The sequence below is a fragment of the Mytilus galloprovincialis genome, chromosome 5 (genome assembly GCF_965363235.1).
Source record: "Mytilus galloprovincialis chromosome 5, xbMytGall1.hap1.1, whole genome shotgun sequence".
NCBI classification, from domain to species: domain Eukaryota; kingdom Metazoa; phylum Mollusca; class Bivalvia; order Mytilida; family Mytilidae; genus Mytilus; species Mytilus galloprovincialis.
In genome coordinates, this window is record NC_134842.1 from 100945030 (window position 1) to 101089208 (window position 144179).

Here is a 144179-nt window from a genome sequence, read left to right on the forward strand (position 1 = left end):
ATCCTGAAATGTGCAGAACGTGTATTCTGCCTGTATAAAATTATTGGATAAAACGTAGAAATTTAATTGTTTATCCCCTGAAAATGAGTCAATGTTTATCTGAATAAAATTTATATATTTAACAATAAAACTAGAAAACTAGAAATATATCTAAAATATTCTGTGAAAAAAAGCTTAAAAATTCATACATGTCGTATTGCCCAGATCAAGAAAATACCTTATTGTGTACAATACTGGTAAGCCAGTATTGTAGTCCCTTTTTTAAAAGATATTTTACAATACTGGAACAAAATTGTAATCCAGTATTGTAAACAATATTGTAGACAATACCAGTAGTGTAGTCTTTTTTTAAAGATATTTTACAATACGGGAACAAAACTGTATTCCAGTATTGTAAACAATATTGTAGACAATACTGGTATACATGGTATACCAGTATTGCCTTCGCCAAATACAAGAGATCCTTAACAATATATGAGGATCTGGATGCAGGTCCTTCATTTATGTATTCTTTAATTGTTTGGGCCATTTTTCTTTATCTTTAATAATTGGGCTTATTTTGTAGAATTCTCATGAAAATTACTTTACTTTTAAATTGTCTGTAATTATATGATATCTTTATTCTGTACATCCTCCATTTCAGTATTCAGTATTATAGTACCTCATTCTTTTATTTTCTACAATTATTCTTTATACTTTTGCACCGTGCCAATTATTCCCTTTTCTTTATTTTTTGCTTATTTTTCTCTATTCATTTACTTGTTTGGCCATTTGTCTCTATTACGTAAACCCTATCTAGACCATCATATATATATGAGAGTTCAATACAAATGTCAATATCGAAAGTATGGTCCAGTCCTCTAAGAATTTAACAGATAATATGGAATATCTGCAATCAGCCCTGAATCGAAGTTCTTCAGAATATCCTCGTTGCTAGTTGTATAAGGCAAAATCTTTTAATCAATACTTGCACATAGAGCAAGAGATATAAAAAACAAAACAAAAACAAACCAAAAAAAAAAAAAAGAAAACAAACAACTGCTAGCCTGAGTCTTGTCATCAATGTGAAACGTTGGTAAAAAAAGTCTTGTTTTTAACCCAATGTTCAAATTGTGTGTGTTTGTTTGTATTTACATTTGAAATGCACTATTTATGAGATACTTACATTTGAGTTGATTTCACAGAATTCCAAGACAGTAAAGTTTTTTTAGTGTCTATCAGCAACCTCGATTGCACATACCAGTTTTTAAAATCAACTCATTCGAGAGAAAACAACCCGAAATATTCAAATTTTCCACAATGCTTGTATATACAACGAAGATATGCACCATAATTAATCAAAGGTACCAGGATTTTAATTTAGTACGCCAGACGCGCGTTTCGTCTACATAAGACTCATCAGTGACGCTCATATCAAAATAGTTATAAACCAAGCAAATACAAAGTTGAAGAGCATTGAGGATCCAAAATTCCAAAAAGTTGTGCCAAATACGGCTAAGGTAATCTATGCCTGGGATAAGAAAATCCTTAGTGTTTGGAAAAATTCAAAGTTTTGTAAACAGGAAATTTATAAAAATGACCACATAATTGATATTCATGTCAACACCGAAGTGCTAACTACTGGGCTGGTGATACCCTCGGGGACGAAACGTCCACCAGCATAGGCATCGACCCAGTGGTGTAAATAGTTATAAAAGGTACCAGGATTATAATTAAGTACGTCAGATTTATACAGTATTACAAATTTGAAGCAACATTCTGGGCGGTGAATATCCATTTTGAGTGACAAATTTATCCTCCATCTTTTACTATCATTTTCCATGGAAAGTACCTCTTTCAATTTTTGCCATTACTATTTAAATGGTTTGTCAAATATTAAATTATACCTATTCTAAGACAAATGTTTATATACTTGTCTTGAACGGATCCGGGGAACATATCAAATCTTTGGTCGATATATAAATTGTTGATATCGTTCAAACAAAATGTGATCATCGTGCTTTAGGGGGCCTCGGTGGCCGATCGGTGTAAATAGTCCATCTAATGTATCACTAGCCTGTAAACATTGAGGTTGCCATAACTGTGATATATTACTTGTCGGGTTCATTGGCGTAAATGCGATCAACATTGTTACCGCATTATTAATTGTTTAGTGAAAGGACATCATTTATATAGCGGAAAGTTAAATTAAAGGATAAAATTAACCTTTTCATTTTTTTAAACAATAATATGCATGAGGGTTTGGATGGGGTCCTTCATCTTTGTATTTTTTATTTTTTTAGACCATTTTTTTCTATTCTTTATACTTTTTGCCCATGTGTCACTATTCTTTATATTCAAGCACCTCATTATTCTCTATTCATTATTTATTTGGTTCATTTTTCTCTATTCATTATATTTTTTCCCATTATTCTCTATTCTGTAAACCTCCATCCACACCCTCATGCTTGATATCTGCCTCATAAGATTAAAGGAACAACTTGGCAGGCATTAGGGACAAAGTTGGTTCCCAAAGGAAAGCCGCTTTACTGTTAAACTAGAGGCTCCAAAGAGCCTGTGTCGCTCACCTTGGTCTATGTGAATATTCAACAAAGGACACAGATGGATTCATAACAAAATTGTGTTTTGGTGATGGCGATGTGTTTGTAGATCTTACTTTATTGAACATTCTTGCTGCTTACAATTATCTCTATCTATAATGATTGGCCCAGTAGTTTCAGTGGAAAATGTTAGTGAAATTTACAAAGTTTATGAAAATTGTTAAAAATTGACTATAAAGGACAATAACTCCTTAGGGGGTCAATTGTCCATTTCAATCATGTTGACTTATTTGTAAATCTTACTTTGCTGAACATTATAGCTGTTTACAGTTTATCTCTATCTATAAAATAACCAAAAACAGCAAAATTTCCTTAAAATTACCACTTCAGGGGCAGCAACCCAACAAGGGGTTGTCCAATTCATCTGAAAAGATAGATCTTGACCTGATTAACAATTTTACCCCGTCAGATTTGCTCTAAATGCTTTGGTTTTTGAGTTATAAGCCAAAAACTGCATTTTACCCCTATGTTCTATTTTTAGCCGTGGCGGCCATCTTGATTGGATGGCCGGGTCACCGGACACATTGTCACGGTACTTGTCTATCCCAAATTCATGTATTTGGTTTTGATGTTATATATATATGTTATATTTGTTATTCTCGTGGGATTTTGTCTATATGTGTTACATTTTAGTGTTATGTCGTTGTTCTCCTCTTATATTTAATGCGTTTCCCTCGGTTTTAGTTTGTTATCCCGATTTTGTTTTTTGTCCATGGATTTATGAGTTTTGAACAGCGGTATACTACTGTTGCCTTTATTTTAAAACTAAATACCCCAAAAATGATTGTGGCCAAGTTTGGATTAATTTAACCCAGTAGTTTCAGAGGAGAAGATTTTTTGTAAAAGATTACTAAGATTTACGAAAAATGGTTAAAAATTGACTATAAAGGGCAATAACTCCTAAAGGGGTCAACTGACCATTTCGGTCATGTTGACTTATTTGTAAATCTTACTTTGCTGAACATTATTGCTGTTTACAGTTTATCTCTATCTATAATAATATTCAAGATACTAACCTAAAACAGTAAAATTTCCATAAAATTACCAATTCAGGGGCAGCAACCCAACAACGGGTTGTCCGATATATCTGAAAATTTAAGGGCAAATAGATGTTGACCTGATGAACAATTTTACCCCCATGTTAGATTTGCTCTAAATGCTTTGGTTTTTGAGTTATAAGCCAAAAACTGCATTTTACCCCTATGTTCTATTTTTAGCCATAGCGGCCATCTTGGTTGGTTGACCGGGTCACCGTAAACATTTTTTAAACTAGATACCCCAATAATGGTTGTGGCCAAGTTTGGATTAATTTGGCCTAGTAGTTTCAGAGGAGAAGATTTTTGTAAAAGATTACTAAGATTTACGAAAAATTGTTAAAAATTGACTATAAAGGGCAATAACTCCTAAAGGGGTCAACTGACCATTTCAGTCATGTAGACTTATTTGTAAATCTTACTTTGTTGAACATTATTGTTGTTTACAGTTTATCTCTATCTATAATAATATTCAAGATAATAAACAAAAACAGTAAAATTTCTATAAAATTACCAATTCAGGGGCAGCAACCCAACAACGGGTTGTCCGATTCATCTGAAAATTTCAGGGCAGAAAGATGTTGACCAGATGAACAATTTAACCCCCCATGTCAGATTTGCTCTAAATGCTTTGGTTTTTGAGTTATAAGCCAAAAACACATTTTACCCCTATGTTCTATTTTGAGCCATGGCGGCCATTTTGGTTGGTTGACCGGGTCACCGGACACATTTTTTAAACTAGATACCCCAATGATGATTGTGGCCAAGTTTGGTTAAATTTGGCCCAGTAGTTTTAGAGGAGAAGATTTTTGTAAAAGTTAACGCCGGACGACGGACGCAGGACGACGCCGGACGCCGGACGCGAAGTGATGGGAAAAGCTCACTTGGCCCTTCGGGCCAGGTTAGCTAAAAAACGTCCTCTAAATGTAACAAAAATGTTGTCAATAAAAAAAATCCAGCATTTTGATGATGTCCGCTACAGTAATCTTTCTGATGGAATCAAGAGTGCTTTTTTGCAAAGTATGATTTGTTCCTTTCTGAAACAAGGTATTTGTACCTGGTTGGCCATTCTGTTAATAAAACAAAGTTGGACCAATTCTTATCTGTCGAAGGAATGATAGTGTAAAGAGTAGAGATGTCAAATGATTTATACTACATGAATTGTGTCGTGTGTTGTATACTGTTGTATGTCTTTTGGTTGATTTATGTTATTTGCCATGGCATTTTCAGTTTTTGTTTCACATTATGAGTTTGAATACTCGTTTGGTATCGTTCGCCAGTCTTTTGAACGAAGAGATGGATTTTGATTGCATGTATTCTAACAGATCTTTTGAATTTTCTATCATCCGCATCTCATTCACACCACCCTAAAGTAGATAGATTTGCAGTAGCTATGAAGCCCAGTTTTGATTGCTGATAAGATAGATCTTAATACTAGTAATTCGCCGTTTCAGATTCTAAAGAATTATTGATAATTCATTGTTACCCCAAAATGAAAACATCGTCACGTCATTGAATGAATTTCAATTGTTTGGGACGTTGTTAGCCAATCATGACGTTTCAATGAATTTTTTTTTAAAATATTACCCATAACGCATTTGATGCTGAAACGGCGACTTGAATGAGAGGTTCCGAGGAGCATTTGACAGACCAAACACTATAACGTTGTTAGAAAGGACAATTAAGTAATTTGGGTATCAAATAGAGAGATAGATGATCCAGTTCGTCATCATTGGTTGAAAAATCCCAAAAGGAACATAAATTAAACCGATCTATAATTGTTCAGGATTTCCTCTTTTTCAAATGGCGTGAGAGCATCTGTTGGGTTTCAAATTGAATTGTCAAAACCTAGTTCCTTTACCAAGTAGTTTATAAAATGTGATTTACAAGCACAAACTATATTGTTTGACGCTTTGTCTGCGGGGACATTAATATACTTGTGATAAAGGTAGGATAAGTGACCAGCAACAATTGGGCATTTGAAGATAGATATAACATGATACACCATGATGCAGACTTAGTATATTTGAAGTGAAACTTCCGAAGTCGAAAATATTTAACTAAAATGTTCTTTTTACCATAAGAGTTTAACAACTCTTGAGAACTGGATATGTCCATTTCGTTTGTCAACTCTTGTTATTTAGTTTCAAAAAATAATAATAAACTCGCCAAAGGTTTGTGTAATATTACATTGAAATCAAATAACTCCACTCGAGTTGATATCAAGCGATACCCAATACTCTAATTTTCATGCTTTTTCACATGTATCGATCGGTGTGAGGAAAATATGTCTCCTCTCTAGAGAAAACTTTGTTCTCGGCAAATGATTGGTCGAAATTTCAATTATGACGTCAAATTTTCTTTATTTCTTCTGAATTTCCTATAGTTAAATCATGAAAAAAGCGACCATGCCTGATGACGTCACATATAAAGAACACAACTTTCTGCAAATCTTTGAAGATGAAGGACAAACTTGTTTAGATATCAGAGAAACAGATTCCACCACTATATCTCGTGTATTATGATATTTCTGCACTCTCAACAGTTAAATTTTAAATATTTAAAAAGATCGGCAATTAAGTCTCTCGCTTTTTAAATTTTAAAATTTAACTGTCTCGAGTGGAGAAATATCGTAATACACTTGATACAGTGGTTGAATCTAAATGTCTCACTCGTAATGAAACCAGTCCTAGAATTTAATCATCTATATATCGGAAATGAAACGGAATTGTAAAACCAGATTTCGATTGTATGAAGTTAAAAGATTCCAGCTCGAAGTATTTAAGCTAAAATATACAATTTGGAAAATATTGAACTCGTAGAAATGTCAAAACAGCTATAGTTTATTCTCTTTAATATGAAAACAACGCAAGAATCTTCATGCATAAAAGTAAATACACAAATGGCACAATTGATAAAACACATGTGATGTAGTAATTCATGACATGAAATCAATATATGCAAATGACAAACACTAAAAACAAGTTAACATCGCGTTTTTGCTGTTCTTCATCTCGGGATCATATCAATAATTTAGCTCTTCAAAATTGGGCACCGAAGAACACAAATGCGGGCTAAAACATATCAACAAATTATGAACAATATCAAGCAAATTAATCTAATAAACACTGTCATAAATTGCGCAATGAAAGACCTTAAAAGGTATGAAAGTATTAGATTACAATTCCGTCTGTGAAACATGTATCTTAAAATCAAACCTATATAAAGCGAATCATATGACCAAATCAATTTAAATATTTTTTTTCTTCGATTGCTATACTTGGATATATGAATGCAAACATGCCCTATCGTGACCTGCACATAGTTTAAATTCGCACAGCGGGATGATACATTCATAAAAAGAGACGCTTACCCTGTCCAGCTACCAGTTCATGGTCCATATAACGTAATTGCAATTCATTCAGGTTTGTCCTTATGTGATATATATATATATATTTCGAATGGTTTAATTAGTTTCAGTTCCTGAAAACAGACTTTACGTTTTCCCTTTTGAATTGTTCCACTTTTGCTGTTCGCTATATAGAAACATTCTAAAGCTTCCATACAGTATATATTTGCTCATTATTGAAGAATGTGCATTGGCATGCAGTTGTTTGAATCCTCTTTTTTTGCGTTATGGGGATGATGTCTCATTGGGAATGAACGTCCTGTAATTATGTTCATGACAATCGAACTTTCAAAACAATTAACAGGACTGCAATGTGGAATTTTGTTGTAATCTAGTAATATTTGCTGCGTTTTTGCTTAAACGTAGCATTTGAATAAAGAGTTAAAAGAATTTCCGAAAGGGTGATGTGTTGATGATCTAACTCAGTGTGCTAGTCTAATACACAAGAGCTTATTGTCTCATCCTTGTATCACATTAACGTGTGATCATCATACATAGACATGTAATATTTGCCGCTCAACACAAATCAACTCATCAAATAATCTGTTAATGTGATAAAAATTATCTTTCTTTGTGCTTAAATCTACACTTTGGCAAATACTGAAATAGTAGAAATATCAAAAGGCTATGGTTTATTGTCTCTAATATGAAAACAACGTAAGAGTTTACATGCGTAAAAGTCAAAACAAAATATGGAACAATTGAAAAACAAAGATATGATGTAGTATTTTATGACATAAAATCAATATACTAGGGTCTGGATGGGGGATTTACAGAATAGAGGATAATGGGCTAAACATATAATGAATAGAGAAAAATGAACCAAAACCATACATTTCCATTCTCAATTTTATAATAGAGAATAATGAGCAAAAATTATAAAGAGTAGAGAAAATGGCATCAAATATTAAAAAATACAGATATGAAGGACCCCCCAGTATTACCATCATATACACAATTAATAAAAACACAAAAAACAGTTTGAATTCATATTGAGCATCGAAAGACACAGTTGCTGGATAATATCAACAAGTTATGAACAAACTCAACAAACACTGTAACACAGTTACGAATTGGGCTATAACACTTTAAAAGGTATGAAAATATCAAATTACAGTTCCATCTGTGAAACATGTATTAAAAAACAAACATATTAAAGGATGTTCGCTATTCTTGTTTTTCACTTTCTGTCAAATATTCGAATCGTCTAATTTATCCATGTAGTGACAGTACAAATTTTACCCGCTTACCCCTACTTTTCTTTTCATAATTTTATTGCATATAGTAATCTTGTAAAATCACTGTTATTTTTTTATAGTTTTCGACAGACAAACAGGTGTCTATGTTAAATGTATTAAAAATCTCGAGAGAATCATTTCTCACAGAATTTCAACTGATTATATCTCAAAAATAAGGACATGAAACTTTATTTTTTTTCTGTTTTTTTAAGTTCCGTTATCTATTAACAATAAATTTATAACAGTTATTAAACAACTTGTTATTTTGAAACAATTATGCAAACATTCTTAAGCGAATCAAATTGACCTTATCAATTAAAATATGCTTCTTTTGAGTGCAATTACTTGAAAACATCCATACAAACGTACCCCATCTTGACCGTCACCGAGTCTTAAATCGCACATTCATAGAAAGAGACTCTTATCCTGTCCAGACTACAGTTCTCGCTCCGTATGCTTTCAGTGCTATTCCTGAAGTTACTTTCTGCTTAATGTGATATATTTCGAATGCATTTAAGTTAGTTTAGTCTGCAATGTATATTTTGCGTTCATTGATATTACTTAAAACAGACAATACGTTATTACTTTCGAATTGATTCACATTGTGCTACTAGTAATTGCTATTTTTTGGGGATTTTAAAGCTGTTCTGTAATGTCACATTTACTCTTAGTTTTAGCACTGTACTGTTTTACATACTAATAGACATATATGTATCGAACACACTCAACAGCTACGTTTACATTCACATTATATATATTACAGTTCTGTAATTATAAGTAATCTGAAAATATACAATTTAATGATTGAAAAAAAAAGACAATTACAAAAAGGTTATTTTTCAAATGTATAAAACGTATGATATAATGATTCATATAAATATGATAAAATGTTTTCCTCTGAATTGACATATTGCACAACATCCATTACATGTACCTGATGCAAAATTTGTTTCTATTCAGTCTGTTTGATTGTTTCAAGATCTGTGTTTAAAAAATATGAAGAAAAAAAAATCAGCACTATCAAAAGTATACCGTACACGTACAAATTTATGCTTTGCTTAGGTTTGATAAACTTTTGATATCGTTGATGTTTGTGTTATCTCAAACGGCTTATACATGTAAATTATCCTGTGCAGAGAAACAAAAAAACAAAGGCCTGCAAAATTCACCATTAAACCTTCTGATCTTTTATTTTTTATCTTTACTTAAGTACATTACGTTATTCAGTAGGTCTATCGTACCTAGATTTATCACTTACTACTGAAATGTAACTATGCACTCCATTTGAAACACTCCCGGAAGAAAAGTAACTTGTTGTGAATGGCGGATTGAACTGTCCATTAGGTTCATTTTGTGCACTTCGCAAGTCAATATGGTCAGGTATAGCATATAAGTACGGGTCTTCATTATCACAATTATCTTTGATGTATAAATATCTCAAAAGAAAAATGACCCCGCCAACTATGAGAACTACAGCTAAAAGTCCACCAATTACTCCTCCGACTACTACACCGGTACTTCGTCCTTCGGCTTCTTCCGATGGGGTTTCTGTATGCGAGGCTATTGAAAGATATTATTAGAATGACTTCCGAAATGCCATTTATTAAGGAAACAATAATGATTTATAAGAGGTGTATACATATACATTTTCTTATATTTCTTTTAGGAAATATATATAAACGTAGATAGATCAATGTCAAAAGTGCATTGACATAATTACACGGTAAGAATATATGCACATATGCGCAGAAGAAAACACCACTAAAATTGTTTCGCATTTAATATATGTAGCTTTGATTAATTTGGGTCAATGATGGACATTAGAAAATAATATGTATGTTTGTAACTTCATATTGCAGATATAATTTTCATATACTTAGTACGTGTAACTTCCCATTGTAAGTATACACTTATAAATGTTATAACGATATAGGTTAGTTTGAAGGAGTGTACATTATTTGCGAAACTACTCACAAACTTAATTAAGTCCGACTTTTTGTCAGTGCTTATTGTTTGTCTTTTATCCTGGTCGACGAACTGTAAAGAAGTTCTTATTGGATTAACTTTCAATTTGTTCTCGTTCTGAATATGCACAACATACATTTCACTGGATGCTGAGAAAAAAACAATCAATCAACATCTACACGTGTCATGATTTATTACTGTGTAATAAATCCTGACCAGTGTCTTGATGTTTTACAGTGTTATAAATTCTGACCAGTGTCATGATGTTTTACAGTGTAATAAATCTTGACCAGCGTCATGATGTATTACTGTGTAATAAATCCTGACCAGTGTCATGATGTATTACTGTGTAATAAATCCTGACCAGTATCATGATGTATTACTGTGTAATAAATCTTGACCAGCGTCATGATGTATTACTGTGTAATAAATCCTGACCAGTGTCATGATGTATTACTGTGTAATAAATCCTGACCAGTGTCATGATGTATTACTGTGTAATAAATCCTGACCAGTATCATGATGTTTTACAGTGTAATAAATCCTGACCAGTGTCCTGATTTATTACAGTGTAATAAATCCTGACCAGTGTAAACGCACAGCTACGTTCAATACAGATTTCCATTCATTGTACTGTGACAAATTTTAGGGCTCCTTCGTTGATTTTCCCAAGTTTTTGATTTACAACGTTTACAATAAAGATTAACAAAAACAAAAACAAGCTGATAAGGCCAAGTCAGTATAATTATGCTTACCGTGATTAATATATCATGAGGATGGCTCAAGGGCTCTCTTTCTGCTATTGTGTGATACCGAACTAAAAGTCAAACCGGTTTTGCTTTGCTCTATTTTAATTCAGTCTCATATATTAGTGTTGATTATAATCGGGTTGTGTCTTATAATATAACTGACAGGCCATATTAAAGTATATAGCTGTTATTCAGATATTGATTGAACAACGACCTGAAATAATTCTGATTTTACATCATAACTTTTCAAAACAAAACAAAATAATTTTCACAACATAATTTAAACATACCATCACAAATGTTAGAGTTTGAGTCTTTAGTCTTTCCAAAAGAGCACTCCCCCTTAATTCTACAACAAGGTTCTGGAATAATTTCTCATCTAAATGTAAACTCACACCAACTACATTGGAACTCACTGTAGCAATCTCTGAAAGAGAAAAAAAACACAATACTTAACGCATGCTGATATTGTAATTGCACATATTCCCGTTTTTTGTCTGTTCGGATTTACCCTGTCATGTGTGTTCGGTTTATTTTTGGCATTTATACTTTCCCATTTAGGCAATATCGTATAATATATTCTTAGCCTTTATTTGTCATTTTTGTATTTGAGTGGATTACAACTTTCATAAATGAATGTATGAATACTTGATTTCAATTTTATCATATATATAAGTAATTAAAAAACAAAACTTTGCCATTTTACTGCACATGCTGAAGTTCATGTTTTTCCCTAATTTATTTTGAAGTTGATAGACGAAAAACGGCAATGATAACAAACAATATGTGAATGAAAATCTGATCTATACATAATGCCTAATTATAATTTTAAATATTTCTTACTTTTTAGTCGTTTTCTCATTACATTTTGGATCAAAGCAAGATTGAAGTCCTGTCAAATTTTCATTGATACTTATTCCGGATTTATCTAGTAGTCGAGCACTGCAAGGCAAACTGGAGTCTCTAAGATAATATAACATGGGTTGTTATTAATTGTTAATAAATCATATATACATTGTTGTAACATTTTACATCAAAGATTACTTCTGCCAGGTTCAGTGGTTGTCGTTTATCATGTTTATTGGTGTTGTTCATTTCTCGTTTTTTTTTATATAGATTAGACCGTTGGTTTTCCTGTTTGAATTGTTTTACGCTAGTCATTTTTGGGCCCTTTATAGCTTGCTATTCGGTGTGAGCCAAGGCTCCGTTTTGAAGGCCGTACTTTGACGTATAATTGTGAACTTTTATACATAATGACTTGGATGGATTGTTGCATAATTGACCCTCATACCACATCTTCTTATTTACATCCGTACTAGATTATAACGTTTCGTATTGAACATAAAAATGGAAGAAATGAATTTAAATGACTCTCAACAATATATTTTATATTGATCACTTACACTCAGCAAAATTAATGCTAAACTTCTATTTGTTTCATGCACATAACTAAGTTTCAGCTTAATCTAGATACATTTAATTATCCGAATTTAAAAGGTGTATAAAGCACGCCAGTGTAAATCTACCCAGCTCAATCTGTTATGTACATTTAGAAGTCATTTTGTAGTATTTAAACTAAGTTCATATCAGCTTATCCAAATAGATCGTATAATCATATTGTAGTAAGCATAGCTTTTATACGTACGCTGAAGTTGTGGTGTATACGTTCGTACATACATTGTATACTATAGGTGTATAACAGATGCAGTTACAATTGTTATTACACTCTCTAAAATCTGGTTGAACGTTACTGTCCTAAAACGGGAAAAAAGAAAATCTTAAAGATGTATAACAAAAAAAGATGTGGAGTTTAAGATAAAAAGATAGCATCCCAACGACAAAAATACCAAAAGACATCAAGCGAGCATACAGAAAAAAAAACTGTATTCAACATAAGATAGGGGTCTTTAGAGTATGACAAGCATTATACTTCTAAATTCTATTAAAGATAAGACAAATCAACCAAGATATATAAGTAATTCTCAAAATAACGAAAACCGTTTAAACAATATGATATATGACATCTGAATTTCACATTTTGATTTTTTTTAAACTTAGCCTAGAAAACAAAATTAACGATTGCTGCTTCTGCACATGGTTAAAAAAAACATGTGCCGACAGTCTAGGGCAATACAATGGAATGTATACAGTTTAGTGACCTATATTGTGTCGGTAAAAATTAGCCACATCTTTAATTATCTTAACAAAAAAAATATATGATTACGGAATATAAATTCATCCCACAAATATGAAGTTTTCGTCATGAGGGAATTTTTCTATATAAACATCATTTTGTCTCTGATGAATAGTTTTTGCATCGGCAATCATACAATATCTCCTTAATTCTATAAATTATTGGCAATTGTATGTGTATATTAAAAACTATCGGACAAAAATAAAAACAGAATGAAATATAAAATAATAGCTTGCCAACTAATATACATATTGCTTTTCTTGTTTCCAGAGCTTTGATGCCCATGTTTTTTTATTGTGTTGATCAAGGTACGTATTCAGAAGAGTTTGTAGTCTGTATAATTATATACCGTTATGTTGGATTTTTCTCTAAATATTCTTTAAAATAAACATGTATATTGTCTTACACATTTGCATGCTGATGATGTTGTGCCATCAAGTATTGATCCTTTCCCTATTCTCAGAATAAAGATGTTTGTGTCCACAACTGGTCTCAACTCAAACTTATTATCGGTTTGGTCAAAACTTAGTCCTGTAGATCTACCAGCTGGTAATGTAACCTGTGAAACAAGCAAAAAATACAATCTAGAAAATTAGAATGTGTCTGCTTCCTAAGGTGAGAGCTTATGTTTTTCATCAAGAATTATAAGAATGCACGTAATGTCGTTAGTGAAATACTCCACTCGTATCTCAATGTATCAAAAAACAAAAAGTATGTGTATGACAGATCCGAAAATCTGACATATATTACAACTCATCATTGAGCAATATCTAAATATATTCTGCCCAGGTATAGAACAATATTGTACTGATTTCGCATCGTTAGGCCCGGTGAGGAAGAACTTATCAGAATATAGTACATATTCACACAAATTGTCCTTACTCATACATGTCATAGCTGTTACTTTCAAAGTGTGTAACATATTTGGGTAATTGTGGTATTTTATGAAATGTGAAAAACATGGAATCAAAGTTGAATCCGTGTTGTATATTTTTGAATAATTAACATGTTGTTAAAAAACTTGAAATGAGGATAGGTTTGCATGTTTCTTAAATCGGAAGTACATTACGTTTGGTGTAGTTATCCACACCTGGGAATATAAAAAAAAGAAGATGTGGTATGAAAGCAATGAGACAACTCTCCGCAAGAGACCGAAATGACACATAAAATATAAGTCACTGTACGGCCTTCAACAATGAGTAAAGCACATACCGCATAGTCAGCTCTAAAAGACCCCGAAATGACAATGTAAAACAATTCAAACGAGAAAACTAACGGCCTTATTTATATACGAAAAACAAATATGTAACACATAAACAAACGACAACCACTGAATTACAGGCTCCTTACTTGGGACAGGCACATACATACGTAATGTGGCGCGGTTAAACATATTAGCGTGGTCCCAACCACCCCTCCTAACCTGGGACAGTGGTATAACAGTACAACATAAGAACGATCTATAAAAATCAGTTGAAAAAGGCTGAACTCATCAGATGGACAAAATACAAGTGGACGTGGACGGGTACTTGTACATCCCAACAACAAAAAGACACTATAGGGCACCGTACAAAAATACAAGTGGGCGTGGATGGGTACTTGTACATCCCAACAATAAAAAGACACTATGTCACCGTACAAAAATACAAGTGGACGTGGACGGGTACTTGTACATCCCAACAACAAAAAGACACTAGGTCATCGTACAAAAATACAAGTGGAACCATGGTTCTCTTGAAAGCAATTGAAGGTATATTTATTTGTTGCCAGACTGAGGGATTTAATTAAATAGGAAATGACTGCCATTTTATGGCAATATGGCTAAGAATGCTAGAAATGACTGATTATCTAATAGAAAGCAATATCGCCATACACAAGACGAATAACATTTCATATTTTCAGTAGTACTAGTAAACCAATTTTGATATGAAACCATCATGTTAATCTGAACAGCTCTATAATGACTGAACAATAAAGTATTGAGTCAGTCAATTAAGATCTGGTCAGGTTATATTAAGACTGTTCATCACCTCTTATTTACCTGTGCACATCAATAGTATACTGAATTGTCTGCTAACTTACTAAACAGTACTGAATTGACGGCAAGCAAATTGTTTAAAAAGTATAGAAATTACTGCAGTGCAAAGTTTGAAAATTGACTAAAAGACTGAAAGGGACGGAATAATTCATTTCACAGACTTTTCAAATGTTGTTTAGATCAAAATGGCCATTTAAGACTACAATTCATTTACTAGTGAGATAGGAGTAAACATAAAAAAAGTGTACAGAAAATTCTTAAGTTCATTCAATCTATGTACAATCCAAAGTATTGTCAACAGCAAGAAAGTTTATGACAAATGCAAAAATTGTATTTTTTTTTGTGCACTGGCTGATTTTATATATATACATGCCAAGAAGAAGGAAGCACAATTTTTTGCACTAAATCGATACTTTTATCAATACCTATATCCAACTGTTTTAATAATTGCACACTTTATTTTGAACGTACCCTGAATGATTGAAGTTCCTTGTTTGTAGACAAATCTTTACAAGTGAGGGGATTAAGTACACCATACTTTTTCATTGCATCCGCTATGGCAGGTTCCTATGAAGAATTAAAAAATATAATATGTATTATGCATAATATGTTACTAAAAAGTAGATAATTTAACCATCTAGTGAAAAAACTAGAGGCTCTAAAGAGCCTGTGTCGCTCACCTTGGTTTGTGGGCATGTCGAACAAAGGACACTCTCTATCATTGTAGACGAGAATAGACTTCGTGACAAAATCTTTGTTTTGTTGATCTTCTATTACTGATCTTTTAGTCTGTTTGGTTTCTTTGACTTACTAATAGATCTTGACTTGCTGATCATTTTTGTGATTTAAAGTGTTTATTTATCTATTACAATTTAAATAATATAAGGCATAACAGAAACAAAATGTTTCTCTCTAAATATCATAGTTTTCATGATAATAGGCAAAAATAAAAAAAAAACTGGTAAAATTTTGCATTTATAGGCAACAACTCCTATAAAAATTTGTCTAACAGTTTTGACGTATATGGACTATTGGTAGAGCTCATTATTCTGAACATATTTGCTCCTTTCAGATTTTTCTGTTTATAACGGTTAAAAAAATAATAGACAAAACTTGCATTTTACCCCTATTTTCTATTTTTAGCCATGTCAGCCATGTTAGTTGATAGGCGGGGTCATCTGACACATTTTTTTTTTAACTAGATACCCTTATGATGATTGTGGTCAAATTTGGTTAAATTTGTTCCAGTAGTTTCAGAGGAGAAGATTTTTGTAAAAGATAACAAAAATTTACAAAAAAATATTAAAAATTGACTATGAAGGACAATAACTCGTTCAGGGGTCAATTGACCATTTTGGTCTTGTTGACTTATGTGTAGCTCTAACTTTGCTGAACAATTTTGCCGTTTACAGTTTATCTTTATCTATTATAATATTCAAGATAATAACCAAAAGCTGCAAAATTTCCTTAACATTACCCATTCAGGGGCAGCAATCCATCAACAGGTTGTCTGATGCATCTGAAATTTCAGGGCAGATAGATCTTCACCTGATAAACATTTTAATCCCGTCAGATTTGCTCTAAATGCTTTAGTTTCAGAGATATAAGCCAAAAACTGCTTTTTACCCCATGTTCTATTTTTAGCCATGGCGGTCATCTTGATTGATGGGCGGGTCATCGGATATATTTTTTAAACTAGATACCCTAAGGATGATTTAGGCCAAGTTTGGTTTTATTTGGCCCAGTAGTTTCAGAGGACACGTTTTTGTAAAAGTTAGTGGACGACGACGACAGACGCCAAGCAATGAGAAAAGCTCACGTGGTCCTTTTGGGCCAGGTGTGCTAGCAATGAATACAAATAAACACTGAATTTCCCATGCAAAAGATGCCAAATGGTTCAACGAAGTTCTATGTGGCCTAAACAGAATTAAGACCAATGTAGAAGAATTATATTCAGTACAATACATTAATCAACATGCATTAATTCATAACACATTGGTGTACTTAAACATAATATATATTAAACAACGGTTTCAGGATCAGCTTCAAAGTGATAAATAACCCTGAAATATCCTGATAGAAGCTTAACAAACAGAGGTTAACCAATTAGCTGTGTTTTGCTGAAATACATTTTAAGATGATGAAATGGCCGTTGGCAATCATCATTTTTAAACATTCCTGGTGTTTTCTTTTTAAAAATCTGTAGCAAAACAATGAATACTAATCGACATGCACATTGAGATCATGACGATGAAGCGGAAAACTTAAAATTTATACGAGCAGCTGAGCTTCCAAACACTAGTGAGTCCTACAATTTTAAACTGATTTTTCTATGATATTCAGATAGAACCCACAACTTTTGTGAAGGCCAATCATCTACTCGAAATAATACTCACCAAAATAGTAATGTGCTTCGGATCATCAAAATACTTTGGGTCAGTAGTTTCTTTGAAAGCTTGGTGTATGACAAGAAATCCACTGTCGTCTATAATCATACATCTGTAAAAAGGATGTATGATCTATTATCTAAATGTAGGTTATTCAATATATGAAGAAAAACAGTTTAGATTAAGGGTCACTTTTTCATTACTACCAAATACCTTATTTCAAATTGGAGCTGAGCACTTTTATGTTAAAATGAAATATCATAGATATATTCATTTTCTCTAAATTAACTGTTTATGAAATATTTAATTACTTAAAGTACTCAGGTTGTTCTTCTCCCTAGTCATATCTGGCACAACCTTTCAGAACGTTATGGTTTTAATGCACTCCAATGTTTGAGTTGGCCTTGAAACCGTTTTTGATTCTAGCGCTACTGATGGGGTTTTTGTAGACGAAGCGCGGGTCTGGCATATCAAATTATAAGCCTGATATTTTAATGAGTTTTAATATACCATTGCTTGTCATATTGGTCCTTTAATTTTGAAACGTGTTTGGCATATATATTTGTGGATATTTTCACTAAACTTACTTGAAGTCCTTTGTCGTACAAACAGGATATATGTTATCAATAAAGTAACTGAAATACTGTAAGGGAAAATCTGCCCCAACTACTGCTGTTACTTGGTTTGAACTATAAAAGAACACAAATACTTTAATATTACTAAAAATAACCAACATATCTGCCTTCATGGTATACACCTTTATATAATATTTCTGAATTTACAAATTTTGATTAAAATATGTCCATATTAAAGAAAACTAAGTAAAGAAAACTAAATGGATTTATTGTAGGTTAAACGTTTTACGGAACCTACCTATTGTATTCATCGGTAATTTGTTTTCGTACTGATCATGCATAGAATATTTGCTAACGGATATTGGGCAAATAACAACCAATCCTTTGTCAATATAACAATAAGGAGGTGTAGTAGGACTGTCAATCATGTCAACGGGACAACTAGGCACCAGAGTTCAAATTAGTGGACATACACAGTTATAGGTCACAATACTTACGAATACATGTCCACTTACCAGCTTACAGTATATCCCGGAGGCAGCATTATATGCTAGTAAACAGTACTCCTAACAAAGTTTTTATATTCGCTTATCTAATTTCAAATGCACTGCATCTTAATAGACATGTTACGAAAAGGTATATTCACGACGCTGAGGTTGACAAATTATACTTTAAATGTGGGGACTGTGTCACAACACCAAAGAGATTATCTGTGTATACATTGGATTTTATTTAAAAACTGCATTGATCCTTTCGCAGGCAATTCCGTATGGAACGAATATTCAATAACATTTATACGATAAGAAACATAAGAAATAGATATTAATTATTTCCATTATACTTTTGAGGAAAACTATAATAATACTGCATGTTCATGTTAATGCAGTAGATGTGCGGGGCAACGGAGACACGGGGTACATACGTGTGTGAATTCTTTGGCGAGCCCTTAATATATCTTGCAAATAATCTTAAGTATAATAATCTGCTGTATACCTACTCGTGAATACATATGTAACGATAATTTTTATATAGTTTAAAAAAACAAACATGTATGTATTTTGATCCAGTTGTTTGCCACCTAAATTTTTATCTAACGGGGTCTGTTTTAAAACAACTAAAACATGATTTCAACTTGAGGCATGTTGCACTATATAGTTTTAGAAAATTTTCGCCCGGTCATATAGCTTCAAAGGCATGTATTTTATTTCTTTATTCCCTTCCAACTGTGTCTCAATTTTAAAAGTGACAGCTCATTTTGTATTTTCTGTATAATAGTTTGTGATTGATTGATTGTTGGTGTCTTAACGTTCAGTGGCAGATATTTCATTTATGTTCAGAACGAGAAGAGGTTTGTGTAAACTATGACTCGCTACTCATCGGTTGAACAACCCTGCAGAGTTTCAAAAGCATTGCATAATGACTAAATAGATATAGGAAGATGTGGTGTGAGTGCCAATGAGACAACTCCTCATCCAAATATCGGCCTTCAACACGGAGCCTTGGCTCACCGTGACCGAACAACAAGCTATAAAGGGCCCCAAAATTACTAGTATTAAACCATTAAGTTTGCATTTACATCTTTTTGTAAGAACCAGGCAGAGTGCGATACATGATGGTTTCAGATTTTATCTATAATTTGCCTCGTAGAAGCAGTTAATGAATATTGCTAAAAAAAAATATAAGTGGGAAAATATGAGTGGTTGTCATGGTAACGGACACTCTATTTTTTTGTCGTTAAGCTTGGTAAAATCTTTCAAAAAACAGCTAAATCACCACAATTCAGAGCCTGCTTATGAATAGAATCATGCATTTTTCATTAATGTTCAAATCTAACATTGATAGAACTTGGTTTAAGCTTCATTTTAGTGAAGATTGCATGTCAACCAAATTTGTAATTTTTTTGAAAATTTTTGCGAAAAAATGCATATTTTCAAAATTTCTGAAATTGGGATTTTTTCGAAATTAACAAATTTTCTCTGGTGTTTTTCAAAAAAGTGCAAATGTGTACAGAATAGTTAGCACTGTAGTTATGAAGTTTGGATACTACTTTACCAAATTGAATAGAAAAATGCGTGGGATTTTTTTCAGTTTTATCACCATAGCAACCGATTTTTTCCTTGGAAACGGAGTTTTATTTGCAGAATATTGCAGTTTAAGAGCTTAAATGTCTTGAATTTTTTCATTACCGATAAGAAAATACATAAAAACTTTAAATTACTATCATCAAGTGTTGTTGACTTCAATTGTTACCACAGAAACACATATTAACCATAGCAACATCCACTCTGAAACTGCATAAATAGAAATTTATGTAGAAAAATACATAAATAGAGGGTGTTTATTTTCAAATTGGAACATGACTGCATGCTTTGCTTCACTCACAGTCTTGTCTGGTTTTTTTCCTTCAGATTTTTCAATAAATGTAATATATAATGTAATATTGGGGTTAGAAGGTAAAAAAGGGGGGTATGTTCATTTTTTCTAAAGATATCATACATGAAGATTTTTGAAACGATAACGTTTGGTCGGCGAGCCTGATTATGAATAAAATCATTTTTTTTCTCTCAGAAATTTCTTATATAACATCGATATAACTTGGTTTTAGCTTCAGAGCTAAGTTAAGGTACATTGTAGTTGTCATGTTTTGGGATTTTTGTCAGATTTTGGGAAACCTCAAGTTTTATTCATTTGAATGCCTTAAGAATAAACTTGTAAGGGTTCTGCGGAACCCAGTGTCTTGCCTACTTTTGCTGTAAATCGCAGGCTCAACAGAAATGAGCAAAAAAATCGGTAAAAATATTCCTCTTGATACTATTTTTTGATTGTAAGAAGCTTCTGTCCAAGTTTGGTAAAAATCCAGGATAGTTTATGAATCTAATAAATGTTTTAAAAACTTTTACTGCAGACTGTATGTCATGTTAACTGGAAGAAAATTTAAGTCCATTTAAAAGTAAAATACGGAAAAAATGGATTTATCTTTTTACAAAAGGAATAGGTCCGGTAAGACCCTTTTTTGGCCCCAAAATATAGCAGTTTTACAAAATTGTTAAAATGTAAACTTTTATTTATTAATTGAATAGCAGAATGCTTCTTTTACATAAATATGGGCTGTTTTTGACAATACAATGCACATATATCGGGTACTAGCACCATTAAGTCATGCTAAATCACTGAAATCTTCACAATTCTAGCATTTTAGTTAAATTTTAGACGGTTTTCGTGTTCATCCTTAATATTAAAATGTAAGTTGTATTTTATGATAATACATAACATATATAAAGATGTTATGTATTATGGATGAACACGGATGCGGCCACTTTCATTTTTGACAAAAACCATTTGAAAAGTGACATTTTTTGGCATATTTGGTAGATTTTTCATATTTGAGCTTGAATCGGATCGTTTTAAATGGCACAATCAGTTAAAATCTTTCACATAAACTTTTGAATCAAAGAAAATAGACACTTAAGTGTTTAAAAAGTGGTCAAAATCTTTCGTCAGATGAACCTGAAATTTGAGGCCAAAATCGGTCCTTACCGGACCTACTCCTTTACTTCTTGATACTATCTTATGATCATAAATAAGCTTCTGTCCAAGTTTGGTACAAACCCAGCATGCCCAGGATAGTTTGAGAAAGTTATTAAAATTCTAAAAGCTTTAACCACAGAGTAAATGTAATGTTTCCCCGCAGAAAAAAATAAGTCCATTTATAAGTAAAATACGGAAAAAATAGAATTTTATTTTTACAACATTTACTTCTGGATACTATCTTATGATCATTGGTATCTTGAAGAGAGTTGTCTTATTAACAATTATACCACATCTTAAGATCAAATGGTCACTTTTAGAAATTTCTTTATAGTTAGCCAACAACATTCAAACTTGATCTCTGTTTTGTGGTAATAAGCATTGTGTATACATGTTTCATAAGATTTGATTGAGGCAAACTATAATTGCAAAATAGAAACCAACTTTTTGACGACTAATGTACTGACAGACATGGATTAAACCTACTACAACGCCCCCTTCCCCCTCCAAAATTGCGGAGCGGCCATAAAAGTGTTTATTTTAGTTTTTGCCATTGTACCTTGAATCGATCAAATGTGTACACAACGCGTGGGACATCAGATTCTTTTTTTACACATGGGACACTAAAGTCTTGTATTCATAAATGATTACAACTTGTTGGGACTAGAAAACATTGATAATTACAAAGAAAAATAGCATTGGTATGTACTGCGCTGTTTCTAGTGTTGCATTTAATTAAATAAGACCATGTGTGGAATTTGTCTTCAAATTATTACTGTTATTAATCTTGTATTGATGCAAATATTCTCAGCTTAATGGTTTCATTCCAAATCTCGGGATTAATGCAGTCTTTTATAAAGGTGACAGAGACAGAAAATAGGGGCGTAATTCATGTAAAGGTTAAAAAAACGTTGAGAATAGCAAAATATTTTTTTTTGAAATTTGAACCTAAAACAAGATGCTCCGCAGGGAGCAGCTTTATACGACCGCAGAGTTCGAACCCTGAACATTGGGGCAAGTATGGACACAACATTCAAGCTTGATACAGCTCTGAATTTGGATTGTGATTAAATAGTTGACACAACAAAGGTTTCTGACACATAATGAATGTGGTCTCAGAACTTAAACTTAAACGCTTTAAATTTTAAATTGGACATTACCTATTATGGTCCAATATCCAAAATCAAAATACATGGTTAGATTCAGCATATCAAAGAACCCCAAGAATTCAATTTTTTATGAAATCAAATAAAGTTCAATTTTAGACCCTTTAGACCTCAATGTGGACCAATTTGATAACCGGTCCCAAACATCAAAAATCTAAATACATGATTAGATTAAGCATAATAATTATATCAAAGAACCCCAAATATACAATTTTGTTGAAATCAAACAAAGTTTAATTTTGAACCCCAATTTGGACCAACTTGAAAACTGGGCCTATAATAAAAAATCTAAGTACATGTTTAGATTCAGCATATTAAAGAACCACAAGGGTTCAATTTGGACCCTTTGGGCCCCTTATTCCTAACCCGTTTGGACCAAAACTCCCAAAATCAATCCCAACCTTTCTTTTATGGTCATAAACCTTGTGTTTAAATTTCATAGATTTCTATTTACTTATACTGAAGTTAGGGTGCGAAAACCAAGAAAAATGCTTATTTGGGCCCCTCTTTGGCCCCTTATTCCTAAACTGTTGGGACCTCAACTCCCAAAATCAATCCCAACCTTCCTTTTGTGGTCATAAACCTTGTGATTATGTTTTATTGATTTCTATTCACTTATACTAATATTATTATGCGAAAACCAAGAATAATGCTTATTTGGGCCCTTTTTTGGCCTCTAATTCCTAAACTGTTGGAACCAAAACTCCCTAAATCAATCCCAACCTTCCTTTTGTGGTCACAAACCTTGTGTAAAAATTTCATAGATTTCTATTTACTTAAACTAAAGTTATAGTGCGGAAACCAAGAAAATGCTTATTTGGGCCCTTTTTGGCCCCTAATTCCTAAACTATTGTGACCAACACTCCAAAAATCAATCCCAACCTTCCTTTTGACACACACACACACACACACACACACACAAAACAAGATATAATGTTATCGGAATCTTGAACTTATGAGATGTATGTAGAACGATGCATAGTAAGAAATAATTCATAATTGATACAATTATTTTGCTTGATAATTTTGATATGATAATCTTGCCGGTAATAGCATTATTATTTTACCGGGATTAGCACAATTCCAACTTAGCAGATGTATTCTATTTGTCTATCTCGGAGATCCTGAATTTTAATTGCGGGATAGTAGTACAACAAAGGAGTTATTAATGATATGTTAATAGCTACATGTATATTTATAGAGGATTCCATTATACTGGACTTCTGATATTAACGATCAACAATTGACTATTATTATGTTTTTAAGTCACCACCAAAATAAAATGTGTTCAATTTGCCTGTCCGTCTTGTCGTCCGTCCATCACACTTAAGTTTCAGTTTAGAAAAAGTTTCAGTTTAGAAATGCTTTGACCAAATGATTCTATTATTGGTTTGTTAATATTATGTTACAGGTCAATTTTGTGATTTATGCTGGAATAACATCTTAGACGGGTGTGTGCCATAAGAAATTAAGAATTTTCTTACAATTGTTAGGGCCATATCTATCTTGCCTTGCCATAAGTTAGGTTTGCCCAGTTATTGTAAACCCATGAAGTTCATCATCTGCTAACTTCCAAAAATTGATAATCAGATGATGAACTCGGAACAAAGTCCGACCAAATGCAATTATCTTTTTAAGTATCTACTTGTATGCAACATTTTAAAAATCAACATACCCCCCTACCCCCTCCCCCCTCCAACCCCAATGTTACATTATATATTACATTTATTGAACAATCTGAAGAAAAAAAAACAGACAAGACTGTGAGTGAAGCAAAGAATGAAGCCATATTCCAATTTGAAAAAAAAAACACCCTCTATTTATGTATTTTTTTACATAAATTTCTATTTTTGCAGTTTTTGAGTGGATGTTGCTATGGATAATATGTGTTTCCGTGGTAACAATTGAAGTCAACAACACTTGACGATAGTAATTTAAAGTTTGAGTTGGCTTTTATGTATTTTCTTATTGGTTATAAAACAATTCAGGCCATTTAAGCTCTAAAACTGCAATTTTCGGCAAATAAAAACTATGTTTCCAAGGAAAAAATCGGTTGCTATGGTGATAAAACTAAAAAAAATCCCACGCATTTTTCTTTTTAATTTGGTAAAGTAGTATCCAAACTTCATTACTACAGTGCTAACTATTCTGTACACATTTGCACTTTTTTTAAAAACACCTGAGAAAATTTGATAATTTCGAAAAAATCCCAATTTCAGAAATGTTGAGAATATGCATTTTTTCGCAAAATTTTTCAAAAAATATACAAACTTGGTTGACATGCAATCTTCACTAAATTGAAGCTTAAACCAAGTTGTATAAATCTTACATATGAACATTAATGAAAAATGCATGATTCTATTCATAATCATGCTCTAAAATGTGGTGATTTAGCTGATTTTTTAATGATTTTACAATGCTTAACAACCCAAAAATAGTGTGTCCGTTACCATGGCAACCACTCATATTTTCACACTCAAAATTATTTTTTGAGCTTTATTCATTTATTGCTTCTATTAGTCCAATTATAGATAAAATCTGGAAACCCCCATATATCACATGTATATGGCACTCTGCCTGGTTCTTATAAAGAGCTGTACTTTAAAAAACCACCTTATGCAGATATTTTGTATTTCATAAATTCCTGAAACATTTGTGGAAATTCGCCAACCGTATCATAAGAAAATGAGAATATGAAAAAAGTGACACCGATGACCGATGGGTCTTTCCTGATAGGAGTTTCTCTAAAACAAATATGTTTTTTTTTTAATTAAATCTGTTGGATGGGTACCTATTACTACCTTTCGGAGGAACCAGGGGTTTTTTTTCAAGGAGAGAAGGGGACTAGGATTAAATTTGAAAAAGGCAGGACGGGAGTTTTGAGTTGAGAAAAGGCAGAATGAGTAACTTGGCCAAAAAAAAATCCTAAAGTTTAACTTGCTTACTATGTATAATATATGATTATCAATCTAGAATTAAATGAACTTGTATAACCCCACTTTTTCTAGACCACCCACTCCTACGCGCATACACCTTTTATGTCTTATGCCAGGTTTTAGCCAGCAATGATATCACAAAAGCAATTGTCGTATAAGATGTTACATACCTAATGATGTTCTAGATAAATGTAATTTGAATTAACCAAGACGCACAGGATTTAAATTTTACCTATTTATATCTATAATCAATGTTTTGACACCGTCCCCAAATTTAAAGTCTAATTTGTCAACCTCAGCGTCGAGAATATATCTTTTCGTAACATGTCTAATATCAATCAAAGTGAATTTTATATTATTTCTATTTTTATGTTATTTTGAAATATCAATGAAAGAAAGGACATATGCGTATACAGTTCGTTTGCCTATATTTGCGGAAAACTACTGTTAAGTTAAGTTGAAGTACTTTTTCTATTAATCCATAACCAAGCAATACATCATAACAAATGTTGCAGATAGCAACACGCGACAATCACTGAATTACAAGCTCATGAATTCGGATAGATACATACAAAAATGGCGGAGATAGACATGTTTGTTAGCACTCAAAGCGGAGTTAGACATGTTTGTTAGCGCTCAACCGTGAACTTTTTTTATTTTGTTACTACATCTTCATAGAAATTTAGAGGCCTCGGTGGCCGAAAGGTCTAAGTAGTCGAACTACTGTATCACTAGCCTGTCAACACTGAGGTTGTGAGTTCGATTCCCGAACATGGCAGGTGCACTCGACTCCAATCTTAATTGACTAGGACTTTCAGTTGTCCTACCGAAGGTCGGTGGTTTTCTCTAGACACTCCGGCTTCCCCTACCAGTAAAACCTGACCGCCACAAAATAGTACAATAGTGTTGAAGATGGCGTTAAACATCAATCAATTACTCAATCAATCATAGCAATTAGGAATAAGAACTGTGCAGTCCCTTTAATAACGTATCTTATTTTTAAAGTCAGTTCAAAAAGGTATCTAGGAATAATTTTCCAGCTTATTAAAAAATAATAAAACGTTAACAAAAATGTATTTTGAAACCCATTTGTTCTCAAAACATTTAGGTGTACAGTTTGTGCTTTAAATACCCGTCTCTTTTTGTTTTATTGATATTTTTCGGTAGCTTTCAAATTGAGCGAAATTTTCTTTAATCGAGTAAAAAATGCTTCTACTGATGCATTATAGGACAATTATCTTATCCATATACATACCCTCTCTTGAAAATTGTGTGAGCCAGTGTCAGCAGGATTCCTGATCCCCAAGCATCCTGATATGGTGAAGTAATGTAAATCATTCCGGGATGGGATGTAGTTTCCCTCCACCTATAAAATTAGATAATTATATAGAAAATCTATACAGAAAATGTTTATAAACAGATCCTGCTCCATTATTGACACTCGTTGTGTTGCTTATGTAGGTACATAATGATGCTACAATAATTAAATTTAAAACGATGTCATGAAATAAATATCGCTACATGTATAAAAAGACTTGATAGATATTCGCGATTTTACTTGTTTTGATGATATAACCAGAGAAGGAATAAATTGCAAGAACTAGATATCATTGAGATGGGAGCCATCTCTGTGGGCCCCGCTGTGAATAATGTGCATTAAAAAATTGTATCTTTACCATAGGACATGGGTTTGTCAACTGAAATCAAAGTTTTTGACCTTGACTTTTGACCTATGAAGTTGTAAATAAATTATGACACACCCTTTGGTGTTGGTTTATAAACATGTCAAGTATAAACTTTGAAATGATAAAGGTTCTCAAGATATAGAGCGGACACAATCATTACCATAGGACATGGGGTTGTCAACTGAAACCAAAGTTTTTGACCTTGAACTTTGCCCTATGCAGTCGTTCATAAATTATGACACACCCTCTGGTGTTGGTATATATACATGTCAAGTATAAACTTTGAAATCATAACGGTTCTCAAGATATAGAGCGGACACGATCGTCACCACAGGACACAGGGTTGTCAACTGAAACCAAAGTTTTTTTACCTTGACCTTTGACCTAGGAAGTTGTACATACATCATGACACGCTCTCTGGTGGTGGTTAATAAACATGTAAAGTATAAACTTTGAAATCATAACGGTTCTCAAGATATAGAGCGGACACGATCTTCACCACAGGACACAGGGTTGTCAACTGAAACCAGTTTTTTTACCTTGACCTTTGACCTAGGAAGTTGTACATACATCATGACACGCCCTCTGGTGGTGGTTAATAAACATGTAAAGTATAAAGTATGAAATCATAATGGTTCTCTAGATATGGAGCGGACACAAAGTGTTACGGACGGACGGATGGACGGACGGACAGACTGATCACTATAGGGGACCGCCTTTGGCGGGACACTAATTATACACACTGTTTGCCAACACTGATAAACATTCTTTGCCAAAACAAATGAAAAAAATTTGCTAACACAAATTAAAATATATATAGTAATTCCGATTTGTTATAGTCACTTCCAAATCAAAATTGAAAGACTGAACAAATTTTGCCTAGCAACACAAGCCTTCTTTTTTCACGACATGTAAACATCTGCTTTTTCAAATTTCAAAAAAACATCGTAACGGTTAGATTTGATAACATTAAACTTGTTAATTTCGAAATTATATACAGAGAAATCAAAGTAATAATTCCTTATCAGTTAATCTGGAGTTTATAGTGTTGTAGTCTTGGAATGGTGAGGTCTTGTGTCTAACCAATACTCATGTTTGCACCTCGAAACTTGTATTTACATGAAGAAGAGAGGCCAAAAATACCAAAGGGATATTCAAACTCACACGTCGAATACAAACTGACAAAGCGATGGCCAAGAAGGAAAAGGACCCACAGATAAACAATAGTACAGAAAACACAACACAAAAAACCAAAGACTGAGCATCACAAAACCCCACCAAAAACTGGCCAGGGGTGATCTTAGGTGCTCCGGAAGGGTAAGCAGATCTTACTCCACATGTGGCACACGTCGTGTTGCTCATGTTAGTACAAACCCGGTAATAAGTCTCATTCGATAGGTCACATTTGGAGAAAAGGAGACGGGATCGTAGTTACGACATTTGGAATCTCGGACTCGGAGATGCAATGGGGATGTTGAATTGCAATGGGCACGCTGAAGTGCGATGGTCTTCACTGAAATGTGATTGTTCTTTCATTGATGGTCTAAATGACGCGTGATGGCTATTGTAATATCAGCAGATGTACAATTATCATAATGTTCAAGATGATTTGTGTTTGTTATTTAGTATATAAATGTGCATCCATTATTGTCCGTGTATGTGTATGATTGAAATAAAAGAATTGTTAAAAAAATTATCATCATGCCATACTCCTGATGACCATACTAATTTAGATAATATGAAAATCGTTTACTGTTTGAATATATTCTCGATGACTTGCTTATCAACATGAAAAGCTGCTTCTTGCAAAAAAATGGACTGCTTCATCTACACGTGAACATGAAAAACATTGAAAATTTGAAAATATAGTTTACGTAATCCATTGAACTTCAGTGTTGCCTCCTACGCAAGTTAGCGTACATGTAGCTATCATCAAGCAGCATTACAATGCCATCCTCGCACTTCAGCGTGATCAAAAACACACTGTAGCGTCAAACAATCAAACTTTAGCGTAGCCATCACGGTTTGGATGAATATCAATAATGTGGTCATTTTTATAAATTTCCTGTTTACAGGACTTTGAATTTTTCGTACAACTTAGGATATTCTTATCCCAGGCATAGATTACCTTAGCCGTATTTGGCACAACTTTTTGGAATTTTGGATCCTCAATGCTTTTTAACTTTGTACTTGTTTGGCTGAATAAATATTTTGATATGAGCGTCACTGATGAGTCTTATGTAGACGAAACGCTCGTCTGGCGTATTAAATTATAATTCTGGTACTTTTGATAACTATTTGGAGTACCATCGCGGTACACAGTCCTACATTTTTAGAAAACAGTGAGGATCAATTAAGTCACAAAGTACCTAAAATTTAAAGAAAAATTACAACACTATTATTTATAAAACACATGAGTGTTCAGTCAGTGTTTGAAATGTTGTTTGTTTCTCGTTCAGCCGCACATACTACATAAAATTTAAAACCTAACAACAAGAAACAGGCTTCCCTAGGTACAGAAGCTGATAAATAGAAAGGTACAATAATTATCTAATATGACTCTTAACTGATGATACACAGCGCTTCCACGAAAACATCAATTATATACGAAATTATACTAACTGACAAAAATTAAAACGAATATGACCCATTTTATATCAAGCTTACCATGTTCTTTTTTCGTGGTCATAAGACTTAGTCAATGAAACTGCTGGATACACTCTAAAGACTCCGGCTTTGGTTCCAATAAATCTCCAAGCCAGGTGACTTTCAGGCTGCTGTTTCCAAAACTGTTCAGCTTTATACGTGGCCCAAACTGTAGCTCTAACATCATCCTATATAAGACAAAAACAAACGTTGTAACTTAATTGTAAAGGTTGTCTGTTTTACAGGAATAATAGAATAGAATAATAATATGGCATACCAAAGTTAATATACTAAAATATTGCACCGAAAGTAAAAGCATATGACAAACAGGAAACCGATAAATAAATCACATTCCGTATAGCGGGTTATTTTCGCGGGCAGGAAATTTTCGCTTATTTTCGCGGATAGAACAAAATAGCCAAAATAAATTCCGCCAATTTAAAAATGCACATGCAAAGGTATTGGTATAAGTTTTGAATCCGCCAAAATTATAAACGCCAAAATATTTATTATACCTTATTCAATGAAAATCGCGAAATGTTACAACCGCGAAAATAACCCGCCATACGGTATTACTTACCGTCTTAATTTGGTTGCTAGGTCAATCACCGAGTGAGACTTATTACCGAATGTATACCTACTAGTCTAAGAGCAACTTAATGAGGAGCACTAAAGGAGCAGGTTCTATTTCCTCTTACAGAGTACACAACAACACTAAATTTTCAGAGGGGTTCGTGTCGCTCAGTCTTGTAGATTTCAAGTTAATGGATTTGGGACTTGTTTGTCTGCTGTTCGTGTTCATTGTATGTTGCAATTACATTGGCAGTTTCTCTTCGACTTTTTATTTTTTTATTTGTAATGATGAGTCTATCGATTTATATTGAGGAAATGAATATAATGTTAACAAATAGCTTTTGTAACCCTGACGACAACATTTTCGCCAATATTTACAATGTTATGACGAGGAGTAACAAAATCTGCTTAATCATCTGTTTAGCTATGTGATATTCAATATATTGCATTGCATTCTAATTTCTTGTAATTATTGATTGCTCTGCAAGTGAGGGTTTTGATTACAAAAATGTTTACCCACTGATCAATGTGCTGGTGTATAATGTCACCATCTTTTTAACTAATGTGATATTGCTATTTTAACACGGAGTAGGTCTTTTCATTTTGCTCTAATTTGTTATACTGTTATTTACTTATTTTTTATTGGTTGTGCATTTTGCAATGGGAATTTTTATAACCAAATATGTATTGCAAATTTTTAATACATCTTTACACAATTGAAAATACATGACTTGTATTTAAGTGAATCGAATGCATATGTTTCATTTTATTGTTTAGTATCTGACCTACCATTTTGTTACTAATTTAATTATAGCTAATTTAAATTTCTTAGAAAAAAACAATTTTGATTTCAAATATCTTACATTAAACCCAGGGTTTTGATCCTTTTTTCCAGTCAAATAATTTGTATACTCTCTTACATCAAGTTCAGTTTCTGTTTCATCAATATATTGAAACGGATTTGAAAAAGCTGAAGGCGTAAATTTTACAGCCGACTGTGCTAAAATAAACAAATGATTAATTTTATAAAACAAATTAACACTCAGCTAAATAGATTGATGCATATGTAAACATTTTCTGCTTTATTTGAAACTGAAACATTATAATACTTCTTTCTAAAACCACTTTCGCAAATTTTTTGTTCTTCCCTCGCCGGGATTCGAACCCATGCTGCTGAGATATCGTGACACCAAATCGCCTGCACTGTAGCCGTCCCGCTAGACAACAGGACCACCTGGGCTTCATAAAAATGAGGCTTTCAGAGGCCGGGTGTTACCTTTCCACGTCATATAAATATACGGTAGTGGTACGTCCTCTATTCCTAGAATGGTACATCACCGACTTTTTACTTTCATCAGCAACACGACAGGTACCACATGTGGATCAGCATCTGTATGGTAGAACAATGATATTGGTATGCAGTTGTATAAGCAGGGGCACATCTCATGTCTGCCACCCCTCAGTTATAGTTCATTGACTTTGAAACGCTCAATGTTAAAGTTTGTGATTAGGTCAGTTTACGATGAAACACTCTTGGTAAGTCAATAATATTTGGCATGCAGTTTTAGGTCTTCAATGCTCTTTAACTTCGTTCTTACTTGGTCTTTTTAACTTTTTTTTATTCGAGCATTACTGATGAGACTTTAGTAGACAAAACGTGCATCTTGTGTATAATATTTTAATTCTGGTATCTATGCTGGATTTATTTGCATGAGCATTTGCACTTTTTATTTCAATGGAGAAAACATGTATAGCAATGTAAAATAGCAATAAGCAGATAGTGGTATTATGGACAATGATTTAGCTAGCCAACAAGTATAAAATGATTTATTTAGGATGTAAACAATTACATATCGCTGAAAGAAAATGACAAGCAAGGAAATGACAATGGTTTTACACTAGTAATTGTGGGGCCCTTTATAGCTTGTTGTTCGGTGTGAGCCAAGGCTCCGTGTTGAAGGCCGTACATTGACCTATAATGGTTTACTTTTTTAAATTGTTATTTGGATGGAGAGTTGTCTCATTGGCATTCACACCACATCTTCCTATATCTATATCATACAATAAATTTGTTGGTGTAGCATTCCTTTTATTGTACTGTGGTTCGTTTGTTCTTTTTGTTCTTTTTGTTTTTTAGTATATTGTTTAGTTGAATGTTGGTATTTCTTTTGTCTTTTTTTTTGTCGTGGTATTGCTCATTTTTCTCCGACTTTCCTGTCTCTCTTTTAAAATGGTCTCTGCAACATCTCTCCCTAATTAGAGAAGGATTTCCAACAAATTGATGTCTAAAGTCACAAAAATACACATATACACATACCTAAAGTAACTTTTCTAGAATTAAATCTACATTTTGGTTGACTGTCAGATGTAAGACTTCGGTTATGATACAAGAAAACATTGTTCATCTCTGAGTTTGAAATATGAAAATCAGCTTCCGAGATGACGGTATGCGTTTCTTCCCTCAAAACAATACATAGGTAAAATTTTGTATTTGCAACCTAAAAAGATAAAATTTCATTAAAATTGATTCATCTAACTAAAATAAGAAAACTAGAAAACAAAGACGCACAAGAACTTTACTGGAAAAATGTATGACTAAAAAATTTCAGCATTTGGACATACTGGAAAATTAGCTTGACGTTTTGTAAGTAGGTGTATTCAATTTGTCTTGAATTGATGACAACTCGGCCTACGTCCAACTCGCCCAACTCAACCACTCTCACTCATTATTACAACTTGCATCGGCCTCACAGCAACTAAATGCTTTAAAACGTTTGGGCTCTATTTTGGATAGACTTATTCAGGTTTATGCTATTTTATTTTTATTTTTAGAATATTACTACTAAAAATAATTGAAGAAAGTATGTCTTCAATATCTTAATGTAACACTCATTTCCTAATACGACTTATCACTATGGTTGTCCATGGTTACTGGCACCACGATAGGTACCATTAGCACCTGACCTTATGATAGTTTTAGGGATTAGCATAACAGTTCCCGGATTATTTGTTTTTCTGTGTATTACTGTACGGACTGTTATTGGTCAATTCGTTCTTTTTCTTTTAGTTGAGTTGTTGCTAGTACTTCGACGTATAACATTATGATTGTACATTCGTATTCCCTTCCTTTTACACAATCAATAGATACATATGAAAATACACTGAAATAGTATATATTTGTTGAGGAGCCAGCTGAAGGACGCCTCCGGGTGCTGGAATTTCTTGCTACATTGAAGACCTGTTGGTGACCTTCTGCTGCATGTTGTTTTTTTCTATGGTCGGGTTGTTGTCTCTTTGGCACATTCCCCATTTCCATTCTCAATTCTATGTACGATGATAAAATTAAAACTTAAAGCGCTAAATAGATTTTTTTTTTTGGCCGAGTAAAAAATCAAAACAATATATGATCAATGCCAATAAATAATTGCAAAATGTTAATTGATACTTAAATTTAATCATTGCTAAATTATAACGTTACCGATTTCAATATTTTACAACGTCTTTCAAGAAAAGGCAAACAGATTTTTTTTTATTTATTCATATACATACAGGTCCCCAGAAGTACGTTGCTTGATACTGTAAATACCGACTTCCTTCATTCACAAGACGTCCTCTAGGCAAGGTGAAATAAACGTTTGGTAAAGTCATCTTACCCGATTCACCCCTGTGTAAAATAATAGAGTAGTTTAGAAATTATTATACAACCTATATTGATTAAAAATGCGTCCCTAAACATCAAACGCAAACTTCTTAAAATGTTGAAGTTTGAAGAACCCAAATCCCCTTCAAAACGAAAAGGAAGCGAACTCGGTTTTATCCAGAGAGGTAATATGTTCCTGATTCACTTGCATTTCCTATAATGGCTTCTTTGATACAAAGTTGCTGTTTACAAGGAAGCTATTAAACCAAGAGTTCCAAGTGGTGAAGTTGAAATCATCCCTTTGAAAATTACGAACGCCATCAGCAGTTGCTTGACCGTAATGGAATATCTGTTACACAGATGACCAGATATATGATCCAATGGTCGTAACGACAATCCCGTCCTCTTCTCCTAGAATGTTACCTGCCGAATCAGACTTATTATCATGTTTGTACTTACATGAATAACATTACGGGTGCCTCATGTGGAGTAGGATATGATTACCCTTTCTGAGTACCTAAGGTAGCCCCTGGTTTTTGTTGCTGTCTTTAGTTTTCTATGTCGTGTTTTGTATACTGTCTTTGATTGTTTGATTTTATTGGTCATGTCATTGTCATTTTGTTTTCGACTAATGTGTTTGAATAATCCTTTGAAATCTTTTATCTTTCTTTTACTAGTTTGAACTTTTCATTTAGCATTGTTATAATGTCGTAGTATAAATATGTACCTTTTCATAGAATTAATTATGTTTGCTGTCCCCGATGTTCTTTCTAGACTAGTTATGTCCACAAGTACTGGATCTTCATTAATTTCCACAAAGGCAGGCTCTGGGAGTAAGGGATGAATTAAAGCTCTCCCAGTATTGTCAATCATAAAGCCGTATGATGAACTTCTCTCCTCAAAATATTCGACTTCCTTTAAAAGTTCGCTTATTTTAACATCAGTACATGATACACCTTGCATAGCTCCTGAATAACGGTGAACGGTTTTACACATTGACGTTATCAACCCTGTGAGGCAAATTAAAAAGATGTTTAAACTATGCAAAATGACGAAATTGACAAAAAAATATTTAGTTCTGGTTTTATTTTTCTGTCTTTCATCCGTTCTATTTTTTTTTCGAAAAAAAATTCTAAATATCTTTCTTTAATTTGCATTCTTTCTTTCTCCCTTTCGTTCCTTTCTCATATTATTCCTTTATTTCTTTACATGTATTAACGTGTATACATTGTATTTAGTTATTCTTTCCGAAATGTCTATCATTGTTTAATTTATGGATAGGTTTTATAAATAGTTTTCTTATTATTCATGTTTAGCATCGGTAGGTTACCGGTAATGCTGTAACTACAACACATCAGGTTTACAAGTGAACGTTACAAAACATATTGATGAATGATTCATATGTATGATTTTAATTTCGTTTAATTGTTCTTTAAACTGTTTGTCATAGAGTCGGTCAAACTGTGATTCTTTTATAGGTAACATTTTATTGATTTTTTTAATTGTGTTGATTTTTTATTTCGAGTAAGTACGTTGTAATGAGCTCTTGTTAGGCATTTGGTCAAATTTTAATTATAGACTCAATTCAATTTCAAGATGGGAAAATGCTACATGTTGATGCATAAAAGTGTGGGAAAGCGAACAACGCTGGTGTTTGTCAAGCTGTACTTTCTTTGCCCTAACACTCCAAATAAGTCACAAAAAGTGTTTATTAACATTTGTCCTGTCGAGGTCTGTTAAAAAATAACATGACAATTAAAATCCACGAATTCCCATCAATCAAATGTCATTAATATAATGATTATTTATCTATGCAAGAGTAAAAATACTCTATAGGCTATTGGCCCTTATTTATATAATAAAATTTAGAACTGCTTATCAATCCAAATATTTGTATAGCTCACAAGCTATTTCTCATTGTTATTCATTGTTGAAGAATGTATGGTGACTAATGATTGCTACCTTTTACGTTTTTTTTTTGTCTCCGGTAGAAGGTTATTTCATTTGCAATCTCACACTATTTTCTTATTTTTATATAGAATTCTTGGTTCTCATTTTGGAGACATGCATGCGGGTTAACTAAATAGATATTCCAGTCACTGACAGGTAGTTTTTTTGGTACAACAAGGTTTACGGTCCAAACAATCAATATAAACTGTTGTAGTTTTCAAAGGATTTTATGAACATTTGAAATTCAAGTTTTATTTTTAATTTTTGAAGTTGTAGCATATACTTTATCTATATCTATTTTCACAGGCATGCATTATGATACTAGCTATAAAATTTAAATTAGAGATAACATCTGGAAATAGTTATATTAGTCTCATCGAACCTCATCGGATGAAATATAAAGTACCTGCCTCTTTCAGAAAACGGATCGACGTATGGAATACTGAATACCTGGTTAGTATTTACATCACGTGATGGTACATGCAGATGGACGTAGAATGTGGCCATTTTCATCGATAAACTACCATGTTGATTCTGATCCACGTACGTGAAATGTCCTTCCTAGAATAAATATGGAAAACATACGTCTTTCATTGTACTGAACTGCAGCCTGATAACGGGATACAGAATAATTCGTATTAATTATGATTATTGCGTGACTAAATTGTCTGCTCAAACATTCATTTATTTACATAATTATTTTAGCAACAAGTTTAACAAAACAATCTACATGTCAGTATAACACTCTCATATTTGGGTTTTCTGTTATAATAATGCAGTATCTTTTCTGACGAAAAAAGCTTTGTAAGCTAAATTTGTTGATAAATACCCGAATGTTTCCGTAGAACCATTTTGACTTTGCTTGAGTTGCCATCTCTCGTAATTGTTGTTTCATCTCGTTCGTTGCACCTGTAACCATACAGACTAAATTAAGTGTACATGCTATTCCAAAAACATTTTATGAATGAGGTCTAGCAAGCCCCAAATAAATATTTTGGAATGTCTTATAATACCTTCACCAACTATAAAATATAAGGATTTCTTATGTCCGTAATTACGATATGTGATAAGGTCACATTTATGGACGTAGATAATTTATATAACTACATTACATGTATATATGTTTCATTAGAATCCGTAATTTTGATTGGCTGACAACAATCACCAGGCGCTGCCATATCAAATATTTATTTCCGTTAAGAATTGAATGCCTCTTTTTGAACTTTCATTGGGGTGTAAAAGCGTTGACCGAAGTACATTTTGTATGAAGCGCGGAAGCGCTTCATTCTAAAAATATACGCACGGTCAACGCTTTTACAACCCTATGAAGTTACAAAAAGAAGCATTCAATACTTATAATTACATTTTTTAGCTTGGGTCATTTATCTAATTTACCTGTGCACTTTATCGTGGGACCTCGTGTCATCATGCATGATAAATTTTATTGTGTAATAACGTTGATTAAGGAATAACGCGAGATTGCAGTGTAGCCAATCAGAACAACGTATTATAATGAAACATACATCTAAATGTAATTATTATGAAATACAACAGCTATGACTGCACGTGCTATCAGTGACATGGTTCAAACAATACAAAGAAAAATAAACGAAAAGATGGATATAACTCTCAGTGAAATTTCATAATTGTAGCATAAAAATGTAATTATAAGAATTGAATGCTTCTTTTAGTAGTTGTATAGGGTTGCAAAAGCGTCGATCGAGCGCACATTTTAGTATGGAGCGTTGCTGCGCTTCATACACAATGTGATTCGGTTAACGCTTTTACACCCCACTAAAATTACAAAAAGAAGCATTCAATTCTTACATATTATTACATTTCATTTATGTTTTATAAGAATCCGTGCGTTTGACTGGCTAAAGTCGTATGGCTTCCGAAATCAGATGTTATTCTCAATAAAATGCAACATGCATGATTGCACGTGCTTCCCATGACAACGTCATAATATTGGATGGGTAAACAACCGAAAAGTTTGTTATGACTCGTAATTTCATAGTTGTAGCATATAAACGTAATTCTAAGTATCGAATACTTCATGTAATTTTATAGGGTTGTAAAAGCGTTGATGATCGTTCGCATATTTTTAGTGTGTTCAGCGTGTCCGCACTTCATACAAAATGTACTTCGGTCAATGCTTTTACACCCAAAATAAAAGAAGTCATGAAGACGTTACATGTATTTTTTTTAAAAACTAATTCAGGATTTGGCGCATAATAATACCTCGTGTTTTGGCTAATTCAGAAAAAAAGGTCCAAATACGAATTTAAGAGTACAACATGGACAAATCACACTAAATTTTAGTACATGGCACATGCTACAAATTAAAAAAGAAAAATAAATAATGGACGTACTTCATTGTAGTTCTCAAAAGCTAATGAACACTTAACTTTGCTTTCTCGATTACAATAGTTACAATGTACCAATACGACAAGGGAGATATTAACTCCATCACAATGTACCAATCATTGCTCGTTATAACCATTTAAATATGGTTTATACTTACCAGGGCCAAGCAGGTAGGTAAACATGATTACTCTGTTTTGTAATTTGGCATTTTCGTCGCTGATTACCTCCCTTGGATCTCTCCCTTCATTTGATCCGCCATCAGTAAGTAAAAGTATAACCTGATCTTGAAATAGATAAAATGAGAATTTTCGGTATATAAAAATGAAGATGTGGTATGATTGCCAATGAGATAACTATCCACAAAAGACCAAAATAACACAGACATTAACAACTATAGGTCACCGTACGGCCTTCAAAAATGAGCAAAGCCCATACCGCATAGTCAGCTATAAAAGGCCCCGATAAGACAATGTATATTAATTCAAACGAGAAAACTAACTGCCTTATCTATATAAAAAAAATTAACGAAAAACAAATATGTATTATCACATAAACAAACGACAACCACTGAATACCAGGCTCCTGACTTGGACAGGCACATACATAAATAATTTGTCGGGGTTAAACATGTATACATGTATTTCATTACTGTCTCAAAATGAGCATGTATACACTACATCTCATTTTATTCATTGCTTAAATGATGTTTTGACAAATTTAACGTGGACAATGGTCGAAAATACGTGGTCTTCTTCTTCATCGGCACATATCGCTACCCTACACGAAAGTTAGTTCGAGTAAACTGCCGAGGTATGCCGAATGAAAAAAAATACTTTGAAGGTTGATAGTCAAAAAATAAAATAAGATATAATTTTGTTAAATGACTATCCGTTTTGAATACATGTGACGGCTTTATCAATAAAGCCTTAATTTTAAAATCAAATGTCTGTCTCCTAACACTTTTAATGTGTTAGCTTGCTAAATTTTATTTAAATAAATTTTGCCACCATAAGATCCGTAGACGAAAAAGTTAAATACTTTGATTCACAAAAGATATTTACAATACAAGTATATACCATGGACAAAGGAATACTTTTCATTCATTTATTTGTAAAGCGGTAGGGTAAGAAAAGTTAAAACAAAATAACTGCACATAATTTACCTAAATATACAAAAAAAAAATGGTTTCGGGCAATTTTTAGGCATTTATAAGTTTAAAATGTTCATAAATACGCCACGATCCTGCTAGAACCTCACAGTACACACACGACGCGATGTCAGACTCTTAGCTGTAATACTTTAAATTTTAGAAAGAGCTGCGGAAGGTCTTTTTTCCGGACGTCGGGATGTGGGATTTACACTTATCGCAGGAATCGGGAATTACTGATGAATTTTTCGGCATCATTGAAAGAATGCTTTATTTTTAGGGAAATTCGGGGTTCGTCGTTTATTTTCAAGGGAATTCGAGATGACACCACCTCCTACCTTCTCAATAGAAATTCAAAAGATAAGAAGACTTTTTTAATACCCCACTAGTGTGAAATAAATTAAGGTGCCACCTTACTTTAATATTACCTGTATGTCATCTATGAGACAAATACTGTTGATTCATTAATTACGTGCATAACACGTAGTACAAAAATGTAATGTGACGTCTTCAAATGTGAGGTTAGATCTTTTAATAAATGATATTATACTTAGGCCGTGTTCACACCAAACTCCATGTACACTAAACATGTTTACAATTAGTTTAATATACTGGACATTGGTTTCACATTAAATTTGTTCCCATCTATACACCTTGTTTAATTACCTGTACATAAGATGTGTTCACAAACCCCAATTGGAAAATTAATCTGGTCCTACAGATACTAGTGTGGTTCTAGCCGTCGATAGCAGCCGGCGTTAATATTCATGAGGCCAGCCTTCAATAATATTCATGAGCCGGCAATAATATTCATGAGATGACTTGCGTTCGAAGAAGTGTTGTTAGAAACTATGAACGATAACTATGATTAAATAACGTTCCTATTTATATGTGATATTACTTCAAACAGGCATGTCAATGGGTGTCTTCTTCGAGGTCCGCGTTTACTAAATTAACTTTTGGGCTTCTTCAAGGACTTCTAGGTCTGCGTCTTTAAATAACATTGTAAATGTAATAAAAACAATGCAAATGCTTCCATAAATATAAAACAAAGTAATGGTCTTTTAACATTCTGTGATAAGAGAAATAATGTAAACTGAAGCAATAACAAGTTGAAATAAATATAATTAAATATAGAAATTTAATGGGACATTACAACAAACAAATAAAGTAAAGAACAGTTCTTATTAAAATTTTGTGAAAGGATAAGGGGGGTACCCTGGTATATCAAAAATTCTAAAATGAACTATTGCCGGCTGGCCAAATAAAGAGATTCTCCACGTGGGCAATGATACCAGAGGAAGAGGTACTTATTGCCTTTAAAATGGCCCATAGCACTTGTACCCTAAACCCGTACGAGTTTGTCAGTAGAGGGTTAAAATGGGGGATATGGTATTCTGGTTTACAACGAATTCGAACTGAACTATTGCCGGCTGGTCAAACTAAGAGATTCTCCACATCAACCATCATACCAGAGGTAGAGGTTGGTATTGCCTATAAAATGGTTCATAGCACCTATGCCCTAGACCCGTACGAGTTAGTCAGAAAAGGTTAAGGGGGGTACTCTGGTATATCACAAATTCGAAAATGAACTATTGCCAGCTGGCCAAATGAAGAGATTCTCCACGTGGGCAATGATACCAGAGGAAGAGGTACTTATTGCCTTAAAAAGGGCTCTTAGCACTTGTACCCTAGACCCGTACGAGTTTGTCAGTAGAGGGTTCAAAGGGGGGATATGGTATTCCGGTTTACAACGAATTCGAACTGAACTATTGCCGGCTGGCCAAACTAAGAGATTCTCCACATCGACCATCATACCAGAGGTAGACGTTGGTATTGCCTATAAAATGGCCCAGAGCACTTATGCCCTAGACCCGTACGAGTTAGTCTGGAAAGGATAAGGGGGGTAGCCTGGTATATCACAAATTCTAAAATGAACTATTGCCGGCTGGCCAAACGAAGAGATTCTCCACGTGGGCAATGATACCAGAGGAAGAGGTACTTATTGCTTTTAAAATGGCCCATAGCACTTGTACCCTAGACCCGTACGAGTTTGTCAGTAGAGGGTTAGAAGGGGGATATGGTATTCCGGTTTACAACGAATTCGAACTGAACTATTGCCGGCTGGCCAAACTAAGAGATTCTCCACATCAACCATCATACCAGAGGTAGAGGTTGGTATTGCCTATAAAATGGCTCATAGCACTTATGCCCTAGACCCGTACGAGTAAGTCAGGAAAGGATAAGTGGGGTACCCTGGTATATCACAAATTCTAAAATGAACTATTGCCGGCTGGCCAAACGAAGAGATTCTCCACGTGGGCAATGATACCAGAGGAAGAGGTACTTATTGCCTTTAAAATGGCTCATAGCACTTGTACCCTAGCCGTACGAGTTTGTCAGTAGAAGGCTAAAAGGGGGGATATGGTATTCCGGTTTACAACAAATTCGAACTGAACTATTGCCGGCTGGCCAATCTAAGAGATTCTCCACATCGACCATCATACCAGAGGTAGAGGTTGGTATTGCCTATAAAATGGCCCAGAGCACTAATGCCCTAGACCCGTACGAGTTAGTCAGGAAAGGATAAGGGGGTACCCTGGTTTATCACAAATTCGAAAATGAACTATTGCCGGCTGGCCAAACGAAGAGATTCTCCACGTGGGCAATGATACCAGAGGAAGAGGTACTTATTGCCTTTAAAATGGCCCATAGCACTTATACCCTAGACCCGTACGAATTAGTCTGGAAAGGATAAGGGGGGTACCCTGGTATATCACAAATTCTAAAATGAACTATTGCCGGCTGGCCAAACGAAAAGATTCTCCACGTGGGCAATGATACCAGAGGAAGAGGTACTTATTGCCTTTAAAATGGCCTATATCACTTGTACCCTAGACCCGTACGAGTTTGTCAGTAGAGGGTTAAAAGGGGGGATATGGTATTCCGGTTTACAACGAATTCGAACTAAATTATTGCCGGCTGGCCAAACTAAGAGATTCCCCACATCAACCATCATACCAGAGGTAGATGTTGGTATTGCCTATAAAATGGCTGATAGCACTTATGCCCTAGACCCGTACGAGTTAGTCAGGAAAGGATAAGGGGGGTACCCTGGTATATCACAAATTCGAAAATGAACTATTGCCGGCTGGCCAAACGAAGAGATTCTCCACGTGGGCAATTATACCAGAGGAAGAGGTACTTATTGCCTTTAAAATGGCCCATAGCACTTGTACCCTAGACCCGTACGAGTTTGTCGGTAGAAGGTTAAAAGGGGGGATATGGTATTCCGGTTTACAACGAATTCGAACTGAACTATTGCCGGCTGGCCAAACTAAGAAATTATCCACATCGACCATCATACCAGAGGTAGAGGTTGGTATTGCCTATAAAATGGCCCAGAGCACTTATGCCCTAGACCCGTACGAGTTAGTCAGGAAAGGATAAGGGGGTACCCTGGTTTATCACAAATTCGAAAATGAACTATTGCCGGCTGGCCAAACAAAGAGATTCTCCACGTGGGCAATGATACCAGAGGAAGAGGTACTTATTGCCTTTAAAATGGCCCATAGCACTTGTACCCTAGACCCGTACGAGTTTGTCAGTAGAAGGTTAAAAGAGGGGATATGGTATTCTGGTTTACAACGAATTCGAACTGAACTATTGCCGGCTGACCAAACTAAGATATTCTCCACATCGACCATCATACCAGAGGTAGAGGTTGGTATTGCCTATAAAATGTCTCAGAGCACTTATGCCCTAGACCCGTACGAGTAAGTCTGGAAAGGATAAGGGGGGTACCCTGGTATATCACAAATTCTAAAATGAACTATTGCCGGCTGGCCAAACGAAGAGATTCTCCACGTGGGCAATGATACCAGAGGAAGAGGTACTTATTGCCTTTAAAATGGCCTATAGCACTTGTACCCTAGACCCGTACGAGTTTGTCAGTAGAGGGTTAGAAGGGGGATATGGTATTCCGGTTTACAACGAATTCGAACTGAACTATTGCCGGCTGGCCAAACTAAGAGATTCTCTACATCAACCATCATACCAGAGGTAGAGGTTGGTATTGCCTATAAAATGGCTCAAAGCACTTATGCCCTAGACCCGTACGAGTTAGTCAGGAAAGGATAAGGGGGGTACCCTGGTATATAACAAATTCTAAAATGAACTATTGCCGGCTGGCCAAACGAAGAGATTCTCCACGTGGGCAATGATACCAGAGGAAGAGGTACTTATTGCCTTTAAAATGGTCCATACCACTTGTACCCTAGACCCGTACGAGTTTGTCAGTAGAAGGCTAAAAGGGGGAATATGGTATTCCGGTTTACAACGAATTCGAACTGAACTATTGCCGGCTGGCCAAACTAAGAGATTCTCCACATTGACCATCATACCAGAGGTAGAGGTAGGTATTACCTATCAAATGGCCCAGAACACTTATGCCCTAGACCCGTACGAGTTAGTCTTGAAAGGATAAGGGGGGTACCCTGGTATATCACAAATTCGAAAATGAACTATTGCCGGCTGGCCAAATGAAGAGATTCTCCACGTGTGCAAAGATACCAGATGAAGTGGTACTTATTGCCTTTAAAATGGCCTATAGCACTTGTACCCTAGACCCGTACGAGTTTGTCAGTAGAGGGTTAAAAGGGGGGATATGGTATTCCGGTTTACAACGAATTCGAACTGAACTATTGCCGGCTGGCCAAACTAAGAGATTCTCCACATCGACCATCATACCAGAGGTAGAGGTTGGTACTGCCTATAAAATGGCCCAGAACACTTATGCCCTAGACCCGTACGAGTTAGTCTTGAAAGGATAAGGGGGGTACCGTGGTATATCACAAATTCGAAAATGAACTATTGCCGGCTGGCCAAACGAAGAGATTCTCCACGTGGGCAATGATACCAGAGGAAGAGGTACTTATTGCCTTTAAAATGGCTCATAGCACTTGTACCCTAGACCCGTACGAGTTTGTCAGTAGAAGGCTAAAAGGGGGGATATGGTATTCCGGTTTACAACGAATTCGAACTGAACTATTGCCGGCTGGCCAAACTAAGAGATTCTCCACATCGACCATCATACCAGAGGTAGAGGTTGGTATGGCCTATAAAATGGCCCATAGCACTTATGCCCTAGACCCGTACGAGTTAGTCTGGAAAGAATAAGGGGGGTAGCCTGGTATATCACAAATTCTAAAATGAACTATTGCCGGCTGGCCAAACGAAGAGATTCTCCACGTGGGCAATGATACCAGAGGAAGAGGTACTTATTGCCTTTAAAATGGCCCATAGCACTTGTACCCTAGACCCGTACGAGTTTGTCAGTAGAGGGTTAGAAGGGGGATATGGTATTCCGGTTTACAACGAATTCGAACTGAACTATTGCCGGCTGGCCAAACTAAGAGATTCTCTACATCAACCATCATACCAGAGGTAGAGGTTGGTATTGCCTATAAAATGGCTCAAAGCACTTATGCCCTAGACCCGTACGAGTTAGTCAGGAAAGGATAAGGGGGGTACCCTGGTATATCACAAATTCTAAAATGAACTATTGCCGGCTGGCCAAACGAAGAGATTCTCCACGTGGGCAATGATACCAGAGGAAGAGGTACTTATTGCCTTTAAAATGGCTCATAGCACTTGTACCCTAGACCCGTACGAGTTTGTCAGTAGAAGACTAAAAGGGGGGATATGGTATTCCGGTTTACAACGAATTCGAACTGAACTATTGCCGGCTGGCCAAACTAAGAGATTCTCCACATCGACCATCATACCAGAGGTAGAGGTTGGTATTGCCTATAAAATGGCCCAGAGCACTTATGCCCTAGACCCGTACGAATTAGTCTGGAAAGGATAAGGGGGGTACCCTGGTATATCACAAATTCTAAAATGAACTATTGCCGGCTGGCCAAACGAAGAGATTCTCCACGTGGGCAATGATACCAGAGGAAGAGGTACTTATTGCCTTTAAACTGGCCTATAGCACTTGTACCCTAGACCCGTACGAGTTTGTCAGTAGAGGGTTAAAAGGGGGGATATGGTATTCCGGTTTACAACGAATTCGAACTAAATTATTGCCGGCTGGCCAAACTAAGAGATCTCCACATCAACCATCACACCAGAGGTAGATGTTGGTATTGCCTATAAAATGGCCCAGAGCACTTATGCCCTAGACCCGTACGAGTTAGTCTGGAAAGGATAAGGGGGGTACCCTGGTATATCACAAATTCTAAAATGAACTATTGCCGGCTGGCCAAACGAAGAGATTCTCCACGTGGGCCATGATACCAGAGGAAGAGGTACTTATTGCCTTTAAAATGGCCCATAGCACTTGTACCCTAGACCCGTACGAGTTTGTCAGTAGAGGGTTAAAAGGGGGGATATGGTATTCCGGTTTACAACGAATTCGAACTGAACTATTGCCGGCTGGCCAAACTAAGAGATTCTCCACATCAACCATCATACCAGAGGTAGAGGTTGGTATTGCCTATAAAATGGCTCAGAGCACTTATGCCCTAGACCCGTACGAGTTAGTCAGGAAAGGATAAGGTGGGGTACCCTGGTATATCACAAATTCGAAAATGAACTATTGCCGACTGGCCAAACGAATAGATTCTCCACGTGGGCAATGATACCAGAGGAAGAGGTACTTATTGCCTTTCAAATGGCTCATAGCACTTGTACCCTAGACCCGTACGAGTTTGTCAGTAGAAGGTTAAAAAGGGGGATATGGTATTCTGGTTTACAACGAATTCGAACTGAACTATTGCCGGCTGGCCAAACTAAGAGATTCTCCACATCGACCATCATACCAGAGGTAGAGGTTGGTATTGCCTATAAAATGGCCCAGAGTACTTATGCCCTAGACCCGTACGAGTTAGTCTGGAAAGGATAAGGGGGGTACCCTGGTATGTCACAAATTCGAAAATGAACTATTGCCGGCTGACCAAACTAAGATATTCTCCACATCGACCTTCATACCAGAGGTAGAGGTTGGTATTGCCTATAAAATGGCTCAGAGCACTTATGCCCTAGACCCGTACGAGTAAGTCTGGAAAGGATAAGGGGGGTACCCTGGTATATCATAAATTCTAAAATGAACTATTGCCGGCTGGCCAAACGAAGAGATTCTCCACGTGGGCAATGATACCAGAGGAAGAGGTACTTATTGCCTTTAAAATGGCCCATACCACTTGTACCCTAGACCCGTACGAGTTTGTCAGTAGAAGGCTAAAAGGGGGGATATGGTATTCCGGTTTACAACGAATTCGAACTGAACTATTGCCGGCTGGCCAAACTAAGAGATTCTCCACATTGACCATCATACCAGAGGTAGAGGTAGGTATTGCCTATAAAATGGCCCAGAACACTTATGCCCTAGACCCGTACGAGTTAGTCTTGAAAGGATAAGGGGGGTACCCTGGTATATCACAAATTCGAAAATGAACTATTGCCGGCTGGCCAAATGAAGAGATTCTCCACGTGTGCAAAGATACCAGATGAAGTGGTACTTATTGCCTTTAAAATGGCCTATAGCACTTGTACCCTAGACCCGTACGAGTTTGTCAGTAGAGGGTTAAAAGGGGGGATATGGTATTCCGGTTTACAACGAATTCGAACTGAACTATTGCCGGCTGGCCAAACTAGGAGATGCTCCACATCGACCATCATACCAGAGGTAGAGGTTGGTACTGCCTATAAAATGGCCCAGAACACTTATGCCCTAGACCCGTACGAGTTAGTCTTGAAAGGATAAGGGGGGTACCGTGGTATATCACAAATTCTAAAATGAACTATTGCCGGCTGGCCAAACGAAGAGATTCTCCACGTGGGCAATGATACCAGAGGAAGAGGTACTTATTGCCTTTAAAATGGCTCATAGCACTTGTACCCTAGACCCGTACGAGTTTGTCAGTAGAAGACTAAAAGGGGGGATATGGTATTCCGGTTTACAACGAATTCGAACTGAACTATTGCCGGCTGGCCAAACTAGGAGATTCTCCACATCGACCATCATACCAGAGGTAGAGGTTGGTATGGCCTTTAAAATGGCCCAGAGCACTTATGCCCAAGACCCGTACGAGTTAGTCTGGAAAGGATAAGGGGGGTACCCTGGTATATCACAAATTATAAAATGAACTATTGCCGGCTGGCCAAACTAAGAGATTCTCCACATCGACCATCATACCAGAGGTAGAGGTTGGTATTGCCTATAAAATGGCCCAGAACACTTATGCCCGAGACTCGTACGAGTTAGTCTTGAAAGGATAAGGGGGGTACCCTGGTATATCACAAATTCGAAAATGAACTATTGCCGGCTGGCCAAATGAAGAGATTCTCCACGTGGGCAATGATACCAGAGGAAGTGGTACTTATTGCCTTTAAAATGGCCTATAGCACTTGTACCCTAGACCCGTACGAGTTTGTCAGTAGAGGGTTAAAAGGGGGGATATGGTATTCCGGTTTACAACGAATTCGAACTGAACTATTGCCGGCTGGCCAAACTAAGAGATTCTCCAAATCGACCATCATACCAGAGGTAGAGGTTGGTATTGCCTATAAAATGGCCCATAGCACTTATGCCCTAGACCCGTACGAGTTAGTCAGGAAAGGATAAGGGGGGGGGGGGGGTACCCTGGTATATCACAAATTCGAAAATGAACTATTGCCGGCTGGCCAAACGAAGAGATTCTCCACGTGGGCAATGATACCAGAGGAAAAGGTACTTATTGCCTTTAAAATGGCCCATAGCACTTGTACCTTAGACCCGTACGAGTTTGTCAGTAGAAGGTTAAAAGGGGGGATATGGTATTCCGGTTAACAACGAATTCGAACTGAACTATTGCCGGCTGTCCAAACTAAAAGATTCTCCACATCGACCATTATACCAGAGGTAGAGGTTGGTACTGTCTCTAAAATGGCCGATAGCACTTATGCCCTAGACCCGTATGAGTTAGTCAGGAAAGGATAAGGAGGGGTACCCAAGTATATCACAAATTCGAATTATTGCCGGCTGGCCAAACGAAGAGATTGTCCCCGTCGGCAATGATACCAGAGGAAGAGGTACTTATTGACTTTAAAATGACCCATTGTACTGGAACCCTAGACCCGTACGAGTAAGTAAGTAGAGGGTTAAAAGTTGGGATATGGGATACCGGTTTACAACAAATTCGAACTAAACTATTGCCGGCTGGCCAAACGAAGTTTCTCCACGAGAGCAATGATACCAGAGGAAGAGGTACTTATTGCCTTTAAAATGGCTCATAGCACTTGTACCCTAGACCCGTACGAGTTTGTCAGTAGAGGGTTAAAAGGGGGGATATGGTATTCCGGTTTACAACGAATTCGAACTGAACTATTGCCGGCTGGCCAAACTAAGAGATTCTCCACATCGACCATCATACCAGAGGTAGAGGTTGGTATTGCCTATAAAATGGCCCAGAGCACTTATGCCCAAGACCCGTACGAGTTAGTCTGGAAAGGATAAGGGGGGTACCCTGGTATATCACAAATTATAAAATGAACTATTGCCGGCTGGCCAAACTAAGAGATTCTCCACATCGACCATCATACCAGAGGTAGAGGTTGGTATTGCCTATAAAATGGCCCAGAACACTTATGCCCGAGACTCGTACGAGTTAGTCTTGAAAGGATAAGGGGGGTACCCTGGTATATCACAAATTCGAAAATGAACTATTGCCGGCTGGCCAAATGAAGAGATTCTCCACGTGGGCAATGATACCAGAGGAAGTGGTACTTATTGCCTTTAAAATGGCCTATAGCACTTGTACCCTAGACCCGTACGAGTTTGTCAGTAGAGGGTTAAAAGGGGGGATATGGTATTCCGGTTTACAACGAATTCGAACTGAACTATTGCCGGCTGGCCAAACTAAGAGATTCTCCACATCGACCATCATAGCAGAGGTAGAGGTTGGTATTGCCTATAAAATGGCTCATAGCACTTATGCCCTAGACCCGTACGAGTAAGTCAGGAAAGGATAAGGGGGGTACCCTGGTATATCACAAATTCGAAAATGAACTATTGCCAGCTGGCCAAATGAAGAGATTCTCCACGTGGGCAATGATACCAGAGGAAGAGGTACTTATTGCCTTAAAAATGGCTCTGAGCACTTGTACCCTAGACCCGTACGAGTTTGTCAGTAGAGGGTTAAAAGGGGGAATATGGTATTCCGGTTTACAACAAATTCGAACTGAACTATTGCCGGCTGGCCAAACTAAGAGATTCTCCAAATCGACCATCATACCAGAGGTAGAGGTTGGTATTGCCTATAAAATGGCCCATAGCACTTATGCCCTAGACCCGTACGAGTTAGTCAGGAAAGGATAAGGGGGGGGGGGGGGTACCCTGGTATATCACAAATTCGAAAATGAACTATTGCCGGCTGGCCAAACGAAGAGATTCTCCACGTGGGCAATGATACCAGAGGAAAAGGTACTTATTGCCTTTAAAATGGCCCATAGCACTTGTACCTTAGACCCGTACGAGTTTGTCAGTAGAAGGTTAAAAGGGGGGATATGGTATTCCGGTTAACAACGAATTCGAACTGAACTATTGCCGGCTGTCCAAACTAAAAGATTCTCCACATCGACCATTATACCAGAGGTAGAGGTTGGTACTGTCTCTAAAATGGCCGATAGCACTTATGCCCTAGACCCGTATGAGTTAGTCAGGAAAGGATAAGGAGGGGTACCCAAGTATATCACAAATTCGAATTATTGCCGGCTGGCCAAACGAAGAGATTGTCCCCGTCGGCAATGATACCAGAGGAAGAGGTACTTATTGACTTTAAAATGACCCATTGTACTGGAACCCTAGACCCGTACGAGTAAGTAAGTAGAGGGTTAAAAGTTGGGATATGGGATACCGGTTTACAACAAATTCGAACTAAACTATTGCCGGCTGGCCAAACGAAGTTTCTCCACGAGAGCAATGATACCAGAGGAAGAGGTACTTATTGCCTTTAAAATGGCCCATAGCACTTGTACCCTAGACCCGTACGAGTTTGTCAGTAGAGGGTTAAAAGGGGGGATATGGTATTCCGGTTTACAACGAATTCGAACTGAACTATTGCCGGCTGGCCAAACTAAGAGATTCTCCACATCGACCATCATACCAGAGGTAGAGGTTGGTATTGCCTATAAAATGGCCCAGAGCACTTATGCCCTAGACCCGTACGAGTTAGTCTGGAAAGGATAAGGGGGTTACCCTGGTATGTCACAAATTCGAAAATGAACTATTGCCGGCTGACCAAACTAAGATATTCTCCACATCGACCTTCATACCAGAGGTAGAGGTTGGTATTGCCTATAAAATGGCTCAGAGCACTTATGCTCTAGACCCGTACGAGTAAGTCTGGAAAGGATAATGGGGGTACCCTGGTATATCATAAATTCTAAAATGAACTATTGCCGGCTGGCCAAACGAAGAGATTCTCCACGTGGGCAATGATACCAGAGGAAGAGGTACTTATTGCCTTTAAAATGGCCCATACCACTTGTACCCTAGACCTGTACGAGTTTGTCAGTAGAAGGCTAAAAGGGGGGATATGGTATTCCGGTTTACAACGAATTCGAACTGAACTATTGCCGGCTGGCCAAACTAAGAGATTCTCCACATTGACCATCATACCAGAGGTAGAGGTAGGTATTGCCTATAAAATGGCCCAGAACACTTATGCCCTAGACCCGTACGAGTAAGTCTTGAAAGGATAAGGGGGGTACCCTGGTATATCACAAATTCGAAAATGAACTATTGCCGGCTGGCCAAATGAAGAGATTCTCCACGTGTGCAAAGATACCAGATGAAGTGGTACTTATTGCCTTTGAAATGGCCTATAGCACTTGTACCCTAGACCCGTACGAGTTTGTCAGTAGAGGGTTAAAAGGGGGGATATGGTATTCCGGTTTACAACGAATTCGAACTGAACTATTGCCGGCTGGCCAAACTAAGAGATTCTCCACATCGACCATCATACCAGAGGTAGAGGTTGGTACTGCCTATAAAATGGCCCAGAACACTTATGCCCTAGACCCGTACGAGTTAGTCTTGAAAGGATAAGGGGGGTACCGTGGTATATCACAAATTCTAAAATGAACTATTGCCGGCTGGCCAAACGAAGACATTCTCCACGTGGGCAATGATACCAGAGGAAGAGGTACTTATTGCCTTTAAAATGGCTCATAGCACTTGTACCCTAGACCCGTACGAGTTTGTCAGTAGAAGACTAAAAGGGGGGATATGGTATTCCGGTTTACAACGAATTCGAACTGAACTATTGCCGGCTGGCCAAACTAGGAGATGCTCCACATCGACCATCATACCAGAGGTAGAGGTTGGTATGGCCTATAAAATGGCCCAGAGCACTTATGCCCTAGACCCGTACGAGTTAGTCTGGAAAGGATAAGGGGGGTACCCTGGTATATCACAAATTATAAAATGAACTATTGCCGGCTGGCCAAACTAAGAGATTCTCCACATCGACCATCATACCAGAGGTAGAGGTTGGTATTGCCTATAAAATGGCCCAGAACACTTATGCCCGAGACCCGTACGAGTTAGTCTTGAAAGGATAAGGGGGGTACCCTGGTATATCACAAATTCGAAAATGAACTATTGCCGGCTGGCCAAATGAAGAGATTCTCCACGTGGGCAATGATACAAGAGGAAGTGGTACTTATTGCCTTTAAAATGGCCTATAGCACTTGTACCCTAGACCCGTACGAGTTTGTCAGTAGAGGGTTAAAAGGGGGGATATGGTATTCCGGTTTACAACGAATTCGAACTGAACTATTGCCGGCTGGCCAAACTAAGAGATTCTCCACATCGACCATCATATCAGAGGTAGAGGTTGGTATTGCCTATAAAATGGCTCATAGCACTTATGCCCTAGACCCGTACGAGTTAGTCAGGAAAGGATAAGGGGTACCCTGGTATATCACAAATTCGAAAATGAACTATTGCCGGCTGGCCAAACGAAGAGATTCTCCACGTAGGCAATGATACCAGAGGAAGAGGTACTTATTGCCTTTAAAATGGCCTATAGCACTTGTACCTTAGACCCGTACGAGTTTGTTAGTAGAAGGTGAAAAGGGGGGATATGGTATTCCGGTTTACAACGAATTCGAACTGAACTATTGCCGGCTGGCCAAACTAAAAGATTCTCCACATCGACCATTATACCAGAGGTAGAGGTTGGTACTGCCTCTAAAATGGCCGATAGCACTTATGCCCTAGACCCGTACGAGTTAGTCAGGAAAGGATAAGGAGGGGGTACCCAAGTATATCACAAATTCGACATGAATTATTGCCGGCTGGCCAAACGAAGAGATTGTCCCCGTAGGCAATGATACCAGAGGAAGAGGTACTTATTGCCTTTAAAATGGCCCATACCACTTGTACCCTAGACCTGTACGAGTTTGTCAGTAGAAGGCTAAAAGGGGGGATATGGTATTCCGGTTTACAACGAATTCGAACTGAACTATTGCCGGCTGGCCAAACTAAGAGATTCTCCACATTGACCATCATACCAGAGGTAGAGGTAGGTATTGCCTATAAAATGGCCCAGAACACTTATGCCCTAGACCCGTACGAGTAAGTCTTGAAAGGATAAGGGGGGTACCCTGGTGTATCACAAATTCGAAAATGAACTATTGCCGGCTGGCCAAATGAAGAGATTCTCCACGTGTGCAAAGATACCAGATGAAGTGGTACTTATTGCCTTTAAAATGGCCTATAGCACTTGTACCCTAGACCCGTACGAGTTTGTCAGTAGAGGGTTAAAAGGGGGGATATGGTATTCCGGTTTACAACGAATTCGAACTGAACTATTGCCGGCTGGCCAAACTAAGAGATTCTCCACATCGACCATCATACCAGAGGTAGAGGTTGGTACTGCCTATAAAATGGCCCAGAACACTTATGCCCTAGACCCGTACGAGTTAGTCTTGAAAGGATAAGGGGGGTACCGTGGTATATCACAAATTCTAAAATGAACTATTGCCGGCTGGCCAAACGAAGACATTCTCCACGTGGGCAATGATACCAGAGGAAGAGGTACTTATTGCCTTTAAAATGGCTCATAGCACTTGTACCCTAGACCCGTACGAGTTTGTCAGTAGAAGACTAAAAGGGGGGATATGGTATTCCGGTTTACAACGAATTCGAACTGAACTATTGCCGGCTGGCCAAACTAGGAGATGCTCCACATCGACCATCATACCAGAGGTAGAGGTTGGTATGGCCTATAAAATGGCCCAGAGCACTTATGCCCTAGACCCGTACGAGTTAGTCTGGAAAGGATAAGGGGGGTACCCTGGTATATCACAAATTATAAAATGAACTATTGCCGGCTGGCCAAACTAAGAGATTCTCCACATCGACCATCATACCAGAGGTAGAGGTTGGTATTGCCTATAAAATGGCCCAGAACACTTATGCCCGAGACCCGTACGAGTTAGTCTTGAAAGGATAAGGGGGGTACCCTGGTATATCACAAATTCGAAAATGAACTATTGCCGGCTGGCCAAATGAAGAGATTCTCCACGTGGGCAATGATACCAGAGGAAGTGGTACTTATTGCCTTTAAAATGGCCTATAGCACTTGTACCCTAGACCCGTACGAGTTTGTCAGTAGAGGGTTAAAAGGGGGGATATGGTATTCCGGTTTACAACGAATTCGAACTGAACTATTGCCGGCTGGCCAAACTAAGAGATTCTCCACATCGACCATCATATCAGAGGTAGAGGTTGGTATTGCCTATAAAATGGCTCATAGCACTTATGCCCTAGACCCGTACGAGTTAGTCAGGAAAGGATAAGGGGGTACCCTGGTATATCACAAATTCGAAAATGAACTATTGCCGGCTGGCCAAACGAAGAGATTCTCCACGTAGGCAATGATACCAGAGGAAGAGGTACTTATTGCCTTTAAAATGGCCTATAGCACTTGTACCTTAGACCCGTACGAGTTTGTTAGTAGAAGGTGAAAAGGGGGGATATGGTATTCCGGTTTACAACGAATTCGAACTGAACTATTGCCGGCTGGCCAAACTAAAAGATTCTCCACATCGACCATTATACCAGAGGTAGAGGTTGGTACTGCCTCTAAAATGGCCGATAGCACTTATGCCCTAGACCCGTACGAGTTAGTCAGGAAAGGATAAGGAGGGGGTACCCAAGTATATCACAAATTCGACATGAATTATTGCCGGCTGGCCAAACGAAGAGATTGTCCCCGTAGGCAATGATACCAGAGGAAGAGGTACTTATTGACTTTAAAATGACCCATAGCACTTATACCCTAGACCCGTATGAGTAAGTAAGTAGAGGGTTAAAAGTGGGGATATGGGATACCGGTTTACAACAAATTCGAATTGAACTATTGCCGGCTGGCCAAGCTAAGAGATTCTCCACATCGACAATTATACCAGAGGTAGAAGTTGATATTGACTCTAAAATGACCCATAACACTTATGCCCTAGACCCGTACGAGTCAGTCAGCAAAGGGAAAGGGGTTTATTGAACTGTTGCCGACTAGCAAAACTAAAAGATTCTCTACTAGGTCCACGATAACAGGGACAAAGGTATTTATTACCTTTAAAATGGATAATAGCACTGATGCCTTAGACCCGTAAGATTTTTCAGAAGAGGGTTAAAATGGAAATTAACTATTGTTGACTGGCCATACTAAGAGATTCTCCACGTTAGCCTTTATTGGTTAACCTATCGCGGGAGCATAACGTCCGATTTATTGTACTTGTCCATTGTCGACGTCGTACTGTCAGTGACTTCGCCTTGGAATACGAATATGTATATTTAATGTACTGGCTGAACAGTTGTTGTAGTACATATTGCCTTAACTATCATCTTTATTTATGATACCGTGATCCGGATCTCGAAAAAATGAAATCAGTCAGATCGGAGAACAGAAGACAGAAGCGCTGTTACCAGACTATTCCGAAATAGAATTACCGGAGAAATAATATCTCGGAAATACGTTGTTTGTCGCTTTCTCAAAGTCGCTTGCTACAGTAATCCTTAGAGTTTTCCGAAACGTATTTATCCCAATTCAATCCACTTTTCCAGAGATCCTGTATGAGCTTCTTTGTTCGTATTGTGACCGGGCTAAGTATTCTAAGTGGATCGTATTTTTTCGAAGAATTTTCAAAATCTCACTTTTTGTTACAATGTCTAGTATTGGAATATCACATTTAGTCCGACGGCCACAAGTATATTTCAGACGAGTTGTGCACATCCTGATATAAGCATGAACATTGGCATAGACCTTCCTGAAATATTACTCTTTTATTTCCGATAAGAAGGCATTTGAAAAAAATGTCGGACATCATACTTTAATCGGCCCAATATAGAAGGCTAGTACTGTGGATTCATTTATTTTCGTGGGTACCAATTTTCGTGGATTCAGGGAAACTTACATATTCGTGGATATTTAATTTCGTGGTTTTACCGAAGTCTGCATACTAGTACAAGCCTTTGTAAAATTTGTCATTCGTTGAACATCAAATTTCGTGGTTTGCCTGTACCAACGAAATCCACGAAAAATTGGTATCCCACGAATAATAATGAATCCACTGTATGTGAAAAGGATCTATCAGCATGCTGCTATAATAATATTTGGTACAAACCTTTGTTATGTAATACTTTTGGATATATTATATAGATAAAATGTCTCTAAAAACCCTACTTTCGGTAGAATCCAATATGGCGGACATTTACTAAAATAAGCTTATTTTTTAGGGAGGGGGATTGAAATGTGTTTTAACGTATTGTTACTATCATTAAATTGTACAGGAACATTTCTTTGATGCTTCCAAGGGATACAATGTATAAGATATATGTCTTAAAAATCCTTTCTGCCGGTAATATTCAAAATGGAGGACATAAATATGTCATTTTTTTATTTTGATATTTATCTTTTTTTCAAAATGTGAAGAAAGTGGTTTTTTTTTTGTGGTGGTCATCAACTTTAGGCTTTAATTTATCCTCTAAACCACTTATCATATTCTGTAGTTAATATTTAAATACAAAGTTAACACTTCCGGTAAAAAAAAAACCCATTATGGCGTAAATGTCAAAGATGAGTCCTCACTCCATATGTTCGATGTAGAGCTTTGGATAGATTGATTTAATCAAAATAAAATCACTTAAGTACTTAACCTTTTAAAAATTACCACTATTTGGCAAAAAAAACTTCCCAGTTACCACCACATGCACACGACGCAGGGCACGGGAGACTTGATTTTCCTCATAAAAACAACCGCGACAACCTTTCTTACATCCACAATGTGCAAGCTTCTGACAACATGATGAGCCCTCAGAAAGAGTTTTTTAAGAGTGATCCTCTTTGTCCCGTCGTCATCCATTAGCGCCTGGACTTGGTAGTATACGAGCCAATTTCAGGCTCGTCCCCTAAACACGTGTCTTAATATATTGTACATTTTGCATGCTGGAAAAGACTAGACTAAGTTGATAACCTCAATTAACCTACCCTTTTGCGTAAATAGATATTTCTTGCTTTGTTAACCATGCTAACCCCATATGATTATTTTTTGCTATCTTACAGTAAACACCGGTGATTTAGGCGGATCAATTATTATTCTTTAAGTTAAAGTCACATCTTCAAATGCTATCAATGTCTCCCAAACAGTCTTTTTCACCCTTTTCAAGAAAACAGAGAACCGTATCACAACCGGAAAATGGATCACAATATTTGTGTGTGATCCCTAATCGCGAGTGCATTTGGAAGGTCATTTATATATATTTATCCAAAGCTTTTCCTCCTCTTAAACACAATCCATAGTTCGTCTACCACTATGTCACGGAATAGCGAAACAGTAATGACAGCATCATCAGTAACGACTGTTCGAATAATGACTTGTTTAATTTCGTGTTTCACTGCATCAGACACATGCACCATGATTCTAGTGTCAGCCTTTTAATACATATGTATTAATATGGTGTTTAACTTGAAACGCATCACGGCGGTAAAGATATAATATCCTGAACATGTGTTGCTACAACTGTCATATGCATCCAAGACTTTATCATAATAGTTTCATGCTTTTTAAGATAAGGGCATAATACCCTATCAGCATACTCGTTATGAAACAACTTGAAACTGTAACAGTGGATGAATGTATATATAGACAATACCGGTAGTTTGAATGCTGCCACAAGAAAAAAGAAATACACTTAGGGGTGAAAGAATACAAAGACGAATCCAGAGTCGAAACAAATCTCAAAATTGGTAAAATTTTCTGAGAGATGACGACATTAAGAAAGAACTTTTTAGTTTTTATTCACAGGCGCTTGCTCAATAGATTTTGAGGAAGAGTTAGTTGTAGCAACAAATGCTCAGGATGTTTTGTGTTATTCACCACATGATGGTGTTTCAAGTTTAGCCCCATGTTAAAATGAATAGGCTTATACTATAGAATCAATATACAAAAAAAAAACATGTGTCTGATGCAGTGATTCACAGACTTAACTGACTCATGACTTGAACAGTCGATACTGATGCTGCTGTCATTGCTGTGTCATCATTCCGTGACATGGGGACATATGAACTTTGGCTTGTATTTGGAAGTGGAAAAAGCCTTAGATATAATCTATCCGTGACCTTTCAAGTGCACGTTTACTTGAAAGGGAACTTCGTTGTTGACATGGATGGCGTTTGAAGATGTGACTTAATGATTTAGAATGATGATTGATCAGCCAACATCACCAGATATGGATTTGATAATGCCATTGATAAAACGATACGTGGTTTTGTAGTAAGATCGAACAAACTTATCAGATGGGGTTTACGAAGCAAGAAACCATGTTTTTGAAAGTGGAAAGACTTATTGATGATATTTGAACGACTCGGTCTAATGTTTTTCATCATGTAAAACGTGCAATATACCATGGCGGGTGTGAATGAGTAACAAGCTTGAGATTTGGTTTCTATGCTTACTATTCCAGACGCTTATAATGGCGGGGAAAATATGAAACATTGGAACCCCTTTGGACAACTCTTTGTGAGGCCTCTTCACCTTATCAGGAGCTTGTACATTATTGATGTAAAAACCAATACCGCCGCTGTCTTAGTAAATGAGGAAAATCAGCTTTCCGATTGCGAATATTTGCGGCCATAAATGATCTGTACTTTTAAAGATGTTTTAGTACTACAGTGATTTTATCTTATTTTCATCAATCTATCCAAATAAAAGCTCTATTTCGAAGATATGGACTGAGGACTCATCTTTGAAATTTACTCCAAATTGGTTTTATATACCGGAAGTGTTAGCTTTGTATTTAATCATTATCTATAGAATACAATAGGTGGTTTAGAAGATAACTTAAAGCCAAAACCAAATGGTAACTGACCAGCACAAAAAAAACAGTTTCTTTACATTTTGAAATAAAGTTGAATATTAAAGTAAAATAATGAGGTTTCATGTCCGCCAGTTTGACTATAACCGGAAGTAATGCTTTTAAAGACATATGTCTTATGTATTGTATCCATTAGCAGCATCAAAGAAAGGTTCCTGAACAATTTAATGATAGTAGCAATACCCTCCTTTAAAAATAAGCTTATTTAAGAACAATGTCCGCCATGTCGGATTTTACCGAAAGTAGGGTTTTAAAAGACATCTAATCTATATAAAATATCCACAAGTAGTACATAACAAAGGTTTGTTCCAAATATTATTATATCAGCATGATAAAAACCGCTTTTCACACACTTACACTAGCCTCTGATATTTGGATGATTTCAGTATGATGTCGGCCATTTAAGATTTTTACCGGATGTGAGACATTTTTTTTCAAATGCCTCCTTATCTTGAATAAAAGAGTAACAGCTGAGCTGAGTCTATGCCAAATTTTATTCCTGTAGCATGATTTGCACAATTTTTCACAAAGCGGCCGTATTAATTTCTGGTACATCAGATCATCGAATCAGCTATTCCATAACATACCAAGTACTTTTGTGTTTTGTCCGCATATAGTAGTACTTTTTCCGTTTTAGCTAGCTTACGTATATCCACACGGTTTGACGTCCAGGATCGTAGATAGAATCCAGTTTCCTCCATCATTGATCTCCCTTCCTTATAGTCAGCCCACCCTCGTTCTGTAAACTTAACAGAATGTTGTCCACATACAAATCAGTCATTCAAACTTTGCGAATTATGCGATGTCGACAAATGCAGTCGTAAACAATTTTGCTAGGCATAGTGCTTGATTCCTTCTGTACAGGATGATAAGGAATGTAGTGATACTTTTCTTAAGTTCATCTGTTTCATCTACCTTCTCTATGAATCCTCTTCCATCCTGTTCTTGTATAATGTTCCCGTACTTCTTTAACATATCTGAGTTTTGAGTTAGTCTTTGAAGGACGTTTTCTGTCCTTCTGTTCGTGACTGCTTAATTTATAGGCAATTCATCACGTTTTCAAGGTAACATAGCGGAATATTTGTTTTCTCAGAACTCAATTGATCTGTCCTGATAGACTTAAATATATGCATTGTCGTCTTCGTCTACCTCCCTACTATTTATTCCTATTGAATCTAAATTCCAAAATCTCTCCAGATTGAATTCTTTAACTTTGTGTGATACTAGAACATTACACATACTAGTCTTCGACGTGTTTGTTTTCTTACCGTATGTAAGTACCGAAAGCATTTATCCGATATTGGATTTCACGGCGGTCGGATCGTTTGCACGGACTATATAATCTTTAACAATGTCCCCGTAGTGATATGCGCCTACCAGCAACGATATCTCGAATGAATCGTGCTTTGTCACCGTGTGCGCTATCTTTAAACCACGCAAATAACCGTTCTGTGTATCAATATTACGTATGTGATTCTGTATAGGCATGCCGATCATCTGTACTATCAGTACTTTGATTGACAATACGTGTCCTACATCGGTTTTCAGATAGATTGTTGACTTTTCTATGTGTCTCACGTTTTTCTCTGCACCTCCAAATGCCGATTAATATATTATTTATGTTCCTGCTATCTGTAAATTTAGTTAAGTTTTGCGTTTCAAAAGATGTTTGCCCTCCTTCGTCAAAAAGAATATCCGTATCGATAAAGAACTGATTTGAGCCTACTTGTGCCACGGCAGTTTTCAAAAGTACATTCGATTGCAATTCTGTCCGTTGAGAATACAAAATAGTAGTATTATGTTCCGTATCATAAATGTCATTCACGAGTTGAACGTTGGGCGAATTCGAAGATAGTGGGTTTAACGTGCATTACATTAGTTTGTGTAGTGTTCCTCATTACAATGTGCGTTTAGATTTACATTCGTTTAGTCTGTGTATACCAAGGTAGTTAAAGATAACAAATTTGTTCAGACGGCATTATGTGTCGGCTGTTTTACTGCAATGAGTTGGTGGATGTATTTCGTGACATTAAACGCTAGGTCTAGTCTCAATATTCTTGTAAGATTTAGATTTCACCAATTTCGGATGTCGACTCTTTTGTCCTGTGTCCGGTATAACGATATCGTCTAATATGCTTTCAGGGAGGTCCGTTATACCAACGTTTTTGTTCTATGTTCTCGCGCGAGATATTTTCTGACTTCAACGGGTAATTTGTTGACAATAATGGGAAGAAGTAGTGTGCCGTATGTTTCATGTGTCTTACCCAAAGTTTCTAGACCTTGACGCTACCTCCAATTTGATCGTAAAAAACTTCGTAAGCTTGTTTACTGATTTATAGGCGAAGGAATTTCTAAATCTAGTGCTTCGTGTTCTACTTCACGAGCTTTCAAGCAGTTACACTTTTGTATATTTGTAAGTAACTAGTTTAGATGTACGGACGACTCACATGAGTCCTAGAAGGTTTGCCATTCTGAAATCGTGCCTTCGAAAGTTGGAAGCGTAAGTTTTGGTACGTTACTCTGATTAAAAGTTGCAGGAAATGTACTTTATTGCGTGTTGATTGTGAGAATGGCTTGGGCAGACTGGTTTTCAAACGACAGTGCGTTGTGTAGGTTTGCTATGTTTTGCGTTGAAACAAACGGTATAGGTTTTGGATTTAAAGTGTGCGTTCTAGTACTTTAGTATTTGATTCAATGTGACGGGACTGCAGGATTTTGGACATTTGTATGAACTTACGTACGTGTCAAATCAAGGTTATCATATTAACCGAAAATTCATCTGAATGAAATAATCTAATTTACCACATCTTCCGGTTCCGTTAACTTTAGAATTTGTTCATTCAAGTCCCAAAACAATGTTTGTGTTTGCACAAGTTTTCCTAGTGTTGTAATGACTTCTACTTGATCGAATTTTGTATTCTCCTTTGTTTCATCTAATCTTCGGTATACCTTGAACTACACGTATTTTGCGACTGACTATCTGAACAACGGAACCGAAATTACGTTAGTGATTGCGAAAAGCAGATTAGCGCAAGTGAAAACCCTTACATAACTGCAACTAGAACTTATGGCCGCAGTTATTGGAACTAGACTAGCTTTTCATGTAAAATCGACCTTCTAAGGTAAAAACGTGGCTTTCTGGTCGGATAGCTGTATAGTATTGCACTGGTTAAATCATCGAAACTGTTTAAACGATTTATTGTGAATCGAGCGCGAGGAATAACAAAATCTACAAAATCAACATTAATGGAGATATTGCCCAAACGAATGCAACCCAACCAATCTCTTAACACGAGTAATTGACGTCGATCAATACATCGATAGTGTCCTTTAAAAAAAGACAGAATTAGTTAACGGTATTGACAATTACAGAAAAAAACGAAGACGAGGAATTTCTAAACAATGAAGTTCATACTGATCACTATGATATCAGTAACGTTATATACAATTGGAAATATTGAAATTTCAGGAAAGTGATTTGAGTAACTGCTTAGGTTCAGCGGTTCATATTTAACTACCAATATACCGATATACCAAACATCTGAGATAAAAACACAAGGCAATATCCTAGCACTAGACAATTGTGACTCTTCATAGATGACGGTAGCTTTTTGAGATGCAATGGAAGGATTCACAGCGGAATCATTTTAGAGAATACCAAATTTCCGTATTTATTACCTGCGAATCATTTACTTACCAAACTGATAGTGACAGACGCACACGAGCGTTCACTTAATTCGGACTCAATGCTACGCTTACTTACGTATTACAATCGTATTGGGTACCGATACTTAGACAATATGTTAAGGAGTAATTGATCAAGTTTTTGCTGTTGTTAATCATTGTAATGTTACGTAAGTGTCACGTGTTGACATTAGAGTCAAAATAGATATACATACATTCTATTCGCTTTTGTTATTGTTAGTTATATAGTTGTCCGATGTAACCTCTTAACGATATTGGTGTCAAGTGAACCTCTTAACGATATTGGTGTCAAGTGACCAGGATGAATTTACAGCTGAAATCGATACTAGCAGGACATAGTAGTGCCGTCTCCGGAATATTCTAGAAATTCGACGAAAAATGGGGAGAACGGCACAAAACTTGTTGATTCCAATAACCTTCGAAACAGAAATCGTTAACTCTGATGATTATTTATTTAATTTAGAAAAAAAATACAGCCAATAGCAAAATTTATCTGAGTACAAACATCAACGCTAAACACAAATGCCACAAGTTCGCAACATCACGCAAACGTACGTGGATGCATAATTTTACATACCTTCATACAAGAGCTTACGTTATTTTTTACGACAAAATTGAAACATATGTACGTGGTTTAGAATCCCTTGGTCAGACAGAGAATACATATGACCCATTATTGGTCCCTATCATATTGAAAAAGTTACCGGGGACGTACGCATAAATCTTACAAGACACTATGAATCAAATAGTTGGCAATTAAATGAACTACTACATATACTATCTCAAGAACTCAACATTATGGAGAGAGGCAATTCCTCTGATCATACGGAAACTTAAACCACTACAGCAGCATTTCACACCAATGCAAAGGTACGTACAAAATAAATCAACACAAATAAACGTAAAATCATGTGTACTTTTGTAACAAATCACATGTTCCCGTTAATTGCACTAAGATAATTGATCAAACAGCAAATATTCTGTTGTTAAACAGCATCGTTTATGTTTTAACTGTCTTTGACCCCCAATATAGCTGGTTGCAAATCACACAAAAGTTGCAGGAAATGTAAAATAAAGCAGCATAATAGTTTATGCAAAGACGAGGTTAAAAAGATGAAAAACAGAGTAACACTAATGAATATATTACTAGTAACACAATTCAGTAAACACAACACAACGCGAAGAAAACGGGTACAGTTCTTCACTCACAGACTAAAAACTGTCGTAGCGCAAGTAAGTTCGGGCATTCAATGTACTTACACAAACACATTATTTGACAAGGGCGCACAGATGCCCTCATCACAGAAAAATAAGCTACAGAGCTTGATTTGACAATTACCAGACAGAAGACCATAAACTTGCCGGGATTTTGTGACACAAGTGATGGCACAGACAACGGCAAATTACCTATCAACGTTTTGATTGTACCAGAAATAGCTGTACCAATGAAGACTTATGTACGTAATATAACAAATTTAAAGTATTTGTTTGGCTTGAAATTAGACCATCCGGTCTCACATGACCCAATGGTTGAAGATTCTCTATTGAATTATATCTAATTCGATTATTACTGGTCAATTGTCGATGATAGAATAGTATGAGGAACAGGACCTACTACCGTCAAGTCGGAAATCCGTAACCTTCTGTCCGGCACAATCAATTGAATACCTGCAAATCTAGATCACACACTTACGTCAATGATGAACATATTAGTAGGTCACAAAGTTGAAGAGTAGAACTTTTATAATGGAGAAATTTATGGAAGTTGAAGCTGCTAGTATAAATAATAGTGACAACAAATCTGAAAACAGACAATTCCAAGATGTATATAAATCAAATGGTAGAGGTTATCATATGGAAACATAAAGATATGTTGATAAGTTACCTTGTAAGGAGGAACACCACACCTTACTAGACAACAGAAGTATTGAATAACGGAGAACAGAAAATGTCATTAAGCGTCTTAATCGTGAACTTACACTTTTACAGAAAAACGGAAAAATTATTAATGAACAAGAAAAACGTAGATTTATCGAGAGTGTTGATGAACGATCAGCTAAAACAATTGTTCATTCCATACCGCACCATCATTTCCGTAAAAAGTCGTCAACCACGCCAATCAGAATTGTATTTGACTGTAGCTGCAAACCTTCACCTATTAATCTAAGCTTAAATGATTGTTTGATGGATCTTTGGCCAAACTTTAATGATTTAACCGGAATTTTTCTCCGATTTAGAATGCACAAATACGCCGTCTCGACAGGTATAGAAAAAGCCTTACTTATTATGGGCTGGATGAAGAGGATCGTGATGTTACCAGATTCTCTTATGCGTAGTAACCCGGATGACCCAAATAGTCAACTAACCGCAAACAGATTCAAGTCAGTATAATTTGGAGCAACTTTCTCTCCGTTTATCCTAAATGCTGTTATACGTAAACATTTGACTGCAATTCAACAGACTGGACAGCAATGTTAAAGAAATACTTTTATGTTGACAATATTATATCGAGCTTTAATTAACAAAGAGCTTTGTTAGACTTCTTCCTAGCATCACGTTTAGTATTTGTAAATGATTTGTATGATGCGAGAGCATAAGAAATTGAACATTTATCAAAATCATCATGTAACCGAGAAGCTTAATCCTTATGGAACAATTTTGTTCGGTGGATGGTGGGAGAGATTGAAAGGAATAACGAAAAACTGCATTAAACGAGCACATATGGACAATAAAACACTCAACACGATAATGACTGAAGTAGAACGTTTACTCAGTGATCGCCCACTAACATACGTTTCATCGGATCAAACGCGGACGACGAACCCCTTACTCCGTCACATTTATTATATTGAAAACGGACCAAGACGCTACCGTATAACGGCCTTAAAGACTGTAGTTTACAACCAGGAACCAAAGACACTACGCATGAACCAGTAACTGGCTAGACAATCGAAGTTTCTTTCATTAATTCTTAAAAACTACATAAAAAGATGGAAGCAGGAATACATAAATTCGCTTAGGAAATATTACCGATACACAGATCGAAACACATAGAACATTAACGTCGGAAATATGTAGTTCAGATTCAGGACTATGTGTCTAGAGTAAATTGGACTTTGGCGATCATTGACAAATTATTTTACGGCAAAGATGGACTTACACGATCAGCCATAATTCGAACAAAAACTAGTTTGATATCTAGACCAATCATCAAACTTGAATTCTTTGGAACTTGAAAATATAGCAGCTCAGAGTGAGGAAAAGACGAAAATAAAAACATAGACTAACATGTGTTAAATATAAATCGTGAAAAGTAAAATGATAACGTGTGATTAGCATATGGACATTAAAATGAATTTAAACCGTGGGCTGTTAAATATTTTACATATAAACTTTAAAATTTTACAAGTAATTTATTTTATTAGAACTTTAATAATTAATGTTGTGATCACTTTCATTTATTTTAAAGTAATTCATGTGCGGCCCAAGTATGTTAAGAGCAAAATCACAAACGCAACGTTCTCGCTGCCCATATTCATTGTAACATGTGTGACATGTTGACATTAGAGCTTGAATAGAAAGAATTATTCACACGAGTCATTATATCAGAGGGAGAGGTATCCATTGCCTCAAAAATAACAAAAATCTTTAATGCCCTAGACTCGTACGACTTGGCCAGGAAAGGATAAGGTTGGTACCTTTATATATCACAAAGTCGAAATGAACTATTGTCAGCTGGCCAAACCAAGACATTTTCCACATGGGTCATGACACAAGAGGTATATGTAGTAGTTGTATAATGGCCCATAGTACTTATGTCCTAGACCCGTACGAGTTTGTCAGGAGGGGATAACAAGGGTTGTGGTACTCCGATTCATCACGAAGTCGAAAAAAACTATTACCGGATGGCCAAATTAAGAAATTCTCCACGTGGGTCATTATATCAGAGGAAGAAATAGGAATTACCTCTAAAATGACTCATACTACTATACCCTAGACCGTACGATCTAGTCAGCAAAGAGAAAGATGGGCACCTTTATATATCTCAAAGTCGAATTGAACTATTGACGACTTGTCAAACTAAAAGATTCTCCTCGTGAACCATGATACAGAGGTTAAGGTACTAATTACCTTTAAAATGACCAGCAAGTAAAAGTATGTTTGAATATTTTTATATACAAGAGTACTTCCCTTACCCTTTTCCTACCAATACGTACGGATCTATGATATACGATACATGGGCCTTTTTAGAGAAAACACCTACGCTAATCTTTTTGTTAGCCCACAAGGAGAAACTCTTAGTTTGGTCTTTGTGATATACAAGAGTACTTCCCTTTGCTGTTCAACAGGTACGGGTCTAGGACATAAGAACAATGGGTAATTTTCGAGGCAACATTATTCCATACATCTGATATGTTTGACAACGCAATCAGGGTTAGTGCTATGGCCCATCTTAAAGGCAATGGCTACCTCTACCTCTGCTCATATGGTCCACGTTTAGATTATCTTACACTACAAACTCCTCAGAGTCTGAATTGACCAGTTTTTGTGCTCGACCAGTAAAATCGAGCACACATTTTACTCGACTAGTCTCGACATTGTCTCGACTGTACTTAACTGTACTTAAGTGTACTCGACTAGGTCTCGACTTTACTTAATTAGTCTGATTCAGTACTTGATGATCTTTGTGTAGTCTGAAATGGTCTTGACCAAGGCTCGACCTGTCTCGACCTGTCTTGACTAGTCTCGACCTGTCTTGACTAGTCTCGACCTGTCTCGACTAGTCTCGACTCAGTCTCAACCAGTCTCGACCTGTCTCGACTAGTCTTGACCTTCAAATTTAGTTTTGACTGGTGTAAATCAGCCCATCTAACTAAATTAAATATTGATCTTACAAAATTCAAGCTTATTAGGTAGTTTGATTTATTGCTGTGAAATGAAAGAATTTAATTTTACAATATGTAAAAAAAATTATTATATAAAAATTCAGATAGGCATCTTTAATTTTTTTTATAACTTTTTCAAATCAACTTGGATTTTCATCAAACTATGCAGATATCTTAGATATATATCAAGCTTACTGAATCCCATTTCATTTAGTTTTTTTGTTGTATTGCTGTAAAATTTAAGAATTAAAGTAATTTTGGTAAAAAAAAGCTAGGATTTGCAATTCGGACAAAATAGAGATAGTACACTATCTCTATTTTGTCCGAATTGCAAATCCTAGCTTTTTTTACCAAAATTACTTTAATTCTTAAATTACACTATCTCTATTTTGTCCGAATTGCAAATCCTAGCTTTTTTTACCAAAATTACTTTAATTCTTAAATTTTACAGCAATACAACAAAAAAACTAAATGAAATGGGATTCAGTAAGCTTGATATATATCTAAGATATCTGCATAGTTTGATGAAAATCCAAGTTGATTTGAAAAAGTTATAAAAAAAATTAAAGATGCCTATCTGAATTTTTATATAATTATTTTTTTTACATATTGTAAAATTAAATTCTTTCATTTCACAGCAATAAATCAAACTACCTAATAAGCTTGAATTTTGTAAGATCAATATTTAATTTAGTTAGATGGGCTGATTTACACCAGTCAAAACTAAATTTGAAGGTCAAGACTAGTCGAGACAGGTCGAGACTGGTTGAGACTGAGTCGAGACTAGTCGAGACAGGTCGAGACTAGTCAAGACAGGTCGAGACTAGTCAAGACAGGTCGAGACAGGTCGAGCCTTGGTCAAGACCATTTCAGACTACACAAAGATCATCAAGTACTGAATCAGACTAATTAAGTAAAGTCGAGACCTAGTCGAGTACACTTAAGTACAGTTAAGTACAGTCGAGACAATGTCGAGACTAGTCGAGTAAAATGTGTGCTCGATTTTACTGGTCGAGCACAAAAACTGGTCAATTCAGACTCTGAGGAGTTTGTAGTGTTAGTCGGTCAGCTGGCAATAGTTCATTTTGACTTCGTTGTACACCGGGATACTATATCCCCCTTTAAACCGTCTGCTGACAAATTTGCACAGGTCTAGGGCATGATTGTTATGGGCCATTTTAGAGGAAATGCCTACCTCTACCACTGGTATAATGGCCCACGTGGAGAATCTCATAGTTTGGCCAGCCGGCAATAATTCAAATCGAATTCGTTGTATACCGTGACATAATATCCCCCTATTAACCCTTTACTGACAAAATCGTACGGGTCTAGGGTATAAATGCTATGGGCCATTTTAAAGGCAAAAAGTACCTCTTCCTCTGGTAGCATTGCCCACGTGGAGAATCTCTTCGTTTGGCCAGCCGGCAATAGTTCATTTTCGAATTTGTGATATACCAGGGTACCCCCCTTATCCTTTTCTGACTAACTCGTACGGGTCTAGGGCATAAGTGCTATGGGCCATTTTAGGGCCAATACCAACCTCTACCTCTGGTATAATGGTCGATGTGGAGAATCTCTTAGTTTGGCCAGCCGGCAATAGTTCAGTTCGAATTCGTTGTATCCGGGATACAATATCCCCCCTTTGAACCCTCTACTGACAAACTCGTACGGGTCTAGGGTAAAAGTGCTATGGGACATTTTAAAGGCAATAAGTACCTCTTCCTCTGGTATCATTGCCCACGTGGAGAATCTCTTCGTTTGGCCAGCCGGCAATAGTTCATTTTCGAATTTGTGATATACCAGGGTACCCCCCTTATCCTTTTCTGACTAACTCGTACGGGTCTAGGGCATAAGTGCTATGGGCCATTTTAGGGCCAATACCAACCTCTACCTCTGGTATAATGGTCGATGTGGAGAATCTCTTAGTTTGGCCAGCCGGCAATAGTTCAGTTCGAATTCGTTGTATCCGGGATACCATATCCCCCCTTTGAACCCTCTACTGACAAACTCGTACGGGTCTAGGGTAAAAGTGCTATGGGACATTTTAAAGGCAATAAGTACCTCTTCCTCTGGTATCATTGCCCACGTGGAGAATCTCTTCGTTTGGCCAGCCGGCAATAGTTCATTTTCGAATTTGTGATATACAAGGGTACCCCCCTTATCCTTTCCTGACTAACTCGTACGGGTCTAGGGCATAAGTGCTATGGGCCATTTTAGAGGCAATACCAACCTCTACATCTGGTATAATGGTCGATGTTGAGAATCTCTTAGTTTGGCCAGCCGGCAATAGTTCAGTTCGAATTCGTTGTATCCGGGATACCATATCCCCCCTTTGAACCCTCTACTGACAAACTCGTACGGGTCTAGGGTATAAGTGCTATAGGCCATTTTAAAGGCAATAAGTACCTCTTCCTCTGGTATCATTGCCCACGTGTAGAATTTCTTCGTTTGGCCAGCCGGCAATAGTTCATTTTCGAATTTGTGATATACCAGGGTACCCCCCTTATCCTTTTCTGACTAACTTGTACGGGTCCAGGGCATAAGTGCTATGGGCCATTCTAGAGGCAATACCAACCTCTACCTCTGGTATAATGGTCGATGTGGAGAATCTCTTAGTTTGGCCAGTCGGCAATAGTTCAGTTCGAATTCGTTGTATCCGGGATACCATATCCCCCTTTGAACACTCTAAGTACCTCTTCCTCTGGTATCATTGCCCACGTGGAGAATCTCTATGTTTGGCCAGCCGGCAATAGTTCATTTTCGAATTTGTGATATACCAGGGTACCCCCCTTATCCTTTTCTGACTAACTCGTACGGGTCTAGGGCATAAGTGCTATGGGCCATTTTAGAGGCAATACCAACCTCTACCTCTGGTATAATGGTCGATGTGGAGAATCTCTTAGTTTGGCCGGCCGGCAATAGTTCAGTTCGAATTCGTTGTATACGGGATACCATATCCCCCCTTTGAACCCTCTACTGACAAACTCGTACGGGTCTAGGATATAAGTGCTATGGGCCATTTTAAAGGCAATAAGGACCTCTTCCTCTGGTATCATTGCCCACGTGGAGAATCTCTTCGTTTGGCCAGCCGGCAATAGTTCATTTTCGAATTTGTAATATACCAGGATATCCCCCTTATCCATTTCTGACTAACTCGTACGGGTCTAGGGCATAAGTGCTATGGACCATTTTAGAGGCAATACCAACCTCTACCTCTGGTATAATGGTCGATGTGGAGAATCTCTTAGTTTGGCCAGCCGGCAATAGTTCAGTTCGAATTCGCTGTATCCGGGATACCATATCCCCCCCTTTGAACCCTCTACTTACAAACTCGTACGGGTCTAGGGTATAAGTGCTATGGGCCATTTTAAAGGCAATAAGTACCTCTTCCTCTGGTATCATTGCCCACGTGGAGAATCTCTTGGTTTGGCCAGCCGGCAATAGTTCATTTTCGAATTTGTGATATACCAAGGTACCCCCTTATCCTTTTCTGACTAACTCGTACGGGTCTAGGGCATAAGTGCTATGGGCCATTTTAGAGGCAATACCATCCTTTACCTCTTGTATAATGGTCGATGTGGAGAATCTCTTAGTTTGGCCAGCCGGCAATAGTTCAGTTCGAATTCGTTGTATCCGGGATACCATATCCCCCCTTTGAACCCTCTACTGACAAACTCGTACGGGTCTAGGGTATAAGTGCTATGGGCCATTTTAAAGGCAATACGGACCTCTTCCTCTGGTATCATTGCCCACGTGGAGATTCTCTTCGTTTGGCCAGCCGGCAATAGTTCATTTTCGAATTTGTGATATACCAGGGTTCCCCCTTATCCTTTTCTGACCAACTCGTACGTGTCTAGGGCATAAGTGCTATGGGCCATTTTAGAGGCAATACCAACCTCTACCTCTGGTTTAATGGTCGATGTGGAGAATCTCTTAGTTTGGCCAGCCGGCAATAGTTCAGTTCGAATTCGTTGTATCCGGGATACCATTTCCCCCCTTTGAACCCTCTACTGACAAACTCGTACGGGTCTAGGGTATAAGTGCAATGGACCATTTTAAAGGCAATAAGTACCTCTTCCTCTGGTATCATTGCCCACGTGGAGAATCTCTTCGTTTGGCCAGCCGGCAATAGTTCATTTTCGAATTTGTGATATACCAGGGTATCCCCCTTATCCTTTTCTGACTAACTCGTACGGGTCTAGGGCATAAGTGCTATGGGCCATTTTAGAGGCAATACCAACCTCTACCTCTGGTATAATGGTCGATGTGGAGAATCTCTTAGTTTGGCCAGCCGGCAATAGTTCAGTTCGAATTCGTTGTATCCGGGATACCATATCCCCCATTTAAACCCTCTACTGACAAACTCGTACGGGTCTAGGGTATAAGTGCTATGGGCCATTTTAAAGGCAATAAGTACCTCTTCCTCTGGTATCATTGCCCACGTGGAGAATCTCTTCGTTTGGCCAGCCGGCAATAGTTCATTTTCGAATTTGTGATATACCAGGGTACCCCCCTTATCCTTTTCTGAATAACTCTTTTTAATTGTGTGATACTATCGTATGTATTGTATATTTTAGTTTTAGAATTGGACTATATTTGTAGACAATGAACAGATAATGGAATGCCCATATGACAATTAATTCCATTTAATTACCCTATAATATTTAATCATCTTGTTTTAATTACTATAGTTTACATTGATTCAATAATAACAACATTTTAATGTTCATAATTGTTTTGTGTTGTGTGAGGCAATGCAATTAAACTTTTCATTTACTTTCATTTTAAATGACGCGGACCTTGCAGAAGACACCTTTTGGCTTACTATTTCCTAATTACTTTATATTGCTAGAAATAGCATAACCATAATGGATATTAACAGCAAAAGTTATTTTATTGTCACAATCTAATAACTACCCAAAACATTTCATCGAACGCGGTTTTGATCTCATGAATATTATTGACGGCTAGCCTCATGAATATTAACGCCGGCTAGATCCACACTAGTCCTACAGATGCATGATAAAAAAAATTTGAATCAAGAGTTTCCCCATACATAATAGTGTTAAATGTTGGAAAAAAATACATATCAGCATCGAAAAAACGGAATAAGACGTTTGCGCGGAAAAAACTTCTGACTCAGATAAATAAACAAAATACCCTCCTCCCCCTTTTTGAAGTTAAGTGGTTGCTTCTTTATGGAAGCCATTTTGATGATTTGCAGTAGTTTAAAGATACTAAAGATGTCTCGATTAAGCATTAGCTGCAGCAGCGTGCTTACAGACGAAGAAGAAGGACAATATTTCTATTTTTTCTGTTTGTTCAAATGGTATTTCTTCTCCAATGAGTATTTGGCAAAGGGAGGGGGTAATTTGTTTTTACTTTTAAGTGTAATTTAACGGATCCGAGATACTAGACAAATAATACATTTACCTCACACTTTTTAAGTAATGCATTTATGAGTGAATCGTTGTTTGAGTAAAGACCAGTGGCAAATATTTCTGTGTAAGTCAAGTTGATTCGGGAAGATGTGAACGTGGAAAAAGTCGGACCAATGTATTTCTTATTTCGGACATCTAGACTTGTTTCTTATATTATTCAAATACATGTATTTCTACAAAGAACTTTGTTAATAACTGTTATAAATAGCAATTTTATTCAAACATCGTTTTTTCCTTAAATATACGCGGTGAAACTAATGTTGTAAATGCCTAGGCCGTGTTCAAATTGACCTAAACTCGGTGTTGTGTAAGTGTAACTCACACGTAAACTAAACAAAATTACGTTCCCATTGATAAAACTCAATGTTTACATGTAGTGTAAAACAATCATGTTTTGTCTACATGCAGTCGATACTCGATGTAGGACTTGTGTAGATTAAGTGTACACAAAACTAGGCTAAAACATTAGTTTCACCGTGTACATGTTTAAGGAAGAAACAAGTTTTGAATAAAATTGATATTTATAACAATTATTAATAAAGTTCTTTACAGACATATTTGTCTAAAATTGATATATTTATTTGTTTTTTTTTTTTTAAACTTAACGTAGCTTTATTAATCCCTTATCAAGACTCAAAGCAGGCAGCATCATTGCCGAACACATAATTCATTTGAAAATTAAGGTCTTTCCGAATCGACTTGACATGCACAGAAATGTATGCCAATGGTCTTTACTAAAACAACGATTCACTCATAAATGTTTACTATACATGGAGTTTGATGTGAACACGGCCCTAGTTTTGTGTACACTTAATCTACACAAGGCCTACATCGAGTATCGACTGCATGTAGACAAAACATAATTTACACTACATGTAAACATTGAGTTTTATCAATGGGAACGTAATTTTGTTAGTTTAAACATATTTTATTTGCAAAAGTAGCAAAAGGGATTGGACACAAGTTATAACAACATTAGAGACGTCCTCTTCCAATATAAATATAAACACAAAGTACATTAGATAATGGCGAAAAAGAAAAAATACAACATAGTAGTAATGCATGTAATACATACTTCAAACAAAAATTAGAAATAAAAAGAAAAAAGAAAAATAATACAATATAATAAGGAATAATAATGAAACAACTAGACTGGAGTGAAAGGTTGTAAAGTAGAAATTTAGAATGTTAATTGATTGTTTTAAATCTTTGTGTTATTCTGATATAAGATTGTACGGACTCAAATATGTCTTTGTTTTGCTGAAAAGAAAGGTCACCGTCACCAGCTAATAGAAGCTCAATGGATATAGCATAACTTTCTAATTTTGAAAACAGTATTTCTCTTGCTTCGTTATGAAGAGCGCACTCTAAAAAATAGTGTATACTATCCTCAACAGGGTGGCCACAGCTGCATGCGGGACTTGGTTTAATATTAACACGATGTAAATCTGAATTTAAAGAACTGCACATATTTCTCAAGCGTGTATGAATGATATTAAGTTTTCTATCCCCACAACTAAAATAGGAAGGTGGCTGTATCAATTTGGACTTCATCTTTCGTTTAAAAATATTTATGTTTTTGGACGTACGTATGTCGGGGGGAAGGCTATTCCATTCAATAGTAGTGGATGGGAAAAAGGATTTTCTAGTTATGTCTAGTCTATAACCGGGTACTACATAATTATTACTGTTTCGCAAATCGTAGTTAGATACTTGACCAACAAGCGGGGGCATTAAATCACATAGATAATCAGGGGCAGTCCCATTATGTAAAGAATAGAACATATTGAGCTTTCTGGATTTTCTTCTGTCCACAAGCAATTGCCAGCCAGTTTCAAAATATATAGCTTCCCGACTAGCAAACACGGGCAACCCAGTTACTAACCTCCCTGCTTCTAACTGAACATGTTCTAAATCGTCGGCTTCTTTTTGAGTACAACCATCCCATAACTCACATGCATATTCCATAACGGGTCTTATAAAAGTTAAATATATACGAGCAAGATAATTTCTATGCAATACATATTTCAATTGTTTAAGAACATTTAATCTTGTGCTTGCACACTTTAAAATATTTTCTATATGTGTATGGAATTTACCATTGGAATCAAAAGTAATCCCTAAGTGTTTATGACAGGAGACAAATTCTACTAATTGGTTTTGAAATTCTATTTCAATATCATCTGGGGAAGTATGACAGGAGAATATCATAGCCTTTGTCTTATTAGGGTTAAAGTTAATAAGCCAATCTTTAGACCATACTGAAATTTGTTCTAAATCGCTGTTTAAGACATCCTCTATAGTGTAAGGATTATTGCTGGAATAAGAAAGAGATGTATCATCAGCAAACAATCGAGTTAGACTTGTCAATTTTGTTTAGTTTACGTGTAAGTTACACTTACACAACACCGAGCTTAGGTCAATGTGAACACGGCCTTATATTAAGATACAACAACACTATAATGTATGGCTTTTAAATGCGATGTTTAAATGTTATTTTTTTTTTTTTTATCAATTTTCAATATCATGTCTATGTATAATATAACTATTATTTTTAGGCTCTGTTTGTTTTGTTTATTTTGTATATTTAAGATATATTTTCGTACGCTCAACGGTTCAATGATTTGACAATGAAATGCCATGCAAGTCTCTGAATTAATGAATATGATGAAAAGTAAAAAATAGTAATATAGCTTTAACAAATTGATGGGTACCCTAAACTACAGGGGAAAAAACGAAAAAAAAACCCAATTTAGGTAACAGATTTATTAATCATAAAGTCAATAGAAAATGTTGAATAGAATTAAATATTGAAGGTCAAACGTAGTGAGGACTGTCATGATGACCTTTCAAATGTCCTAGCAAGGTCGTTGTTTAGTTTAGTCCTTTTAAATATGGATTTTATTATTGCATTGCCTTTACAATCTTTCATTATTAAGTCAGTGGTCAGTTAAGTCTCAGATGCATGATTTAGTTGTTAGTAGCTTTGAACTAGCTTTCAGATAACTGCGAGTACTCTCAGATCTGTTCATAGTGTCTTTTTGTTGTCGGGATGTACAAGTACCCGGCCGCGTTCAATTGTTTTTCTTTTGTGTCCATCTGATGAGTTAAGCCTTTTTCAACTGATTTTTATAGTTTGATCTTATGGTGTACTGTTATACCACTGTCCCAGGTTAGGGGAGGGTTGGGATCCCGCTGACATGTTTAACCCCGCCAAAGTATTTAATATGTATGTGTCTTTCCCAAGTCAGGAGCCTGTAATTCAGTGTTTGTCGTTTGTTTATATGTTACATCTTTGTTTTCGTTAATTTTTTATACAAATTAGGCCGTTAGTTTTCTCGTTTGAATTGTTTTATATTGTCATATTGGGGCCTTTTATGGCTGACTTTGCGGTATGGACTTTGCTCATTGTTGAAGGCCGTACGGTGACCTATAGTTGTTAATGTCTGTGTCATTTTGGTCTCTTGTGGATAGTTGTCTCATTGGCAATCATACCACATCTTCTTTTTTATATGACACCTTTAAGGACTTGAGTTAGCTTTTTTTCTTATTCTCGGTTGATAATTTATCATTTGTTGATCGAATTTTCTGATCAATTTCAATATCTTATATTACTGAAAGTCTCGTGCTTTTTTTACTGTTGCGTTTTTTATCTATCTGAACGGTATTATCCTGCGAAGCCCATTTCACAACACTCGTTTTGTCTGTTATTTGGTACTATAACATATATTTACCTCTAGTTGAAACATCAACATTATCATTTGTTGACCCCAAGTAAGTGAAAGCCTTGATGAGAACGTTTTCGAAATTTGTATTACCAGTGTTGGATTCTTGAATGTATAAACTGACAAATTCCTGCAACTTGTCAGTGTTTGTTTTGGAGGCAAATGACAGTGTGTCTTTATAACAATCGTGGTTTGGGTCTCCAGTGGGAACAGTAACTCCTGAGCTAAATGATATCACAGCAACCTGAAAAGAAATGTGTGATGTTACTCTTTTCAGCATTTTGCTCAGCTTTTATTTTATAAAGGTTAGGCCCAAAGTTGAAAGGGATTAATATAAGTGCAAAACTTGTTTCCCAATCCACAATAAATAAATATGTTCAAATTAAATATTTTATAAATTTGGTTTACTTCAGATTTTGTCTTTTTTACAATGTAAAGCTTGGCATACGTTAATCTTTGTTTGGTTGCCTCAATCTCGGGCGTAGCAAATGTGTAAGTAGGCTTTCTTCTTTCACCTGCATGCAGACCTCATTATTTAGTTGGTACTCCACAACGATATATAAATGTATGCTACATAAACTTGACAGCATATAACAGGAACACTTTCCAAATGTAACAGATGTTAGAGATGATTTCTTACTTATATTAATGTTTGTTATTTAATGATATTTTATTCTGTTTTTATACCGGTCGGTTGTATACTTGTTTTTATCCCGGTCGGTTGTATCCTTGTTTTTATCCTGGCCGGTTGTATCCCTGTTTTTATCCCGGTCGGTTGTATCCATGTATTTATACCGGTCGGTTGTATCCTTGTATTTATACCGGTCGGTTGTGTCCTTGTTTCTATCCCCGTCGGTTGTATCCTTGTTTATATACCGGTCGGTTGTATCCTTCTTTTTATCCCGGTAGGTTGTATCCTTCTTTTTTACCGGCCGGTTGTATCCTTGTTTTTATCCCGGTCGGTTGTATCCTTGTTTTATACCGGTCGGTTGTATCTTTGTTTTTATACCGGTCGAATGTATTCTTGATTCTATATCGGTAGGTTATATCCTGTTTTTATACCGGTCAGTTGTATCCTTGTTTTTATCCGGTCTGTTGTATCCTTGTTTTTATACCGGTCAGTTATACCCTTGTTTTTATCCTGGACTGTTGTATCCTTGTTTTTATACCGGTCGGTTGTATCCTTGTTTTTATCCAGGCCGGTTGTATCCTTGCATTGTCGAATTCCGATTTCTTATTCAATTCTGCTAATACATTCTCTATATGTCATACATATTTATTTACAGCGCATTGAAAAATGTACAACATAAAAATAAGGTGATGTGTATACATTTGTAATTGTCAGTGTGACAACTTTCCATCAGACAAAAATAATGTCGATGTAACGCCCTAGTTTTTGGTGGGGTTCGTGTTGTTTATTCTTTAGTTTTCTATGTTGTGTCGTGTGTACTATTGTTTTTCTGTTTGTCTTTTTAATTTTTAGCCATGGCGTTGTCAGTTTGTTTTAGATTTATGAGTTTGACTGTCCCTTTGGTATCTTTCGTCCCTCTTTTATAGAAATCTCTTTTATATTACTTGTGATGTACATATGTGTTTGCACCTTTGTGTATTACGCTGAATTTGCTCCGAATGGCCCTAGATTTAGCTGCAAACAACCTTCTGACGTCATGCATCAATCACTTTCTCTTTTTTAATTTTTACGTTTATAACAATTATGCTTGCACTTGTGTGACTCATAGTAATGGCAGACATAATTAACGTCTTTAGTCTTAGATACAAGATTTTTTTTTATTCTATTAGTTCTTACTGGCTTTGAACTTGTCAGTAACTGCAAATACTCTCTAATCTGTACTTTTTTGTTTTAGGGATGTATAAATACCCTGCCACGTCCAATATGTGTTTTTTGTTTTTCTTCTTTGTGTCGATCTGATAAGTTAAGCCCTTTTCAACTGATTTTTACAGGTTTTTTCATTTGTTGTACTGTTACACCACTGTCCAAAGGTTTATAGGGGGAGGGATGGACGCCCGCTAACATGTTTATAGTCCCGCCACAATGTGACATAATGTATGTGCCTGTCCCAAGTCAGGAGCCTATAATTCAGTGGTTGTTGTTTGCTGCTGTATATCATATTTGTTTTTCGTTCATTGTTTTTTTTTTACATAAATCAGGCCGTTAGTTTTTTTCGTTTAAATTGTTTTACATTTGTCATTTCGGGGCATTTTATAGGTGACAATGCTGTATGGGTTTTGCTCATTGTTGAAGACCGTACAGTGACCTATAGTTGGTAATTTCTTATTTTTATACCTATAGGTCTACTTACTCTGTCGTTTGGATTAAGAGTCTCTATGACTGTACGAGCAGCTTCCTTGGCTATAATCATCTTTGATTTACTTGTAACGCCGGAGATCTGCTTCATAGATGAGCTTGAATCTATAAGAATCACGACATCTTTATCTTTTGGTGAAGCTGTTGCGGCAAAGGGTGACCTTAAATAATATCATATCATTGGTTAAATGTTCATTGCTTAAGACGTTGTAAACCAATCAAAACGTTATGATGTACGCGTTTGAAAATATTACCCATAATGCAATAGACTTTGAAACGGCGGATTGTTTGCTCGTTTTATTTTAGATTTGTTTGCTTTAACTGACATTTTGCTGAACTAATTTCTATTTATTTGGTACTTTGTATTTTTGGTATGTCCAGTAATGCGACTGAATGATACTTATAGACGAATGTGTGCAACATGGAAGTTGCCACTATTGGAGCAGGATCTGTTAACCCTTACGGAGTACTGAGACCACCCTTGTTTTTGTTTCTGTTCGTGTTGATCAGTCTTTAACTTTTTTGTGTAGTGTTTGGTTTGACTTTTTTTTGTCATTTAGTCGTCTTTAGACTTTTTTGCCATGCAGTAATATAGTAAATATATACAATTAACTATCCTGTTTCTATTACCTAAAGCGAGGATCATAGTTATAACAGTCGTTCCAATAGGTTGATGGGTAAATGATGGACACGCCCTCTAAGGTACCATAGTGCTGCCACAAAACGTTCTTATTCTGATCGTACTGCGTCTTCATGATGTCGCTTACGGTATTGTGTGGATATTTGGCTTCAGAGGTAGAACTAGGAGATTTTGTAACGCAGGCTGTGGAAAAATCAACCTTGAGGAGAAAATTTTCAACCTTATTTATTTTAACAGATGTGTACTTAGTACATAATTATTGAAATACAATGTGTATGTGAACATATCTGTTTGAAAGTCATGCAACTTTACAATGAAATAAAATGTGGTACTAAATGCAATTAATAACAATTCTGTGTAAATTTCAGGAACTTTTCAGCGAAGCGGTAAAAAGTCGAATTCCTTGTCGTATAGTCCATAAACATTTTAAATTTGATCGACGCTTTTTAAACCCTTCATATCTTTTTATGAAATGCTTTTGACCACTAGACAGCATAAATGTTTCATGTTCTTTTTTTGTGCTTAAATTAGACAACTTTAAACTTTGGATTCGAGCGTCACTTATGAGTCTTTTATTAGTAATATTTATAAATTTACTGTTTACAAAATTGTGGAATTTTTTGAAATACTAAGGCTTGTCTACCTCAGGCATAGATTACCTTAGCTGTATTTGGCAAAACTTTTAGGAATTTTGGTTCTCAATGCTCTTCAACTTCGTACTTTATTTGGCATTTTTAACTTTTTTGGATTCGAGCGTCACTGATGAGTCTTTTGTAGACGAAACGCGCGTCTGGCGTATATACTAAATTTAGTCCTGGTCTCTATGATGAGTTTATTTAAAACAAATATGTTTCGTATTTATTTTCTTTTTTTCCTCTTTCATTTTTTTTGCGTCGTTCAGTTGATACCTCCTCGACGTATACCAAAATCTCAGTTTCGTCCTATTGTAGATCAATAAGAGATAAATTAAATGCAGTGGGTTTCTTAGAACTGTGTTGTATATATTATTATTAAAAGAATCAAATTTAAAAACCAGTCAGTTAATACATGTATCTAAATTTCGGTGAGTGACCATAAGCTAGAAGTTGAAATGGGAAGATATAAAAACATACCCGGAGCCCAAACGTTATGTAAATTTTGCATTAAACTTGATGATGATTATCCTTTTTTCTACATTGTGAACTAAACTTAACTTTAAAAGATCAGTTATTTTTAATAAACAGCTGCGCCATGAGCGCATGATACGCCCGACGTCTTGTGTGGAAGTTTTGTGCAATAATCATAGTTTCTGAGAAAGTTTTAAGCAATAACCATATATTGTTGTTTAGACACGGCGGGACATGTGAAACCCCCAACCCTGTTTTTTTTCTACAAACAACTAAATATCACTAAAATAAAATTTTGAATCAAAACCAAAAGGTATACAGATCTTCAGATTAATATAACATAGAAGTGTGTAAAGTTTTAAGCAAAAATCATAAATTATTTTTGAGATACGGCATGACATGTAAACAAGAATTATCTTTAAAAACAGATATCCGACGTATTTAAATTTGAGTATATGTTTAAAACTATCATTTCGATAACCTTCAGAAGCATTAAGATACCATTTAAATAACGTTTTATCTGTTTGTGTTCAGTATTCTTGGTCCTCGTACCTTTCTGTTTACATTCACCAAAACCCCGCGGAAATCTCACATGCGTAGGTGCGTTCTAAAAGTCATGTACGTTCGTATAACAAAGTTTACATTAAAAATTATATAATTCTCCAGAATAAACAGCTGTCACGGATGCAAAGAGCTTTTGGAGAAACAATTAGTTTAATAAAAATATAAATCTTTGTAAGATCTAGTTCAAATATTTATAGTTGTTCACTTGCTTCCATCACGATATAATTAACGAGACGTTTTTTCAAACACAACCAAATCACCCACCATGACAGCATTTTGGCCAATCACAGAAAGGATTTTCGAGCATGCGTATTCTGTTGCCATAGTTAAGCGTCATTAAGTTCAAAGGGTACAAACCGAAACAATACAGACTACGTCGGAAAAAAACCTCCCCTGTTTAACAAAATACTCTATAACTCAAAAATAAAAATTTTGAATCATCACCAAAAAGTATACAGATCTTTAGATTAATATAACAAAGAAGTGTGTAAAGTTTTAAGCAATAATCATAAATTGTTTTTGAGAAACGACACAACATGTAAAAAAACCCTCCCCCTTTCTTACAAAATACTCAATAACTCAAAAATGAAAATTGGAATCATCACCAAAAAGTATACAGATCTTAAGATTAATATAACAAAGACATGTGTAAAGTTTTAAGCAATAATCATAAATTGTTTTTGAGATATGGCGCGACATGTAAAAAAAACCCTCCCCCTTTTTTACAAAATACTCAATAACTCAAAAATGAAATTTTGAATCATCACCAAAAAGTATACAGATATTAAGATTAATATAACTAAGAAGTCTCAAAGTTTTAAGCCATAATCAAGAATCATTTTTGAGATACGGTGCGACATGTGAAAAAAATGCACCCCTGTTTTAGTAACAAAGTGTCGTAACTCAAAAAGTTTAAATCTTCTTTTCACCAAAAAGTATACAGATCATTTGACCATCATAAGAAACAACTATATTAAGTTTCATGAAATTTGGATAAGTCGTTCTCAAGTTACGGTGCGACATGTTTACGCCAGCCAGACAGACGGACAGACGGACGGACACCGGACATTTGTATACCATAATACGTCCCGTCAAAATTATTTTGACGGGCGTATAAAAATCGATAGTATACATGTGAAATCGGATTTTGCAAATTCTCAACAACTTTTCAAGCTAAAACATCTTTTAAATCCTGAGTCTGAACTTTTGACAACAGTTGGTTACTTTATAAACTAATCTTTCGAGTTGCGAAAATGAGGTCCATTTCCACCAAAAGTTACATTAACATAACTATGATTTTGTTTTAATGTTTTAACTTGTAATTCTATAGTGTTGTGTTAATACTGTATCTTGTGTTTTGTTTGTGCTTGGCCAATGAGTGTAAATTTGCAAAATGTATAAAAGCAGAATGTATTGCAAACTAACTAGTTATTGATAGCAATACAAATGAAACGGCTTCCTCCACCAATAAAAACTGACCTCCACGAACTAGTCAATAGAGTTGAAAGTGGCGTTAAACAACATAAATCAATCATTTCCTATCTAACGTTTTATTTATCTATTTCAATGTTCGAGTAATAATTATTACTAAATGATTTCTTATATGAGAGTTGATGTGACTCTACGCTGGTTTTAATTTTATTTTGTAAAAAATTCTAATATGACGTCCTTATTTCGCTTTGTAAACAAAGCCGTGTTCTAATTAGCTCAAAATATATTTGACACATAAGCACAAACTTACTGTTTACATTCTTTGTTAGTCTTGTATGATTTTTAATTTTAGTTTCTTGTGTATAATTCGGAGTTTAGTATGACGTCCATTATCACTGTACTAGTATACATATTTTTTAAGGGGCCAGCTGAAGGACACCTACGGGTGTGGGAGTTTCTCGCTACATTGAAGACCCATTGGTGGCCTTCGGCTGTTGTCTGCTCTATGGTCGGGTTGTTGTCGCTTTAACACATTCCCCATTTCCATTCTCAATTTTATTGTTATTTTCATTTGTATCCAAATTTTATATATACATTGTGTCTGCTTACATAAAAATTATTATATTTTGTTACTCAAACAACATAATAATTATATTTTACCCTGCAATTAGTTTTTAAACATGAAATATGAAAGTATAATGTACATACTTTATGGGGAGGAAACGGGAACAACGAAACATTTGGAAGGTATTTTTTAACGCTTCGACCTATAAAAATACCTTTTTTGTCCTATTAGAATCGAAATAATTCTTAATTGTCATGCTCTATGCTCATCGTAACATGGTCAGTCATTATATTTGACCATATTTACACCTTGCTAACGCTCAGTGTAAATTATCGACACATATAAAACCTATTCATGTTAAAATTAGCATAGAATTACTTCTTAAGTTGTTCTTGGTTTGGAATTACCTCTTTTCTGAATTTTGGGTCGTACACGTATGTTCCGCGTTTATCACAGCAATGTGGAAGTGTCGTCTGCGTGGTGAATCTGTTTTCATTCTGAAATACTTCGTCTTTAACGGCGTCGAGAACATTCTTAAATCGAACAAGCGATGCTGCAAGTTTGTCTTGAATCTGAAAATTAATGATAAGGTGACGAATCCACGTAAGAACTTTCAAATCAAACAACATTTTATAACAGCGAATCCTATATATATATATACGAGTCTAAATTGAAAACTACGTTCAAACCTATGTTTATCCAACGCAATCATAGGTTTGAACGTAGTTTTCAATTTAAGACTCGTATATATTTTTTCGTTTTCGTTCATCCTATATTGACTCTTAAACTTCACGAGTCTATCTAAAGATGAGGGTACTTTTTCTAAAAATGAGGGTACTATTATTTGGCCTTCCAAATACCGTTTCGATCCCTAACATCACTGAAGAGACATTTATTGTCGAAATCCGGATCTGGTGTACTAAAAAATATTGACACCGTATGTTTGTGGCATAACATCGTGGCCACAAGTTAATTTTTTTTTCTGTTTAGTATTAAATTTATATTAAGATCCATTTTGTTACATCTTGTGATCAATTTTATTTGGCAATCGCCTATGGCAGTCAGCAGGGTTAAAGAACATCAGTTGTTTGACCTGTTAGTCTAATGCGTTTTGTTTAAATATACTTTTTCACTTTTTTGGTCTTTTGGAAAATGTTGTTTGTGCTGTTTTTGGACCCTTCTACAACGAAATTTGTTTTACATGAACACGTATAAAAATTGCGGTTTTTATCCAAAGCAATCATAGGTTTGAACGTAGTTTTCAATTTAGACTCGTATATATATATTATAGAAATTTTAAGTCGATTGCAATGCACAAATAAGATACAGTACATGCAGGAGAAGACAATCCTTTAATAAGATATGTGAAAAAAGATATACCAAAATAAAATAGCCATAGAGAAAAACTTATAAGATATAACAAACAGGAGACAAATGCCAATAATTAACCCGTGTCTCAAGGTTCGTGTAAATTTGCGTTGTCAAAAAAAAAATGTACCTACATTAACGAATTTACTATTTATTTATTTTCTAGATACATGTATAGTTAAGTTATTGAATGGATATAAAAGCAAGCGTTTTGAAGTTACATGATTGTATTAAAATAAACAATTTTATATAAAAAAAAAAACTGTTAGTAAGAACATTGTATATATTTTTTGTATTCTTATATGATACATGTACTAAATGTACACAATCACAAACACAACTATTTGTGTTTATCTACGATCAAAAACTTACATCAGCTAAAAGTTTCGTTCCATTTCCTGTTTTTGTAGTAAATGGTAGTTTGTTAAACTCCTCCTGTCAAAACAATAAATGTCAATAATAATACAGTAGTCTTCCCTTGAAGTTCCTGTTGCCAATTTGTTGATGGTGTGATAATACGAAGAAAACACCTTGGTTATCGAAAAGGTATCAAAAATGGCAAATCAGTCTTTGAAAAACCGTGCAAAAATCATACTTACTTTAAATGCAAATGTATTTGCGAGAACATTGTTATTGTTTTTTTGGAAGCAAGCAGAACGAATTTCAAGCGATGCTTCTAGTCAGTATTTCGGTACTGACATGATTAAACAAACTTTACTAAAATTGTCCGTTTATAAATTTATAAATTATTAAGAAACTAAGGTTTCAACTCCCTCAGGCAAAGTTGGCTTTAGATGAATTTGGCTATTTATTTTAGGTATTTTTGACATACAGCTCTTCAACGGTTTCGGTACTTATACATCTTCGGTTTTCAAATGTTTGGCTTTGAGCGTTCCTGATGAAGGTAAATCCAGAAAAGCGCTTCGGACGCAAGAAATTAATAACGTGTTGTTTTCAATATTCTACATAAAGACCTGTTCCACTTTCATATATACGGAATTTCTGTTATTGTAAATGCCATCATTTTGTTTGTTATTGTTTTATTTATGGCAGGGGATAAAGATACTTTTCAATTACGTATTTTTAAATTTTAATAAATTTTTTGGGGGAAAAAGGGGGGGGAATAATACTTTCCAATGACAATAATTAACTCAAATAAACCTACTTGCAAATGATCAATCCCAATACTTTTTTTTATTTCCTTCAATCTACTAGATAGTAAACTGGCGTCTAAATCTTGAGCAATAACTCCATACGCATAACAGGATAGTGCCAGGAGAATTGGTAGTTTCATTGTGACCTCATGTGCATTACACGTATGTTTAATGTCATGGTTCGACCTAAAATGGAAATAAGAAAATATTTTATTGAACTTAATACGCTAAAGCTGTGCAAGTCAGTAATAGAAATTTTATTCTTAGCCAAGGACAAACATGAATACCCCTTTGCGCCTTTTTTTACCGGCAACAATTGTGTTGAAAGGTTAAGGATCATTAAAGTTTGACTAATACACAGACTTATATCTTTTAATGATTGATTGATTAATTTTTAGCGCCCCTTTCAGAACTATTGTGCTATTTCGTGGCGGTAAGTTTTTATTGGTTGAGGAAGTCGGAGTGTCCGACTAGAAATAACGACCTTCGGTCAGAAACTGACAATCCTAGTCAATCAAGATTGAAGTCGAGCGCATCAGCGCACACGTGCTGTTTACGAACTCACAACATCAGTATTAAAAGGCTAGTGATACAGTAGTTAGATCACTCGGCCACAGGTATCACTAGCCTGTCAACACAGAATGTGTGAGTTCGAATCCCACACGTGGCAAGTGCGGGCACATCGCCTCCCCGGCAATAAAAACTGACCGCCACGAAATAGCCTATAGTGCTGAAATTGGGTAACATACAGAACAATCAATCAATCTTTTTCATGTGGTTAGCTAGCTGTCTCCTTTTTCAATATAAGTATGGGATTGTAAAACTTAAAGATGTTTACACTTGGAACAGCTTCTACTGTACATTTTAGCACAGTAATTCTATTCAAACGGCTTTTGAATTCAGAAAAAAATTGACCTGTTCCAATTAAATTTAAATTTCATATTTGAGGATGAACATTCATCTCAAATTTCATTTATATATTACAAGATTATTACATTTTTGTTAACTACCTGTGAAATGCACCAAGTTTAAAATAAATACTTGAAAGACGAAAATAATGGCTAAAATAATATTTGAGTTTGACTGAAGAGCTGTGTGGCTTTTATTTGAAGTCAAGATAACCAATACTATTTTGAAAATATTGCAGTTACTGAAATCTTCACTAAATCAATTACAATTAAACTTTGTACCTATTTGAAAAAAGCATTGAAAATTAAATTTGTAATCATTGTTTAGTTAGGGAACGACTTCTTATCTTTGAAGGAGGAGGGCAGATGTGTTTTTTTTATTTTTTTTATTTCTCGTTCTGAAATTTTCTTTACACGCAACATCAAATCATGTATGTTTTTGCCGTGCAAAGCCTTTTTCAAGAACTTAACATTAAATTTATTGGCATATTTAATGGCCGTTTTCTTATACCATCAGTGTGTTGTTACCAAGCTGCAGTATTTTTGTCACATGATATATAAATTATGAACTGCCATACCAGATTGAGGGTGGTAAAGGGTTATTTTCGTGCAACGTTTTCGGCCTTTTTATTTCACGTGTTTTCGTGTTGTTACATTTTATTTCTCGTTTTCTCGTGTTTAATTCGATGTGCGTGATTCGTGTTTCCCCTCATTTATTTTCCGTGTTTCGTGTCGTTACTCTTGATTTCTCGTGCTTGTCCCGCATTTATGAATCATTGATTAAAAAGTAAATCGGGACTAATTCAAAGTCAGCTCGGATATTGTTTTAAATTATGTATTAATAAACTGGTTCCCAGGATAAAAGAAATTCAAACGAGAAAACTCATGTATATTAAATTTTAGATTTATGTACACAACAAAAACAAATATGATAAACAACAACAAACGACAACCACTGAATTACAGACTCCTGACTCTGGACTGTTTTTATGACAATAATAAGCAACTGGCACCCAGAGGGGAAACATACTGTAAAAAAAGAAGCCGTCAATGTGACAACTATCCATCTCATGCGTACCATGATGGGGGTCTCATTGTGGGGGGAGGGGGTTGGGTCTGATCCCGGCTCCCGCTTATTGTTTTGTAAGATTCACGTATCCCGCTTATAATTGTAATAATATTGTTGTAATTTCACGTGTCCCACCCGACTTTCTTTCCCGTTTTCACGCTTAATAATTTGACTTTCACGTATCCATGGTATCACGCTTACCAAAAATCGACCAATCCTGCGTCACTCTTAGACCCCAATGAGACCCACCATGATGACCCTAATTCGAAATAAAACACGCACGTGTTGTTCTCAGATAACATAACATTTTAATATTGCCACGTGGTCTGTTTAGCTTACATCTGTTGAATTATCAGTCCCCTGGTGTAGGCAGTGTTTCGGTATTGGCATGATTAAAATCATCATACATGTGTCTGTAAATATGTGGTTTAAAAACGACGTAATATCATGAAATGCATTTATAAGCCCTTTTCATGCTTTTGGATTGATTGTTTGTTGGTTGTTGTTTGTGCAGTGGCAAATATTTCGTGCATGTTCAGGACGAAAACGGGTTTGGATTTTAATGTTTGAACCTTGATAGTTCGTGTTTTCATCTAGACTTTTCAAACTTTTGCCTCGTGTGTACCTGATGAACGTTATGGCAGAAATACCTTTTATTTTAGATAAATAATACGATTGTCATCCTTTACATTTGTCATTTTGAGGCTTCTTATAGCAGTATGCGGTTGTTCATTGTTGAAGGCGATACGGTGACATAAAGTTGCTAATGTCTACATCATTTGGTCTGTGGTGGAGAGTTGTCTCAGGTGCAATCATCCCACATCTTAGTTATTCATAAACACATTATATATGTGCCTGTCCAATGAGAATAGAAATGAAAGAAAAAAAGGGGGGAGGGGGGGGGGTGCATACGACATTAAGTTACAAAAAACATGTCTTGTTTATGTATTTTATTGACAACAAATGGTTTTTGAATAAAGTCGAAAAAGACATATGTCCCGAGAGAAAAACACGATACCCGACTTTCCGAACAAAACACGAACATTCGGTGCTTTATTTGTTAAAATTCATTTTTCGTGTGACGCAAAAGATCTCAGAAATACTTTCTTTTTCTTGTTTTCTCTTATTCACTGTACACAATATGGACAAAGGGAAATATAAAAATCAAGGGGATGGATGAAATGAATAGACTTCTTATAACATAAGAAGAAAAAAACATTTATTATTTCTGTATACTATCGAAAACAAATGGTTTTGGAAAAAAAAAGTAGAAAAATATGTTTGTCCTAGAAAAAAAAAACAATGTCCCCAACCCTCCTCCACAAAAGATGAACGTTAGGTGCTACATCTTTTAAAATTCATTTCTCTTGTTACGCAAAAGTTTTCCGAAGTACTTTCTTGTTCGTGTGTTCTCTTATTCAATGTCCCACGATATGGATGAGGGAAATATGACGTATACTTCAACGAGACAGTAACCCGACATCAATAACACAATAAATGACTCAAAGTGATAACATACAGTCATGAACAATAAACAGGTGTCTAAACATTTCTTCCAGCTCTAGAAATCATTCCGAGTCTATAAATGAGCACTCACCTTTAATAAAAAATCCTCATATTGTGAAATGAACGAACTGAAACATTAATTAACTATGATCATTCGAGTACTATATGAGGGTATGGATTGGGTTTACATGATCGAGAATAACGGGCCATACAAATAAAAAAAAAGGAAAATGGGTAAAAAAAAAAGAATAAGAGAAAACATAGGTACTGGAACATAAAGAATAGAGAATAATGAGCTAAAAAAAAACTAAAATAGAGAAAAAAATAGCCTATAGTCAAAGAGTACAGAGAAGAAGATACCCTTTTTAAGACCCACAGGTACTTCCAGGCTATGATCTATTTTCATATTAACGGAAATGAGCACTTCATATACTGCATTTTAATATTTGAAAAAATAAATAATTAAAATTTCCCTTTCCTTGTCGTAACAGGCCGTTTTCCTTTGATGTAAGGAAATACTTTACACTAAATTTATAAACAATGAAATAAAAAGACCATTTCCTGACAAAAATAGAAAATAATAAAATATAAACATTATGGAAAATCTATGTCAATGATCAATACGGATATGTTGTCGAGACCAAATGTACCATTCCGTCCATTTTTCATCGGTAGAAATGTGTTTGCTCTAAATTTGCGTCCTTTTGCGTCACAAAACTCATTACATGTACAACCAATGCTATATATTTGCGGCACGCGTGTTCATAGTGCTTAGTATTATTTGAGCAAAAAATTAAGTATAAGATTGCGCCAATTTATTTTGTTTAAGTATGCATACAAAACATGAAACTATTTACAGGCAAATGAATTCCGTAAATTGGTGCAATTAATACCTTAAAAACATAATATTTGACGAAAATGATACATCTTGAAAATAGCAATTGGCGTAAAAGGACTGCAGCCTCATGAGGAGAAATCAGTTTGGGCCATAAAAAGCGCCTTTTCGTGCTAAAACTCATTTGCGCCTATGCTATGTTTGCGCCACTAGTTTTTAAAATGCTTAGTATCATTTGAGCCAAAAATTAAGTTTACGATTGCGCCATTTTCATTTCAAGTATGCATACAACACATGAAACTATTTACAGGCAGAAAAAAAAATCATATTAAAGGCTGGAATTTGGAATTTAAGACAAAACATAACTCTCCGACTGAGTTTACCGCTTGTATCATATTTTTTTTTCAACGGCAAATGTTTCCTTTTTCTGAGTCATGCTTGTTTCTAACTAGGTATTAGCATTGCACACTTTAATGTAAAAAAATTAAAACAAGTCGTTATTAAGGAGGTAGACCTAGGTTAAGGGAAATAACTCTTTAAATCATCTGTACGTTTATGTCAACCATTTTCATCAAAATATTATAAGCTTCTAGGTTACATAGATTATTTCCAATCTGTTTGAGGTAAATGCTTTAAATACATTGATGAAACTTGACTTTTACAAACGCATCACTGAATTAAAGAGTTTTCTCCCTGAACCAAGGTCTACTCCCTTAATTTAATGCATCCGAAGCACTGTTCTGGATTTACCTTCATCAGGCTTGAAATTTTCGATATTATCCAAATTACAAACATAGATCGTGTGATTGGGAAAAAACAGTTCATTGTAGTGCCAATGAATTTCCTCTGGTCCATCATTATTGCGTCCCCCCGGTTAATGGAGTTTCAGAACATACGGATCGTGGAAACAAAACAAGATCGACAACATATGGGAATAACACAAAGTCATACTCAGCAAATTAAAGCTTCTACTTTCTTATCATTTAGCATATCTTGCAACAATAGTCCCTAATTCCATAAATTATTCTTTTTGTGATACCATCATTAATTTTATTCCAATTAAATAAGGATAAATATTAGAACAGGTTATTTGGCGGAAATGCATTTCGTAAATTTGAGCAAGAAATAACTTTAAAAAATAATATTTGGCGCAAAAGCTGCATCTTAAAAATACCAATTGGCGCAAAAGGACTGCTGCCTTTTCGTCGAAAATGCGACTAATCACCAAATGTTTACCTGTATTGGATTAACGTGACTGGTGCAACGGATTTAGTCACTATGATGGAATGAACTGCTTATATATAGGAAGATGTGGTGCGAGTGCCAATGAGACAACTCTCCATCCAATTAACAATGCTTACCCATTTAGATCACCTGATTTCATTTCTGTTTGTTTCACGATTTTGACAATTAAAATTAATTTCAGAGAAAAAACGTTTATTTTTGTTGTTGTTTTTATTTAAGAAATACAATATAAAATAATAATTCGCTATTAGCAGTCCGTTTATTCAATTTCGTCAAAATAATATCAAAATCTTAACTGATACATTATAGTCTTGCAAGACATTATCTTCACCTCATTTGGGTCCGTCTGCTTCAGATCTGTAGTACAAGATCCGCCGGAGATCTACTGCTCATGTGCTCAGCGTGAGGATTGTTCAGTATCCATTGACACAACTTTCAGCTAAACATATGAAACTATGGAAGTCTACAAGAAGACTAATTTCGTGTACAGGTTTGGTCTTTGGTGGTTAAAAATGTAAAGGTAAAAATAATCTGAGAAATAACGTGTATTCACGTTAGAACGTATGTACCACAATCAATCTATCATGTAGGAAAGGAGAATACAATGTGTAAAGATACAGGTTTAGTTATGTACCAAACTAGTTCAGATAATTATTAGCATTATGACTTGTATGTATACTAATACGGAAATGATAAATTATTCCTGAGGAGACAAGAATTATGTTGATTATTTTTCACATTATTATTTATTTACATGTATGAGTTGAAGTGATATTTTTTTTTTATCTTTTCGTTATGTTTCTGACGTCAGATACGCGAAGCTATGAATGTGTTTTTTAATTTGATAGATGCTTTTGTGCTTTTTTTGTAAATGATTGTTTGTTTTGAGATTGTAACACAGTGATGACTATTGTACCCATATTTTGACTATTGTATTTGTTATGTCTGTTTTGTTCACGCATTGTTGTAAATGTAACGTCATTTGATGAGACTGTCATATAAGTGAGAGTTTTAACGCTATAAAACCAGGTTCAATTCACCATTTTCTACATTTGAAAATACCTGTACCAAGTCAGGAATATGACAGTTGTTGTCCATTCGTTTGATGTGTTTTGTCATTTGATTTTGCCATGTGATTAAGGACTTTCCGATTGAATTTTCCTCGGAGTTCAGTATTTTTGTAATTTTACTTTTTGATACTTCTCTACTTCCTAGATCTAGGGCTTTTCCGAACATGAATTTTCCCCTTTATCTCTTATTTTTAGGATACTTTTAAATGGTTTAAACCCGATTTCATTACTATGAATGATGCCTGCATTACTTGTAACAAGTCCACTAACATTTATATAGAATTTTATTTTAGATGAAAGGTTTACACGAATTTATTGCAGGAATTTTACAACTATTTTTTGTATTTTGTCATGTTAACATTAACAATTAAAACCTAATGAGAAACAAAGACATAATCTCTTTGAGCAAAACCCATACCGCATAGTCAGCTCTAAAAGGTTCCGAAATGACAAATGTAAAACAATTCAAACGTGAAAACTAACGTTCTGATTTATGCAAAAAAAAAATATGAACGAACTACACATATGATATACTGTAACAAACAATAACCACTGAATAACAGGCTCCTGACTTGGGACAGGCATTTACTAACTGTTGTCAAAATGTAGGACTAGCATGAGCTTAAGTGCATAAACTGGATACTTATAGATTCAATTGACGATTATGCAAGCCAATGTAAAAAGACAAAACAACGAAAAGCAATAAAAAAAAGATATTACCGAGTTCCCCTCCTGATAATGATAGATACCAGGCTTAAAATTGTGTTCGCCAACGTGCATTTCGTCTACAAAAGACTCATCAGTGACGCTCGAATCAAAATGATTAAAAGTTTGAAAGTTTTGTAAGAGAGTTTGATTGTTGCTAAGTACTTCTCTTAACTCATGACAAATATGTAATGGTCCCCGCTGATAAGTCCAAGACAATTATAAACGTGTTTGCTTGTTAATCACATTAAAATTATTGCTTGATAAACGGATAAAATATTGAAAATTCCATTGGAAATACATTATATACGCTCAAGGCACGAGGAAGTCCTGATTTATCATACATCGATTTAATGTTCCTTTAAAGTTTTAGCCAAAGATCTCGATGAATAACTGAATCTACCTTCACTCTAATGGATACCAAGATTAAATAAAGGTAATGACAAACAACGCTATATTGCTTGATCTTCTGAATGTTCAACGAAACCGTTTTCCAAATTATTAACGCCTAATGTTATTAACAAAAACATTCGGTCATCAGAGCTTCTCAAATGACTGTGTAAATCAGATGTGGATATTAAAAAAATCAAAAGATGTGTTGAAAGACATACAGTCAAAGTCTATTCTTAGTATGAAAACACTTTACTTTTTTACTCTTTGCATCAGCATTCATTGTTGTTAAATTAAAAAGAAATTGAATTGTCGGACGGATTGACAAAAGAATAATGTACAGTTAACTCCGTAATTTCGACACATTGGAGACACAAGTTTAACGAAATAATTTTATTTCTTACACTGGGTCGATGCCTCTGCTGGTGGACTATTAGTCCCCGAGGGTATCACCAGCCCAGTAGCCAGTACTTCGGTACTGGCATGAAAATACGGATGGTTTGTGTTATTAAAATTTGCTGTTACAAAATATTAGAAATGATTATATATTAAGGAATGTATCTCCCTCATGCAAATCTCTGATTCCTTTCACGGATTTGGCTATACCTTTTGGACCTTTTGGATTATAGCTCTTCATGTTTTATATATTAAGCTTTGGATTTCAAATATTTTGGCCACGAGCACCACTGAAGAGACATGTATTGTCGAAATGCGCATCTGGTGCAAAAAAATTGGTACCGTTAATTTTATTAAATGCAATTTGAATATGTCTGTTGGTTCCTACTCATAACGATTGATTTGGTAAGTTTTTATTACTTCGTAACATGTGCATCGTGTGCATATAAATTGGTACCGTTAATTTTATTATACTTATATAACACATCATTCTATGAGCAGTATCGATTAGATAGAAAATTATACGAAAAAAAGATAGTAGTTTAACTCTTAATTATATCACAACTTATTTTTCATAATAAAACCAATCTGAATTGTGATAATGATTTTTAAATAGTTATAAAATTATATTTATGGAGACCCTAATAACAGATACTGTTCCTGTTGGTTGGATCCGTACTGTTCACTGACATTATATTTTGAATATTCTAATATTTAGTCCTCGAGTATCACTGAAGAGACATACATTATCGAAATTGAGATCTGGTGCATTACAATTGATAAAGTATCTGTTATTAGGGTCTCCATAAATATAATTTTATAACTATTTAAAAATCATTATCACAATTCAGATTGGTTTTGATATGAACAATAAGTTGTGATATAACTACAAAATTGAATAACATGTTGTTCAGATTTTGACTATGTATTAAGATTGTTTTTCAAATAGCATCGGTTGAATATACGTGTACCTCCTGAACGTATACTTAAGCATCTTTATCTATAAAATAATATAAATAATGATTTCAACAAATTCTGAGCTGAAAATGAAGACGACCAGATTGTGCATTGTTTGGGGGGTCAAATTATAGATCACGTATAATTTCGTGTAAAGAAGACGATTATTCGGTACTTGTATTTTGTATGATATCATACAGTGCATAATTCTTTAAAGCTTGATAACCCATATCTTTTTGCAAACAAACATAATATTTACAACAAACGTTCATTTCTGTGTTACATATGACGTGGCTCTGTATTTATACATCCCGTTATTGGGTTATTGTGCTAGTATGGTAATTTTTTGTATTACTGTCTTTCATTTTATTCTTTATATGCTTTGTCTGTACGCCTTTTTGTACTTCGTTGTTACCTACTTGTTTGTTTTCATAGTGATTAAGATTATAACATAATGTTTACTGCTGTTCCCTTATTTTTGCCATGTGTAACTATTATGTATGTTTCTTTTGTTCACACATTGTTGTCAATATAATTCAATTTTATGCGACTATAAACAAGTGAGAGTTTTTAAACGTTTGTTCGTCTGTCCTTAAATCCTTAAAATCCTTAAAAAGCAATCATATTGTTACAACATAAAATTATACAAATGGATCAGTTATACTTTGAAAGACGGTTTATTTTAGACGTAACCTCTGTTGGAAATAAATACAGGAGAAATAGGCCCTACATTTTTTTTTCTTTAATTTCGTACCCCTAAACGTTATATGAAGGTGACTATAAACAAGGATGGTCTCCTTATACTAAGTAACATTTCTTTATTGTTTAAACTAGTATAATGCTTGTTAGCAATATGATATGGGCAATCAAGCTTTTAAGAAATATGCACTGTATGTTATTGCATCATTTAAAGAATTCTTTAGCATACACATTGTTTGAAACATTGAAGTTATAAATAGAACAGGCACTACCAAATAGATATAGGAAGATGTGGTATGAGTGCCAATAAGACAATTTTCCATCCCAGTCACAATTGATAAAAGTAAACTATATAGGTCAAGGTACGGTCTTCAAAGCTTAGTATGTTATGATACATCGTTCAATTAATGCAGCATAAACCATTTCAACAAATCATTTATTCATTAATTTGAATTATACACAATGAATAGAGGATTTTTTTTTTCATACAGATCATTGCATAAAAATAACGTTTTAGTATGATAGTGAATTCAAATCTTCATAAGAGCCATATACATTGTACATCATTGACACATTCCCCATTTCCTTTCTCAATTTTATCGTCTAAAACACCAAAGATGCATATAAAAGACTTTTGAATAAGTACGACAGACACGTGTCTCGTTTTTAAAAGACTCAACAGTTGTGTCGAAGTGAAGCATTTAGAAACATTGTGTATACGATTTATTCAACCATACAATAAAAAAAAGTTATATTGGTGAAAAATAGGTATTTCAAAAGATTTTACAGTTTAATAAACAGAAATGATTTACACAAAACATAAACTGACCATGGTAACAATGATATTTCATTCTAAAACAGGTATGCTGTCTAATGAACTGAAGATACACGATGGGACGATACAAATGAGGTAAAAGTGGACATGATTTTCTAAATGCCAAAAAATTAACATATACTTTTTTTGTTTTTAAAAGGTATAAAACGAAATTGTATCTGCCCTTTATTGTTTGGAATGATACAAACTTCTGCTACAAACTCACAAAATAAAACAATCGACATAGTGTATATTGTTGTGTACTAATTCATTTCATTTAAAGACTACATTTAGGTAGAAAAGGCTCCTCCAGATAGAAATGCTGCATTGTTACGTATAAGTGTCAGTATCCTTAGTACGTATGTCATGTCAGATTCATTTTGATATTCTTACGTCTTCCTTAATTTACATATTATGTTTAAAGGTGACAGTCAAATTGATAGTATTACTGAATGTCATGATTATAGCAGTATATCTTGGGTTTAGTCTGGAAAATCAAATTTGTTTTTCATAGAAGGCGGATACTTGTCACTACGAGACGAAAGTATCTGTTCAAATATTTTGTCATTTTGCATCTTGTGTGGTAATGATTACATAACATAATTTACTTTTTATTGTATTGGGCCGATATATTTATTAAAGATCCTGGTCATAGTTGAAGATTCACAACCGTTTAATTTTGTTGATTTGAATTTATGTATAAATCATATCGATTTTAGCGATTTGTCATCATACACTCAAAAGCAAAAATGTATAATTTGGTATAAATACAGAATAAAAGTGGCAACATAAACAACAACGTGTTGTTAACATTAGATATGAAGTTCTTTGCTGTTGGAGTGATAAGTCTTTGTCTGTATGGTAGGTTAAAATATACAATATTTTCTCAATCCTGATTGCACAGTTCATATATAAACTATGTATGAAGTGATCATTTTTTAAAACTCATAATGGGAAATAATTAAGATTGCACATAACAAAACAATTTAAAATATGTTAATTGTGTTATTTGGTTGTTTTTCGCTAACACTAGACGGACAAATGTCATAGGTACTTTATGAAGAACGAAACCTTTAGCTGTTGATATTGCTTTAATATCTTAAAGATTTGTTACTGTGGCATAATTGATATTTTTTATTAACTAAACTTGTATTGTAGTGTCAAAAAATTTCAAATCACAAATTAATTTGTATTTTTTTAATACGTTTGAAAAAGTGAAATCACAAAAATACTGAAATCAGGAAAGTTAAAAACGAAAATTTCCTAATCGAAAGGCAAAATAAAATAATAAAACATTTAAAACGAATGGACAACAATAGTTATATTCCTTACTTAATACAGGCATTTTACAAATGTTGAAAATGGTGGATTGAACCTGGGTTTTTTTTGCGCTAAACCTCTCACTTGCATGACAGTCCCATCAAATTCAATTATTTTGACAATGATGCGGGAACAAAATGTCACACATAAAGGTGCAACAACAACACATCATGGGGTTGATGTCAGGTGGTTCAAAAAGGTAAGCAGATCCTGCTCCACATTTAACACTTGTCGTGAACATAATCAACACGACAAGTGCTAGTTTAAACATACATAAATATGTTTAAACTAGCACTTGTCGTGTTGCTTATGTTCTTACAAAGCCGGTAAATAGTCTTATTCGGTAGATCACATTCATCATGTTCATGGAAAGGGAATGGGAATGTATTTACGACATAAATAACATCCGATATCATATTCATAACGGATATTCCATAAGTACAATTGATTGTCCTAAATTATGAACATTGTTTACTACTACATGTATGTTACATCGTTATGGGTTTGCTTTATTATTTTAAGAAACAAATTTAGTGTATGCATGTTTCCGTCCGTATTATCCACAAGTTTATAACCAAGTATGTACAAGTTAGCATCGTGTCTATTATGTCTATACAGTTGTTGTAATTTGGTTTCTTCATACGGAACGTACTTCAAATAATTGATTACTTGCTTTATGTAGTTGAAATGTATTTTTTTGTTTATCTAAAAACCCAAAATATAAAATGTATGAGACATAGTGTCTTCTTTTGAAGTTATCACGTCTAACCGAAGTCTAATTTCAACTCTAAGTTAAACTATAACCATTCGGAAGATACTAGCTGAGAGCTATGTGATTGAAGTATTTTTGTTGTACTTATTACAGGCATTGCACTTAGTTGTATTCCATGCAACCTGCATACTGATGACTGTACCAAACCTTGTCAATATGTTGGTGACGAACCCCACTGTCACTATTATAATTCGTTTTCAAATTGCTGTTTCTGCGAAATTCCGATTGAATGCCATCCTTCAAATGTTACTATAGCGTGTCCAGCACAATGTACATGCGAACCTCATGGAGAACACCATCACTGCATATGTCCTCAATAAAGGTAAATATTAGTCAACATTGGCATTGCGTATACAGATTAACATTCTAGTACTATACATATTTCAGGCCGGATCTGATGTTGTGATTGCATCTTTTACATACATTATTAAGAAACTAAGGTTTCAACTCCCTCAGACAAAGCTTTAGATGCATTTTGCTATTTATTTTATGTATATGACATAAAGCTCTTCGACGGTTTCGATACTTATGCATCTTCGGATTTGAAATGTTTGGCTTTGAGCATTCCTGATGAAGATAAATCCAGAAAAGCGATTCGGACGCAATAAATTATTAAATGTGTTGTTTTCAATTTTTTACAGAAGGATTACCTAATAAGGTGAAGGATCGTGTGAGCACTACATGACTTTCCAATCGTTGAGGTGATCTTTTGCATTTTAGTCTTAACATATTACACCACCAGTGTAGGTCACAAATTATATCAACCCTTCCAAATGTCAAGCCATGCATTTGAATCTAATAGTAGTAGTTGGTCGCTTACTATTACAAATGTATATTTGTTTCTCATTTCCTATCCCAGTGTTGTACATTTTGTATCATTTGACAATAAAGGGTAGAACACATATTATATTTTAGGGATATACTGTTCACATTAAATTTCGCCGAATATGTGAGGAAAATGATCGTTATACACTATAATGGTTGAGTTCAACCAGGTTTTTTTTCTAAATATTTTAATTGGAAATAAACAACGCATCACATTTGAAATGTAAGGATGAATATAAACACCGAATTACTCGATGGGCAATATAACAAAGAAGGATATAACATAATATGACAGAATCATTGTGATTAATTGTTTCCTAGTGTAATTTGAACCTTATTTGTTTCATAGTTTATGGGTTACGAATAGGAATGAAGATAGGTATGCATCAATTATGTCTGTCAATATCGATGCAGTGACTATTGAGCTGATACCCACGGCTCCTTCTAGTATTTTAAATGAAAGTATTGACCAAACGATATAAATGCAAAATTATATAAATAATGCGTTGCAAGTTAGGTTCTGGTTTCCTTCCAATATAAACTAAAGCCAAATATTTAATAGTCAGGGAAATATATATATATAGCCCAGGTGGTCGTGTGGTCTAGCGGGACGGCTGCAGTGCAGGCGATTTGGTGTCACGATATCACAAAAGCATGGGTTCGAATCCCGGCGAGGGAAGAACCAAAAATTTGCGAAAGCAAATTTACAGATCTAACATTGTTGGGTTGATGTTTAGACGAGTTGTATATATATATATATTCAATTTAGACTCGTTTATATTTTTTGTTTGGGCATGTATCATATTTTCCCTCCGGTTTATATGATCCGTTCATCCTATATTGTCTCTTAAAATTCAAGAGTCAATCTTAAATTGAGAGTAAATTATATGGCCTTCCAAATACCGTTTCGATCCCTAACATCACTGAAGAGACATATATTGTCGAAATCTAGATCTGGTGTACTAAAGAAATATTGACACCGAATGTTTGTGGCACAACATCGTAGCCACAAGTTAACAATTTTTTTTTTCTGTGACGTATTAAATTTATATTCAGATCCATTTTGTTACATCTTGTGATCAATTTTATTTGGCAATCGTCAATGGCAGTCAGCAGGGTTATAGAACATCAGTTGTTTGACCTGTTAGTCAAATGCGTTTTGTTTAAATATACTTTTTCACTTTTTTGGTCTTTTGGAAAATGTTGTTTGTGCTGTTTTTAGACCCTTCTACAACGAAAGGACTAGGGGCTATAAGGGCCATTTTTGGCCCCACCCCCAAATTCCATTTAATTTGTCATGTTGTAAGTCTATACCATAGACCTTCTGAAAATAATCGAATTTGGGTCTAGCTCGTTTATTCTGTTGCCTAGCAACCACTAAAATGGCGGAGTTAAACTCATCAAATATGATTATTATACAGCTTAAATATATCTATATTTGAAATTGAACCTGTTTAGCATGAAGTGAACTTAACACTTGTACACTATTTAAATATTACATAATTAATTGCACATTTTTGCCAATTCACTGTTGTTTCTCCCTAGCAACATATCTGTGCCCATGGCAACCGCGATTTGTTTTCTATTTACAAAATTTAATTTTAAATATATTGAAACAGAAAGGCAATTTAAGATGTAAATTGTAAAGAGAAACAAACTCCAAGGTAAATATTAAGGGGGAAAGCAATATTGAAACACCAACAAACAAATAAAACACAAGGTATTGCTGATATATACAGATTGTGCATCTGATGCTGGGTGGGGTCTCACTTATCAGCGACAAGAAGAATAATATAAAGACAAGACACATTTAGCGCTTAGAAATCTTAATATTGATTATCTTAAATAAATAGATACAGACACATGCATTAAAGGGTGTTTTCAAAAGTCAATGTATTTCCATGACAGTAGTTATGTTTCCGGAAGGGGTTGGGGTTGAAGGGGAGCACTTCTATTTACACCTTTTTAAGTTTGAATAAGTGAAAAGTTGAGAAAACTATCAGATATATATGATATAACTTTTTTTCCTACTCAATATATGAAAAGGTATATATTTTTGAAATGTTAAACTGGGTAAGGTGACAAAACAGCGGCACCCCTTATCAATTAAGTATTGAAGTACACCCCTTCCAACTCCACCCCTCTAGACTTATGTAAAGGACCGTTAGGGTTGACTTTCCAAATTCATCTTATTTTTATTATCTATTTCATTCGTCCAGACTTATAACCGTATCATTCTATAGAATTACAAAACTGGAACATGCTACTATATCAAATAAATCTGTATTCTTAGATTTTTTGTATATTCATTATACATATATATATATATTATTTGTTTTATTGTAGTTTTTGTCAATGTGAATAGTTTACTAAGTTTCGCCTTCACTAATCTTTGCGTCGTATGACTTGGTCTTTGATCATCATGACAATATTCATTATATATTCGTCAAAATTATTGAAAACAAAAATGTGTCTTTAGTTCATGGATGCTCAAATTGCAAAACTAACAATGGCCAGGAATTCCTAGGTTAGGACAGGCCCAAAAAATCGGCAGATTCAAACATGTTATTTTTGCGATCTCAAACCCACTCTCCCTTTACCTCTAGGCAAAGTAGAAAAAATCAAACACACAATACACACAGTAAAATTTACTTAAAAAAAGTCTGAGTCTGATATCAGATTCAACTACCTTGACCAAACACTTAAACCTGAAGCGAGACACAAGGACAATGGGACGAACAGACTGACATACGCACGGACGAACAGACGCATAGACCAGAAAACATAATGCCCACAAATGAGGCTTAACAACAAAGCCGGGTCACATTTTAAAATTTACACTTCATTTTTACGCATGATTATAAAACTATTCAAAACATAACCTTTAAAAAGGTAACAGACATGTAGTATGCTTACAGACTTCAGGCTCTTGTTTCTATGCATGGAAAGGTCAATTATCCACATATATATATATATATACATTTGCAAATTTCCAGATCTTACATTGTTGGGTTGATGTTTAGACGTAGACGAGTTGTATATACATAATGTACACAGCCATGTATCACCATCACTGCTGATGATCCAATGAATAAATCTGTTGTAGAGTTGTTACAGGCTCAGGCGTTCTTATATAATAATATATACATGTTTATACGGATATATGGATAGTCTACCTTATAGGTAGTTTCATTTTCGAAATAAATCTCGTGTTTCTCGCCAATTATGGAAATTGTTATTGACTCCCTTACACATGAAGTCTATTGCTGTCGGATTTTTTAAAGAAATTTAACTAGATAAACTTACGGAAATATAATTAGGAATACACTTTACATTCATAAACAAAAAAAATTAAGTTTCTATAGGTATAAGAATGTATAAACTAAACTTTGTCAGATGAAAAGGTCCAATTTGGACGGCAAATTTCAGCTTTTTATTACTCCGCTTGGCTATGAAAAATATAAAATAAACTATCGCACCAACCTTGCACCAAAAAGATTTTTTATCCAAAGTTTGATATGTATGAACTTGTTAAAATTTCTAATTGGTGCAAGCATGGTGCGGTGGTCAAAATTTAGAAAAACCATCAAATTTTCGGTATTTTTGTTTATTTTCCCAATTATGACGTCATTTGCACCTACCATTGTGACGTCATTGAACCTTTTTTAGTTAAATAAAAAAACTTTTTTTTTTAATTATTTACTCATATTCTAATAATTTATGGAGAAAAATCTGCTCTGTTAGAATTTTAATTATCTTGTAAATCTGGGGCCATTTTAGGCCATTAAAGCCCCTACTCCAAATTTGTTTGACATGCACACGTATAAAAATTGCGGTTTTTATCCAACGCGATCATAGGTTTGAACGTAGTTTTCAATTTAGACTCGTTTATATTTTTTGTTTGGGCATGTATCATATTTTCCCTCCGGTTTATATGATCCGTTCATCCTATATTGTCTCTTAAAATTCAAGAGTCAATCTTAAATTGAGAGTAAATTATATGGCCTTCCAAATACCGTTTCGATCCATAACATCACTGAAGAGACATATATTGTCGAAATCTAGATCTGGTGTACTGAAGAAATATTGACACCGAATGTTTGTGGCACAACATCGTAGCCACAAGTTAACAATTTTTTTTTTCTGTGACGTATTAAATTTATATTCAGATCCATTTTGTTACATCTTGTGATCAATTTTATTTGGCAATCGTCAATGGCAGTCAGCAGGGTTAAAGAACATCAGTTGTTCGACCTGTTAGTCAAATGCGTTTTGTTTAAATATACTTTTTCACCTTTTTGGTCTTTTGGAAAATGTTGTTTGTGCTGTTTTTAGACCCTTCTACAACGAAATTTGTTTGACATGCACACGTATAAAAAATGCGGTTTTTATCCAACGCGATCATAGGTTTGAACGTAGTTTTCAATTTAGACTCGTTTTTATATATATATATATATATACAACTATATATATATATATATACAACTCGTCTAAAATATATATATATACAACTCGTCTAAACATCAACCCAACAATGTTAGATCTGTAAATTTGCTTTGGTTCTTCCCTCGCCGGGATTCGAACCCATGCTACTGTGATATATATATATATATATATGAACATAACAACATATTACCCACAGGGAATATTAACAATAGTCAAACAAACTGGGTTAAGGGAGATATAATCTTATTTATTTATTTTTTATTAAATCTATACATGGACTACAACAACTGTCAAATTGTATGCGTTTAAGGTTGTATCATTGCCAAAACTTTCATATGATTTCCATTTACTCAATCCAAGACTTCAAGCAGTTTTATATCTTTGAGAGTATGTACTACGTTGATGTTGACGCTCTAGCCAACAGATATTTTAATGAATCCATTGTACACTTTAAGTACCAATGTCATCCGATTCTTTTTTTATTTCAATACAGAAAAGTTATAAACATTCAGGGTTGATATCAATGTCGTACAGATTCTTCGAGCATATACTTCCCGCTTCATGAAATATCTGAAAGTTATATATTGCATATAAAATCTGCCTAATTATTTATCTGATAGAAACATCTGCCAAATTATATTGTAACCAACTAAACTGCTCACTTACATATAGTACACAAATGTATGTGTATAAAATATTTCAAAACGTCTTTATAGTATTTGTACGTAACTAATATGTATTAATTGAATCAACCTATTGATTTAATGATTGTATATATTATTCTTTTGTAGACGAATACCAAAAGATGTACGGGAATGTAGAATACTGCTGCATTTTTGTGTCCAGACGAGTACCAGTATAATGTACATTTATAAGCTCATGTGAACATTCGTGTTGTGTTTTAAAAACTTATAATTTTGTTATATTTCATTGTTTAGATAACGTCACTTATTTCTTATTAGTTTGTTTTTATTACTTCTCAAAACTCTAACGGCTTTTATTGTACTTAACTCGTTTAGATGCTCTTGTTTTTATAATGAATGAATAAATGCAGTTCTTCTTTACCCTTTTTTAATTACAACAGTACATGAGTCGCACGTGTCACTATTATCCTAAACAACGCCGGTGTTCAAATTGAATATTTATGTCGTTTTTGTTAATAGGACATCAAATTCAATTATTCTGAAAGTCAGTGCACATGAATTTAACATTTGTTTTTATTCTGAAATGCTTGAATTATTATATCTTTTTGACCTCATTGAATCAAAAAGGCTGCTTTTTGAACGTGTATGATGGGTCCGCTTCGAGAAATATAAGTTGAAAATTGTCTTCTCGAATCGAAATAATTATATGATACCATATGCTATGCTCATTTTAACATGGTAGTCATATTATCATGTTTCTATTTGTAAACAGTAGTATTATCGTACAGCTCGAAAACGCTCGTTTCAAAGATATTAACAAATACGCTGCTGAGTATACAGATTTTGACTAATATAATTCTAAAATTGATGACAAAGATGAGGGATTGATAGATACCCTGCAATGTCTGGTCTGTGTTAATTATTGATATTTTTCTGCTCTGTTTTCTGTTTTCATAGTTTGTTCTGATGTTGCGCGATAACAGCAATGTCATAGGGTAGTGTAAGAGTTGAGCGCACATCAACATGTTTAAACACGCTTCATTCTTAATATTTTGTTCTTAAATTGTTTCGTCATGAAGAAAACTGTTAGTTTTCTAATTGATAGCCGACTATAAGGTGTGTTTTTTCTCATTGTTGAAAGCTAGACAGTTGTCTTATTGGCAATTATACCTCATCTCTTTACTTTTATAATAAACAGGGCATGACAGAGTTATTTCTTTAAAATATTGTATGGAAATTATTTTAAAAATGAATGACCGTGTCACTGTCCATACGCTTAAGTTTGTCAGTTACAAATGTCGGCAACTTTAAAGCATACATCGTCAATATTCTTCTCGAGAGACATACAACTAGAGGTATACAGTATATTAAGATGACCTTAATAGATCATATTCAATTTACTTTAGTTTAATCATATAAACAAGAAAATGTACCTTTATTTGGAAAACTATGCAATATTCACTAATATGCATATGACTCTGGATGTTTTCCAGCTTAGCAAGCTTTTGGCTTAAAGCACCACTTGACTTAAATAAAACACAAATCAATCATTTAACCTGTGATTAACCGTACAATGTCAATTAAGAATCATGACTAAAACATCTAAAGGAACAAAGTATTACATTCGCCAAACGCCAAGCATACTAACCAATGCAAAATGCATAGACCTGTAAATCAAATGTTATTAATCAACTGAATCAACGGAACAGGGGGAATTGATACTCTTGACTTTTGGGGAAATAATCGTGGTAAAACCTGGTTTTGTAGCAAGCTTGCTTACCGTCCATTTGTAAGACAATTGTACAAATTCTGTCATATTGACACAATTTGGTGAGCAACCGCAGCTGGCACAATAGGAAATTCAAGCTTTAGATTATCGTATCATATATAAAAATCAAAATTAATTGATATCTCCAAATCATGACTACATGAAATCCTACACAGCTACTTTTGCAAAGGTACTATTTCCGTACTATAAAAAATTGTAGTACTGGAAATCTACCTTTAATATTCAGTACTATTTTGTTACTCTAAAATTATTGTAATATTTAGGTACCTGTATTTTACAGTACTTTATTTGTACTTGAAATATAGGTACTAAATTTGTTTGGTTACTACCGTTTCATTTTCAGCATTTTGAAAGTTTTTCTATTTCAAATCTCTTAATGTTATGATTTTCAAACATGGAATATTGTATTATTTCTGTACCGAAATATTTAGTACAAATCAAGTACTGTAAAATACAAGTACCTAAATATTACAATAGTTTAAAAGTAAAGAAATAGTAGTAAATATTAAAAGTAAATTTCCAGTACTGCATTTTTTTAGTACAGAAATAGTACCTATGCAAAAGTAGTTGTGCAGGAAATACATATACAAAAGAAATATAGCCTTCACATTTGAAATATGTTACATAAGTTGTTATAATCTAGTTATTAACGTGTGAGTTATGATTGTGCAATGTTTATATCGATAAAACAACAAAAGAGATCTCATGTGTAGTGTCATAAAAATCTTGATTACATATCAGCTTATAGGACTTCTTTATCCTAATGAATAAACAGAGTATAAGGTAACCAAAAAAGTATGTGACACTTGGGGTCGATTACTTTGAAATGTAATCAGTTAAATTACAATTACATTACTTATGAAATGTAATCGATTACATTACAATTACACCTTATTTCAAATGTAATTGATTACATTAGATTACTTTTCTTTCAAGTAATCATGATTACTTGTGATTACTTATGATCATGATGATAACATTGTTTATTGCAATATTAAAGAATTTCTAATAACTTTTATATTCACGAAAATGCTTATTTTGGTGATTTTGTTTGAAGCCATAATTTATTAAACTTATTGGAAAGAATTTAGACAAGTACAGCGTATTATTTTCTTTGGTTATATCTTCTGACATCAGACTCGGACTTCTCTTGAACTGAATTTTAATGTACGTATTGTTATGCGTTTACTTTTCTACATTGGTTAGAGGTATAGGGGAGGGTTGAGATCTCACAAACATGTTTAACCCCGCCGCATTTTTGCGCCTGTCCCAAGTCAGGAGCCTCTGGCCTTTGTTAGTCTTGTATTATTTTAATTTTAGTTTCTTGTGTACAATTTGGAAATTAGTATGGCGTTCATTATCACTGAACTAGTATATATTTGTTTAGGGGCCAGCTGAAGGACGCCTCCGGGTGCGGGAATTTCTCGCTACATTGGAGACCTGTTGGTGACCTTCTGCTGTTGTTTTTTTTTATTTGGTCGGGTTGTTGTCTCTTTGACACATTCCTCATTTTCATTCTCAATTTTATTTAACATGTGTAATTTGATAGCATAGCTATAGACAAGTGTCCTTTCTCTTTGTAAAAGATATAACTTTGTTTTTTTCTACAAATTTTAACCAACTGCCCAATTCACAAAACAAAAACTGTACAAATAATGAAAATCAATTAAGTATAGTTATGTGGGGACATAATTGACACATCCATAGATGTGTTTACAGGTGTTGATTACTACTTCCATTTTTTTTAACAAACGTGAGCTTGGGTATTAAAACTTTGTTGTCTTAATTGCAATATCAATAAAGTTATAATTGGTTAATTGTTATAATTCATTTATTAAAAATTTTGAATACATATATCATAATATTTATGTTTATGCAAAACAAAATTTATAACAATTGTCAAAAATTAAATATGATTTTAAATTCCATTTGAATTAAAAGAGCTCATGCAGTTATGTTTGTCGACCCTCAAAGTCAAATTGGAACTAAATGTTTTCTGCTTTTGAATTTCATTGTAGTTTTATAAAAAAAATATTGGGCATACTTATATGAAATTGGAGTTAATATCAGAGGTGTTCAATCAATACTCTAATATCATAAGAGCTCAATCTCACAAACACTGGACACAACATTCCTTAAGTAAACTGTTAACAAATAAAACACTTGGTTATACATAACTTGTTATTACGTTACTCAGTAATTTAAAAGATCCCGTCAATATTATATTGGTCTATTATATGTCATTATGATATATTTCTATTATGAATTACTATATACGTTGAACCACAAACGTCAAAATCATTCTATCGCGTAGTGGTATTAACTATTTTTGGATTCTCATAAATTCTACCTATAACTTTTGGACTAGTTTGAATATCGGTCTATTTCTATAATTATTCTTACATACTTTTGACTTTTTAACCCTGTATTCTTACATTGCCTATGTAAATTTTAAAACTGTTTGTATGCACATTGAACGACAAATGTATGTGACGTATAACATTTTCTGACGTCAGACACTCAAATCAATTAATGTGTTCGTAGATAGAAGATGTTTTTGTGTTCGGTTCAATTGTCCCCTTTTAAAATTGTTCTACGATGATGACTAATGTACCCATATTTTGACTATTTGATTAATTGTGACTGTTTATTTAACGCATCATGTAAATAAAACGGAATTTGATGAGACTATTATTAAAGTGAGAGGGTTAGCGCTATAGAACCAGGTTTAATCCACCATTTTCTACATTTGAAAATGCCTGTACCAAGTCAGGAATATGACAGTTCTTGTCCATTCGTTTTTGATGCGAAGTCCCATCATAGTGAATACTAGTTTCATGATTCTTTTAATTCCTGCTCTACATTTTCATATTGTCTATCAAAACTATTTTCCTATATACCAGTATACAAGAATTGTAATCAGCAAGTAATCATATGCATGTAATCTTAAAGTAATCTAAAAGTAATCATGATTACACCTGTTTATGTGTTATGGAAAGAAAAATTAATCACCGCTTCATTTATTAAATTTAATTTTTTTCAACGTAATCTGTACGATAATTTACGTTTGAAGTTGGATTCATAACAAACTGGACATATATATATTATATTTAATTGCTATATTAAGTATTGCAATATGCATTATGTTTGAATGTAATATCAGTATTTAGTTCTAATATAATCTTAAATCTATCCTAATTCCATCTTAATTTTGAATTATAGTTTTTCATCTGTGACGTCATTTTTACGCTGTTTCATAAATTTCATAAATTCAAATGTAACGTATTTGTTGTGCCTTTTCGCCATCGTATGTGACGTCATTTTTATCATGTATTGCGATGAGGCCTGGACTGAATCGGGTGGGTCTTAGCATTATGTATTCGGGTTTAGTTTTCTGTAATTAGTTAATACTTCAGTTTCATTGTGTATATCTGTTTTATATTCATTTGATAAAATTTACTGTTTGCAATAGCTTTAATTGTTCTAAATAATACGGATGTTCTTATCCCAAGCATTAAAACATAGCCGTATTTGACCAAACCTTTTTCAACTTTTGATCTTCAGTGCTGTACAACTTTGTACCCTTTTTTTCACTTTCGATCTTTTATATCTGGGCGTCTTGTGTCGTCTAATCTTGTGTGGACGAGGCGCGTTTTTGGCGTATTGAATTTTAAACCTGATGCTTTTTGTTATCTATTAATCATGTGTTTCTTTGTCTAATATGGTCTCTTATTTATTTAAATTGTAGTCCTGTTTTATTATGTTGTCATTTCAATGTTTTAAAGTGCGAGGTTTGGCATGCCACAAACCATCTTAAACCACCATATTTTCCTTTAAAAATGTCCTGTACCAAGTCAGAAAGATGGCCATTGTTATATTATTGTTCGTTTCTGTGTGTATTACATTTTAACGTTGCGTCGTTTGTTTTCTCTTATTTTTGAGTGTAAATTCACATTGCGATAAGACGTGTCACGGTACTTGTCTATCCCAAAATTCATGTATTCGGTTTTGATGTTATATTTGTTATTCTCGTGGGATTTTGTCTGATGCTTGGTTTCTGTGTGTGTTATATTTCAGTGTTGTGTCGTTGTTCTCCTCTTATATGTAATACGTTTCCCTCGGTTTTAGTGTCTTACCAGTCATGGGCGTTACTTAAACAAGTAACTTTTTTAGTTACTTATATAGGTAATTTTTTAATTTTTTTTTAATATTAAATTACTTAATAGAGTTATTTTAAATTTCAATAAAAGCAGGGACCAAATGTTGTTTTCATGAATTTTTACATCATTTTATATCATAAATTTAAGAATAAGTAAGATTTGAGAGGATAATAGACATAAAGGGTTACTTTAAAAATAATGACAAAAATGTTACTTGAATAAGTTATTTTGTACATCTTTGAAAGAATTAGTAATAACACTTATTTTAGGAACATATGTAATTGTTTTAGGTTACAAATTATAAATAACTTCAAGTCTTAATTATTTCATAAGTTTCTATCTATTTATATCTGTCTACCTTCAAGATTTTGAAGGAAAACGATATTTTAATTGTCCCAAGAGACCAATCTTTGACCAAGAAGCGTCGATATTAAAGATAAGTGCGTCAGAAAAGCAATTAGTGTTTCAGAAGAATTAGATTTTATATTTCATTGGAAAAATAACCAGATGTCTGTAAAAATTTGTTAAAACTAGTAAAATTTGTATAATTGGTCACCTATAAAAATAATATTTAGAAAAGTTACTTATATCAGTAATTTTTAAAATAGCCTCGTTTTCAACATTACTTATATAGGTAATTTTAAAAGTTACTTGTTTAAGTAATGCCCCTGACTGGTTACCACGTTTATGGATTTATGAGTTTTGAACAGCGGTATACTACTATTGCCTTTATTTGGCAATATAATCGATTACATTATGATAACATGTAATCAGAAATGGCATGACTACTGATTACATAGCATAACACTGCAAAATGTAATCGATTACAGCTGATTACGATTACTGATTACGAATACTCCATGCCTGCTTGTAACTGCATTTTTCAGATATATTGATGATGTTCTTTCCATTAACAATCCGAAGCTTTCTGATTGGGCTCCATTAATATATTCCCCAGAACAAGAAATTAAAGAAACAACAGACACGGCTTCCTCCGCCTCATTTGTAGACGTATATCTCGAATTTGACATACCCATTCATCTCAGTAATGGAATCTATGACAAATGAGACGATTTCAATTTTGAAATTATAAATTTCCCAACCCTAGTAGCAATATACCAACTTCACAAGCATATGGGATATATATTTTCCAACTTATTCAACATTCAAGAGCTTGCAGCTCCTACTTAGATTTTGTAAAACGTCACCAGTGTCTGAGCAGAAAATTGATGAACCAGGGTTATGTCAAAGAAAGTCTAGTCCTTTTTCTAAAAAAGTTCCTCGGAAGGTACCAAGAAATTGTTGATAAATATTCCGTATCAACTTCACAAATAATACATGATGGTCATGATGTATAGAATCTGCGTACTGAGGTTGTTTGTTTTATTTTAACAACGTGTTGTATTGTTCTGTTATTTGTCTTTGTTCAATAATTAATATTACTTTTACTGTTTGGTCTGTTTTCTGTGATATCCATTTGACGTGGCTCGGTACTTATACATCCTGTCAATGTGTTTGTATTATCTTTCATTTTTGCTGTTGTGTTTTGTACTTGCGATTTTTTGTGTTTCTTTGATTTATATAACGTGGCGCTGAACTATCAAAAATTCCTAATAAAATGGACAAAATCAAAAGCTCAAGCACATCAAACGAATGGATAACATGTGTCATATTCCTGACTTGGTACAGGCATTTACTTATGTAGAAATATCCACTCTTATATAAGATCAATTGGATTGGGTTTAACAAATAAAATGGGCAAAGGCTTTAGTATTAGAGGGAAATAACCCAAAGAATAGTGACATACTAGTAGGCAAAAAGTTATAAATAGTAATGGACAATAATGGACAAAATAGATAAAGAATAGAGAACACATTAAATTTAAAATTACAGAATAAAGATATAAAAGATCATCCCCCTTCCAGACGTTCATACATGTTTACTTCGTCGTGTTTAATCATTTGTTTTGTTGAAGGATATTACAGTCTGCAATATCAGTGTCTTTCGCGCACCCGATGCAACTGAGGTTTTCCTTTTCAATAGGTGTTAGGTACTGCGGGGTTATGCTGTTCAACTGTGGACATGGTATACCATGTTACCATATGGTATCGGGTTTTACTATAGGAATAATAGAACATAGATAAGAGTAATTGACCAATCAAAGTCACACAGGTCTCAGCATCATCGGTGTATGGCATCCATATTGAAAAGAAATAACAGTAGGTTTATGAATTTGAAGTATTACCCTAAGAACACAAAACACTGCAAATTTCTAGCAAACAAACTTGCACAAAAACTCCTTAATATATAACACAAAGGAAGGCGGCTCCAAATATCATCATCATTTCGTCTTAATCAGACCTATGTCGCCTTCCATGATTTTGAGCTTTGGAAAATTTCTACACATTTTCGAACGTATATTAACTCTGTGCTTTGAGATGAACAAGTCTTGTAATACTATATTATTTGCTTGTTTCAACTTATGAAGTGGATGACTATAACTCATAGTTAGATAGTTGTCTTATAATTTGAAAATATATCGAGGCACGTTTTATAACCCTTGAGTTCACTAAAAAGCCGACTTGGCGATTTTAAAGCCTCTAAGCTACTAAAAAATGGTGTTGGTTGCCATTTGGCGAACATTATTTTTACAACTGGGCTACGTTTTAAAAACCCTTTCCCGGATTTAATCGGATCTGATTTGGTTACGGATTCAAAAATATCTTCAGCGATGCGCTTGAAAGTAAGGTGATTACTGACTGCAGCAGCATCAAGCACCAAGCATTTTATTAACCATGCCTTTTTATAAACAACACTATTAAAAGTCAAAGAAAACAGAATACTATAAGATGAGATCTTCTTCTGTTTCTTTCTTTTTGTAACACTGGTTCATGGTTACTTTCTGGCGCATGCCGGATATAAGATAAAAATAAATGATTCACAACAGCATGCCATTAAACAAAACATACAAATAAATACTAATAAAAATATCAGGTTTAGAAAATAAACCTGAACATATAGCTCTACTATACTGAGCTTTAAAAGTTATTACAAACATGTGACCATAGTCTTGGACTTTCAATTATCTTGTAAACAATGAAAAGTGGTTTCAAAGCATACAGATTTTTGCCTAAAATTTTATGGGTAGTACAAGATTAGTTTGACCTCCAAAGTCTGTTTTGCCAGAAAAGCTTGGGCCATGGGACGTCAGAGATAGTCTTATATCAAGAAGTAGATATTTGCCTGTCCAAATGACAACATATATTTGTTCCACCTAACAGAAGATCCAGTGGAAACTTTATTATAAACAATGTCATAATACTTGTACCTGATAGAACAAATATTCTATATTATTCCATATTGGTATTATTTTAGTAGGTTTCTCTATACGAATTGGATTTTGAATAAAAAAGCATATTCACCTGAGAAAGTGTTATTCACCGCGCTAACCGTCATGTGCTTTTAGTCATGCAACGCTACGGAAAACGTTTTATGTAAACTTTGTGCTGGTACAATATTGTTTGTTGTTAAATCATTTTCTTTTCTTGGAATATGGAATAAAACAATAACTGTCTTTTGTTTCGGTAAATATGGGGTTTAATTGACTTATGAAAAACTGATATTCACTTCGGCTGTCAGCCTTAGTTTTATTTTTTCCATTTGGAACTTACATTAGGAAGGAACTGCTATTCCGTGACACAAAATATGTGCGCTGTTTCCTTGCTTCTGGTGCTAACTAACAGCCTTGGCATTATATATGTATCAATTAGTTCATTTTTATACAATCTTGTACACTATACTATCATGCCGAAGACACATTTAGTTTCCAGACAATAGCTTTAGTTTAATGAATGTATCTCTATAAATTTTTACCAGAAAGTTAAATATCACTAATGGAAGGTTGGGATTGATTTAGGGGGTTATGATCCCATTATTTTATGAATAAGGGGCCAAAAAGGGGGCATAAAATAAGCATTTTTGTGTTTTATAACCCTTTCCTCCATGGACATTTTTTTGCACACTTGATTTGCATAGCATTTTTTCATTAAAAAAAATCATCAGGTTTAAAGAATCAATGCATTGGGAAAACGAATATTTCATCAATGAAATTCCAGTCAAGATATTCTCATGAATATTCTTTTCATATTGGATACAAATTTTCTTGTTTTTTTTCCAAATTTTTGAAAAAAAGCTTGAAGAAGAAATCTTTATTTGCACAATATTGCACAATAGATTTGTAAGATTTTGACATTTATTTAGGGTCAGAAACTCATATTATGTCAAAATTTTTATCGAAATCCAAATTGATAGCTGTTTCAAGCTTGACTGTTGTGTCCATACTTGCCCCAACTGTTCAAGGTTCAACTTCTTTGGTTGTATAAAACTGCACCTTGCGGAGCACCAGGTTCATTTATCTCTTCACTTATGTAAGTTTCATCAACCTGCCACCTATTAGGTTCTCATATTTAGACAGTTCACGGTGACCCATAGCTTCTTGCATTTGAGGATATTAGGAACAGTTTCTGTCACTTAATTATCTGACCATTAAATCATAGTTTACAATATGAATATTCATGTCATATATGCCATTCCAAAGCTAGAAAAGATGTAAATTTGTAAAAAAACAAACACAAACATGCAGTCATTATGTTATGAATTCTATAGCTTTTTTCCCTTTCCCTAAATCTGAACTCAGGCCAAATAAAAATGTGTGTGGTTCCAGTTTCCCAACCGATCCTAGTTTAAATCTGTTCCGACCCTAAAACTTTTTATTTCATTTCTGAAAAACATTTTTTAAACGATCAAATCTTCAGGAATTTGAATTCAAATAATTACAATGAATTAAATTCATTGATTTCTGTTATTTGAATTTGCAGCAGAAGTTTTCTGCTATGGCTAAAAGTCAACATATGGTAACAGAATGCAACAAAATCAACTTGCACATAACAAGACTGTTTATTTTACAACCCAACACATGTAAAAATGGTGAACTTCCAGTAGTGGTGTGTATAATACCGGAATAAAATTCAGATTTTGACAATCCAAAATATTTTATTTTTTTTAAATGAAAAAAAATTGCAGACCATTCAACCCTCCTTTTTAAAAGTATGTTATTAGAACCACACATATATTTTTATTTGGCCTCATTATGAATTATGTCCCTTGAAACATTCAAAATACACTGTATTTGAAAGGAGTGTAGCATACAAAATATAAGGAAGAAGATATGGTATGAAACAACTCTCAATCCATGTCACAATGTATAAAAAGTAAACAATTATAGATCAAAGTCAGGCATTTAACACAGAGCCTGAGCTCACAACAAACATCAAGATATAAAGGGTCCAAACATGACAAGTCTTAACACAATTCAAACAGAAAAACCAACAGTCTAATCTATTTACAAAATGAGAAACATCTATGAATCATATCAACATTGATTAACAGACAACAACCACATCTCTTGTTATTCTTTCAGATGAAAAGAATTCATTTTAAAAGAAAACCGCCAAAAGTGAAGAGAACTGTATTTGATGGGACACGCACTAAAACCAAGTATGTTCGAATGACACCTGTGATAGCTGAAGATGTCAAGATAGAAGAAGTGATCCATCAAAATAATGAGAAAAGAACTGTCCAGACTATTTTTTCATGTCCAGGTACTCTTACTATTAATGTAAAATATGTAAATTTTGCTATTTTTAATTTAAGCGTGGTCATCATGATACATTAATTGGCTAATATACATGATATACATTAAATGGAAATATATAACTGTTGGATAAATATTGATACTTTAGTATGTTTTTCCATACCTTGTGTCATGTGATGAAGAATTATTGGTATGTGAAATCCTATTTGTTTTTATGCCCTAGTTTATGATGATCTTAAAATCTGATCCACTTAAAACTTAGTACCCATGTGTCCAATACGAGGGTAGCAGTGCTTTTTATTGTCAAGCATCAAACCTTTGTTTTTTGCTACTATCAGCTTCAAATCATGAAGTTAGCCTTAATTTTTAATCGTCATTTGCCAAATCGCATGTTGACTTTGTTGTAGCTACCAATAAACATAAAATGGAGTTTGATATTTATCATTAACATTTTTTCAACAAATTTTTTTACAGTAATTTATCATACATGTCGTATAGGGTACCCAAATACTTCTCTCCAATAATTATTTCTAAATTTAAGGACAAATTAGATTTTAACCCATTTTTATTGTCCACTGAACATTGAAAATTATAGTACAAGCTGGTCGCTCATAATTGTATTATGTATTCATAATTTGATTGTGTATGTGTCATTTCATCCTCTAGTTTTCATGATCCTCCCACTTTTAGCACACCTGGCCATAGGTTAGCTCACCTGGCATTTATAGTTGTGACACATTCAGAAACCTATGCTTAGTCAAATATTTAGTCAATCTTAACTAATTCAGGACTGTATCAAGCTATAATCAAGTGTCATTAAATAAATATGGGATGAAGTTAGTATCCTATTTGACTTAAAGTTTTATGCAATACATTCATAATGGTAAATACTATCCACACTGATTTTGTCCACTCTTGCTATAGAAGTTTTAGTTCTATTTTGGATTACTTTATGTACCTATTGATTTGCATTATCATGACGTTTTGGGCAAAATGTATTTTGTAGAAAATTCAGGCAGTTGCACCTTGAAAACAACCAAAGGTAATACCGGTAATACCTATTCTGAAAAGAGAAAAAAGGTCATGGAAGCATGGGACCTATTAAGAGAAAAACTGCTGGTGACAAGAATTGAAGAATTTTCACCAGCATCATATTCCTGCTGCTTCTGTGATTCATAATTTATTGCCAGGATTGTGGTCCTACTGCCTACTACTGTCATACATGCTGTATGAGAATACATAAAAACATATTGTTCCACAAACCACACCAATGGAAGGTATGGTCATATAAAAATATATAAGGTTTTAATTATTGAAAATTGGTTCTTGAGTCCTGTACTCTAGAGTACAAGAAAACATATTAGTATAACAATCTTTTGTTTATATTACCAGTTACCATGCCAGTCTCAACCTTAAATTTGGAATTAGAAATTGGGCACTAGTACCACAACTACATACATATTACTCATTTTACTTGATAATCATATTTATGACAATAATGTTAACTCTGACCAAATAGAGATGTATTTCCAAACTGATCATAAATTGACCTATTAATCAAAAACTCTGAAATTTTACAAACAAAACTTAACGATATGAATTGAAAATAAACTAATGTTGCTGGATAAATGTATTTTACATAAAATTTGAAATTCAACTGACAATGAACCGTTATTAAAGAATCATGTTTACATTTTAAATGAAAAAAAAAAGTTTTAACTTTACTGTTACATATATATTTGATTACTTGAATCATCTATAACATGTATAATATGACAGAATAGCCAAATTTATGATAAGAACAAAAGTGAGATGTTATTTTCCTATGTAAAGAAAAATATGTGTGAAAGAAGGTATACCACTGAGATAATATCTCATAATAATGTTCTTGTATAAAATATTTATACATGATTAATAGACATCAAAATGCAAATGATAAGTGTTTCAAGTTTTATACTTTGCAATAATGGTTGTTCAGAAATCTTTTTATTTTTTTGTAGGATAAATATAACTGACAAAATCAAAATCTCTAAATGTTTTGTCAAAGTAGTTTTCAATGAGTTTAAATATTCTTTTATTTACCTCTCTTTTCTTCACCTAAATATAAAGCAACTACACAACTTATTAATTATGTATTTTATTTATATGTAAACTACTTATTTTTCAGCAATCAATGTATGTACCTATGCTAATGACCAATGAACTAGCTAGGAAAGACCATGTTTGTGAAACATCGTATTCGTCAACTATTTATGCTGTTGACGTAAAAGGTAAATATATAGAATTGGATAGACACACAAATACTACTAGTGTTTTTGACCACTTTGTTAAAACTAAAGGCATTAAAAAAATGAACTAACAAGGAAGAATTGATTGGTGACAACTTCCAGATTAATACTACAAACAGCTCCTTTTGCTCCTTCTGGCTGTTTAAATAATATTGAAAACTGATTAGGTCATTATGTTTAGTTTAGTTTTTCATAACATCTTATCAATATAATTTGTATTGAACGTTGTTATCATACAGTATCATACTTGACTTTTTATACTAATGTATGCAATGTATTTTGTTTGATGTTCTTTATAAGAGCCTCAGGGAAAGTTAGTGATATAGCTAACTGTTTATTCCTCTTGAAAATAAAGTAATGTTTAATCTTAAAAATAGAAACATTTGTGTTACAGTTCACAGTCTACAAATCCCTCTCTCTCTGACAGTTTAATTTTTCTACAATTTAGAAAACTATTTCCTTTTGCAGGTTCCCAACATGTATGTAAAATCAATTTATGTAGGTGTGAAGATCCAGCAGTAACCTTACTGCGTTACAGCCTATGGCCAGCTACACCAACCAATCCAAGGATTTCCTTTGATCTTAGATTCATGGAGTTATTATCCATTCTACAGCTTGAATGTTGCCTGCCTGCAAAATCATTTTGCGAGGCTTTAGAAGCTTTACACTCCAACTATATCAAGTTAATTTCCAATGCTGTAAGTACTAATGATTTAATTTTGGATGTAACACATCTCCTGATTGGCTGACGTTATTTTGTAATGATCCCATAGACATAATTCAGTCCTGGGACCGTGAAGTCATCAACATTTTTTCATGGTTTTCTACGGTTTAAAATTGAATTTAAGAAATGTGGTGCACACTGTTAAATAACCCACTACGCGCGTTATTCAGTGTGCACCACATTTTTTATGTTATTTCTTCATAGACATAAAAAATATTACAGTCATTCCTTAAATATAAATTCACCTGAAATTAAAAAATGTCTTGTATGATGCTTTAGTAATGTATCTTTAATATCAGATAAACTTTTAAATGCTTAATAGACACACTGAATAGACAAGCAAATATTAGATAGTCTTTTTAGATTTATTCAACCAAACTCTCTAGGCTTTAATTGTTCAATATATTGTGATCTACAAAATCAAGTTCTTTTATTAGAGATTGATAAATTTTCAAATTTTCTAGTATTTTAAATACATAATCCTTTCCAGGAAAAAAACATATACCGTTCTGTTGTTGGAGATTGTCTCACAGAATATAACTTTCATAGATCATCATTAAATACCAGAAAGAATATTACAGAATCTTCCTTTTCTACAGAATGTCCAATATGTTTGAAGGTAAAAGTTATTAACAGTTATTATTTTTATCTGATAATCTAAAAATGCATCTTCTCAACATTTTTTTTTTTAACTTTTTGACATCCTTTATTGCAGTTTGCTTAAGGTGATGATGGAATAAATATATTGTGCCAATTTGAAACATGAATCAGTCAAAAATATACTTATCAAGGTCAGATAACTAGTGTGACAATGTTTGATTATGAAATTTTTATCCTTTGTATTTCAAATTATAAAAGACCAACACCTGTATAAGGACTAATAAGGTATTGATAATGGACTGTGTCTTAATTTATATGTGGCAACATGTCTTGTAAGTGGAACTCCATAACCATGTAATGCAAACTTTACACAATTACAGTAAACTTCAAGAGAATGTGCATTAAGAAAATATTCCTAGTCGGTATATTTCAAGGGAGATAATTGCAATGATTTAGTCCAACTTTTTAATTTATGGCAATAAGCTGTTAGTCGTCCTTAATGGCTTTATCAATATTGATAAAAATTTACAGTTACAGTACACAATCTGGAAAATATGCACTCTCATTTTTTTCTCAATTTTATATGTCATAATCTTTTTACAGACTCCATCAATAGTATCTATGGATGCCAACTTTGGCCTTGTACACAAGTGTTCATCTGGAATTGATCAAGGGAGGCAGTCCGCTAGACACAAAAATCTATTTTTTCTAGACCATGGTGATCTTAAAAAATTTATTGATGATTATGCAGTTGAAACCAAATCAACAAATAGTGTAAGTTTATTAGGACTTTTCCAGAAATAAGTGAAAGGGGCAACAGACACTGTTGATTTCACCCTACAAAGAACAAAGTTTTAAATGTACTATACTTCATTCATACTTTACCAAATAACAACCGCCCATCAAATTTGACACTTCTCCTCATTCATGTACATGTATTACTAATGTGGTTGTATTTTTCAATATTGTTTCTACAGCAAATTCTGTCATGGAATACTAGACACAGATTATAGCAGTTTCAATAATTGTGTTTTCAACATCTGTCTTGTACATTGATAAGTCTATCTGATAATAAAAACGTGCCTGTTTTGTAGAGAGATAAAGTAAACAAAGGTGTTCATTATCTAATATTATAAATTATATATGTAAATTTGAAGAGTTTGTTTCATTTTATATTTCAGGAGTGTTCCAATTTCCAGGCTGGAAGTGTCATCAGGTCAAAAGTTAAAAACAAAAAACTAGATGTCACTGGAATATTTGGTAGTGTCTGCAAGCATGACATACCTATTTATTTTGCTGATTTGGCCCATGGAGAAAGGTATTTTCACTTGACCTCCATGAAATTGAAAAAATATTGGAGTACCCTTAGTGACTTTCTGTGACTATGTTTCTTTTACTAAAGGTTGTAAGATCATTTGAACTTATTCACTATTGAATATGAGGCAGTTATTTGCTTTCAAGAAAATGTAGGTTGAGGTGATATACATTTTGCTGCTGTGAATTTTGTTGAATTTTCCATTCAAGTTCATGTCAGGCAACAACAGGTTGCAAAACTATGTAAACTTGCTCACACAAAGAAATCACATCTTTATCAAGTAAAAAAATTTCACTGCATTTCTTTCAATGATTAAATTCAAGTAGACAGCAGTTTTAACAAATCATTTAAGCTCTTTTATACATTTTTTTAATTTTTTATCATACATGTACCTTGATTCTTGAGTTGAGTTATCCAGTTTACATTTTGAAATGTGTATTGGCGAATAGACCTAATGATCATCTGGTTGTCATGTATGATATTGCTTGCATGTTACATAAACATTTACAGGTAACTATATTCTTATTCAATACCCTGATTTATCTTGATGAACATTTTAATGAAGTACAAGAATGTGCGATTATTGAACACCCACTATGGAGACTTGGAAGTTTATAATACCTTATCACCATTTTTTATGAGTATATGATTCATTCTGTTTGTACAGTTGTAATAAAAAAACTGCATAAATGTAGATTCATGGAGAAAAAGTATGATTTAAAGCAAATGTTTATGCATTTTTAACTTGAACCATTCTGATGAGTTTGATTGAACTAAAACCAAGTGTTTTGTACATAAAGATTGACCTAAATTTTATATACATCGTAATGAAAAGATTATCTATTTAACACTTTGTATTATTAACAAAATGTTTCTATTTTCAGAAAACCAATAACAAGGATCTATTAGAAAAGTGTTCTTTTGCTGTGCCAGTCTTTCATAGTTTTGCACACAATACAGCATGTCAGGTAATTTTCGAAATTGTGAAAATCTCTCTTCAAAAACTTTCAAATAGAGTTAACAGTTTAAAATTTTACCTTTTTGGTAAACTTCAAAAAAAAAATTTAATTGAAAGAGTATACATATACACATTTTCCTTATTTGTCAAATCAGCAATAATATTAAATATTAGAAATTCCCTTATAAATGCAATTAAAACCGGCTGTCCTCATGTTAACCTGCTTGACTCAAACTCAAAACTTTAATAAATAATTTTAGAACTTAATAAAAATATTTTATTTTATCTTAGATAGGTATAGGAAGATGTTGTATGAGTGCCAATGAGACAACTCTCCAAACAAATAACAATTTATAAAGTAAAAAATTATAGGTCAATTATCCTGCCTTCAACACGGAGCCTTGGCTCACACCGAACAACAAGCTATAAAGAGGCTATATAAAGATATCAGGGAATATTATAAGTTATCTACGTTCATATCCGTAGATATGGAAATCAACGTGGGTCATTTGCATAGCTAGGTCAGTATTCCTTGAAAATGTGGCAGTCAAGTGATGCATTTAATTAAATGAGTGTAAATGATTGGCAAGCTGGGACAAAATCGTAAATGAATTAAATTTGTAATTACAAATATCATAGATAATCTACAAAATTCAATATTTCACCAGAAGGATTACTTGCGTGAAGTTCCCCGGGATAGTGGTAAGCAACGTCCGGGGATATGGGTTAGCAACACCCAGGGGCTTTTGGTTTTGTAACGACATGCGTTAACCAATCAAAATCCTAGATATATACTAAGCCAGGGATAACACTACAATATACAAATATGTGTATACAATTTAAGGAATTTAACTATATGAAGTCAATCAAAAACATTTCCTGATTTCTCTTTCTCCAGCTTACATATGGCCAAAGATTTGCAGATTCAACAGGTATGACCGATGGAGAAGGAATTGAAAGATTATGGTCATACTTGAGAGGCTTTCGTAAAATAACAAAGGAAATGACCATAAGTAACAGGCAGGACCTGTTAACAGAAGCTATGCTACACCATACAGAAAAACAAATATGGGGTATAGGTATGTCATACTGATAAATCATACTATATCCATCATAAGAAACTTCTAGTTTTGGTAAAATATATGTTGTTGTGGATAATTTTAAAAAGAAATTTTAATGGTTAAGGGCTTATGGTCTTACCAATCTCATATATATGTATAAGCTTGGGAGGATGGTGATGGATGCCTTTTAAATATAATATTTCTAAATTGTAAGGCAGAATTGATTATAAAAGGACAGTTTCATGTTGATTTACCTTTTATTTCATCCATTTCATATCTTGACCAGTTTTTATGATTAGGTATTAGATATTTGACCAGTCAATGGACTCGGGAAGTGAAATAGGGTTTAGAATTTATTAGCTCAGTGTAACCTAAAATTCAAATAGTAACATGACTATATAGTTGATAAAGTTGCTTGTATTTTCTATGATATAAAATGTTCAAGTTAGCCCAAAATTGAGGGCACATCTGCCCTTGTAGTTCCTTCCATCTGATACACAGTAGTTTTAGAACACTTATAATGTCTTATTCAGGCTTTATACCTCTTGTTGTTAACTGACATTTGTTTTTCAGGTAACAGAATGGCAGAGAAACTGAAAAAGTGTGATAAAGTTATGCAGGACAATGATGCTATTATTTCAGAAATTCTTGTTGAATTTGGAGGTGACTAAGTAAAACTTTAGAAATATCACATTTAAATTTATTAGGAATGTAAAAATGAAGAAACGAAACCCTCTTCAAAAGCATCAAATATATTGCCCCTCCCCAGCCCTTTTAGTTCAAAAGAAATTTTCCTCAATCATAATACAAATACTTCAAAATAAAACTATTATATAGAAAAGATATTTTCAAATTCAATTATACAAATGTCATGTATAAAGAAGTCTTTTCAACGACCCTGTAATTGGGCAGGTCCATGATTTCAATACGGGTGGTGTACAAGGGATTGAATTTGCCGTGCAGAAAGAGTCACGAACACAAATATTTAAATGGTGACGCCCCTCACAAGAAAAAATGATCTCCCCTTTCTCAAGTTTCTCGGATTTACCGAGTTTAATAATGCTATGTAAGTAGTTATATTCTAAAAAAATTATTAGGACAGGAACTTGTTTTTCCCCAATAGTACCGACCGTGCAAGGGCTTTATAGCCAGTCAAGGTCGTTAAAAACTCCCGTAGTACCCAATAGTTCTCCGTTTCTGATATAAAGGCCAAAAGATTTTTTTCAACGGCTTTTTATGGTTCGTTCCTATATTGGACGGTCTTCAACAATGAGCAAAGCCCGTACCGCATAGTCAGCTATAAAATGCCCCGAAATGACAAATGTAAAACCATTCAAACGAGAAAACTAACGGCCTAATTAATGTACAAAAAATTAACGAAAAAAAACCAAATATGTAACACAGCAACAAAAGGCAACCACTGAATTACAGGCTCCTGACTTGGTATCAGATATCAGCTGGTTAGCTACTAAAAATTGCAATGACTCAACATCAAAATGTTTTTAAGTTCTGTTTCCTTAACTACTAACACTGTCGAAATAAATTTTTAAATGTACATGTATAAGGGTACTTACATTTTCTTTTCCTTCTCATTGGGCTCCATTTTGCGTAATAACGGTTGAATAAAAAATATTCCTTTTATATATACCCGGCTGGAGCCCGTGCAACATCTGGTGCTGAATGCGTTTTAGAAAACTTCAAAGACCTTTGATTTTTTTTTCTCACGCTCACAACTTACCCATATATAAACTCCGGCATGATAAAGGGAGACGACAGGATGAAAGACAATGCCTTTAAAAAGTATTTTTGGAACACTAAAGTGTTATTTTGGGTGCATTTATTGCTAGCAAACTGGTTTAAGTTTTGCAACAGTTTTCAAAACTTTTCATTTGTTTTGACAAACCAGTTTAGAACCTGGTTTAAAACTGAAACTAGTTTGATTGTTTATTGAGACAAAACGAAAACCAGTTTCGGAAACTTATCAAACCGCTCTCGGGGCGGTTTAGTAGTTTGGTTTCGAAAAAGAATATGGCGGAACAAAGTGCAGACGAACATGACGAAGCAGCTCAGTACATTTACTTTCCAGCAATGTGAACAAAAGTGGAAAAACTTAACAAAAATATTTCGTGACACTGTTGATCACAACCAAAAAAGTGGGAATGATGTAAAATAGAGCCCCTATTTTTGTGAAATGGAGGAAGCTTATGGGTACAACATGTACAAGGCAAATGTCAAACCTATCTTCACAATGAGCTAATCAATGCCATCAGCAGAATCTGTGACATGTGAGGATAGTGATGTAGAGTCTTTAAATGAAAGTAGTTTGGCAGAAGAGGGTAAAAGAAAGAAGAAGGCAAGTGATTCAGATCAAACAAATAACCAGGGAAAGAAAGTAAAAAAAAGTAATGAAGTTTTGATGTTTTTGGAAACCATGAACGAGGAGTTTAAAGAAGAACAGAGAGGGTTGCTATCTGAAATAAAGGAACAGCATAAGGCAAAAATGGACTAAGAAGACCAAAAAAATCAGCTTATGTCACAGATTATTGAAGATATGAACAAATAGACATACTACAATAATTGGATAGATTTAAGTTTTTTTTCTTTTTATATAACTTCATTATGTTTTTCTGAGTTGCAGCATTGTCAGAGTGACATATTAGTATTGCATTCCACTTTATTCTATTGATTGTTAAAAATACAAATTTCATTATATGAAACTGTTTCATTGTTGAACACATATTGAAAAAAATATCAACTTTGTATATAATTTTTTTCCATCCAAGGAACAAAAAAAAAAAGCAGGGGCCTAGAACATGTGGAACTCCATGATCCCTAAAATTTGGCCTGAAAATAATCATTGAGTTTATATTACTGCACAGTGTATAGCTAGTCCTGCTAGTAGCACTGATATAAAATTGAGAATGGAAATGGGGAATGTGTCAAAGAGACAACAAACCGACCATAGAACAGACAACAGTAGAAGGTCGCCAATAGGTCTTCAATGCAGTGAGAAACTCCCGGACCCGGAGGCGTACTTCAGCTGGCCCCTAAACAAATATACATACTAGTTCAGTGGTAATGGACGTCATACTAAACTCCAAATTATATACAAGAAACTAAAATTAAAAATCATACTAGACTAACAAAGGCCAGAGGCTCCTGGTCCATTCTTTATGTGCCTGTCCCAAGTCAGAAGCCTGTAGTTCAGTGGTTGTTGTTTGTTCATGTCAATCATTTCTTTTTAGTATTTTGCTTTGTTAAGCTGTTAGTTTTCTCAATTGAATTTTTTCATATTTTTCATGTCTGGGCCTTTTATAGCCCAGTAAATGGTATGTGTTTATCTCTTGTTCAAGGCCGAACGGTTGCCTTAAATTACTTACATCCACTTTATTTGAACTCGGTGGATAGTTGTTTCATTGACAATCATACCACATCTTCTTATTTTTATAAAGTATTGCCTTTCTAACTCAGCATATAAACAACAGTCAAATAACAGTACCTAGATAACATTGATAATACACAGTGACATGTTATGGACCAAAACATGAAAATGAACAGAGTCATTCATGTGTGAAAAGCAGGCGATACAAAATAAAACAATACACTAATTAAGAATTGGAAATCTAAATTTGGCTAAAGTTTACAGTTAAAAAACAGATGACACATTTTCTGTTAACATGGTTAAGGGAGATAAATATGAGCAATATCTTTTTATCCCAGCATATCAACAATTGACTGACGTTTATGTTGTGCGGAAGGTCTTCTCCTTAAAAAATCTTGGAAATCATTGATCTCTTCATTGGCATTTAGTCCTTCTTCAATGTATGCATCCAAATTGGCTAAACAAACTTCATGTAATGTGCAACAGCAGGGGCGGATCCAGCCATTTAAAAAAGGGGGGGTTCCTAACCCAGGACAAAGGGGGGGGGTTCCAATTACATGTCCCCATTCAAATGCATTGATCGTCCAAAAAAAAGGGGGGTTCCAACCCCCGGAACCCCCCCTCTGGATCCGCGCCTGAACAGCTGAGCACAAATTTTAACACTTAAGGCATATCTTCCATGTCAATGTATCTTAAACGCCTGAATCGACCTTTCAATGCACCAAAGGCTCTTTCGATACACATCCGACTCGAACTATGGATGTAGTTATAACGTTTTTGTTCAGCCGAAAGGTTGCCAAAGTCTTTGAAAGGCGTCATTACCCACTGACTCAAAGCATATGCAGCATCTCCAATTAGATGGGTATTACCTGGGAACATTCTCTCTTTGTTATCAGATGCACTTGTAAACAGAGGCGAGTTTTTAAGAACTCGCGAGTCATGCACAGAACCTGGCCACCCACAATATAAATCTAGAAAATGTAAGTTTTTGTCACATACTGCTTGAAGTATTATAGAAGGAAACTTTTTTCTGTTGTAATATTGTTCACCATCCACTTTAGGAGTTTTGATGGATATGTGATCCATCAATCGCGCCTAAAACACCATGGAAACCTTTATGTTGAAAAAACATGTCAACTGTCTCTTGCACTTTCATTCCAGAAGGCCATTTAACTAATGCAGGAAGCAAATCTGAACAAATAATTGAAGATGTTCGATGTATAATAGTATGAACTGTTGCTTCACATACACCAAAGCTGTCAGCTAATTCAGTCAAAATCTGTTGACATGATGCATATCTTATGAAAATCAATAGCTGCTTTTTAATAGAAACTTTCATGATGCCACCCTTAAGACCCACCGCTAACTGAGGAGATAAGCTTAGAACTAGTGCATCAAATGTTGATCTGCTCATTCTAAAACGATTCTTATAGTCATCAGGTGTGTATTGGGGGATAACATTTTCAACTTAATTTTTCACCCTGGCGATGTGTCTACGTTTAGCAGCCAAGCATGATACAATTGAGAAAACTAGCTTTCTTTTTGAGACACTCTTGTGAATCTGATAAAGCCTATCAATGCTGTCATCTTCTGTTTGTGTTATCAAGTATGTAGTAAAAGATATACTTCAGCCATTTTTGTTATGGTTTCAACATTGTTCAAGGAAACCACCCATTTGTTTAAATGTGCCTGAACTGGGTTTATTTTTCAAACTAGTTCGATAAAACCTAAACTAGTTTTGGAAACCAGTTCAAAACCTTAAACTAAAACCAAAACCAGTTTTATTTGCAATAAATGCACCCATTGTACGTCAGAACGGGTAGCACGTCCACACAGGGTTGTAGAAAAGTATGCAGTCTTTCAATAAACAATAAATTAATTTACAATCCTCAATTAGGAGATCAAAGGAGTTTTTCTTTTCATCTTACATACTGTTTTAGCGTGGTTGTAACAATGATAACTACATCAACAGCACCACACAATTGCATAACATAAGGGTCAGATTCATTTCGTTGTATTTCGTTTCTTCATTTTTTCATTTCGTTTCGTTTCGTTATATTTCGTTTCGTTTCGTTGTATTTCGTTGCGTTTCGTTGTATTTCGTTTCGTTTCGTTATATTTCGTTTCGTTTCGTTTCGATTCCGTTTCTCACTTTATAAGTACCCCGGGAACTCTACTTTATATGGATATGCATGTATTAGCATACTTATGTCCTCGCACATGTGATTGTTTATTTTACGTGTGTATATATATGGCGTATCATAAGGGTCAAAAGTGTATTTTGTTGCAAAAGCTATATCTTCAATTGCAAATGCTATATTAAATACTGCAAATGCTATATAATTAGTGCAAATGCTATAATAAATATTGCGAATGCTGTAATTATTATAGCAAAAGATATTTTACCCGTATTTGAAGCAAATGATGTATACTTACGTATCAAAAGGCTCAAAAGTATATAATGGTGCATTTGCCATCATAAATGTAGCATCTGGACTAATAAGTATAGCATTTACACTAATATTTATAGCATTTGCAATTATAAATATATCATCTGGTGCAAGAAAATTGGTACCGTTAATCTTATTACTACCACTGGGTCGATGCCTCTGCTGGTGGACTATTAGTCCCCGAGGGTATTACCAGTCCAGTACTGGCGAAAATACGGATTTTTTGTGTTATTAAATTTTGCTGTTACAAAATGATAGAAATTATTATAAATTAAGGAATGTATCTCCCTCGTGCAAAGCTCTGATTCCTTTCACGGATTTGGCTGTACTTTTTGGACCTTTTGGATTATAGCTCTTCATCTTTTATATAAGCTTTGGATTTCAAATATTTTGGCAACGAGCATCACTGAAGAGACATGTATTGTCGAAATGCGCATCTGGTGCAAGAAAATTGGTACCGTTAATCTTATTGCAATAGTTAAAATTATTTAAATTTTCAAGAATTATGGAAACACCTTGTTACTTCTTTTTACTTGAGTCTCCACCTATTTCTAAAATTACCTCAGCCTCTTTTAATTACATGCTTGACATGGCAGAGTAAGAACTATTCTGACATTATTCCTGTAAAATTGGTAAACTTCTACAACATGCGCAGCGTTTTTCGTTAATGGCGTTTACCAATAAATTGCACGGATTTCTGAGCGTATTTCAAAACATTGTTAATGACAAAGAACGTGCTTTAGACAATGACGATGCTTTCTTTAATTTTATGGATGATGCATTGAACCGGGTGAATGCATTGTAAATAAAATTTTCAAAACATCTTTTTGAGGAAGTACATACAAACTACTCATTGATGTATAATTACTACGAAAAGGAGTTATAACAGCTTGAATTGAAAAGGTCTATAGTAGGGGGTTCAATGTAAAATACGGGGGTCGTCCCGATATTCCGACACCCCATTAGTCCGACACTCCAATAGTCCGACAAAGTTTAATAACTACAGGAATAGAAAATATTCTTCGTGAGGATGTGGATGGGGTTAACGGAACAGAGAATAATGGGTGAACATATACAGAATAGAGAAAAAAGAACCAAGAAATAAAGAAAATAATTTGATAGCATGCTAAAATATAAAAACATACAAATTAAAGTATACAGAAATGTATGACCCCTTCAAATCCAGACTCTCCTTCGTAGAATCGTTGTTGACATGGTATTTGAACTACTCTTTTTATATATAAGTATGCCACACCAGATAATACCATCCCATCTATCTGGTATTACTATGAAAGAAATACCATGACTCGAGAACCTTGCAAGTTTTGGTAAACATATATACAAAATGTGATATATATGGGAACACGTTGTACTAAGAAGGACATGTCATCCGATGTGGAGATTTTATCTCATCATAAAGAATAGTGTTCACATGATTAGGTTTCGGATACAGTGTAAAAACTGTAAAAAGTGTCATTTTACCATAAAGTAGGACTATTGTATCGAAACATTAATATTTACATTCATCTATACTGTACACGAAACAAAGATCAAAAACTTTAAAACAAACAGAGAGTTATCGAATTGTTTGTTGATAATACACTAAAAAATTGGCGAGTTTAAGTTTAAACTGTGACATCGATAGTAAAATTTTCAATCGGTGACAAGTGTGGACACAGATCAGTGTGAATAGTACGTTTGGATGTTTGACAGTGTTTTCTGACAAAAAGAGTTTTCTGGTTTTCCGCATAGGGTTCTATGTTGAACTGTTGTGCCCAGTGACAGTCAACCTGTACCAAATACTGAAAATGATAGTCGTACATTCAATATTGTGTTTTACCGTGATCAATATATATAAGAAGATGTGGTATGAGTGTTAACGAGACAACTGATACTCTCCATCCAAGTCACACTTTGTAAAAGTAAACCATTATCAGGTAAATCAAGCCTGTCATGAATACATAGTTACCAACAAACCTTGATAAATTGCATTATCTGTTCTTAGTCATTCGATGGACAAATAGACAAATAGTGATTTCAATATATATTTACAATGTAAGTGTATATAGAAATATGATCATTTGGTCTTCTTCCGAATGGCAGTAAACCCTTGCCTAAGTTGGACCTCCGTTTGGTTGTGCGGGATGGAACAACAAATGTCATGCAGAGTGGTGTATATAGAAAGTAACACGCCCTCTGCAGGTTAAGAGCCATTGGAACACATTCTTGAGGGGCTGTCGGTGATTTTTGTCTGAGCCCATGGCTAGGCAATTTCCTGTCCATATTCAATATTCTGAGTGTCTAGTCGCAGTCCAAGTTTTTATTGACCTTTTTTAATCGCGGATAGCATCTGATACAGGACCTACCTATAATTATATTTATTATTACATTGTTTTCGACCTGAGCATTTATGTAATATTTGCCACTGGACATAAAGCCAAATTTTGATATCTTAAGTACCTTATGAATATGTTATTATTATTTTAAGGGATTAGTTCTTAACTAATGGGGTTATACTCTGGAAATTAAGATTATTCATATAAAATATTGTTCAACTATTCCATGTCGGACTAATGGGGTGTCGGACCAAGGAGGTTTTATGCTATATATAACCTCCTTGATCGGACTAATGGGGCGTAGGAATAACTGGGCTGCCCCATCATTCCGATAACCCATTACTTCAACAGACAATTATACCGAAATCTTTTTATTCCAACAGCTCATCATTCATAACATCTTTGCTAGCCAAGGGGAACTATCCATTTCCCTCTCTCTGGAGAGAAGGGGAGAGTATCGTAACCCTTGGCTAGCGAAGATGGTTTCATAAGTGTATGGGTATTTTTTTTCTATTAAAAGACCAACTCCGTTCTCAATAATATATATGGTTGTCCGTTTAGATTCCGATCTTTTTCTCGTTCACACACCAATGAGACACAGTTATTCGAGGTTAATAGGTAGTATACCTAGTTTATACACCAAGGAAACAGAGTATTAGATTGGTATAGGTTATTTAATGTTCATGCACCAATGAGACAGTTATTCGATCGGTTTACCACTGATATAACGTTCTTATACACCAACCAGGCAGAGATATTCGATGGGAATAAGCTCTATACATTGTTCATACATCAATGAAACAGTTATTCGACGAGTAGCGTTTTTGATCGTTGAAGGCCATATACATATACATGTACTTGATGATATCCACGATATATGGTGGAGAGTTGTTTTACTGTAATTCTTCGTTGTGGTAGGCCATGCATATAACATACAATTCTTGCTTGAATTCACGTTCTCTGGTTGAGAATTGTATCATGGTAAAACAAGAGTGAACACGCTGAAAACTCTCCCCTTCTTTACTAATTGATATTACTAGTACTTGATAATACTTAATTTGAAGTTTTATTAAAACTGTATCATAATCTTAACATTAACCAAGAAAAAAACTTAACATTGACCAATGAACCATGAAAATGAGGTAAAGATAAGATGAACTATGCCAGGCAAAATAAAAATTTAACAAATATAGTTGAACTATTGCTTGAAAAACAGACCAAAACCAAAAACTGAACACTGTGTAATGAACCATAAATATGAGGTCAAGGTCAAATAAAACATGCACGACTGACATATAGATCATTAAACATTTCCATACACCAAATTTAGTTGACCTATTGCATATAGTATTAGAAAAAAAATACATAACTCAAAAACTTCACTTTGAACACAGATGACACCTGGCAACTAGACATACACACTGCAATCATCCTATACACTAAATACAGTAGACCTTTTGCATACAGTATAAGAAAAACAGACCAAAAGCTTAACGATAACCATGAAACCATGAGAAGGAGGTCAAGGTCAAATGCACCTTCCAGTTGAATATGTGCACCTTACGGTCCTTAAATACACTGAATGTAGATGACCTATTGCTTATAGTATCTGAGATATGGACTTGACCATGCACCAAAACTTAACCTTGTTCACTGATCTGTGAAATGAGGTCAAGGTTAAGTGAAAACTAAAGTAACGCCTCCACCGCCTAATCACTATCCCTATGTCAAGGTTTCTGATATGAAATTTGCAGGCTTGACAAAAACAATCATTGTTAAAGGCTAGATTACATTTAATTGCTAAAATCAAGGTTTTCTGTTGGAGAATTGTATAATTGTACTGATTATTCATTGTTGAAGACCAAAATAACATCCAGTTGCTTAAATCCATGATACATTTTGGAGAGTTGTCTTATTGTAATAATCATCATTATTGAAGGCTCTGGTGGAGAGTTTTCTTCTTGTTTTAATTCTTCATTGTTCAAGGCCAGAAAACATACAATTACTTAAATCCACAATACATTTTGGAGAGCTGACTTATTGTAACAAAAGTCTATAACTGTTTGAAACTTTAAGTTGTTCTAAGAACATTAAATATGAGATATTTCATATTTGAACATGTTGAATGTTCCTAAAACCAATCACAGCTGTTTATATGTACATGTAAATGTGTACTTATATAATGCAAATTCTATTCAACGCAGCTTATATATTGGCTTAAATCCAGGATCGCTGGTGGTCAGTTGTTAAATTGTATTTATTATATAAAAAATTTAATTCAAATTTTATTGGCAAAAAACTGTCCAATTAGACTTGGAGTCAGATTACATTCTGGCTCCCATGAATCATGGTCATGGTTAAATCCATCCCAATGAATCAAATATTGTCGTGAGTTTTCAACTGTTCTTGTGGCAATGATGCCTTTCACTCCCCATTCTGAAAGAAAAATAAATCATTGTAGTTATATGAAAAATAGAGAAGTTCATTTATTTCATAGCAAAGTGATCTATATGAATCTTAGTCATCTTTTTTGGTGAAACTGACCTAGGTCTATATGTACAGCAATGTTAATGATGAATTTTAAACAAAAACAAAATGTCAGTTTAATAGTCAAAATATAGAATCTATTTTAATAGTTTGTTTATTAGAAGAAGTTAATTTTAACATTCAATTGCATTATTTCTAATCAAAAAGTTATATTTTAACTATGCCATAAACATCAACAGCACAGTTTGTCAAGATATTTGACATGTTATAAATATACCAAATACATAATATCATATAAATAATTTCTGTTCAAGTGAATTATTAGAAAATAACAGATGACTGATAAATCCAGATAATGTAGAGCTTTTTCTGTGTCATTCTAGTTATAATTAAAATTCTAACTTGCACTTTTATTACCTTTGTTGTTCTTTCGCTTTTTAGTGGCTTTTGTCCTGTTAGCAGCTGTCCCTCTTGGTCTTTTGCTGGTATGTGTGACTGGTGGTGATGTGAGTGCTTGTGTGACTGGTAGTGTATGTGTGACTGGTGGTGATGTGAGTGCTTGTGTTACTGGTGGTGATATGAGTGTATGTGTGACTGGTAGTGATGGTAGTGCTTGTGTGACTGGTGGTGATATGAGTGTATGTGTGACTGGTAGTGATGGTAATGCTTGTGTGACTGGTGGTGATATGAGTGTATGTGTGACTGGTAGTGATGGTAGTGCTTGTGTGACTGGTGGTGATATGAGTGTATGTGTGACTGGTGGTGATGTGAGTGCATGTGTGACTGGTGGTGATGTGAGTGTATGTGTGACTAGTGGTGAAGTGAGTGTATGTGTGACTGGTGATGATGTGAGTGTATGTGTGACTAGTGGTGATGTGAGTGTACATGTGACTGGTGGTGATGTGAGTGTATGTGTGACTAGTGGTGAAGTGAGTGTATGTGTGACTGGTGATGATGTGAGTGTATGTGTGACTAGTGGTGATGTGAGTGTACATGTGACTGGTGGTGATGTGAGTGTATGTGTGACTAGTGGTGATGTGAGTGTATGTGTGACTGGTGGTGATAGTTGTGTTTGTGTGACTGGTGGTGATGGTAGTGTATGTGTGACTGGTGGTAATGGTAGTGTATGTGTGACTAGTGGTGATGGTAGTGTATGTGTGACTGGTGGTGATGTGAGTGTATGTGTGACTGGTGGTGATGTGAATGCATGTGTGACTGGTGGTGATGTGAATGCATGTGTGACTTGTGGTGATGTGAGTGCATGTGTGACTGGTGGTGATGTGAGTGTATGTGTGACTGGTGGTGATGTGAATGCATGTGTGACTGGTGGTGATGTGAATGCATGTGTGACTTGTGGTGATGTGAGTGTATGTGTGACTGTTGGTGATGGTTGTGTATGTGTGACTGGTGGTGATGGTAGTGTATGTGTGACTAGTGGTGATGTGAGTGTATGTGTGACTAGTGGTGATGTGAATGCATGTGTGACTGGTGGTGATGGTAGTGTATGTGTGACTGGTGGTGAAGTGAGTGTGTGTTTGACTGGTGGTGATGTGAATGCTTGGGTGACTGGTTTTTTTTTTAGTGTGAGTGTTTGTTTGGCTGTTGTTTTTTTTAATGATTTTTTGACTGTTGTTTTGTTTGGTTGTGTATGTGTGACTGGTGGTGATGTGAGTGTATGTGTGACTGGTGGTGATGTAAGTTTCTGTGTGACTGATGGTGATTTGAATGCATGTGTGACTGGTAGTGATGGTACTGTATGTGTGACTGGTTGTAATGGGAGTATGTGTGTGACTGGTGGTGATGCAAGTGAATAAATGTTTTCTTCAACCTCAGGATTCACCAGTAAATTATACAGTAGTTCTTCACTTCCAGGTTCTACAAAAAAAAAATCATTAAAATGGTATTTTTCACTGCATCTCCAATATTTACTTTTCATTACCAAATTTTCTTGGTTTGAAAAAAAAAAGTTTTTATAAAACTAAGTATTGTCCCTAAAGCATTGCCACAGGAAATATGCATAACATTACAATCATTATCTGTATAATTGTGTATGAATTTGGTTTATTTGGTACAGTTTCAAAAATAAATACAGTGCCCTAGTTACTTCACTTCCTTATTTTTTCAATGAAGTAACAGAAATGTCTGATTTGATCTCCTGCACCGTTCAAAATACAACATATGTTATGCACATCTTTACCATGTTCTTGTTTACAAACGAAAGAGGAGCATCTTATAAGAATTTGTGATGTTCACCATATCCAATCTTTTGCTCACTAACACATCATTTTTTAATTGTGATAAATATATTTAAAAAATGTTAAATTAATTAATGCAATTTCAGGCTAAGCAGGATTAAAAACCTGGTTTAAAATTTCAGAATGTGAGTTTTTATTATTGCTATTCTTTCTTTCTTATATATTAATAAATAGCAAAAACATAGCAATAATTTCAGAAAAACAATACTTTTATAAGAAATCTTGTTATTAGCAATATACATACCAATTCCATTAGCAGCAACTTGAGAATCATCATTGTCAATCTGGTGGTGTGACTGACTAAAATGTAGAAAATATGGGATTCAAAAAATCTTTTTGCCTATTTTCATTTATCTAATCTATACAGTGGGGGTATAACATGGAATCTGTAGCAAACACCAGATGCATAGTATTATAAAGAACAATATAAATCAAATCCATTATAAAATTCATGAAAGTTTCATTAATTTTGAATTGAATGAATAAATACAGTGGAAAAAGTATTTACAAAAAGAATTCACAAAAATATAGTACTTCAGAGTATAAGTTGTCCTGTGTTTTTTAATGAAACCCTTTTTATAATGCAGCTGAAAGTGATAAGGTGGTACTTGGAAGATTGGGACTAGCATGACATGATTTATTTCAGATTTGTGACTTTCAAGCCTGAAAATATTTTGTTACATACAGATTTGTTCAGCTGAAATCAGTGAAATCTTTTTTTTACCAACATTTGTTTTTTTTAATAATTTCATAAACACTGTACCTAATGTTGTAAAACTTTTGGTTTGCAATGATTATCTCACAGATTAAATGTTTTACAAGCTTTTCCCAGTTTTTCGCTATTTTAGTCAAATTTTGTAATTTTCACCCAAAAAAACAATGTTCCCAGTTAGATATATTGGTAGACTTTTAGTATGTTATAGAGATAGCCTGTCAGAATTGAAAAATACAAAAAACAGTTCTGTTGCAATTTTTTTGAGGTTGTCCAAATTTTTCATCTATTTGACTAGACTAATAGCCAACTGTTACATGAAGATTTGTTAAGCTGAAATAAATGAAATCTTTTTTTTGCCAACATTTTTGTGGTTTGACATAAAACCTTGAAGATTAATATGCACACTTACTTTTCAACAACAAGTTTTTTTATTTGAAGAATTTCCATTAAATCCGTCTCCCCGTAATGAGAAATATTTTTTATAGGGAGACACTCTGGAAAACCATGAATAGAAATGACCCTATCAGCTACTTTCTTGTAAGGAAATTGAACTTGTTGTTGACCAATAGCATCAGCTGTAATAATAAAAAACAAATTTTTATTTCTTTAACAAGATGAAATGTGAGCTATTGTTCACAAATGAATACAAATAAATGCAACTAATACATTTTATAAAAATTCATACCTGATGAGCACTTCCCATTTTTAATTTGGGGAGGGGGCGTAAAAGGAGGGGGGGGTATTTAGAAATTTCCATAAACAAGTGAAACTGCGAGCTACTGCTCACTGATGATACCCCTGCCGCAAGTGGATAATATAAATAGTGTAAAAATATGCAAGTGTTCTGTTAACAGGAAGTTGTCGAGTGATGAATCTGAAAACGCATCACACGGTATAGCTGACTTATATAGATCCTGAAACCAATTTCAGAAATCCTTGTATTGTAGTTCCTGAGAAAAATGTGACGAACATTTTCAACTTGGCTATCATGTGTAAAATCATACAAGTGTTCGGTAAACTGGAAGTTGTCAAGTGATCAATCTGAAAACGAATCACACGGTATAGCTGGCTTAGATAAACCCTGAAACCAAATTTCAGAAATCCTTGTATTGTAGTTCCTGAGAAAAATGTGAAAAAAATATTCATGGGACGGAGGGACTGACTGACGGAAGGACAGACAGAGGTAAAACAGTATACCCCCCTTTTTTAAAGCAGGGGTATAAAAAGAAAAGTTGTTGTTTTTCTGTTGACATTTTTAAAATAAAAAGATTAAAAAGAGAAATATATCATAGTAATGTCTATTTTCAATTTAAAAGCAATCCAAAAACAATTAAAATTTGACTTTTTACGAAATGGGAAGATGAAATCATCATGTTTTTAAAAGAACACTTAGGAAAGCAGGTAAGCTAAAAGTTATTTAACTTTAAAATTCAACCTACAAAGGTGTCTCCTATATGCGAACAAATCATGAACAATATCTTCTTGCATATATATTTCTGTTTTGAATCTTTTACGATTTTCCGTCATTTTATTTGATCTCATATAGCAATAATACTATGGTTACGCTTCTGATTTTTAAACAAAAAAGGCTGAAAAATTTCAGAGCAGACAATGTCAATTTTTACATGGACAGAAGCCTAAAAACATGTTCAATGCACCTATATGCGAACAAATTATTCATTCAACAAAGGTATTGGCATATTGGTATTTTTATTTAAGGGGCTTATATAATCCTATTATAATGGCTGCCGTCATGATAAGGCAAAATGGCCACTATGTAAATTAGCAAATTACCCCAAATTTTGCCATATGAAATGTTTTAAATTACAGATGTAATAAACATTAAAATCAATGTTGGAATTGTGCATGATGTTCAATCATAGTGATGACAGACAACTATATCATCATATTTGCTTGTATATTGGCATGATACAGAAAGGATATTTGCAACCACTCACATTATTCAGATATCCACCAAATTCCACCATATTGGTGTCAGCAGCCCAGCATAAGGGTAAATTAAATACTCTAAAACACAATAATTTCTGAATCCCTTATTTTTCTAAAAGGTAAAAGAGATTAGATTCTTACAGTATAGTCTGTTCATATGATCTTGTGCCTTTTTCCTCAAGTCTTTGAAGGGAAATTTCTGATCTGTACTTTCAGTTCCTACAAAAATGTTGTTCAAATAGTTATGAAAGGTACCAAGATTAAATCTAGTACGCCAGACACACATTTCGTTACATAAGACTCATCAGTGACCCTCATATCAAAATATTTATAAAACCAAACAAGTACAAAGTTGAAGAGCATTGAGGATCCAAAATTCCAAAAAGTTGTGCCAAATATGGAGAGGGAAATATATGTCTGGGATAAGAAAATGGTTAGTTTTTTATTTTGTTTTAAATATTACAACTATCACAGATTTTTTTTAAGGCCATTTTTCAAATTTGAGAAGAATTAGTTACACATTAGTTTGATTTCCATAAATGAAGAGTTTATCCGAAAGGTCATCAAAACATTCCTTTAATATTGTTTAAGTTCAGAAATAATCATAATTGTATGGTATGATATTGAAGTTAAATATTACATGTATTATATGAATGAAATAAAAATGTTAAGCAGAATATTCAAAATAACTACATGTGTAAAAATGATGAAGAGCATGTAGTTTATTAAGACGTTCCAAAATGGAGTGTTATTTGTGAACATATTACATGCATTATGCCTTGTACGAAATGTTGTAGAAGCATACTGTTTTTAAAATAATAAAAGGTGTTTTTTACATGCTAAGGTTATTGCTATCCCTTAAAATAGGCCAGCCATTTTAACAGACTATTGTAAATGTTTGTTATTTTAGAATATACATAGTTTGTGGTTATGTGTATCAGGAATAGAGATACATTTATTAGGAGAATGAGGTTTTATTAATAAAATAATCTTTGAAAAACAAATTTTTACATACTTACTCCTGAATTTTACTATTAACATGATTAACCCAAGCTTGATAGTTAAATTATCAAATTCTAACCTTACTCAGACTCAGACTTTAAATTATTTATTTAACTATAACTATTAGATAATTTTGATAATCAACTTTTATAGGTGTTTTTGGAGGTTTGCAGGTACACAAATTTCAGCCAAAAATAACAATGTGTTTATTTATTACAAATTTTATTTATTACACTATTAGTTAGTTCTTTATGATATGGTTAAAAAAAATAATCCCCAAAAATCGATTCGGTTTAGTCCCAGATGACTTTTAAAATGTTAATATCATTGATATTAGATAAGCTCCAAATTATCTCCCTTTGGTGTATTTTTTTTTATTTCAATATTACCTCTATTTCTCCTATTAGTTCAACAGAAAAAAGGTCATTTACAAATTTGTATGCTTCTTTCGGAGGCAGATTGTGAGCTTAATTGAACGGTGATCCCATTTTTTTATTTCATTTTTCTATCTGGTATATGATAATATTGATTTATAAAAAAATATACGATAGCTAAATCTTATATTAAAAAAAAAAGATTCATACCCGGGAACCCCCTTAACTTACGTCAAAGTCAATTATGTAATAAAATGTTTTGTCATGCAAAAAAAAGCGTTAAAGCAATGTCTAGTGTCATACTTAAATGTATGCAAACAAACTTAAAAATTATTTTTTAACATAAAATTAGCACAATAAAGAAACATTGAACTTTCTATTGGTAATGGTTAATATTCCTATGAATTCAAATTTTTGAATATACTGCAACTCTCTGCTAATCACAAATAAAGAGTAGACATTTATTCAGGAAATTATTGTTTAGGAAATTATTGAATGAATACTAAAACAATAATGTATTTGATTTTTGGAAAGCAATAGTTAAATTTTCAAATTAAGTAGAAACATGAAAGTTAGGCACCATTACAGTATATTTACCAAAAGAATGATTGGAGTACAACTCCTCCATGATTTTCGGACGTGCATTAAAGAATGCTGCAGTTTTTTTTTCTCCAAAGAAAAGCTGTTGCCCATTATTTTTATCAATGCCCATGATTACAACATCTACGTTGTACCCTCCAATTTCAACTATCTGAAATGTTAAAAAGTATACCAGTTATATCCAGAAAATATGTTTAAACATCACTGCACATATACCATTGTACCTGTCCAAAGTAAGGAGACTTTAGTTTTAGTGGTTGGCACTGCATGGTTGTGTGCTATATATTGACCTTCAATGGTTTACTTTTATAAATTCTTATTTGGATGGAGAGTTGTCTCATTGGCACTCACACCACATCTTCCTATATCTATTGTATATTTTAAACTAGAAGTATGCCCAGACATAAGTTGAGAATGATTTCCAAATAATTCCAATCTCATTTAGTAAAATCAATAGATAGATAGATTAGACCGTTGGTTTTCCCGTTTTAATGGTTTTACACTAGTAATTTTTTGGGCCCTTTATAGCTTATTGTTCGGTGTGAGCCAAGGCTCCGTGTTGAAGGCCGTACATTGACCTATAATGGTTAACTTTTATAAATTGTGACTTGGATGGAGAGTTGTCTCATTGGCACTCATACCACAGTTTCCTATATCTATAGATTGATAGATCAATAGATATACCATTTAGATAGATAGATAGAAAAATCAATGCATCAATCGTATCTATCGATAGATAATTATACATTTACATAACAGTTTCTCAATCTTATGCAACAATAGTACAAGGGCTTTATAGCCAGTTAAGGTGGTTAATACTTGGAATATCAATTCAAAACTCTTTCAATTGTCTTAACAAAAGTACAGTGAGTCTATATACCTGGCTAACAATTTTCTTAAACAGTTGTTTCGCTGCTTTTGGATGGTCTGTTGTCTGTGTCTGGTTGGAAGCTTTTTCTTTATAATAGAGTTTTTCCTCTGTTGACAGACTCTGCCATGCAGGTGCCCATTCCTTCATACCTTGGTAATCCTCTGTAACACAATATCTAAATTATAGTTTCCAAAAACTTTATAAAATTTAAAAAAAAATGTTTGATAAACTTTGTATTGTTCTATTATACTTCATTTTTTCATGTCATATTATATACATGTCATTGTATAGAATGTATATATACTGGTATATATATAACTCGTCTAAACATCAACCAAACAATGTTAAATCTGTAAATTTGCATTCGCAAATTTTTGGTTCTTACCTCACCGGGATTCGAACCCATGCTTCTGTGATATTGTGACACCAAATCGCCTGCACTGCAGCCGTCCCACTAGACCACACTACCACCTGGGCTCTACTTGTATATATATATATATATTACTTCAAAGCATATCTATTGAACTAGCTTTTCATGTGCCATTGACATTTTGTGCATGTATTTTATTTGTTCATCTCATTCTGTCAGGTTTCATGTTAAAGATTAGGTTCAAGGTACTTTTTAATGTTATGGTTCACCAAGCATAAAAAAATCATGAACTGTAGACACATTTTCTTCTTTGTTTACTTTATAAATAAAACAGGAACATGAATAGCTTTTCCTGCACAGCGTTTTGTAGTTCCATCTATATGAAGTATAACAAATATTTTGGAAATACAGACAGAAAAAAACGTTTTGTGGATGTGAAGTGTCTTCAGTGCAGTCAACACTACTTCCAATCAGAGCAGTGTAAAATCAATTGATGACACTAGCAGTTGGGGGAACTACTTGTACAAGGATTTTTTAGTTACTTGAAGATGTAAATTTTAGTATACTTATAGAAGTAAATTTGTAGGATACTTATTCAAGTGAATTTTATTTACATGTAAAGGTAAAAGAAATATTAGGTAAGCTATGTCCCTTAGATATTCAGTTTTTTTTATCCATTTATAAGTGAAAAAGTGATTCATCTTGTTTTCTTAAATTCTTAAGGTTTCTTTGCTCTTATAAAATTTTAAATTGTCTACCCTTTGCAGATGTCTTTACTAATTATTTAAGTGTAATTTCATGGACAACGAAAAGCCATTAGTCTGTTATATTCAGAACACTGGTAAATTAAGGGGAGATTATTTGAACATTATAATTCACTTATATAAGGTTTTTTTTTCCTCTTCAGGTAAATAAAAATTACTTACAAGTACAAAAAGTACCCCTGACTGACAAGTGTTACTACCAAAATTCAGAATAAGTTACTAATTTTCATATTTAGGTATCAAATTTTAGATTGTGAAAAAATCTATTTACATTCTATGTATATTGTTTGAATTTGATACATCAATATATATATATAAAGGAATACTAAACATGATATTAAACCAGTACATGAAACTTTTTTTAAATGAATTTTTGCTTTTAATGTTTTTTATTCTAACTTTTCAAAATTAAAAGATACCATTTAACATGATATTTTACCTTTATAACTTGAAGCTGTAATCCAGTTTTACTTTCAGCTTCTTTGTGAAATGATTCACTAGATTTTCCTTTGGAAGTCATTCCTGACTGGTACAACTCCTCCAATATCTGCAAATTCTCTTCAGTTTTCTGTGGATAAATACAATTCACTATTAACACTGAGATATGTCTAACATGTTACAACTGAACTAAGAAAACATGAGTAACTCATCATATGGGGGTTCATACACTAAATGTTTATAGAAAGAAATATATTTACTGCATGGTGCTAGAATATATTTTTTGAGACGTCTGTCATGATATCAAATGCAACAATCGTTATTTAACAAAAGGTTTTTGACAAATTCACCCAGCAGAAAAAATAGATCAAAGTGAGTCTTCTTAGTGACCTTTTTAATAATGATTGAACCAAGACTTTGATGAATGATGAATTTGAAAACGCATCACATGGTAGAGCTCACTCATATAAACCTTGAAACGAAATTTCAACAATCTTTTTTATGTAGTTCTTGAGAATAATGTGAAGAAAAATATCAATGGGATGGAAGGATGGTCAGACAGACAAAGGTAAAACAGTATACCACAACTTTTTCAAAGAGAGGGTATAAAAAAATCAATTGTGATAATAGCCACTATCATGTGTTAAATGATGTAAGTTAAAACCTTCACTAATTTTTTCCATAGATATAAAGATTTGGTTTTGAAGTTTGGTTGTACCTGTAGAAAACTTATTTCAAACGGGATAGCACATCCTCATTTTTATGGAAATGTTGTTAACCGTGCCCGGAAATTTAGAAATGATCCATGTAAACTTGTTGCTGCTTTAAATAAACTTATTCTAAAAGGTTACCTATTCAACACTGTAATAAGA

General features: G+C 34.4%; 3 protein-coding genes and 3 long non-coding RNA genes across 6 annotated transcripts; 2 read left to right on the top strand and 4 right to left on the bottom strand.

Moving 5' to 3' along the window:
• Window positions 1-6472: 6472 nt before the first annotated feature.
• LOC143076899 (VWFA and cache domain-containing protein 1-like) lies at window positions 6473-35366 on the bottom strand. The gene is made up of 14 exons (XM_076252788.1): window positions 35091-35366; window positions 34273-34387; window positions 33041-33221; window positions 31587-31723; window positions 30172-30338; window positions 27075-27185; window positions 18202-18303; window positions 17624-17726; window positions 15699-15794; window positions 13596-13748; window positions 12641-12750; window positions 11839-11958; window positions 11286-11422; window positions 6473-9841 (listed from the first exon to the last, which is right to left on the bottom strand). The coding sequence occupies exons 1-13, from the start codon at window positions 35357-35359 to the stop codon at window positions 11371-11373; spliced, it is 1716 nt and encodes a 571-aa protein (XP_076108903.1). The 5' UTR covers window positions 35360-35366; the 3' UTR covers window positions 6473-9841; window positions 11286-11370.
• A 1362-nt stretch (window positions 35367-36728) lies between these two features.
• On the bottom strand, window positions 36729-80171 carry LOC143074907 (uncharacterized). The gene is made up of 6 exons (XR_012978155.1): window positions 79967-80171; window positions 79332-79497; window positions 77020-77254; window positions 38838-38963; window positions 37143-37222; window positions 36729-36874 (listed from the first exon to the last, which is right to left on the bottom strand). It is a non-coding gene; the product is annotated as an uncharacterized LOC143074907 (long non-coding RNA).
• A 3887-nt stretch (window positions 80172-84058) lies between these two features.
• On the bottom strand, window positions 84059-86351 carry LOC143074908 (uncharacterized). The gene is made up of 3 exons (XR_012978156.1): window positions 86176-86351; window positions 85383-85445; window positions 84059-84214 (listed from the first exon to the last, which is right to left on the bottom strand). It is a non-coding gene; the product is annotated as an uncharacterized LOC143074908 (long non-coding RNA).
• An 11135-nt stretch (window positions 86352-97486) lies between these two features.
• On the top strand, window positions 97487-105010 carry LOC143074909 (uncharacterized). Its single transcript, XR_012978157.1, has 3 exons — window positions 97487-97619; window positions 98944-99172; window positions 104913-105010. It is a non-coding gene; the product is annotated as an uncharacterized LOC143074909 (long non-coding RNA).
• Window positions 105011-117548: 12538 nt separating this feature from the next.
• LOC143074237 (uncharacterized) lies at window positions 117549-123984 on the top strand (the record flags this gene model as incomplete). Its single annotated transcript, XM_076249786.1, has 11 exons — window positions 117549-117644; window positions 118535-118637; window positions 119124-119353; window positions 119870-119998; window positions 120583-120753; window positions 121161-121297; window positions 121450-121455; window positions 121705-121804; window positions 122179-122262; window positions 123151-123331; window positions 123887-123984. Coding segments are annotated over 11 exons (1335 nt in total), but the record flags the coding sequence as incomplete, so codon positions are not given.
• Window positions 123985-133719: 9735 nt separating this feature from the next.
• Window positions 133720-141890, bottom strand: LOC143074910 (uncharacterized). The gene is made up of 7 exons (XM_076250121.1): window positions 141745-141890; window positions 140862-141015; window positions 139030-139107; window positions 137348-137513; window positions 136468-136523; window positions 134386-135843; window positions 133720-133917 (listed from the first exon to the last, which is right to left on the bottom strand). The coding sequence occupies exons 1-7, from the start codon at window positions 141880-141882 to the stop codon at window positions 133760-133762; spliced, it is 2208 nt and encodes a 735-aa protein (XP_076106236.1). The 5' UTR covers window positions 141883-141890; the 3' UTR covers window positions 133720-133759.
• Window positions 141891-144179: the final 2289 nt, after the last annotated feature.

Excerpts from the sequence above, each read along its gene's own strand:
- LOC143076899 (XM_076252788.1), bottom strand. The coding sequence starts at position 35,359 with ATGTGTAAAACCGTTCACCGTTATTCAGGAGCTATGCAAGGTGTATCA. Across the intron at positions 17,727-18,201 it reads TGTACGACAAAGGACTTCAA|ATGTATGATTATAGACGACA; the intron begins GTAAGTTTAGTG and ends TCCTTTTTACAG. Across the intron at positions 15,795-17,623 it reads CGAAGCACATTACTATTTTG|GAACCTGCCATAGCGGATGC; the intron begins GTGAGTATTATT and ends AATTCTTCATAG.
- LOC143074910 (XM_076250121.1), bottom strand. The coding sequence starts at position 141,882 with ATGAAGGAATGGGCACCTGCATGGCAGAGTCTGTCAACAGAGGAAAAA. Across the intron at positions 139,108-140,861 it reads GTACTCCAATCATTCTTTTG|GAACTGAAAGTACAGATCAG; the intron begins GTAAATATACTG and ends ACATTTTTGTAG. Across the intron at positions 135,844-136,467 it reads AGTTGCTGCTAATGGAATTG|AACCTGGAAGTGAAGAACTA; the intron begins GTATGTATATTG and ends TTTTTTTTGTAG.